Source organism: Acomys minous, assembly GCF_964271855.1.
Source record: "Acomys minous genome assembly, chromosome: 9".
In the NCBI taxonomy this organism is placed as follows: Eukaryota; Metazoa; Chordata; class Mammalia; order Rodentia; family Muridae; genus Acomys; species Acomys minous.
This window is the reverse complement of record NC_140490.1, coordinates 92747920-92884004: the sequence shown is the minus strand read 5'-3', so window position 1 is coordinate 92884004 and position 136085 is coordinate 92747920. Positions and strand designations below refer to the sequence as shown.

The 136085-nt window shown below is 43.6% G+C and overlaps 3 protein-coding genes and 3 long non-coding RNA genes across 12 annotated transcripts in view; 2 read left to right on the top strand and 4 right to left on the bottom strand.

Annotated features, from left to right (window-relative positions):
- BLTP3B (bridge-like lipid transfer protein family member 3B) overlaps positions 1 to 19446 on the bottom strand; it is a 68661-nt gene extending 49215 nt beyond the window's left edge. Inside the window, exon 1 of one of the 2 annotated variants that reach the window (XM_084794630.1) lies at positions 19271 to 19446. In XM_084794630.1, the coding sequence (XP_084650756.1) occupies positions 19271 to 19314 (44 nt within the window). In that variant the 5' untranslated portion in view covers positions 19315 to 19446. Of the gene's footprint in view, positions 1 to 8870; positions 9017 to 19270 lie in introns of those variants that run through there. The other variant, XM_084794631.1, reaches the window with a different exon arrangement.
- A 9720-nt stretch (positions 19447 to 29166) lies between these two features.
- ACTR6 (actin related protein 6) lies at positions 29167 to 55118 on the top strand. 4 transcript variants are annotated; one of them, XM_084794382.1, is made up of 11 exons: positions 29167 to 29323; positions 32857 to 32974; positions 34358 to 34426; positions 37672 to 37795; positions 38731 to 38866; positions 38976 to 39032; positions 46285 to 46383; positions 46475 to 46553; positions 49509 to 49680; positions 52149 to 52287; positions 54542 to 55118. In XM_084794382.1, the coding sequence occupies exons 1-11, from the start codon at positions 29256 to 29258 to the stop codon at positions 54669 to 54671; spliced, it is 1191 nt and encodes a 396-aa protein (XP_084650508.1). In that variant the 5' UTR covers positions 29167 to 29255; the 3' UTR covers positions 54672 to 55118. The 4 variants fall into 4 exon arrangements, with proteins under 4 accessions (XP_084650508.1, XP_084650510.1, XP_084650509.1 ...); XM_084794384.1 differs by lacking the exon at positions 34358 to 34426; XM_084794383.1 differs by lacking the exon at positions 38976 to 39032.
- LOC311604444 lies at positions 41711 to 49482 on the bottom strand. Its single transcript, XR_014781494.1, has 2 exons — positions 46744 to 49482; positions 41711 to 41940 (listed from the first exon to the last, which is right to left on the bottom strand). It is a non-coding gene; the product is annotated as an uncharacterized lncRNA (long non-coding RNA).
- A 12491-nt stretch (positions 55119 to 67609) lies between the features above and the next one.
- LOC311604606 lies at positions 67610 to 74759 on the bottom strand. Its single transcript, XR_014781574.1, has 3 exons — positions 74403 to 74759; positions 69677 to 69866; positions 67610 to 68018 (listed from the first exon to the last, which is right to left on the bottom strand). It is a non-coding gene; the product is annotated as an uncharacterized lncRNA (long non-coding RNA).
- A 64-nt stretch (positions 74760 to 74823) lies between these two features.
- Positions 74824 to 129219, top strand: SCYL2 (SCY1 like pseudokinase 2). 3 transcript variants are annotated; one of them, XM_084794633.1, is made up of 18 exons: positions 74824 to 74965; positions 85636 to 85840; positions 95218 to 95375; positions 98369 to 98513; positions 104009 to 104158; positions 104914 to 105135; positions 106058 to 106174; positions 106921 to 107046; positions 108087 to 108263; positions 111035 to 111157; positions 112265 to 112378; positions 115777 to 115909; positions 116585 to 116703; positions 119827 to 119927; positions 123097 to 123163; positions 123288 to 123380; positions 125848 to 125967; positions 126884 to 129219. In XM_084794633.1, exons 2-18 carry the CDS (start codon positions 85664 to 85666, stop codon positions 127526 to 127528), a joined length of 2787 nt encoding a protein of 928 aa, XP_084650759.1. In that variant the 5' UTR covers positions 74824 to 74965; positions 85636 to 85663; the 3' UTR covers positions 127529 to 129219. The 3 variants fall into 3 exon arrangements, with proteins under 3 accessions (XP_084650759.1, XP_084650758.1, XP_084650760.1); XM_084794632.1 differs by having other exon boundaries at positions 123285 to 123380; XM_084794634.1 differs by lacking the exon at positions 74824 to 74965 and adding an exon at positions 74972 to 75201 and having other exon boundaries at positions 123285 to 123380.
- LOC311604608 lies at positions 105034 to 105889 on the bottom strand. Its single transcript, XR_014781575.1, has 2 exons — positions 105423 to 105889; positions 105034 to 105198 (listed from the first exon to the last, which is right to left on the bottom strand). It is a non-coding gene; the product is annotated as an uncharacterized lncRNA (long non-coding RNA).
- Positions 129220 to 136085: the final 6866 nt, after the last annotated feature.

Below are 136085 nucleotides of genomic sequence, written 5' to 3'. Positions count from 1 at the left end.
TGACTCAGGTTCAGTTTCCACATGACAGTTCAAAGAGTCTCTAACTCCAGCTCTGAGGAATCCAAATCCCTCTTCTGGCTTCCATGGGTGCCAGGCACAGTTGTAGGTATGTGTTACACAGGCATACATGCAAGCAAAACAGCCATACACATAAAATACAAACTAGAAAATATAACATAGAAGTACATGGCCAGCGAGCTAGCTCAGTAGGTAAAAGTGCTTGCTGCCAAGCCTGACAGCCTGAGTTTATTACCAGAAACCCACTTGTGGAAGGAGAGAACCAACTCCTGCAAGCCGTTCTCTAACCTACACACACACACACACACACACACACACACACACACACACACGCTTAAAAGTGTACAAGTCATATATTCTACCACTGTAACAAATATGAATATGAATTTGTGAATTGTAAAGGCATCCTAGTCTCTAAAGTATTTGTGTTTTATGTGCACGAGTGTCTTGCCAGCATGAATGTCTGTGTACCAGACACTCCTGGTGCCTGTTAAGTCAGAAGAGGGAGCTGGGTCCCCCTGAAACTTTGTAGTTGCAGAGAGCTGTCAGCCACCATGTGGGTGCTGAGAAATGAACCGAGGTCCTCGGCAAGAGCAAGGAGTGCTCTTAACCACTGAGCCGTTTCTCCTGTCATATCCATCACATTTATATTTAAAAATACTTAAAAACAAATAGCTTCCATTTTAACAAGTATCTTCTTTAGTCACACGTGGCACATAAGAAGAATTTTACCCCTTCTTAGTATAACAAAGCTATGCCACCTTCAGCAATAAAACTTACGAACAATTTAAGTTTATTTAAATTACACATTTTACAATCAATGCATAATTATTATAGTCTAAATTACATCTAAAACATTGCACTGAATAATGGTTTAGGGAAAATAAAGGAAAGTTTCATATAATCAAAGATGAACCACTTACTTAAGGAGCACATCATAAACACGTGACAGGTAAAATGTATATGCCTCCGTTCCTGATATATAAAAGGGAGATAAGAGACTCGTCTGAGGACTGTCCACGTTAGACCATGTAAGATGCTGGAATGAGGCCTAACACACAGAGACTCAGCGAGTGTCAGCAACGTTACCACGATGACACGGCTTTCCTAAGACCATGAACACAACACAATTACATAGCAATTTACCCTAATTCTCTTTACAAATGTTTTGGGCTTCATGAAGCTTTTGTGGAATACACCATAACTTAGAAGATACACATTTTACATCTTATATTACACACTATAAACTTTAACCATATTTCTATCCACTTTCATCAAGTTGGTCTTGCAGTCCCATCACAAAAACAAAGCTCTCCAGGGTGGCACATGCCTGTAACCCAGCACTTGAGAGGTGCAGGATGAAGAATTCAAAGATGGCCGAGGCGGGGGCTTAGTCTCAGAGCATGAGACACAGGCTGGCAGGTCCTACACTTGACCACTTGAGTCCCATCCCAGACCCCACATGGTGAAGGAAGAGAACAAGCTGTCCTCTGACCTCCACATGCACACACACACCCCAACACAAAAATTAATAAAACTGAATAAAAATATAATAAAAATTTAAAATAAGAACAAACACGAGGCAAACCTCCAAATGCTGTAGCTATTTATTTGCAAAAGCAACATGAAACAGCTATTTGTTATGTAAGCCATCCAGGTTAAATATAATATGAAGGACAATGTAAAATTGTAGAGCTAAGAAGAATATGGGGGGGTCGGGCCCCGCGGCTTCTGCCTGTAACTCTGAGGAGACGGAGGTGGAAGGCTCAGAAGTGCAAGGCTGGGGAGATGGAGGCGGAAGGCTCAGAAGTACAAGGCTGGCCTAAGCTGCAAAGTAAGCTTGAGGTCAGCCTCTACAGGGAAACAGAAACGAAGCAGGAACCATGGAGCATAAGCTATGAACCCTCTTTTGACTCCCTGTGTGCCGTCTTCTCCCATCCGTACAACTCACTCCCAAGACGCTGTTTTAAGATCATACCAGTAAAGCCAGGGCACGTTGGGGCACGCCTTCAATTCCAGCACTGGGAGGCAGAGGCAGGCGGATCCGGTCTACAAAGCGAGTCCAGGACAGCCAAGGCTACACAAAGAAACCCTGTCTCGAAAAAGAAAAACAAAACAATCATACTAGTAAGCTTGCATTTCTTAAGTATTCTAAATACTCCTGAGCATGCTCCTGCCTGGGCTGAGTGTCCACACACCCACACTATTCTTCTAAAGGGTTCATCCTGCACCCTGAGAATATGTTACCAAATAACAGCTGTAATTAGAAACAGGCGTCTCTATGGTATTGTATTTCACAGAATGCCACCAAAGTCTAGATTTTACGAAGAATCTAACAATTCATGTCAAACAGTTTTAAAGGTGTTTTTGTTTTGTTTTGTTTTGTTTTTATTTTTGTTTTTCCTCTCAGGGTGGAGAGATGGCTCAGAGGTTAAGAGCACTGACTGCTCTTCCAGAAGATTTGGGTTCAATTCCCAACAACCACATGGTGGCTCATAACAATCTATAATGATATCTGTTGTCCCTCTTCTGGCATGCAGATCATTTTACATAGTAAATAAATAAAATTTTTTTTTTTACTTTTTTCTACTAGTTATCTAAACTACAGTTCTTAAATGGAGTCCATATTTTAGCAAATTGTTAAGGGTTCTAAACACAGAAAAGGAAAATAACCACTGTACTGAAGAAATATATTTAGCCATGTAGAAAATAAAACTGGACAAAAAATAAAAGATGTGGTGGCACACACCTTTACTTCCAGTATTTGGTAGTCAAGACAGGTGGATCTCTGAATCTGAGGCCAACCTGATCTACAAAAAAGTTCCAGGTCAACAAGGACTACACAATGAGATCCTTTCTCTAAAACTTTATTTTTGTTAAATTTTTTAAATTTGTTATTCATAAGCAAATACTTCTTGAGTGACTGCCCACCACTCTTTTATAGGAAGTACCACAAGCATGGAAAGGTACACATTAAAACACTTTGAAATGCATCTTTAACTACAGCTAGTTCATCTAGAGTTTGACATGAGACTAGTGTGTTAAATTCTGTCCTTTCCTCCTGAAACATTAATATATTACCTCAGGATCAAACTGTGGCTGAGAAAGAAACAAATCAACATTTTAGAACAGAAGCCTTCAAAATTATTCTTCTCAATATTCCCAGTTCTCCCAAGCTGGAGACACACACACACACACACACACACACACACACACACACACACACACAGTGCAAAAGTACAATCATTAGCTAGGCTATTTGTCTTTACAAGCATCAAACTCAATACGGAGCTGAGCACGTAGCTCAGCAGCAGAGCTCTTGTGTAACAAATCTATGGTCCTGAGTTTGATTCCCTAGCTCCAGAAAAGAACATCATTACATATGCAAACACAGTAAGTCAGTATCGTTATAGAGGCCTGTGCTCCACTGTATTCCTAACACTGTTTCTAGGAAGACAACATACCTTCAAACCATCAGCCTTTTTGTTTTCTCCTAAGAGAGACTCTCACAATGTAGCCCGAGCAGGCCTGGAACTCCCTTCATAGACAAAGCTGGCTTTGAACTCAGAGATTTCTGCCTGCCTCTGGCCCCCAAGTGTCATCACACCAGGCTTACAATAGACCACATTTTAAAGTCAATGAAAAAGGATACTTCTGGGAATACTTTCCCAAATCTGATGGCCAGATTATCTGTCTAACAAAATTATTATTTTATTTATTTATTTGTTTGTTTGTTTGTTTATTCATATTTTGCTTTTCAAGACAGGGTTTCTTGTGCAGCCTTGGCTGTCCTAAACTTGCTTTGTAGACCAGGCTGGCCTCAAACTCACAGAGACCATCTACCTGCCTCTTCCCTACCCCACGCCCCACCCCAGTGCTGGAATTACACCCAGTTTAAGAATTAAATTATTTTTGATGACTCATTTCTTTTTATTTTATGTGCATTGATGTTCTACCTGCACGTATGCCTGTCTGTATGGGGGTGTCAGAGCCCCTGGAAGGAGAATTGCAGACAGCAGTGAGCTGTGCTGTGGGTGCAGGTCCTCTGGAAGGGCAGCCAGTGCTCTTACCTGCTGAGCAATCTCTCCAGCCCCTGAGAACACTGAATTCTTCTTAATCTACAACTAAATACACATTTACACAGTCCATGAAATGCATTATACAACCATTAAGATTGCTCCTCTCAAAACTAAGAAACAAATGAGGCTCTTCTACAGGGGCATGCGCGTTCCTATTTACGCCATGCCATGCTTCTTTTACCTGGTCGTAACCTCCTTTTCCTCAGCACGAATTTCTTTCCTTCCTTTCTTTTATAGGTTTTTTTTTTTAGACTATCCTGAGAGAGAAAGAGGGAGAGAGAGCCTGTGTGTGTCTGCATGTGTATAGTAATGTGCATATGTATACCATATGTATGTAAATACACACGTGTGCTGAGGTCAGAGGACAAATTTCAGCAGTTGGCTCTTCTTGGAGGTTGGTCTGGTGCTATGTATTCAAATGCTAAATTTTGGACCCCAAGATCTGGTTGCATCTAGACAAACATTACCAATATTTATTCTGTAAATCTTGCTCCCCAATTTGAGGTTGATTGGTCAATAAAGTTGCTGACAGCCAATTACTGGGCAGAAGAGAGGAAGGCTCGGTATCTCAGGTAGGGACCACAAGGATAGAAGGAAAGAGAGAGGAGCAGAAGGGACAAAGGAAGAAAGTCACCATGAGGGCCCTGAGGGATGGACAGCCTGATGAAGCAGATCTGGCCCAGATAGGATAAACATTAGCAAGTAACTTGGGGTGTATGGCTGAGATGTAGGCAGACAGGCTTAGAAAAGTAGTTTAAGGGTACAGGCCCAGTTAGTGTGCTTTAAAAGCTTATTATTAAACTAAAAAGTCTGTGTCTTTTATTCAGGAACTAAATGGTCTGAAGTGGGATGGAAACCCATAATTGTTATTTAGAAGCAAAGAGGGGCATAGCAAATGCCTCCCAAAATAATTCTACTGTAAGTTCTCTCCTGAAATGGAGCTCAGGTTGCCAGGAAGATTGCTGGGATTACAGCTGTGTCAACGCATGGCTCTAGGAAATATGAAATTTTAAGATATACATTTAAAAGGGTGTGTAACATGTAGAAATTAAAGGTTTAAATAAATTTAAGTAGCTCCATGAGTTAATACTGTTAAGAAAGCAATTCTCCCCAAATAGACACAAATTTAAGGTAACTAAAAGTAAATTTTCATCAGGATTTGTGGTAGAAATATGCTGATTTTAAAATTCATACAGAAATACACAAGACCTAAAATAGCTTTCAAGAAGATGAGCAAAGTTAATGGCATTATACCAATTCAGTATTTATCAAAAAGATACAGTAACCAAATTAGCCTGATACCAGAATAAATAAATAATCGATCAATGAAACCCAATACAGCTTTCAAAAATAGACCCAAATTTATAGTCAGTTGATTTCCAACAAATGAACAAAAACAATTCACTGTGAAAGGGGGTATTTTTAAAATGGTCTGTGTAAGAGCCAGGGCCCAGCATATAGTAACTAGGCATAATGGGCTTCACTGTAGCATTTCCATATGTGTATGTAATATATTTTGATACTATACATTCCACACCTCCCTCTTGATTCCTTCCCACTCCTATTATTTCCTGCCTTTTCCCAGATAGTCTCTCTTGTACTTTCATGTCTTTTTTTTTTTTTTTTTTTTTTTTTGGTCTTGGTGACAATGAGTTTAATAAGGGTTGCTTACAGGAGCACAGGTGAGGGGCTACCTACAGGAGCACAGGTGAGGGGCTACCTACAGGAGCACAGGTGAGGGGCTACCTACAGGAGCACAGGTGAGGGGCTACCTACAGGAGCACAGGTGAGGGGCTACCTACAGGAGCACAGGTGAGGGGCTACCTACAGGAGCACAGAAGAGGGTGGGGGCCCACAGACCACAGGCTCTGATCTATGCACAGACACATCTTGTTCAGTTTGTATGATTTTTTGCAAAAGATATGAAAATGTTTCTAAAGTTAAAAACAGGAAGGAGTCGCCTGGCATGGTGGCACACGCCTTTAATCCCAGCACTCAGGAGTCAGAGGCAAGCAGATCACTGTGAGTTTGAGGCCAGCCTGGTCTACAAAGCGAGTCCAGGACAGGCAAGACTACTGTTTCTTCCCATGAGGCAGTACTGTCATGTCCTCAAGCTGACTGGCCTGGCTCAATCCAGGAGGGAGAAGCCTCAAAACAAAAAGGACATGCTGCGTGACTCTCTGTCCCATTGCCAGCACCAGAGTCAGCTCGCATCAACTTTATGAACTGAACTTCAAGCTTAGGAACTCTTTGAGGCCAGGAGCGACGGTGCACACCTGTAATCCCAGCACTCAGGAGGCAGATGCAAGTGGATCACTGTGAGTTCGAGGCCAGCTCAGTCTTCACAACGAGTCCCAGGACACTCAGTCTTTACAGAGTGACCCTGTCTCAAAACAAACAAAAAATTCTTTGGGAGGGAAAAAAATCTTTTATAAACAACTTTTTCTTTAAAAGTTCAACATGAATTATTAAAAGATTTATCAAGAAATTAAATAAGACTAGAATCTGAAGCACCTCTGATAACAGTGCTAAGGGATGAAATATAGAACTGTGGACCAGAAGGCAGTAGGAACATTTAGTTGCAAAGAAACGATCCAGGAACTGATAAATCTGGGTAGTGGGAGCAGAGTCCGTGTGTGCTAAGTAGCCTCTGTGTCCTCGCTGAGACCATGAAGACAGCCTCCTGAGTCAGGCTGGAGAGCTGCGTCTGCCGAGAGCACCTGCTGCTCTTAGGGAGGCCCAGAGTCAGCTCCCTCCCTGCACCTGTATGGCAGCTCCAACTGTCCTAACTCTGTGCCAGGAATCTGCTGCCTCTTCCGGGTCCACACTTACTAGGCACACAGAGTGGGCATTTATACACGGGAAAAAATACTCATAAAACATAATACATCTTTATAAATGTTAGGGTCCTTTAATAAAAAGAACTCATGATTGATTCAAATGGAAAGTTAACCTGGGTGTACAAGCCTGTAATCCAACTACCCAGGGTGCTAAGCAAGTTCAAGATGTGCCTAGGATGCAAAGTTCAAGGCCTGTCTGTACAGACAACTTAGTGAGAACTTGTCTCAAAAGCGAAAATAAGCCTTATAGGACTAGGGATACACCCTAAAGTAAAGCACTTGCTTAGCACGTACTAGGTGCTAGGGTCCATCCCCAGGAATGGGAAGAGAAGAAAAAACAGAGAGAGGTAAATAGTTTTTTTTTAAATTAAACCTAGAAATAAACTGAATTATAATACACACACACACACACACGCACACACACACACACAAATGGTTTAAACTTAGAATACAGTACTGGAGAAGTGCTCAGAAGTTAAGAGCACTGTTCCTCTTTCAGAAGATGCCAGCTCAATCCACAGCACCCACGTGGCTGCTCAGAACCATTTACAACTCCAGTTCCAGGAGACCTGTGCTTCCTTCTGGCTTCCATAAGCACCAGGCACACACACGTGATCCACAGACAGACATGCATGCAAAACACCTATACATATCAAATAAATACATCTTAACAACAAACAGCTGGGCAGTGGTGGCGCACGCCTTTAATCCCAGCGCTTGGGAGGCAGAGGCAGGTGGATTCCTGTGAGTTCGAGGCCAGCCTGGTCTACAAAGTGAGTCCAGGACAGACAAGGCTACACAGAGAAACCCTGTCTCGAAAAACCAAAAAAAAAAAAAAGTACTGAGCAGAGTAAACAATATGTTAAAGAGGTGCAATGGAGAAAACGCAACAGACAGTGGTTGTGACTATACTTGATTGAGTGCCTGCCCCAGATGACTTACTACATGTGTATACAAAATCAGAACCATTCTTGAATGCCTTTATAAACAAACAAACAAACAAAAAACTATACCACTGAAGTCAATTTCAAAAGTTTCTAGAAGTTTGGCAATTTTGCAGTGAAATCCAGATTTCTAAATGCCTACATAGAATCAAAATAGACAAAGATGGCCAACAGGGCCATTGTGCCAATGTAACTTCTAAGGAGCAAAAGGAACAAGCTTATTAACTGTTCCATTACTGCTAGCTCTGTGTGTGTGTGTGTGTGTGTGTGTGTGTGTGTGTGTGTACTACCCAAGCTAGCCTTCAACTTGTGGTGAGAATGTATGTGTGTGTGTGTGTATGCTACTCAAGCTAGCCTCAACTTGTGATGAGAGAGAATGTGTGTGTGTGTGTGTGTGTGTGTGTGTGTGTGTGTGTGTGTGTGTGTTCTGATGAGAGAGAGAGAGAGAGAGACAGAGAGACAGAGAGACAGAGAGACAGAGACAGAGAGAACACTGCGCAGGCTAGCCTTCAACTTGTAACTCTGCAACCTTGTTAACTGACTATTCCAATTGCTGGAACTTGGTGCAAGTGGCACAGCTCACCACTGATAATGAATCTTCAAGGTAAAGAACAGAATGGTAAAAAGGTTGCAAAACTGCAAACAGAACTGTTTCCGCATTTATGACTCCACTTAAATAATAAAAATCACAATTAATATTAAACACAAAATAAACTCTTAAGGCCTTCAGTGGAAAATAATAAGTTATCAAAAACAAATAACTACCTGTAAATTATCAAACTCCTCTTTGCAAGATAAGAAAAGCATAGTTACAACTTTCTGATTTGCCAAACCTTGTGCATAAAAAAATTAAAAAGACATTCTAAAAGAGGAGTTACATGACCTTGTAGCTATCTAGTTGTTTGTTTTTTTTTAATGAGATGATCATTATGTGGGGCACAATATGTGCTTACAGAAAGGAAAACAAAACTGGGGTACATAAGTATTACCTGAGGGCAGGAAATTCAGACAAAGGGTCCCTATTCCTGGTGAGAGCAAGCAGTCAGCTGCCAGGTCTCTGAGACTCTTCTGGGACTCACTTGGGTGATTGTGCAATTCACAGAACACCAATCTCCACCACAGCCAGCAGGGAGCGCTGCAGGGAATGGGGACACAGGGGACACAGAAGGGGCAAGTTCAAGGGAAGGAAGGAAGAGGAGTGAAATATTCAGCTGTGAAGTGCTTAGAAAAACACAGTTGTATCTCACACCAGATTACCTACAGGCAGACACTGCTCACATCTGAAAACACGTTAGCCACTTAGGACTTCCTCACCCTCCCGAGCGCTGGCGTTACTCTACTGTGTCATGTCCGTTTCTTAATGTGTATATATATTAAAAAAACAATAACAAATGTGAGATGGCTATGTGAAATAAAAGTTATATAAAGGCTGAACTGAATAATTTAACATAAATAAATTCAGACACTCTTCAAAACAAACAGCGTATAAATACAAATTAACACATCAGTTTAACTGCCAAAATCAGTGAAAACTAGCTCTCATGTCAGAAATACTGAAACATAATGTTACCTGTAAAAAAATCATCCAGCCTAGTGTGGGGGCTCACAACTGTACTGCCAGTACTCAAGAGCCAGAGGCAGGGGAACTGCTGTGAGTTCAAGACCAGTCTGGGCTACAAAGTATGTTCCAGGCTAGCTTACCGTGTGGTACTGGACCCTGCCTCTTAAGTGAAAAAGAAAGAAGAAAGGAAAGGAGAGAGGGAGAAAGAAAAAATAACTCATAAACCAAAGAACACTCCAGTAATGAACTATATCTGTATATCCAAGTACATTAATGGGTCTAGAGAAATACATCAGCAGTTAGGAACACTGGCTATTCTTCCAGAGGACCCAGGTTCGATTCCCAGCTTCTACAGCGTGGCTCACAAGTGTCTATAACACCAGTTCCAGGGAATCTGACACCCTCTTCTGTCCTCCAGGAACACCTTGGATATGTGGTACACAGACATACATTCAGGCAAAATATTCATAAGCATAAAATAAAATAAAATAAATCTCAAAAAAAAAAAAATAGCCAGGCAGTGGTAGCACATGTCTTTATAATCTCAGCACTTGGAAGTCAGAGACAGAGACAAGTGGATCTCTGTGAGTTCGAGGCCAGCCTGGCCACAAAGTACAGATCCAGGACAGCCAGGGCTGTACACAAAGAAACCTTGTCTCAAAAAAATTAAAAGCATATTAGAGAACCAATGTATTGTCAGGAAATTTTTAATCTAAATTCTCTGAATGCCAGTCTTTCTTGTTTGTTTTTTTTCAAGTCAGGGTTTCTCTGTATAACCACCCTGGCTGTAGACCAGGCTGGCATAAAATTCACAGCTCACAGCTAAGATTCAAGGCATGCGCCATCATGCCAAGCTCAGTCAGTTTTTTTAAACCTACCAGAAAGGTACTGAGAACAAGCAATTTATATCCTATGCACTTTATGGAGGTCAAAGTAGTCTGACTTTTAAATTTTTTGTCTGTTTTACTCAATCTCTTGGGTGTGGGGTGGGGGGCACATGGATATGCTTATCTGGTACCTACAGAGGCCAGAAGAGGGCATCAGATCCCCTCAAAGTGGCACTAAGGATGGTTGTGAACCACTCCGGCTACTAGGAACAGAAGAGTTCCTCTGTATGAACAGCAGGTGCTCTTGACTGCTGAGGCCCCTGTATAAATGTATCTCTCCAGGCCATTGTGTTTCTGGACAACTTTTGCATTCCATTTCTACCAAAGAAGCTAAAGAAGCAATGAGGAACAACACAGTCAGGGTATTCTGCCCATAAACAGAATGCAAACTCTAGAAATCAACAACAGAAGTGTTGTTTTAGTATACATACATACACACACACACACACACACACACCCCAAATGAGCCTTAAAAATGATCAGATCAGTGAAGACTAGCTTCATCACAACTTGCCCAGGAGAACCGCGCTTGTCCTATGAAGCCTGAGTAAAGATGATCCGTCGTAAGGGATCTAGACAACCTAGTTTCAGGAACAGGGTAAAAGTCAAGTACCTGGGTGGGGGGATCAGAAGCCGACTGGATGGCCTCAGCAAACGCCAACTCTCACTTCATCTTGTAATAACCAGCTCCGCACGACACAAATGATAACCACACAAAAACACTTGCACTGTTACTGCCAGACTAAATGGATGCACAGTCTAGGTCAGGTAATAAATTTGAAAGGGAGGACATTTCCATTTCATAATGAACATTGACACGAACTGACATATTCAACACCAAACTCTAGTTCTCCGATAGCTTGCTCCCCCAGCAGTCATCTCCAGCTTGGCCATGGCAACTGCATCTTGTCAGTGGCATCCATTACTGCTCTTAAGAGAAAGAACTCTTCATCTGTATCTGTATATATTTTTAACCTGAATAGTTACCTGTCTTCACTGACCTTGTTTTTCCTTCTCTTGTCCTGTTTCTCATATAGCTGCCAGAGTAAATCTTGGCTGAAAACCTTCCAGTGGTTTCCAACCTCACTTCAGTGTAAATAAAAGCCAGTCGTTACCAGTTTCCATGTTGATACTGGACATAAGGAAACTTTGTCCCAGTAATTACAGGAATAAAGCCTGCAACTAGGGGCTGAAGAAATGGCTCGGTGGTTAAGAACAACGGCTGCTCTTTCAGAGGATTGGGTTTGCTTCCTAGGACCCACAGGAAGGACAGAACTCCCGTGGGTGACGGGTTTTAGAGACAGAGGGTGTAAGAGCCATGCCTTCTACCTCGGCTGTGCTGGCCTCTAACTCACAAGGGAGCCAGGAATGACCTTGAACGTCCTGAGTTTCCTTATCCGGCAGATACATACTAGGATTACAGGCATGTACTAGCATGTCTCCCCATGTCAAATGTGGAGCCCAAGCTCTGTGCACACTAGCCAAGTGTTCTGCGTCTGAAGTTGGAGAGCCCCATCACAAAGGTCTGTATCCACACTTCAACGTGATCTAGACTGTGTTACGGGCAGACGCAGCTCACACCCAGGGCTTCAGGCATGCCAAGCAGCTCCTCAGCACTGAGGCTCGGGCCCCAGCCGTGGCCTGTTTTCTTTCCTACTCCACTCTACTTCAACTCACTGGAGGCCTCAACATATTTCAAAATGACAAGCACGCTACCACCCCCCCCAAACTGTCCGCACTGGCTCCCACCTCCTCGTTCAAGGTTGAGCACTACTGAGCGCCACATTCAGGACTAACTGCAAACCCCAACCCTGCCTTCCCTTTCTGTTACTTTTTAGAATTGCACTTAACACACACTGTTACATGTTTCACTGTTTACTATTATTGATTATCCCAACCTCTAATTAAAATGTAAACACCATGAGTGAGGGAATGTCTCTTTCTCACTGCTATGTTCTCAGTACTCAGAGCAGTAATAGTTCATATGAAGTGCGCATGCAGTAACTTATTAAAAAACTAGTCACTAGGAATTACATTAAAATGAATAGTATAAAAAAACAAAATACTTCTTAATAATCTCAAATCTTATGAATATAAATTCATTTGCAATGCAAAAAGTAACTCAGTTGATCTAAGTAAATTTGATCTCACAAATTTCATACAGCAGTGTGGTTTAGAAATAGGCTAAAAACCCTATTAAGCTTCCTAGACTAGAATATAATCAACTAAAATCATCCTTGCATCTCTAATGCTCAACTCCTGATATATATATATATATATATATATATATATATATATATATATATATATATATATATATATATATATATATATGTGCTCAGGACCTGAAATACAGCTATTCCTACAAATTGTCAGACATTATCACAAAATGTGGGCCAGAGGTCGAGGCTCAAGCCTGAACTGACAGCACACGGAAGCTGGAGGCGGGACGATCAAGAGTTCCAAGCAAGGGCTGGTGTGATGGCTCAGAGTAAGGATGCTTCCACCAAGCCTGATGACCCGAGTTCTGCTCTCAGGACCCACATGGAGGAAACCCAACTCCCACAAGTTGTCCTCTAACTTTCCACATGCACACCATGGCATGCATGCGCCCACACACACAATAAATAACTACTTAAAAGATGTTAAGAGCTGCAAGCAAGAGGCTGGAGAGATGGCTCAGAGGTTAAGAGCACTGTCTGTTCTTCCAAAGGTCCTGAGTTCAATTCCCAGCACTGACATGGTGGCTCACACCCATCTATAATGAGATCTGGTGCTCTCTTCTGACATGCAGGCAGAATACTATATAAATAATAAATAAATACATTTTTTAAAAAAGAGTTGCAAGCAAGGCTGTGTTGTATAGCAAGACTTTGCCTCAAAACAAAACAAACAACAACAAAGTATGCCAAAACTTAGTCTTGAATAGCGATTTAATTATTTAAGAAAGTGACTGTGTACATGTTTGTATATGGATACATATGTGTGCACAGAGATGTGGAGGCTAGGAGTTAACACCTGGTGTCTTCCTCAATCACTCCCATTTTTACCTTTTGAGATTGTGAAAATGTGACTGTCTCACTGAACCCAGAACTCACCAATTCAGTTAGACTAGCAGGCCAGCAAGCTCCAAGGCACCTCCTGTCTCCACCTTCCGAGCCCTGGGATTAAAGACATACACTGCAGCATGGGGTTTTTATGTGAGAGGTGGGGACCTGAACTCAGGTCCTCATGGTTGAGCAGCAAGCACTTTACCCAAAAGCCATCTCCCTTGTAAACTGTCCCTTCTCCTTAGTTTACAATACAACTCACACTGTGACATTCAGGTTGACTTTCCTACTTCTATCCTTGCAGCTGGCCTGGACCCAGAACCTTTCCAAACTTGGTTTGCCAAAGCAACAGACAGAGGTTCTGAAGGATATTAGCATCCTTCCAATGCATTAGTTTTCAACATAAGTAACTCCAAGTTCATATATATATTTTCACTTTTGATATTGTTCTTGGACCTAGACCCCACAAACAAGACTTCTATACTAACTGCATTCTTCTATTAGCTGGAATTACTTATTAGCAGCCACCCACCTCCAGGTACAACGAAGTTTAGCTTCCTTAACACAGCAAATGAGGCCCATGAAGGTCTCATTTAGTTAAGCCTATTACTGACACCAAATGAGCAGCAATCTTGATTCAAAGCAATCCTCTCCATAACTAGACCTGTGCTGTCGGTGATAGTTTGAGTGAGAATGCTCCCCACAAGGGCCTACATTTAACTGTTAGGTCTGCAGTTGGTGGAGCTGTTTGGGAAGGGTTAGGAGGTGTGGCCTCATTAGAGGAGGGGAGTCCCTGGGGCAGGCTTTGGGGTTTCAAAAGTCCACGGCATTCCCACCTAGCTCTTTCTCTGCCTATCTCTTGTGGCTCAGATGTGTCAGCCTCAGCTACTGCTCCAGCGTTCCGTCTGACTGCCTGCTGCCGTGCTCCCTGACATGACAGTCACAGACTCACCCTGGGGAAACGTAAGCCCTCAATTAAATGGTTTCCTTTGTAAGTTCTTGGTCATGGTGCCTCTTCACAGCAATAGAAAGGTGACTAAGATAAGTCTTCAACTCCTTGACATCGCAAATTCATCTATGAATAGCCAGAGTGGACCATAAAGATTTTCTCTCTCAAGAATGTAAAACTTGACAGGAAAGATCAGAGAGTAAGAGTCCTAAGAAGGGGCTGGAGCGATGGCTCAGAGGTTAAGAGCACTGACTGCTCTTCCAGAGGTCCTGAGTTCAATTCCCAGCAACCATATGGTGGCTCACAACCATCTGTAATGTGGCCTGGCACCCTCTTCTAACATGCAGGTGTACATGCAGGCAGAGCACTGTATACATAATAATAAATAAATAAATCTTTGAAGGAAAAAAAAAAGTCCTAAGAAATGAGTCAGTTTGCAATTTTCAATGAGGAGCAGCTTTATGCCTCGGGGAACTTTTGGAAATTCCCCAGCAAAGAGCTGTCTAGTCTACGATCTGAGGCTGACAGGTCTTGCTCTAAGACGAAGGCCCAGGGCCTCTTCTAGGGAGATTCATGGAGTCCAGCCCATCTCAGGGTTTGTGGTCAGATCTTCCTCTACATCTGTGACCCACCCAACAGCTTCAACTACATTTCCCTTTTACTTAAATAGACACAGTTCTGTCATCTGCAGACAAAATAACCTTAGCTAGCGGAAGTTATCTAGCGCAATTATTTGATAAGCATCTACATATTTTACACCAGCTCCTCAGCCCTCCAGCTGCAAAGGATGAGTTTTTATTTTACAGGTCTGTGCTGCGCATGACAGTGAGTGTCTGGCAGCATCCCAGGCCTCTACCTTCAAAACAACTGCCCAATGTGTCCGTGGTTGACAACTGCTACTTCAAACAGGATGGACGCCTCCCCATGAGGCTCAGCCTGCCAGGCAAACTCCTCCTCTCCAGAAAACCCTCTGTATACTATCTTGTGTCCTGAGGCTAAGGAACAGGAAGCAGCTTCTGTACTTGGCTCTTCCTTATCACTTTCATAGCCCAGCTGAAGTAAATGTGTATCTTTTGTCCCTGCACATAAACCTACCCTCATGTACACAGAGAGTAACAAACAGCTCTAAAGGTGAAATGAAATGGAGTTCCTGCTCACTCTTTCTTCCTTACATTTGCTTGAACATCTTAAAGAACTTCCTATTCCCAGACTGGAAGAGAGAGAGAGAGAGATTGATTCCCCTGTTAACTTCTGTCAACACAAACCCTGTGCTAATCTAAAAAGTCTGGGTAACTTCTACTTGAGAGGCTTTTCCTGTTTCATTTCTCTTTTTAAAAATATATGACGTCAAAACTCTTCCTCTCTCTTCACACCCCCATAGTCTGTTCAGATCAGTCAAGCTTTTCATTAACGCAAGAGGCACTTAGAAAGCAGACATAAGTCAAGAAGCAGAGATGTGGACTAATAATACTTAAACCAGTCAGTATTTACTTAAAGTATAAAGTATGTGTCGATCGCTTACAGAGCATTTCCTCTTCCACACTTTCCAACATGCCAGCTTCGAAAGTACTGCCTGGCCTCCGATAATGCTAGTTTCAATCTTAAAATCTTCAGGTACATTCAGAGCCAACAGTCTATCTTTCCAAATCTTCCTTCCAGGAAGAATCCCCACAAGAGAGCCTGTAAGGACCTGGACATTTTCCTCATCTTCTCAGTGACAGGACAGGTACTGACCCCTCCCCTCCCCCAGTGGATTCCAGTACTGCAGGCCGGCCTCAGACTCACTATGTGACTAAGGATGAGTGATCTGGAATTGACAGCCTCTGCCTCCTGAGCGCTGGGACTACAAGAATCTGTCATCACACCTGGTTTATGAGGTGTTGGGGATTGAGCCCAGGGTATCTTGCAGGCTAGGCCACCACTCTACTGAGCCTGGTGAACTGACTTCCATCTCCAGAACGCAGATGGTGGTAGGTGAGAATCAGCTTCTGTAGATTGTTCTCAGACTTCCATGCACAGGCTGGATCAGACACATCTGTGCACATCTGGGCATGCACAGGAGGCTTACAATCTTAAAAAAAAAAAAAAAAAACTACAAAGCAAGTCCAGGCCAAGGCTACACAGAGAAACCATGCCTTGAAAAACCAAAAATAAATAAATAAATAAACTGAAAGTTATTTCTCTGTTAAAAAGAAAGAATATGCTAGTGTTTTAGAAGCTTTCTGATTTAAAAAGAGATGCTAATTATTAACTAACATATAGTTGTAAGAAATCGCGACGATTATAACATAATCCTAAGGACTTAACTGTAAGTGTGTGGATGTTATCTATGTGATAAAGTAAGCCCTTACACTCCTGCTCTTAAGAGTTCTTCCCAAATGGACTTATACAAGAGCATTAAAGGATAATGCCCTAAGGCATTTATCGATTGAATTAAATGTTCTTCTAGGCATACGGAGTGCTACAGTACCATTAGCCTTGGGAGAAAAAGAAGCAACCAAATCACTGTCTATGCATCTGAATTTTCTTATGGAATTATTTATAGGAAAAGGCAACACATATCTCAGATGAGTTGGACTTAGCCTAAGTAATAGAAGTTCTTTTAAAGAGATAAAAGTTTCTTTTAAACTAAGATAGAAAAAAAAAGATGGCTCAGTATTGCACTATCTATACAATTTTAAAAGAGTATTTCCAACAAGGCATGGTGGCACAGACCTGTAATCTCAGTACTCAGGAAGTTAAGGCAGGGTGACACTGCGCTTTAGGATAGCCTGAGATGTGTCATGAGTTACAGGACAGCCTGAGCTACATATCCTGCTTCTCTCTCTCTCTCTCTCTCTCTCTCTCTCTCTCTCTCTCTCTCTCTCATCAGTGATATTAAGAACCAAATACATGGTCACAAACTTCGATATAGTTCGATACTTTATCCATATATACTATATGTCTTAAATCTTAGTCAATATAATGTCTGTCAGGGAAATATCTGCTGAATCATAGTATTGGTTTTTGTTGTTGTTGTTGTTGTTGTTGTTGTTGTTGTTCAATGTGTTCTCAATATATCACCTGTAATGTGTATAAATAAATCCAGAGAATGAAGACTTGTGTTGTACACGTCTATCATTATACCTGAGGGACTTCCTTTAATCAGTTTTAAAAAAACATTCATTAACTTACAAATAACAGAGGAGAGAAAGAGTTCCTAACCAACAGCTTTGGATTCCCTGTCACCAACTTGGAACAGGATCCTACATTTAGCCTGTGTCTTGAGACAGACATGGATGAAGAAGCCAAGAGCAGTAACAAATTGCCAGTTTACTGAGTCATGTTTCTGACTAAAACTGTGTTATGAAATGGAAAGAATGACACGTCTGGGGGTTAAACACCAAGGACGTCAACTCCCTGAATTAAAGGGTCTCGGAAAGCAGAAATAGGAGAAGGAGAAGGAGAAGGAGAAGGAGAAGGAGAAGAGAAGGAGAAGGAGAAGGAGAAGGAGAAGGAGAAGGAGAAGGAGAAGGAGAAGGAGAAGGAGAAGGAGAAGGAGAAGGAGAAGGAGAAGGAGAAGGAGAAGGAGAAGGAGAAGGAGAAGGAGAAGGAGAAGGAGAAGGAGAAGGAGAAGGAGAAGGAGAAGGAGAAGGAGAAGGAGAAGGAGAAGGAGAAGGAGAAGGAGAAGGAGAAGGAGAAGGAGAAGGAGAAGGAGAAGGAGAAGGAGAAGGAGAAGGAGAAGGAGAAGGAGAAGGAGAAGGAGAAGGAGAAGGAGAAGGAGAAGGAGAAGGAGAAGGAGAAGGAGAAGGAGAAGGAGAAGGAGAAGGAGAAGGAGAAGGAGAAGGAGAAGGAGAAGGAGAAGGAGAAGGAGAAGGAGAAGGAGAAGGAGAAGGAGAAGGAGAAGGAGAAGGAGAAGGAGAAGGAGAAGGAGAAGGAGAAGGAGAAGGAGAAGGAGAAGGAGAAGGAGAAGGAGAAGGAGAAGGAGAAGGAGAAGGAGAAGGAGAAGGAGAAGGAGAAGGAGAAGGAGAAGGAGAAGGAGAAGGAGAAGGAGAAGGAGAAGGAGAAGGAGAAGGAGAAGGAGAAGGAGAAGGAGAAGGAGAAGGAGAAGGAGAAGGAGAAGGAGAAGGAGAAGGAGAAGGAGAAGGAGAAGGAGAAGGAGAAGGAGAAGGAGAAGGAGAAGGAGAAGGAGAAGGAGAAGGAGAAGGAGAAGGAGAAGGAGAAGGAGAAGGAGAAGGAGAAGGAGAAGGAGAAGGAGAAGGAGAAGGAGAAGGAGAAGGAGAAGGAGAAGGAGAAGGAGAAGGAGAAGGAGAAGGAGAAGGAAGGAAGAAGAAGAAGAAGAAGAAGAAGAGAAGAAGAAGAAGAAGAAGAAGAAGAAGAAGAAGAAAAAAAAAAAACTCTTCAGCAAGAACGGATGCGGGACTGAAACGACTCCGAAAAGAACTTGCAAAACCGAGAAACTCTGCTGCTTATTTACCTAAAACAAATCTCAACTGTGCAAATAAGCACACCCTCCCCAGGCATCGGAGCGGGAACGCTAGGTAGGGGACACCGCGAACAATCACACGGTTAACGTTTCACTGGGAAGCCAGCCACAGCCCCAAGAGTCCACACACACACACACACACACACACACACACAGACAGACAGACACACGGGCGCGCACACACACACACACCCTAGTAGTAGTCCTCGGTTAACGGAACCGCTCGACTCCGAGCCCCGGGAGCCTGACCTGGAGCCAGCCCACCCCATGCACCCAGCACCTGGGTGACGCCGGGGACGTCATCAGCCTCGGCGCAGGGGCGGCCCCCGGCGGAGACCCCCGCCCGCGGAGCCCCGCCGCCCTCCGCGTGACTCGTGAGGCCGGTCGGGGGGTCGCCACCAGCGACGGGAGAGCCGGGACCCGGGACCTGTAGACCCGGCTTCCAGGGGAGGGGGCCGGCCTCGCGCGCTCGCTGACCTGGAGAGGTGCTTCAAGATCTGTTTCTTGATGATGCCAGCCATGGTGCCAGCCCGGCTCGGGCGCCGCTCTCTCGCCGCTCCTCACAACCTCCTTTCTTCGCGGCGGTCTCCTCTCGGTCCCGCCTCACCGGGGCGGGAGCAGAGGCACCGGAGTGCTCACTCTCTGGAGAGACCTGAGGCCCTGGCCGAAGCCACAGCCGCCGCAGCCGCCGCCGAGAGCCCGGAGCATGACGCTCAGGCCGCCGCGGCCGCCGCCAGCGCCATCTTGGCTGCAGCATCACCTAAGAGACCGGGGGCGGGGAGAAGAGCCGGGGGGGCGGGGAGAGGAGCCGGGGGCGGAGCTAGCTCGAGGTGGGCGGGGCCTGTGGTAGTTCGGGGGTTCTTCGGCCCTGCCTGCCCACTTCGGACTCCCATCGAGTCCTCCGCTAGGTTCAGCAGGAGCCACTTGGGCTTTCATCTTTCCTCATCTCTCCTAATCTTGTCTGTGCCTCTATCACTAACGTTTTCCTTCTCCGAACTCAACTTTCTGCTCCACAGGTAGTTTCTGCTTGCGTCGCTCTTTGGACCTTCTCAGCTTATTACCTCAGTTTCTTAATGCCAAGATCCTTCCCTTAGCTTGTAACTACACCTTTGGATGTAATTTAGCGTTTCTATTAGCTTTTCTAACCCCTAAAGGAAGTACGATGGACAACATGTCATATTTAACAGAATATAGTTAAAGACCTAGAAATCAGAAAGTTGCCGGGTAGTGGTGGCACACGCCTTTCAATCCCAGCACTCTGGAGGCAGAGAGGTCCGTGGATCTCTTGAGTTCGACGCCAGCCTGTTGCAGGACAGCCAGGGCTCCACCAAGAAACCCTGTCCTGAAGAAAGAAGAAAACAAAAAGAAGTCAGAAAGTTTAGGGCTGGTAAGGTGGCTCAGGCAGAAAAAGTGCTTGTCATGCAAGACCGATGACCTGACCTTGACCAAACCACCAGGGTGGAATGAACCGATCCCGAAAGTTGTCCTCTGACCTCCACTTGCGTGTCCCCCAACCCGTATCTCTGTCTGTCTGTCTGTCTGTCTGTCTGTCTCTCTCTCTCTCGCTCTCTCTCTCTCTCTCTCTCTCACACACACACACACACACACACACACACACACACAGTGAAAAAATTTAAATCGAAGTCCTAATTCTAATATTTTTTTTCTAGCTATGTTAACCTGGAAAGGTCATTTTCACGCTGTGTATGTGTGTGACTTTGGGCACACAAGTGGAGGTCAGAGAACAGCCCTGGGGGTAAGGCTTTGCCTTCTTCTGGCTCTTAGTGAACAGCTGTGGCATTCTCCAGATTAGCTGGCTTTCCCAGGATTCTCTTGTTGGTCTCCTGGTCCCTCTCCCACATTTCCTAAAGAATACTGGGATTACAGACAACTGGCTTTGTGTGGATTCTCAAGATTCAAATCCAAGTTAGCATGGCAACTGTAAGGTCTGCTGAGCCAGCTCACCCAACCAGTTAGCCTCACTTTTTTATTTGTTTGTTTTTCGAGACAGGTTTTCTCTGTATAGTCTTGGCTGTCCTGGACTTGCTTTGTAGACCAGGCTGGCTTTGAACTTAGAGAGATCCACCTGCCTCTCTCTCCCTGAGTGCTGGGATTAAAGAGCCTCGCTTTTTTTTTCCCGTGCGCCACCACCGCCCAGCAAGAGCCTCACTTTGAATAATCTTTAAAATATAGGGTCTACTCTCAGAGATGGTTTAGCAGGGGCCCTAGTAGGTGACATTGGTGTGTCTGGGCCATATTTGCTTGTCATCGGTTGCAGAAGCAGGTTTTAGGAAAAGATAGAAATCACTAAAATATTTCATAAATAGTTGGCAGATAGACAGTGCAGCCATTTGATGTGGGAAAAGCCTGTATTAAAAAAGTTAACAATGCATAAAGGATGCCAGGGTGGCAAACAAGAATTTGCTAACGCAAATGCTGTGTATGCACGAAAGCAATCTGAGCTTTTTGAAAGTAATCAAGATGGGTGTGGTGACACATAGGCCTGTAATCTCAGTCCTGTGGGGACAGAGGTACGACGATTGCTGTAAGTGTGAGGTTATCATGATCGACCAAAGCAACAGCCTCTCTTAAAAAAAAAAAAAAGTCAAGTTTTTTATAAAGGCAAATTTGAACCACCTGGATATATGATTCATAACAACTCATTATAAAAATGCCTGTCATGGGACCGACTCTCACTTGGGGGCTGGCCTGACAGTCACATTGTACTTCAAAGCCTAACTAGACTAGGGAGGGCCGCCTCAAACTGGCCATGTCCTGTCCCTGGCCAGGTGACTCATCTGCACTTTCCACCCAGAACCCTGGTTTTCTCAGTCCCTGTGCTTCAGAAAGATAACATTTCTTATCCCCAAACCCAAGCCCTTTCCTCGGCTGACCTGGAGTTTCTTATCTTAAAAAATAATTGTAGGTGGAAATCAGCTGTATTTACAGAAGGAACAGATGTTAAAAGCAACATCTGATTGACAGATCAAAAGCTTGGAAGAGGTGGGAGTGTTGCTTAACCTCCTGCTTTGTCCAGATTATGAACTGTTAGAACAAACAAACACAGAGCATCAGAACAGGAGGAAGTGATAGTCCTGAGGCCCCGGTCAGTCTCTGAGCACAGTACAAACTGGATAGTCTAGTGTACTTCAAACTGTCAACACCCACAGTGCCCCGGACCTCTTAGAGAGTCATAATTGCTCTGATTACAGCAGCTCCCTGCTTACATCAGGAGTTTTAGTTTATATGCACTCGTAGTGGACACGTGTGTATGAAAAGTTAGGAAAGAGATGGTGAAATTAATCTTTAGCGTCTGTAACAATTTGGGGACCAGCTTCATTTGAAAAGCATATGTCTGCAAGGACATTTCTATACCATTTATCTTCCGGCGAATCGAGATATGCCTGTTTTATATGGACATATAACCCACATGTCAAATCAGTTGGCTGTGGTGTGGAAACTTCGTTTTAACAATTTAAAATGAGCTGTGTAGTGGTGGTGCATGCCTTTAACCCCAGCAGGTAGCTCTCTCTGAGTCTGTAGCAGCCTCGTCTGCAGAGTGAGTTCCAAGACAGCCAGGGCTATACAGAGAAATCCTGTCTCAAAACAAGCAAGCAAGCAAACAAACAAACAAACAAACAAAAAAGTTTTAAATGCATGATGATATTCTAACTACTAAGAAGGCAAGTTCAGGCTAGAGAGATGGCTCAGAGGTTAAGAGCACTGGCTATTCTTCCAAAGGTCCTGAGTTCAATTCCCAGCAACCACCTGGTGGCTCATAACCATCTACAATGAGATCTGTTGCCCTCTTCTGGCATGCAGGTAGGATACTGAATAAATAATAAATCTTAAAAATAAAAATAAAGTTGTTTAAGCTGGGCTCAGTGGCACACACTGGTAATCCCAGCACTCAGGGAGGCAGGGGCAGGCAGCTCCCTGAGTTTGAGGCCAGCATGGTCTACAAAGCAAGTCCCAAGGGCTACACAGAGAAACCCCGCCTCAAGAAAACAAAACAAAATAATAATAATAATAATAATAACAATAATAATAATAATAATAAATTTGTTCAAAAGGAAGAAGAAGAAAGGAGGAAGAGGCAAGCTGAAGGCCAGAACTGAGCGATTTAGTGAGTGAGATGCTGGCTGAACCAAACCTGTCAAGGCCTAGGGATGTGGCTCAGTGACAGAATGCTATCCTCCATACATGAGGCTCTGTGTTCACCACTGTCAATGTTAGGATTTAAAGATGAGATGGCACGCAACAGATATGGAGAGACTGACCTAGGGAGAAGGCGAATGGAAAGGAGTTAGGACCTGAGTGGGCCATGAGGGTAGAGAGACAGAGAGAGGGAGAGGGAGAGGGAAGGGGACACCCTTATGGAAAGTGCAGGAGAGAAGTACAAGAGTGAGACAAAGTGAGAGAGAGACAAGATGGCACTTCGTCCCTTTTGTAGTCTGGCACACTCCTAGTGGCAGGTTATGATGTCAGAAGTTGCTAAGAAACCTAGAGGCAGGCCACTTACATGCCAACAACTATCACAAAAAGAAGACAAGAAAAGCTAAAGGAAAGCTCTATCAGGTTGGTGTGTTTAGATGTTGATGGTTAATAACTAGTCATTCCTTAATTGGCATTTTTAAAAGTTACAGGCAGATATGGGTAATTCTTACACCTTGGGCTAACTCAGCTGAGGGTGGAGAGCTGGCTCAGAGGTTAAGAGCACTGCTTGCTCTTCCAAAGGTCCCAAGTTCAATTCCCAGCAACCACATGGTGGCTCACAACTATCTATAACAAGATCTGGTACCCTCTTCTAGTGAACATGATAAACAAATAAGCATTTTTAATATATCTGAAATATAAAAACACGTAATCAATTTATCTACTTGGCTAAGTTGTTGTATCTAAATGCCTATGTAAATGTCATTTGAAATTTTCTGTATAAAAAAGAAGGAAATTGTCGAAATAGGAAAAACTGTTACATTCTATGCCTCCATGTCAACCAGCCACTTCTCAGAGTTCTTCAGAGACAAAAGTGACCACAGAGTTATTTCTACAAAAGGAAAAGAAATTGCACTTCCTCCTGTGGGTATATCAGGAGTCTATGGCTTGGGGGACAGTTTATGAATAATCTAACAACCTGACCTGTTCTGAAGAATGAGGGTATATAATTAAGATGCAGCCCCCCCTCCCCCCGTGCTGGTAGTCAGCTACCCAAGATGCTTGAAGCAGAAGGACCACTTGAGGCCTGGAGGTTGAGGACAATGAGAGAAGGAGAGTGAAGAATAAGAGGGGGAAGGGAAGAGAACAAGAACCAGAAAGGAAAGCCAGGGTGTGGTGGCGCACGCCTGTAACCCCAGCTCTCAGGAGACAGAGGCAGGCGGATCTCTGTGAGTTCTAGGGCAGCCTGGTCTACAAAGTGAGTCCAGGACAGCCAAGGCTACACAGAGAAACCCTGTCTCGTAAAAACCAAGAAAGAAAGACAAAAGGAAAGAAAGAAGCCATGTCACTAATTATACAGTTTCATTGTGGAAAATGAGTGATAATAGTTTCATTCTTGCTCTTCCTTACTAGAAAGAAAGCTCAGTACCTCAAACTAGTATAAATGTAGTAGTGTGTTAAAATTAAGTTACCTGTTTGGTAATTGACACTTTGCAAACTGTAAATTTTAAATTCAGTGGCAGAGCACTTGCCTAGAACACTTAAGGCTCTGGGTTTGATCCACAGAACCAGAAAAGGGCAGAAGGGGGTGGGGGTGGGGTGGGGGTAGGGGGGGTAGTATAATTTTTAAAAGGTTGAAAACACGGTCGTCATAACAAATTCATAATGAACATTATCCTAATTTGCCTCCCTGTTATAATGACAAAACACTGACTACCACCAACCAATGGGAGAGAATAGTTTATTTGGGTGAAAGGTTAAGAGTTCATCAGTGAGGGAAGCCCAGAAACCTGGAGGCACAATCTGAAGCAGGGAGTACCGTGGAAGAGGCCCACTGCTTGCAGGCTTGCTTTCTCTGGCTTGCTCAAGTGCTTTTCTTATACAACCCAAGCCCACCTGCTCAGGAATGGCTCGCCCCACAGTGGGCTTGTTATGCCCAAATTTTGACAGACCACCCAAGAGCCGAGTCCAAATGCAATGGCAAGGAAGTCTTTATTGCAGGTTCAAATGGGGGCCACCCCTCCCAAGCCCTGGAGCAGCAGATGCAAGGAAGTGGCCTCAAGTTGAGAGGTTTTTTTTTTTTTTAAATAGGTTTTAGACAAAGAAATGGGTTTTACAGTATATGATTGGATGACATTTGGGCAGAAAAGCTGCAAGCAGGGAGTTACAAGCCTTGGCATTTCATGGTTGGGTAATAGGTGTGGGGGCAAGTTGACCTATAGAAAAGATTGGTTGAAGCAGTCACAGGGGTATTAGGAACTTTGGCCTGGCTTCTCCTAATTGGTTGTTGCTACCTGCGGCGAGACCGCCTGCTGGTCAGCTTGACCAGCAGAGAGTATATTTGGACTTTCCCAAGGTGAAGCTGATTGTGTTGCTAGGGAATATTTTTTCTGTTTAGACTAGTTTGTAGTTTTTCTGGAATCTGGGTTCAGCCCTTAGCTAGGTTTAACACAAAATGGAGTTTCTTTTTCAAAAATGGAGTTTGTCTGGTCCTTTCAGGCTGTGCTGCCCCACACAACCAGCAATTAATTGAAAATGCCGCACAGGCGCCCTCGCCAACCAATCTGATGGAAGTCATTCCTCAATTGAGATGCCCTCTTCTCAGGTGACTCTACTTTGTGGCAAGAAGACAAAAACTTAACCAGCACCCGATCCCCAACTGTTAAGGTAGTCAAGTAGCCAGCACCTGGATGCAAACAGAGTCACCAGCACCTCAGTCAGAACCAAACCCATGTGCCCACCCTGGAATCCCCACCCACAAGGGTGACACAGCTCCTGTCCACCTCCAATAAACTGACACAAGCTGCTTTACTGAAGATAAGATAGTATAAATATATTATTCCACTGTCATTAAAAAGCCATGGCTATTTCTTGTTTTTACTAAGTTTATTTTACAAGATGGAGCCTTCAACTCAGGGTCTTACCCTATGAATATCTTTCCAAAATGCACATTTTAAAATATTGCTCTATTTCACATCTATCTATCTATCTATCTATCTATCTATCTATCTATCTATCTCTCATAGGGCTAGGTGAGAGAAGTAAGCAGTAATCATTGACAGACAGAATATTAACCTATCATGAAATTGTTTCTGCCAAGCAGTTAGTTCATTACTCCTGGAGTCAGCCTCACATACGTGTTCTGACAACATGGGCAGACCGCAGCTAGATTATGTGTCAGAATAGAACCTGAGTGAACTGTAGCTCACTTCCTTCCCAGGGTCCACATTCTCCTCCAGATCCTCACACTTTGGTACCTTTATCATTGTCATATACAATAACTGACCAAATTAACTTAAGGGAGGACGGGTTCATATTTGGTTCACAGTTGTAGGGCAAGATCATGGCAGGGAAGTCACGGTGACAGGTGATGGAGGCAAGTGGTCACATGGTCTCCACAGTCAGGAATCAGCAATTAATCACACCAGTCTGGAAGTTAGGATGGGTCTTCATAACACAATTAACAGAACTAAAATAGTCTCTCACATACATGCCTGGAAACTTGTCCCCAGTCAAGTCGACAGTCAACATCACCCGTCACAGGAAGCCAATCAGATTTCTGATTTATACAAATATGTACTGATAATTAGGCTTTAGTTTCCAAGGAGACAAGAGGCTGGAGGCAGCACGAGCATTGAGAAGGAGGTGGCGTTATTCCAGGCGAGAGATAAGGAAGAGTCTGCAGGGTGAGGCAAGATCAATCAGATGCCAGAGATTGAGTCCAGGGCTAGAGCTGACAGTCGCTGAGGTTTCTAGCTTGGAGCGCTGGACAGAGCTTTCAGAAGACCAGTAACTGAGATGAATAAAGTGGGTGGGGCCAGTGATGATGGGAAGATGACAGTTAGTGTTGCATTTTTCTGTCTCTAAGGCTTTCTTAGGATTTGGGGGGTTAAGACATTTAAGGTAGGAAATTCTGGTTTAGGACGTATCTTATTCAATGATAACTGAAGTCAAGGACAAGAATAATCTTGTCTAGGTGGTAGTGGCACACGCCTTTCATCCCAGCACTCGGGATCTCTGTGAGTTCAAGGCCCAACCTGTTCTACAGAGCTAGTTCTAGGGAAGCCAAGCCTACACAAAGAAACCCTGTCTCAAAAAAGAAAGGAAGGAAGGAAGGAAGGAAGTAAACTTGATCTAGAAGCAAGTAAATGGTGAGGAGAAACAAAACGATGTTTAAACCAGAAAGGGCTTAAAGCACAGGAGAAACAGGATTGAAAGAGCATAGTTAGAGGATGAGAGACAACCTGGGCGGTAAAGGCAGGTGGGTCTCTGTGAGTTCGAGGCCAGTCTGATCTACAGAGCAAGTTCCAAGACAAGCCAGTGCTATACAGAGGAACCCTGTCCGGAAAAACCAAAAATAAAATAAAATAAAGATGAGAGACAAATAGAAATTGTGGCTGACGTAGGATATAAGATTTAAACGATATGTGTTACTTGGCTAGAGTAAAAGAGCTTATCACCTTTTTGTTTGGGGCCTGTTTTTATTTTTATGGTGTCGAGACTAGAGCTCGACATGAAGCAGCATCCTTGAACTTGCTAAGAAGCCCAGGTTGGGATGGAACAGATGAGCCTCCTGCCTCAGCCTGAGATCTTATCAGTTTAGTATTGAGTTGGGTCAAATAGAGTGATGATGTTGGGCAAAATTAACTTTAGATATTCAGTGAAGTTTTTCCTTTTTTTTTTTTTAAAAAAAATGGTGTTGGAGATCAAATCCCAGGGCCCTTTATGTTAAGAAAGTACTCCACCACTGAACTTTATCCTCACACCCTAGTTTGGTCAGCTGGTTGGTTTCAAAACAGGCAATCTCTGTGTAGCCCTGGCTGGCCTAGCTCCGGAGACCAGGCTGGCCTCTAACTCAGAGATCCTCTTCCCACCCCACCCCCACCCAGTGTTGAGATTAAAGGTATGCACCACCACTGTCCCTGACCCTAATTAACTTTTTAATATAAATCAAAATTAATGTCAAAAATAGATTGTCTAATTAATAGAAGGAGTTTGACAGGAAGATTGACAGAGTGATCATATATTTAAAAAAGATGATGAGGTCTAGGTATACAGCTCAATTGATAGGGTACTTGCCCAGCATGAATGAAGCCCTGTTTTGTTTTTTCTCTCAGTGCCACACACTCCGGGCAAGGTGGCACAGGCCTGTAATTCCAGAAGTCCTGCAGGTGGAGACAGGAGGATCCTAAGTTCAAGAGCACCCTTCTGTATAGTAAATTTGAAGGCTGACTGGGCTACATAAAACCCATCTCAAGATATTAAACAAATGAAAAAGACAATGATGATGATGACAGTATCAATTGACAGGTACTTGATTTCGAACACTTACTCCCATATACACTTACTCCCAGCTCTACAACATAGTTTGATTTTTATTACTTTATATGTGTGATAACCCAAAGCTGATTAAGTTGCTTAAGCATCTAATGTCACAGTTGCAGTTCAAATTTAAAGGCTACCCTCTTAGATATTTATCTCCTAGAGTTGTAAAGACTAGTTAATATGTATAAGGAAAGAGGAACATCTTATACTTATGTAGCAGTTCTGCGTTCATTTTATCAGATTCATTACCCATGATGATTCAGCCACTTTGTAGCAGAGTCTAAATTCAAATTCCTCTTTCCTTTTCTTTTTCTGTTTTTTTTTTTGAGACAGTGTCTCTGTTATGCTTGTTTGCCTTTTTTTTTTTTTTTTTTTTTTTTTTTCTGTTCTGGAACTGGCTAAGTAGACAAGGCTGGCTCTGAACTCCCAGAACTCCATCTGCCTCTGCCTCCTGAGTGCTGGCATTAAAGGCGTGCGCCACCACGCCCAGCCCCCAAATTCTTTTCCTTAACATTATTTAACGCTCCATTTTACAGAAACAGGCAGGAAGGAGATCTAACTCCAGGAATCAGAACGGAGCGGGAGCACATCAGATATCAGGAACTCCTTTGTAGATAGTATACATAAGCTAAGCCCCGGATAGCAAGTAGGCTGGGGACTACAAGAAGCTTTCATTCGCCAATGTGCGCAGTTCAGAAAAAACAAGAAACGGAGAAAAAGTACTTAGCGGTTTCTACTATTGAATTTCACTGCTACCTAAAAAAAAAAAGGGGGGGTGCGGGGGTTTAAAAACTGGATGCTTGCGGAGAAGGCAGCTCCACCGCCTGACTTCCGGCGTCCTCCGTTGCCAGGGTAACCGGAAGTTGTGCTACGGCCACGCCCCCATAAGAACCATAGAGTACCGGAAGGAGTCTGAGCTGAGGTGATCCTAGCCGTGCCGGGGAAGTAAAAGGGTTTCAGTTACAGCCGAGTGGTTTCCGAAATGACGACCTTAGTGCTGGATAACGGAGCCTACAACGCCAAAATCGGTTACAGCCATGACAACGTCTCGTAAGTGTTCGTGGTCCCCGAGGGACAGGACATGTGCGCCTTGTGATTTCGCAGGCTGTGCTCTCCGACTTGAGCGATCCTCAGACGCCCTCGCGCGGCTCCAGCCTCAGCCGAGGGGTGTTCGCTTTGGCGCTGGGTTGGTGGGTTTGATGCTTTGAACTGAAATTGATTTTGACTTTTGTTCGGGGCCGCGGGGATCCGAAAGTGGAATGTATGTTTCGTTTGGTAACGTGAAATAGGCTTCTCAAGATTGACCGAGGGATGCAAAGACAACGCTTAGGAGGTTCCAATAATAGTGGACAACGTTTTGAGCACTTTTGCGGGAACGCAATAACAGGTTATCATCGGATCCTCAAAAGGTTGTGACGCCCTCCCCAACTCCCATTATTGTAAACCCCACAACATTAGAGTCCTGGGAGTTTGAAGGCATTGGGCAACCAATTTGAATAACCCGGTTGGTAAAATCGGAAACGATACAGTGACGTCTTAAAATGTATTTTGTAGCCAGGGTGCAGTGGTGCACGCCTGTAATCCTAGCGCTCGGGGAGACAGAGACAAGCGGATCTCTCTGAGTTCGAGGATACCCAAGGCCAAGAAAACAACAGCAACAAAAATGTGTTTTGTAAAAAGTGTACGTTTGAATAAATAGTATACTTTTTCTCCGTACTCGAGCTGGAACCCAGGAATTTGCATATGACGTAGTACCCTTCCGCAGAGCAACACCACCAGCTGCCTTGTAGCGCTATGTGAAATCTAGGATAACCTTAAACTTACTACCTCCACTTCTGAGTGCTAGGATTACAGCTGAAGGCCGTCACTTCAGGCTTAAGTGGGCACTTGACTGAATTTATTCTCTCTCTTCCTCCCTCCCTCCCTCTCTCCTTCCCTTCACGCTAGGTGTTGAATGAACCCTTGCATAATGAGCAAGCACTGCATTACTTAGCCCAACTCATTTGACCGTATGGGCTCCAATAAGATTTTTCTTTCCAGTAACAACCTGGTACATGGGCTTGGTGGGATGGCTTAATGGTTAAGAGCCCTTTCTGCTCTTCTAGAGGAACTAGGTTCAATTCCCACTACCTACCTGGCAGCTAACAACTGTAACTCCAGTCCTCTGGCTCTGTGGGGTCCAGGCATACACCTAAATGGTGCACAGACATACATGCAGGAAAAGTGCTCATACACATAAATAAGTAAGTAAATAAATAATAAAGTCATACATGTAGGAAAAATACCCATATGTAAATAAACAAACGTGCATATAAGTAGCACTTACACAGAACAGGATTTGGGGAGTTGTTTTTGGTTTTTTTTTCAAGACAGGCTTTCTCTGTGCAACAGAGCGCTGGTTGTCCTGGACTCTCTTTGTAGACCAGGCTGTACTTGAACTCACAGATCTGCCTGCCTCTGCCTGCCACCTGGGATTAGAGGCATGCACCATCACTCACGGCCATTTGTTTTGTCTTTAGTGTGCCAGAGAACGAATCCAGGGCTTAGCAGGAGCTAGGCAGTTGCTGTACCCCTGAACCATAGCCTTCTCCCTCTTGTAGTTCGTTATAGAGCCAGGGTCTCACACTGTGGCCTGAGCTTCCCTAGACTTCACTGTGTAGCCTAGGCAGGCCTCAAATGCATGGCATTTCTGTGGTGTGCTTTACAACCGAGCCACACCAGTTCTTCCTCCTTCTCCTCCTCTTTTTTTTTGATTTTTGAGACAAGAGTTTCTCTGTGTATAGCCTTGGCTGTCCTAGACTCGCTTTGTAGACCAGGCTGGCCTCGAATCACAGAGATCCCCCTGCCTCGGCCTCCCAAGTGCTGGGATTAAAGGTGTGCACCACCACGCCCGGCTCCACACCAGTTTCTTCTAAGAGACAGAATCTCCCTGTGTTGACCAGGCCAGTTTTTAACTCCTGGCTCAAGTGATGGTCTTGCCTCTGATGCCCAAATATCTGGGATGACAGGCAATATAACGCGGGCCTGGCCTGTGGTGATTTTAAAATCATGCCTTTCAAGAACATTTAAACAGGCAGAAAAATGTTGACAGTGTATAGTAAGTGAGAATTAGCACAACCTTTTTAAAAAAATTTATTTAATTTTATTTCATGTGCATTGGTGTAAGGCTGTCAGATTCCCTGAAACTGGAGTTACAGTTGTGAGCTGCCGTGTGGTTGCTGGCAATTGAACCCGGGTCCTCTGGAAGAGCAGCCGGTGCTTGTAACCACTGAACCATCTCTCCAGCCTGGCACAACCTTTTATTGGGTTATCACAATATCATGTTGTGTGTATGAGTGTATGCATACATGTATGATAACGTCTGCGATTTGTCTTCCTGTCTATGTTGTTCGCTGGTGGAGGTCAGCATCCATCGTTAAAGGTAGTGTCTGCCTGGCACAATGGAGCATACCTTTAATCCCTGCACTGGGGAGGCAGTTCGAGGCCGGCCTGGTCTACATATCAAGTTCCAGGCCTCACAGAGCTCCATAGTGAGACCCTGTCTCACAGAGCAAAACCATAGAAAATAAAAAGCAAACAAAACAAAAATTTAAAGTAGTTCTTAATTTTGCACTCGGTGGCATACTGGTGGTGATTAAGAATCAAGCTTCTTGGAAGCTTGTGTGCCAAAATTTTGAACCTTAACTTTATTAAGGACGTCTACTTTAGGGCTGGAGAGATGGCTCAGTGGTTAAGAGCACTGTCTGCTCTTCCAGAGGTCCTTGAGTTCGATTCCCAGAAGCCACATGGTGGCTCCCAACCATGGAACTCAGAGCCATCTGCCTGCCTCTGCCTCCCAAGTGCTGGTTTTAAAGGCATGAACCTTCACGCCTGGCTTCTTTAATTCTCAATAAGCTTTTGTTTGCTTACTTTCCAAATAAGTGAGAATAAAAAGGAGAAAAGGAAAAACCCAAGGTCGGGCGTGTTGGTGCACATCTTTAATGCCAGCACTCGGGAGGCAGAGGTAGGCGGATCACTGTGAGTTCCTGGCCAGCCTGGTCTACAAAGTGAGTCTAGGACAGCCAAGGATACACAGAGAAACCTTGTCTCAAAAACAAAAAAAACAAAAACAAAAACAAAAACAAAACAAAACAAAAAAAAAAGAAGAAGAAGAAGAAGAAAGAAAAAAAGAAAAACTCAGCTCTGGCCATCCTCCATACAATAGCCAGACCACGTCCACCCAAGGGTTCTTTAAGATCTGTTGGGAAAGACAAGGGTTCAGTGCAGAGCCTGTTAGCAGCAGTTCCTTACACTCAGCGAGCCAAGGGCACTGTTATAGTTGTTACTCAGGAACAGTGAGAAACGTGAGTACAATAGTCTTCTAGCAGACCAGGCTGGCCTCGAACTCACAGAGCTCCTCCTCCTTCTGCCTCCCTGAGTGCCTGGATTACAGGTGTGCGCCAGGGTGCCTGGCTCAGTGCTAGTACTTTTTATTTTGGTTGTGAGCCTAGCCTTTAATGGCTGAGCCATCTCTCCAGCCCAAGTACTAGTACTTTTTATCAACTAAGTATTTGGAAGGTGATTCTTTATTTCTTTCCATCTAGGGTTATTCCCAATTGTCAGTTCAGATCAAAAACGGCTCGTCTTAAAACATTTACTGCTAACCAGATTGATGAGATAAAAGACCCTTCAGGACTCTTTTACATCCTTCCTTTCCAAAAGGTAATCCCAATTATGTTTCATTTCTGATAGTATAAACCTATAATTGTGTGGATGGGCGTGGGGTGTTTTCCAGAGTTGTCCCTTTCTATACTGTTGGAGCAGGGGCTTGTCTCTGCCACTGTGCTGTGTATTCTAGGCTAGCTGACGCTCCGGCTTTCAGGAGATTCTCCTGACTCCCCCTCTCGTCTCTCCAATAGGGGTGCTGGGATTAAAGGTGTGTGAGCTGCCGCAGGTTCTGGGGATCAGATTTGCATTGTCAGGCTTGGACAGTAAGCACCTTGAGCCAACAAGTCGCCTCTCCAGCCCTATAAACCTACACTTAACGATATTTTTAGTTGCGCCTGTGTGATGTGTGTGTGTGTGTGATGTGTGTGTATGCATGTAAGTATGTATTCATGCATGCATGTGCACATGAGTGAGGTGGATGCTGGCAGAGCTCAGAGGTGGCAGCTGCCCCTGGGGCTGAAGCTATAGGGCACAAGTGGAAATGTTTGTAGATGTCTAAGGAAAGTTTGTTTCAGTTGTAATTAAGATCTAATTAAAATGACTGGGCAGCAGTAGGGCACACCTTTAATCCCAGCACTGGGGGAGGCAGATCCTGAGTTTGAAGCCAGCCTGCTCTACAAAGCGAGTCCGAGACAGCCAAGGCTGCACAGAGAAATCCTGTTTCAAAAAACAAACAAAATGGAATTGAAATTAAATTGTTTAAAAAAAATTATATTGTTTTAGTAACAATAGCCACAATTTAGCTACTCATTAGAATACTGGATTTTAGTTGAATTAAAACTAGATGGTATTCATGCTCTATATGTTGGCGTGCTATTGAACCATTGGCATCTTAGTTACTGTTCCCTGTGTGCTTTTGAATGTTTAAAAGAACGACCCATCTATAATCGATTTGACAATTGTACAGCATTATGTAGGAAATGTTTACCATTCAGAGATAGAAAGCCAGTGATTTAGAGCATGTTAACCTGATTTTCCTTTTTATGTTGTGCATGTGTGATATGAGCACTGACCCATGCAACTTGTGTGTGGTGACCAGAAGACACCAAGACAGCCTCGGGAGTTGCTTCTCCACTTTCATCTTTATGTCCCTTCGGGGATGGAACTCAGGTCACCAGGCTTGGGAGGCGAGCTCCTTCACTCCCTGAACCATCTCTACCTTAATCTTTTTGGTTTCTTGAGACAGGGTTTCTCTGTGTAGCCTTGGCTGTCCTGGACTCACTTTGTAGACCAGGCTGGCCTCGAATCCCCAGAGCTCCGCCTGCCTCTACCGGCTTTCACCTTTAATCTTATGTTTAAAAATTATTAAAATATTCTTGATAATTAAGGTTTTTAATTTTATATTATTACTATTATTATTATTTTTTTTTATTTTAGGGCTACTTGGTGAATTGGGATGTCCAACGGCAAGTTTGGGATTATCTTTTTGGAAAAGAAATGTATCAGGTAACAAGTTAGAGTATGTATTAAAATCTATTTCTGTGTCTTTATTTAAATAAAATATAGGATTTACATTCACAAACTTTCATGTTAACATTTATAAACTTATATATATATAAGGTGCTTGGATATAGATTTTTCTAGATTTTATTTATTTATTTTTGGGAAAAGGGTCTTACTATGTAGACCTGGCTGGGCTTGAACTTTGCTTCATAGAACTGACTGGCCTCAAAATTTGCCTTCTGAGTGCTGGTATAAAAGATATATATATATATGCCTTTAGTATGATCTTGGAAATACTTACAAAATACAAGTAAATAAAAACTCCAGGTCAAAAACTAAGTGGAGTGCAGATAACCTATGTGAAAGTCAGTATTAAATTTTTACTTCTTAGCCAGGTATAGTGGCACATGCCTTTAATCCCAGCACTCGGGAGGCAGAGGCAGGCGGATCACTGTGAGTTCGAGGCCAGCCTGATCTACAAAGCAAGTCTAGGACAGCCAAGGCTACACAGAGAGACCCTGTCTTGAAAAACAAACAAACAAAAATTACTATTTTTTTACTTCTTGTTTTTACTGTTCTTTTCCCTGTGCTAAATCAAACCCATGACATTTTTGTGTGCTGGGTCATTCCTCCATCATTCAACTACATCCTCAGCCCGATATTTTGACTATTAACCAGACATGTTCCATACCCTTTAAAAAATATATTTATTTATTGTTATGTATATAGTGCTCTGCCTGCATATACACCTGGACACCGGAAGAGGGCACCAGATCACATTATAAATGCTTGTGAGCCACCATGCGGTTGTTGGGAATTGAACTCAGGACCTCTGGAAGAGCAGTTAGTGTTCTTAACCTCTGAGCCATCTCTCCAGCCCCCCATACCCCTTTTATGTTACAAAAAGATACGTTTGCCTGTACATCTGAATATGTAGTTCTTGCAAAAATTTTATGGATTTTTAAAAAGTTTTTCTTTTGAGACAGGGTTTCTCTGTGTAGCCTTGGCTCGCTTTGTAGACCAGGCTGGGCTCGGACTGACAGAGATCTGCCTGCCTCTGCCTCTCAGAGTGCTGGGATTACAGATGTGCACCACTGTGCCCAGCTAAAAATGATCTTTAGAAAAGAATTCACTGTATTTTTTGGACTGTAAGACACACCTGACCATAAGACACACCCAGTTTTTAGGGCAGTAAAACAAGAAAAACAGTAAAAAAAAAAAAAAAAGCAATCGAACCATAAGGCGCACCCTAATTCCTCCACCACCACTTTGGGGGAGGGGGGAAGATGCCTTATGGTCCGAAAAACACAGTATTTATGTGTGTGTGTCTGTGTGAGTGTATGCCATGTGTGTGCATGTGTCTGTAAGTGTGTGTGTCTGTGTGTGTGTATGTGAATATGAGTGTATGCCATGTGTGTGCATGTGTCTGTAAGTGTGTGTGTGTGTGTGTGTGTGTGTGTGTGAATATGAGTGTATGCCATGTGTGTGCATGTGTCTGTAAGTGTGTGTGTGTGTGTGAATATGAGTGTATGCCATGTGTGTGCATGTGTCTGTAAGTGTGTGTGTGTGTGTGTGTGTGTGTGTGTGTGTGTGTGAGAATATGAGTGTATGCCATGTGTGTGCATGTGTCTGTAAGTGTGTGTGTGTGTGTGAATATGAGTGTATGCCATGTGTGTGCATGTGTCTGTAAGTGTGTGTGTGTGAATATGAGTGTATGCCATGTGTGTGCATGTGTCTGTAAGTGTGTGTGTGTGTGTGTGTGTGTGTGAGAATATGAGTGTATGCCATGTGTGTGCATGTGTCTGTAAGTGTGTGTGTGTGTGTGTGAATATGAGTGTATGCCATGTGTGTGCATGTGTCTGTAAGAGTGTGTGTGTGTGTGTGTGTGAATATGAGTGTATGCCATGTGTGTGCATGTGTCTGTAAGAGTGTGTGTGTGTGTGTGTGTGTGTGTGTGAATATGAGTGTGTGCCATGTGTGTGCATGTGTCTGTAAGTGTGTGTGTGTGTGTGTGTGTGTGAATATGAGTGTATGCCATGTGTGTGCATGTGTCTGTAAGTGTGTGTGTGTGTGTGTGAATATGAGTGTATGCCATGTGTGTGCATGTGTCTGTAAGAGTGTGTGTGTGTGTGTGTGTGTGTGTGTGTGTGTGACTATGAGTGTGTGCCATGTGTGTGCAGGTGCCCACAGAGGCCACAGGAAGTGTTGGATCCTCTGAAGCTGAAGTTACAGAGGGTTGTGTGAACTGTCTGATGTGGTTGCTGAGAACGGAAGTCCAGTCCTCAGCACCCAACCACTGCTCCATTTCTCCCGTCCCTGAGAATTGATTCTTTTCTTTAGATTTATTTATTGTTACTTTATGTGTTTGGGTGTTTCCCCTGCACATATGTCTACGCACTATAGGCAGGTAGTACCCATAGAGGCTAAAGAGGATGTCAGAGCCCCTGGCTGGGATTCGAACCTGGGTTCTTTGGAAGAACAACTGCTGAGCCATCTCTCCAACCCCAAATTTTATTTTATTTTTTTTTAACAACTGTAATGTAACTATAGATAAACTGAGAGGATGGTCAAAAATATGGGACAAATCTCCTCCAGTGACCCATGGTGTTAAAAGGAAAGAAGCCCAAGGCAAAAATGAGGCTGAGGCGTCATCTAGTCGGCAGGAAGAGCTGCACCATGGGAGACAAGGAGCCCTGGCTAAGCTTGTGGACACTGTCAGAGCACATTCACGAGTACATAGGGGCCACAGGGGGCGAGCAGTGTCCTGGGTCCCAAACCTGAACTTGGAATTGCCAACACAGAAAAGGCAAAGAAGAGACCAGACAAGGCTCCATGTGTACTTGGAGTTTTCTGCACATCACAGTTCTCCAGGAAGGCCTTGGGGAGCTTCTTGTCCTTTCCTGCTTGTAACAGGGGCAGCGGCTTCACTGCTTGGGTGGACTCAGCCCTTACTTTGTCGTTCACAGTTTGACAGTTTGGCCATTCATGTTAAATTTTATCTTATCAAGTTGAGGATGTGGCTGGACTTTCTGGGTTCAAATCCTAGCTATGGCTCTAAGCGAGTCTATGAACGTGGGTAATGTACTCAGTTTTCTATGACTCCATTTATGCATTAAATGAAGATTAGAATCAGTAGTGTTAAATGAGGATTAGATAATCTTGTTTATTATAAACACACACAAATACATAAAACAAACTTGATTATAATCACTATAGATGATAGAACTTTGGGTTTTTTTCTCCCCTAGGTCGATTTTTTAGATACTAATATTATTATAACAGAGCCATACTTTAACTTCACTTCAATTCAAGAGTCAATGAATGAAATTCTATTTGAAGAATATCAGTTCCAAGCAGTATTAAGAGTAAATGGTAAGTGAAAAGCGTTTATGACATTAAATATGAGTGTGGTTATGAGTGGGGTAAAGATGGCAGTTTTTAGGTCTGAAGGAAGTAAAACACAGAATTGTTATTTTAAGCATAGAACTTTAGTTTGGCTAGTGACACAGGCCCATAGTTCTGGCAGCTGGGGAGGCTGGGGCAGGAGGATGGAGAATTCACAGCTTGCCTGGACTACTGACCGAGTTCCAGGACAATCTAAGCAACTCAGTGGTCGCCTGCTACAAAGTAAAAAGAGGCTAACTGCTCAGTTCCAGGACTACCAGCGCTGTAGTTAGCTTCTGTCTCCTGTCCCTCCTTTCAAACTAAAGTCAGCAGTGACAGGAGAAAAGGATGCTATTCTTTCTTTTTTTACTTACCATATAAGTGTGACTTTTAAGAGTTTAAACACTGAGATCTTAAGACAGCTAGAAAGGGACTGGAGAGATGGCTGAGCATCTGCTGCTCTCACAGAGGACCCAGCTTTGCTTCCCGCCCCCACGTGACGTAACTACAAGCACTCGTAAGTCAGTGCCCTGGCCTCTCCAGGCACCTGCGCTCATGTGCACACACACAGACACATATACATACTTAAAAATAAAATCTAAAAGACAGCCAGAAATACTTTCAAGAGTTAACAACTTTTTTTAAAATTAAAGGCTTTTTTGTTGTTTGTGTGGTTTTATTGTTGTTGTGTGTTTGTTTTTAGACAGTCTGTCTGCATAGCCCTTGCTGCCCTGGAACTCAGAGATCTGCCTGCCTCTGCCTCCCCAGTGCTGGGACTAAAGGTGTGTGCTACCACACTTGGCTTAAAGACATCTTTTTTTGTTAATGTTTCTGTTTTTGCCTTAGTTTGCTACTTTTTTATTGTTTTAAAATGACAATATATTTTAATGTATTCATTCTTTTCCTCATCATCCTTTTAACAGCCGGTGCTCTTAGTGCACACAGGTATTTCCGAGATAATCCTTCCGAATTATGCTGCATCATTGTAGATAGTGGCTATTCCTTCACACACATAGTTCCCTACTGCAGAAGCAAAAAGAAAAAAGAAGCGATTATTCGGTGAGCTACATTTAATTTTTATTTAATCTCTCATTTTATGTCAGTCCCATGTTATTTCTTAGGATGAAATGTGTGATAACTGAACCTAAGTTGAATTCTTTTCTTTTAGGATAAATGTGGGCGGAAAACTCCTAACGAACCATCTAAAAGAGATCATATCCTACAGGTAACACTTGGCTTTGAACTTGGGGAGGATGAGGCCCCATACACCCAGCTGGAGGGTGATGTCTCCCATAAGCACAGTACTCTGATTCTTCATCAGTACCAAGCTTATAACATCTGTGTGCTACTTTTGCTGTGCTTCAGTTTGTCTGCCCTTGCTTAAAGTCTAAGTCTAAAAATTCAAAACATTGTGATTATATAAATGCTCTGGACTGTTGTCAGTTGGGCTTGATTTCAGTATCCTGCAGTATTTAATTCTCTTCTCCAGTAAGGTGAAAAGAAGCACATTGGGAAGAGAGAAAAGGTTAAGCCAACTAAGGACTTAAGACTAACAGGGCTGGGGCTAGAAAGATGGCTCAGAGGTTAAGAGCACTGATTACTCTTCCAGAGTCACATGGTGGCTCACAACTATCTATATGGGATCTGGTGTCCTCTTCTGATGTGCAAGTGTACATGCAGGCAGAACACTGTGAATAATAATAATAATAATAATAATAATAATAATAATAATAATAATAATAATAATAATAATAATAAAAACAACTAACCGGGCTGGGCACAGTGGCATATACCTATACTACCAGTGCTTGGAAGGCTAAAGCAGAAGAATCAAGAGTTCAATATTAGCTTTGGGTTACAGAGTCACACTTATATGGTAAGTAAAAAAAGAAAGAATAGCATCCTTTTCTCCTGTCACTGCTGACCTTATTTCAGAAGGAGGGACAGGAGACAGAAGCTAACTACAGCGCTGGTAGTCCTGGAACTGATCAGTTAGCCTCTTTTTACTTTGTAGCAGGCGACTGCTGAGTTGCTTAGATTGCCCTGGAACTCGGTCAGTAGTCCAGGCAAGCTGTGAATTCTCAACTCCTTCCTCTACAAAAGACTGCATTTATTTATTTTTTGTTTTTGTTTTTGTTTTTTGCTTTTTGTTTTGAGACAGGGTTTCTCTGTGTAACAACAGAGCCCTGGCTGTTATGGACTCTCTTTGTAGACCAGGCTGGCCTCGAACTCACAGAGATCTGCCTACCTCTGCCTCTTCTGCTGGGATTAAAGGTGTGTGCCATCACCACCCAGCAAAAGACTTTAAAGAATAAATACAGATATAAAAGTATTTGAAGCAAAAGTAACAAAGTATTCAAAGTATAGATTTTCTTATTAACAACTTCAAAAATTTTGAATAAAAGCATACAGTAAGGTATACAAATCATGAATGTATGACGCAATAAGAAATTTAAAAATAAACTATTTTCTATGTAACAAGAAAATAGTTGAGCTGGGTGTGGTGGCACATGCCTTTAATCCCGGCCCTGGGGGGGGGCGGGGCAGGCAGCAGAGCAGGTCTATTTGTTGGTCTGAGACCAGCCAAACCCTATCTTGAAAAAACCAAGAGAGAAGGGGGGGAGGGGGCTAAGAGGGGCTGAAGGAGGAAGAGGAGGAAGAGGAGAGGGAGGGAGGGAGGGAGGAGGGAGGGAGAGAGAAAGAAAGAAGGAAAATAGTTGAATCACAAGAACAGGGTAAGTTTTTTGTTTGTATGTGTGGGTTTTTTGTTTTTGTTTTTTGTTTTTAATTTATTTTGGGCTGGCAAGATGGCTCAGGTGGTAAAGGTGCTTGCTTAAAAGTCTGATAACCTGAGTTTGATTCCCAAGACCAAGTGATGGAAGGAGAGAACCAATTTCACAAAGTTACTCTCTGATACCTATGCCATGGCACACTTGTGTGTGTATGCACATACACACAACATAATAAATAAAAATAAATTTAAATGACATTTAAAAATGTATATGTTATTAAATCTTTAAATACATATAAAGTAGTTATACATAATCAGTGGGTACAATGTGATTATTTTGATACATGTATAAGATTATATATCATTATCTATCTATCTATATCTCAGATTAGGATAATTAGGATATCAAAATCTTTTTTTTGTAGGGGAGTTGAGACGGGTTTCTCTGTAGCCTTGGCTGTCCTGGACTCAGTTTGTAGACCAGGCTGGCCTCGAACTCACCGTGATCCTGCCTTGGCCTCCCAAGTGCTAGGATTACAGGCGTGTGCCTCCAAGCCCAGCTTTTCTTTCTTTTTTTACTTATTTATTATTTATTTTTATGTATATGAGTACTCTATCTACATGTACACCTGTATGCCAGAAGAGGGCATCAGATCCCTGTATATATGGTTGTGAGCCACTGTGTGGTTGCTGGGAATTGAACTCAGGACCTCTGGAGGAGCAGACAGTGCTCTTAACCTCTGAGCCATCTTTCCAACACCAATTTTCAAAATCTTTACTAATTGTTTTAGAAAATGTAAGTTTTGCTGGGCAGTGGTGGCTCACGCCTTTAATCCTAGCACTTGGGAGGCAGAGGCAGGCGGATTGCTGTGAGTTTGAGGCCAGAGTGGTCTATAAAGAGAGTCCAGGATAGTCAAGGCTACACAGAGAAACCCTGTCTTGAAAAACAACAACAACAAAAGAAAATGCAAGTGTTTTGAAATGTAGTTGACCTACTGTTCTATAGAGCATTAGCAGGTCCTCCCCTACCCAAGAGCACCACGACATCCATTGTCTTCTCTCCCCCTCCTACGCACCCTTCCCAGGCTCTCGTCACCGCTCACAGGATATGTGGTTTGTTTTTTATTTTGGGGTGTGTGAGTGTGTGTGTGTGTGTGTGTGTGTGTGTGTGTGTGTGTGTATGTGTGTGCAGTGTATATGTGTGTGAGAGAGGTCAGAGGACAGCTTTATGGAGTGATTCTCTCCTACCTTTAATTGTCATCTCAAATTGATCTCAGGCCGTAGGGTTTGCACAGCAAGCATCTTTGTCCACTCACTGAGCCATAGTCCTCAGGATAGATTTTGACAGCTTGTACAAATAGAAAAGCCTCAGAAACACAAACAACCGAGGTAGCCATAAATCCTAGAAACAAATGGAAGCAGATGCACCACACTGTGTTGGTCAGCTTTGAGTTAGTCTACAAAGATGTGCAAGGTAACGAGCTCAGTCAGGGGAAGTCCATTTTATCTTTCATTCCCAGAGGTTGGCTGCATGGGGCTTGGCTCTACGAACAGCGTTAGGCCATTGGCAACAGAATAATAGCTCATGTCCTGAGCACTTGGTAAAGGAGGCCTGATGGCTGAAGACTGGTGGCTTGTTGGCACAGAGGGAGCAGGAAGGGGATGGTCCTAGCATCCCTTTGAAGGCCATGTTCTCAGTGACCCTACTTCCTTCCGCCAGGCTCCATCTTCCGGAGCACCAAGCCTGTAACAGTTGGGTCTTAGGGGCGGTCCAGGTCCAACGGTAGCACATATATCTGTTCCCTGCATGATTAGAGTAAGAGTGCTCGTCTGACCCCTGAAGAATAGTTCCTTGCTAGAGAGTTATTTCAGTGATTTCTCAGGGTGGGAACAAATACAAAATGCATAGAAATTTAAAGCTGAAAGGATACAAATGGAGACTACCCAGCCATAAGAACATGTTAGCTTCCTGCAGTGATCACAGCTTCAGTTTAGTTAATGGTTTATTTAGGGACTTGGAAGGTGAATGAACGCAGACAGATGATTCTCATGGGACCCGCTGGAGAAAATAGTGTCTTAAGTGCCTTTTTATAATGCGCCTTTACAGTGCACATTAGTGGGTCACTCCAAAGACGCTGCTGCAGATTGGTTGTGTGGACCTTCTCACTGACTGAGCCACGTTTCCGTGAGTGGAAACCACGTTAAACCATGGGACACTCAATATCTCAGAGTAGGAATAAACAGTGAGGGAAGCCGGGATAAGAATACCCATGCTTTACTGACTCTTAGGCTCCGTTCACGTGTAATCTCTGGAACTGACACGAATCTTCCTCTTGCCACCTGAGAACTGACATAGCCAGCTTCCCATCTCAGTGGTATGAAGGTGACAAGGTGAAATTAGCCTATAATGCTTGTTTAAAGCAAAGGAAGAAAGCAAGTTTTAAAAGTTCATTAACTACAAAGACTATCGTAAAAACTTTACAGATCCTATTGTGGGCACTTATTTCACAGAGAAAAAGGGGACCTTTAGTGCCTTTTCATATATGAACAGACTGAGTGTGAAATAACTCGGCTGGTAGATTGTGCCTCAAACCTGTCTATAATTATTAATTAACATGTAAGCTTCTTTTCCTGAACTAAACTTCCAAACTAAGGAACATTAGTAAATAGACCTTAGTAGATTAATTTTATTGACTATATTGCAGTAAAAATAAAAACCCTACATTTAAAACAATAATAATGTAGCGGGGCATGATGTTGCATGTCCTTAGACCCAGCACTCAGGAGGCAGAGGCAGGTAGGTGAATCTGTGAGTCTGACCAGTCTGGTCTATACAGTGAGTTCTAGGGCCTACATAGTAAGAACCTGTCTAAAAACGACAAACAACAGCAAAGAATAATTGCATAGGAAAATGTTTAAGGAATAATATTTAATTGAAAATATAAATGTAGCATATAATAAAGTCCATGTGCAAAGAAAAATATTGAAAGGAAATGACCTCATTAAAAAAGATTCCTGTTTTTTGTGTTTTCTTTAATATACTCCTCAAACTGTTTATATTCTGTGTATTGTATGCGGATTAATATACTTGCTAATCAGAAAAGACAATGACAAGAGTGAAGACATTCTAGTGAGAGTCTACTGAGACTGACTGAGGGACAGTTTACTCCTTGGTCAGATAAGACCATGTAACTAACACCTGTTTTGAATTCCCTTCTCTGTAGCCGAACTGACATCTGCTCTTTAAGGAACAGTGTACAGATGTAATGTAATAATCAAACTGTGTTGTTGTTGTTGTGTTGTTTTTTGTTTTGTTTTGTTTTTTGGTTTTTCAAGACAAGGTTTCTTTGTGTAACCTTGGCTGTCCTAGACTCACTTTGTAGACCAGGCTGGCCTCAAACTCACAGCGATCCACCTGCCCCTGCCTCCCGAGTGCTGGGATTAAAGGTGTGCGCTACCACGCCTGGCTCACACTGTGTTGTTATAATGAATAAAAATCCCAGATTTTTTATTTTACCAATAAAGACTCAGGAGCCAGGTGCTGGGTGAAAACCTAGCTCAGAGAGGCAGAAGACAGCACCAGCTGACCTTCCTACTCAGACAATGTCTCCATGCTGTCTTAAGTGCCGTGTCTTAAGTGTCTTAAGTCCCTCCTTTCTACTTCCTGTGCGTATTTCTTCTCTATTTGTCCTCTGGACTTCCTTTCTCCATGTATTGCCCCCTCCCCCAACCCATGGTCAATTCCTGTCAATCTGGTTGCTTGCTCTGCCTGGGTTAACTTTATTTAATCCTGTTTGCAGAAAGCTTGGATTAAAGGTGTGCTTTAGAGCTGAGTCACACCACAAGTGTTACAGTTATATTTATTTAATTTAATTAATTTATTTATTTTGTTGTTGTTGTTGTTGTTGTTTTGAGACAGGGTTTCTCTGTGTAGCCTTGGCTGTCCTGGACTCGCTTTGTACACCAGGCTGGCCTCGAACTCAAAGAAATCTGCCTGGCCCTGCCTCCTGAGCACCACCACGACCAGCCAATTGAGACTCTTATATTTGTTTATAAAGCTTTCACAATCTGGAGCAGTTTAAGGCTGTTGTTAACCCTCCACGTTATCCTGACTCCATCTTTGTCAAAATCTCCAAGTTACTTGCATTTTAGTTCTTTCTGTGTTCCAGCTGAATCTTCTCCATCTCTCCTGCACCTCTGCCTGAGGCTGAGTCCTCTGCTTCCTCCTCACTCTTCCTCCTGGCTGACAGAAGTCCAGCCCTACTCTCCCCTGCTCAGTGCCTGGCTGGAAGCTGCTTTATTGGCATGTAAGGGGGATAGTTGGGGAGCAGAGTTTATCCAACATTAAAACAGGAGATTCTCAGAACAGGGATTGCAACCAGATATGGGGGCTACAGAAATCAGCATTTGAATTACACAATAACCTTATGCCTGCACCACAAGTACTTGTTTACAGTAAACAGGAAGCTCTAGGATCAAAGAGTGAGCCATGCCACAATTAGAAACAGGTTTTTACAGTTCATAATTTTGGGGTTTACAATGGGATTGGACATCTTGCAACAAAAGTGAGAATATTTTGTAAAGTTAAGGCTTGTTTTGCACATTCAAGAAGTTAATATTTCAAACTGGGTATGGCAGATTACACCTGTAACACTAGCACTCAAAAGATTGAGGCAGGATGATTTCCATGACTTCACGGCCAGCCTGGGCTACATAGTTAATTCTGCTGACTCAGACAACAGTGTGAAACTGTTTGAATGCTCATACACACACCATAAACTTATATTTTGATTTTTTCATAAAGACCTTTTTTGTGTTTGTTTGTTGGTTGGTTGCTTTGTTTTTTCAAGACAGGGTTTCTCTGTGTAGTCTTGGCTGTCCTGGATTCACTTTGTGACTAGGTTGTCCTCGAACATACAGAGATCTGCTTGCCTGTGCCTCTCTGAGTGCTGGGATTACAGATTTGTGCTACCAAACCTGGCCATAAAGATCATTTTTAAAAAATGCTTTCATTCTTTTTTTTAATGATTTATTTAGTTTTATGTACATTGGTGTTTTTCCTGCTTGCATGTGTTTGAGGGTGTTAGATCTCCTAGAAAAGAAGTTACAGATAGTTGTGAGCCACCATGTGGGTGCTGGGAATTGAACATTTGTCCTCTGGAAGAGCAGCCACTGCTCTTAATCACTGAGCCATCTCTCCAGCCCTCATGAAGAACATTTTTATTGAAAATGTAATTCTGGATTGTTTGGTGTGTGTGTGTGTGTGTGTATGTGTGTGTGTGTGTGTGTTTGCCCACCCTAGAAAAATGAGTTTTGTGCTGGAGAGGTGCCTCAGTGGTTAAGAGCACTGGCCGCTCATCCAGAGGAGCCTGGTTTGGTTCCCAGCACCCACATGTAGGCTAACAACTTTTCATTACTCTACTTCCAGCACCTTTGTCTGGGCTTGTGGACACTGCACACAAGTGAACAGGCATACATGCAAGCAAAGTACACATACATAAAATAAAAATCATTATTTAAAAATAATTGAAATGCTACTTTACGGTTATGCTCAATTGCTTCTCATCTTGTGTGTGGAGGGCTGGTGTGCACGTGTGTGCTGCGTGCAGATCAGAGGACAGCTTGTGGAAGTTGAGTCTCCTTCCAACTTGTAGGTCCAAACCCAGCTCATCCGGCTTGGAGGCAAGTGCCATGACGTATAGAAATGTCTCCCTGGCCTCATGTTATGTTACGTTGTTTCTCTTAGGCAGCTGCATGTTATGGATGAGACCCACGTGATTAATCAAGTGAAGGAAGACGTGTGCTACGTGTCTCAGGATTTCTACAGAGACATGGATATTGCCAAGTATGCATAATGCTGCCCTTCAGGTGGAAAACTGATTCTCAGGTAATGTTAATAATCACACAGCTTTACAGGTCTCTGTCTTGTCTTTCAGGTTAAAAGGGGAAGACAATACAGTGATGGTTGACTACGTTTTGCCTGACTTCAGTACAATTAAAAAGGGCTTTTGTAAGGTAATTTTTTAATGCCTTTTTTTTTTTCTGTGTATGGGTATTTTGTGTGCGTGTATGTCTACACACCAAGCATATGCTCTATGGGGATGTCAGATCCCCTGGTACTGGAAATATAAACAGTTGTGAGCCTTGAGCAGGTGCTGAGAATTGAACCTAGGTCCTTTAGTAGAAGAACAGCCAGTGCTCTTACCTGCTGAGCTATCCAGGCCCTCCACAGCAGTTAAAAACAAGACCCTTCGCATTATCTTCTAATCTTCATCTTCTCACGTGACAGCCTCGGCCACATTTGCAAGGCATTTCACATCCAGCTGGCTTGCCAGGGTCTTCCAGTGACTGCCTTCCTTGTAGCCATTTCTGTAGGCACAAGTAGATGCATTTATTAGTAAGCTTCTCACTAAGATCGCTGTGAAGGACAAACCCCATTGCATGGTCCACGTGTTAAGAAGCAGTTTATCTTTAATGCCAATGTAATTTCCCCTTGTCTTTGATCAGCTCAGGAAAAGACAGGTCTATATTTGGTAAATATAGAGTTTGACCTTCTGGTTACTGGCTTGATAAAGACTATTGGGAAATTAAAATTTTCAGCTCGGCTGTCATGTCACACGCCTTTAATCCCAGCTCTCTGGAGGCAGAGGCTGGTGGGTTTTGTGAGTTCAAGGCCAGCCTGGTCTACAAATTGAGCCCAGGACAGAGAAACTCTGTCTTGAAAAACCACCAGCAGCAACAATAACCACAAAATTCCACTCAGAAATGTAAGGAGACATGATAATGTTCATTTAGAATGACAGAAAATTGGCAGCAGCCCAAGTCTCTACTATAAGGAAGGTAAGTTTAATGTATTCATATAGTAAACCGTAATGAAAACAAAGTAAAGCTGTAGGATTACCATGGATCCAGCACAAAATGTAATGTTTAATAAGAAACAGTAGAAAAGTATGCACACTTTCAATCTGTTTAGAGTACATCACTAACCTAGTTTTATATAGTTTAAAAAGACTATGAAGCGATGAACAACAGATTTGAAAAGGCGTGGCAATTTATTTGTAAAGTAGCATCAAGCTGCTTAATGGGCATTTGGGTTTGGGGGTTTTTGTTTTGTTTTGTTTTTTGGAACAGGGTTTCTCTGTGTAGTCCTGGCTGTCCTGGAGTCACTCTGTAGACCAGGCTGGCCTCGAACTCACAGAGATCTGCCTCTGCCTCCCAAGTGCTGGGATTAAAGGCATATGCCATGGCACCCAGCCACTTAGGCTATTGTTAATTTGAATTGAGATGCATTAGTCGAGAATATTTGGAAATCTGAAGCCTTTTCTCCTGCTGGTAGAAGGAACAATAGCATATAGAGAGAAATAGAGTCTGTATTATCACTGGTGACAAACAGCAGAACTTCTTATTTTCTCTCTTCTCAGAACGAGGATGCCGGCTGAAGTGTAACCGGTCAGACCTAAATTGAGAATATCCTGTTATCTTTAGCCATTACCACTTTCTGCAGACCCATTATGACACATGTAAAGTAGCTGATGGTTTCTTCAGTGCTACTCTAAATAAATATAAAAAGTGGGGCCATTCAGGAAGTCATGGAGTGTACTGACCAGCTCTCCACAGCCTTCTAAATCCCTTCGTTTGTCTATTCTAAAAAAAAAAAAAAAAAAAAGGATTTGGAATTATACCCTTGAAAACAGAGACTTACAGATTACATATTAATGACTAATGGCACTAGAGTTGGCATTCAGCAAGGACACCAAGTGCTGGCTCTTCCTCCTGGCTGGATATTTAGTCCTGTAAATCTGTAAATCAGGGTTTTAACACAGCTGAAAACCTTTAATGTCTTTCAGTCTGTATCAGCGTCAGGTAGTTTTCCAGTATTGACACAACAAATGAATTATTCTTTGAACTTTTAAGCTAAATTGTGTGTGTGTGTGTGTGTGTGTGTGTGTGTGTGTGTGTGTGTTTAGTTTCCATTTGCTTTGAACAGGGTCTCATATTGTAGCCCAGGCTGGCCTCAGACTCGCACAGTCCTCGTGATTCACCTTTCCAAATGTTGGCACTACAGGTATGTACACTATTCCAGGCTTAGTGTCAGCTGTAAGTAATTTTGTGGTGTACAGAGACATTTTCCATTCCACTTAAGGCAGAACAATACTTCTATGTAGAGTAATGCTATTGTCTTACTACAGCAATTATTTATTGGGTCAGAAGGGACTTACATTTAGACCTCCCTTGTTTTCCCAGCGATGTTGTATAATTATCTGGAAAGTTTTATTTAACATTTACATGATGAGTGTTCCCCAAATGACAGCAAGCTGAATTGTTCATATCCAGGTTATGACGTAAGAGAGTGTTTCCAGTATGATACACCTTGAGTAAGTCAGGACCTTCCTGAGCCTAATTATGTCATGAGTGAAATGAGAGTATGTCTGTCTTAGTGTTATGTGAGCCTTGTGGGATAATGTACATAAAATGTCTAATGCGGTTAATGGCAGTGTGTCACTTTGCATGCCATTGTTCAGGAATATGTTGAATGCCTATCATATATTAGGTAGTGTGTGCTGTATTAAGTAGTGGCCGTGTGATAAATGCTCTAGGTTGTGGAGAACCACATATCTATTAAGGAAACAATTATATTGATATATGGGATAGCCATAGCAGCACTGGGTTTTGTTCTTTTTGTTTTGTTTTGTTTGGTTTGGTTTGACAGCCACCCCCCCCCCCCACCTATCCTGGAACTCACTATGCAGCCCAGGCTGACCTCAAGTTCACAGAGAAACCCCTGCCTCTGCCTCGTGAGCTGGTTTTTATTTGTGTGCGATAGCAACAGGAGAGAGAAAACCCTTTTCTAACTTTTCAGAATCTTGAGCATTGTGATGGTTGCTCTACTGGCTCTACACATTTCTAATTGTTATTTGTCCTATGAACGCGGCAAGGTAGCTCAAACGCCTCACCTTCCTTTGCTTTAAGCCAAGAGAAGAGATGGTGCTGAGTGGAAAGTACAAGTCTGGGGAGCAGATTCTTCGCCTGGCCAACGAGAGGTTTGCCGTTCCAGAAATACTCTTTAACCCCTCTGACATTGGCATTCAGGAGATGGGGATCCCAGAAGCCATCGTCTATTCAATTCAGAACCTACCAGAAGGTACGTTAACAACTGAAGAGAAACAGTTTTGAAAAGTCAAAGCCATAGTGCTGCCTCTTAAGCAGTTTCAGATAGTGACACCTGTGTTACTGGCAGAATTTTCCAGGTCCTATATGTTCTGGATCATAAATTGTATTTTTGCCAAAGTCATTATGATCTATTTAAGCATGAGTCTATTTTTCCTTAAGTATTAAATTGCTCTGTTCAGTTTAGATAAGTCTGTGGGTTTTGTTTTTGTTTTGGCAGTTTTGCTATGTAGCTCAGACTGGCCTAGAACTCAGAATCTCTCTGCTTCAGGCCCCTGAATGTTAGAATTATAGGTGTGTACTACAAGGCTCCACTGAGAGTTTTACCTAAATTTGCGCAATTGAAATTTAAAGGTTTTAATGGACTGCTTTTTTAGCAGTTGATAAGACTGAGTTATTCATTCTGTAATAAATGGAATAAATACAGGATTTTGTTTTTGTTTTTGTTTTTTCACACAGGGTTTCTCTGTGTAGCCTTGGCTGCTCTGGAACTCTCTTTGTAGACCAGGCTGGCCTCGAACTCAGAGATCAGCCTGCTTCTGCCTCCCAAATGCTGGGATTAAAGGCGTGTGCCACCACACCCAGCAATCAGGATTACTTTTAATAAGATAGACAGCTAGGTGGCCCAGGCCAGTTGAGTATGAGCCTGACAGCTGAATTGATTCCCGAGAACTTACATCAAGGTGGAAGAAGAGAACCAGTGTCATAGAGTTGTCCTCTGATCTCCGCACTTGCTCTGTAGCATGAATGTCCCTTCCTATCCTGAGTGTGTGTGTGTGTGTGTGTGTGTGTGTGTGTGTGTGTGTGTGTGTATGCTCAGGCACACACAAAGTAATAATAAATAATAACAAAATCAAAACGAGTGGATTCCAGTGTTTCATAGAGACTTCTGGATTCTTCTGAAGTACAAGTTAAGTAACTTGAGTCCTGGAGTTTTAGAGTGCTTTCATATCTTTCCTTACTACTTTTATTTGTTTATATTTGAGTGTGTGCATGCACCTGTATGAGTTTGTGTGTGTCATATGCATATATGTGCCCTCAGAAGCCAGAAATGTGGATCCGATGCCCTGCAGCTAGGGCTACAGGCAGTTTCAAACTGCTGGATTTGGGTACTGGGAACTGACTCAGATTTTCTTGGAAGAGCAGTAAATTCTCTCGGCCACTGAGCCGTCACTCCAGCCCTTTCTTCCTTCTCTATCAGGGACAGTCATGGCATTAGGAGGAATGTGTAATGTGCTTTCTTCTCACTAAAAACAATGTGAAAAGGAAAGTCAGCAAAGCTATCACATTTCACAAGTGATTTCCTGGTTCACATTTATGTGACGTTGTAGTCATGACACATGTAATTCAATACAGTGCTAATACAAAGCAGCTTTATGTTGGTGACTGGAAGCAGCAGGCGTGGGATTGCCAGTGTCCTTTACTTCTTGGTGGGTTTTCCAGTTGTGCTCTGTACGTTTTTTAATACTAGTTCACCTTATGATGCCTAGTGTTTACCATAACATACCTTTAATGTGTTTATTCACCCCTAGATTCTTTATTTAAAGGCTATAGATTATGAATGTTTTCCCCATCAAAGGTAAAGATTATGCAATGGATGTATCTGTTTTAGTGTGACAACAATAGAAATTTGGACTAACAATTTAAAAATACCAAGGGAGGTGGTTTTATTACAGAAGTTTATAATTTCATCTCTGCCAAAGACCCCCTTCGTTTTAGGAGAGAAGAATGATAATTATGATTCAGTGTCTGTCTGCTGCAGAAAGCTGTTTATATATGGCCTCTGTGCATGTATGATTCCTAGTCAGTAGCTCATCCACCTTAGTATCTTGTTTTAAAGACTTGGGAGGTCTCTCTACTGTCTCCACCTGTAATCGCCTCACCATGAATCTTAAAATGTGGTGTGGTAGTGCATGTTTATAATCCCAGTACTCTAGAGAATGAGGCAGGAGGATTACATTTCAGGCCACCCTGTCCTAGAGTGAGTCTTTGTCTCAACAACAACCCCAACTGCCCCCAGGGTTTCCCTGTGTAGCCTTGGCTATCCTGGACTCACTTTGTACACCAGGCTGACCTTGAACTAAGAGATCCACCCACCTCCCCAAGTGCTGGGATTATAGGTGTGCACCTTAATAATGAAGACAAAAATTGAAATTTAATCTCTTTCTTTATTTTGAGACAGTTTCTCTGTGTAGTCTTAACTGCCCTGGGCTTGAACTCACAGAGATCTGCCTGCCTCTGCGTCCCTGAGTGCTAGGATTATGGGTGTGTGCCACTGCACCCAGGAGAAGTTTCAAAATCTGAACAATAGATGGCAAGGTTGTTTGGTTTCCCAGACATACCCTGGTTGCTCCTTGTGCTCAGCTGAGTCTTTCGAGAGACAAGGAGATTTTCTAATGCTGTCTTTCTTCTTTTTTTCCCCTTTTTTTTTTCTTTTAAAAGAAATGCAGCCACATTTTTTTAAGAACATTGTTTTGACGGGAGGGAATTCACTTTTCCCAGGATTCAGAGATCGGGTCTACTCAGAAGTTCGGTGTTTGACGCCAACAGATTATGACGTTTCCGTTGTGTTGCCCGAAAAGTAAGTGTCGGTTTATAGAGGCCAGGGCCATCTTGCAGGAAGGAGGCTTGTAGAAGATGTGACTTTAAAGCTTGGCTCTCTTTTGATACTGGCAGATTTATTCCCCAGTGCGATCCTTGTTTTCTGTCTCTCAGAAATGAAATTTTAAATCTTAAGTGAGTTAGAAGAGATAGCATGTAAAGTGCCAACCACAACATTTGACACACGATGGGTGCTTAGTAACACATGCTCTTTCCATGTGTGTCAGTTCTGGTTCCAAGGATTTTTATAGGCAAAGAAACCAAACCGTGACTAGATTTATCTTAGATATACCACCTCGTGACAAGTTCTAGCAAGAATAGATGTTTAAGAATTGGCTTATTAAGATAAGCAGTATCTGGGCCCAGAGGGATGGCTTAGTGGTTAAGGGCATTGAGTGCTCTTCCAGAGGACCCAGGTTCAAATCCCCGCACCCACATGGCAGCTCACACGTGTCTGCAACTCCCAGGTCTGATGCCCTCACATAGATATACATGCAGGCAAAACACCAATGCACATAAAACAAGGGTAAATAAAAAAATATTTTAAAAAAGATACGCAGTTACCAATTCATAGCTTTAGGAATTTGTTAAGTTCTAAATGCTTCTGGTGAACCTTTATAGTTGACTAGACTGTTTTATTTGAAATAGTTGTGACGTCAGGTATCGTGGTGCTGGCCAGTAATCGCAGCTTTGGGGATTTAGAGATAACAAACCCAAGGGTTCAATGCCAAGCTCTGCTGAGTAGCAGTTGCGAAGCTAGCCTGCTCTGTGAGAGACTGTTTTAGAAAATCTGAGAGAACTTTTTTTTAATGTCTCCCACTCTTTTTATGAGAAACAACAGATAGTGTCATTTCAGCTTATGCAGTAAAAGTTGAGGTAGGTCTTCACAGCTGTGGGAATGGGCTTAAATATCATCCTACTTGGGGGTTTGTATTGGACATTGGAGAGAGAAGGCCTTGTGAACTCCTGCTCCCTTATGCCCTTGCTCCCACGTGCTGGGATTGCAAATATACGCCACCTATACAATTTCTACTTGTAGCTATTGGGTAAAATATTAAAGAATTGTTAAATGCTGGGATAATTTTGAGTCAGCAGTAATGTTCACAAGCTTGTTGTTATTGTGTTTTTTTTTTTAGTTTTTCGAGACAGGCTGTCCTGGAATCACTCTGTAGACCAGGCTGGCCTCGAACTCACAGAGATCCACCTCCTCTGCCTCCGGAGTGCTGGGATTAAAGGTGTACGCCACCACTGCCCGGCTTCAGTTGGATTTTTTTTTTTTTTTTTTATCACAAATTTCTTGGCAGTGGATTTTTATCCCGTTCATACATGTCTGAGGCCAAGGGACTGACACCAATAGACTTTCTTGTTTGATTCAGCGAATCATAATTGTCCATTTTTCCTTTCAGAAAAAAAATACCTGGTACAAATGTAAAGATATAAATAAGTGCATGGCACAGGCCTGTAATCCCAGCACTTGAGAGGCAGAGGCAGGAGGATCTCTGTGAGTTCGATGCCAGCCTGGTCTACAAAGCAAGTCCAGGACAGCCAAGGCTACACAGAGAAACCTTGTCTCCAAAACAAAACAAAAAAAGATATAAGCCTGTTAATAAAAGGTTGCAAACGCAGCACATGAGGGCAGCTCTCTTGACCTGTGTGATCTCAGCTAGGACAAAGAGGAAGAGAACTTAGTCAGCACTAAGCATGTGTGGTACAGAAAGCTAAGCAAGCTGAGTGCTTGACTTGGTCAGTTTTGCCCGCTGTCCATCCTGCATGCGATTATCAGCGTTGCTTTATAGCAGCCACAGCACAGACTGAAAGTGTTGCTGAGACAGCTGCTCAGTCCACACTACAGCACAGCTGCAGGGTAACTTAGAGCCTCCCGTTCCCGTATCTAAGGTGGGATTTACCCAGAGCTGGCCCATGGCTTGCTGGGAGAAACATTAGGCTAATACATCTTTGCTTCAGTTTAGGCTCACAGTTAGAACATATTTCCCGTTTTATTTATCACCAGATTTTGCTTATGTTCTGGGGTTTCCACTAAAAGTAGAAAGGCCATAAGTAGGGCCATGGTGGGTGGGGGACCAATCCACTATGTGGTGAGGAGGAGCTCATCTCTGCAACATCAACGAGAGTCCATTAAGTCAAGCAGAACTTTGGTCTTTTAGTTTGTATTCGACATTTGCTCTATGAATCGGCGGTTGGTGGCTGGGTTCATTTACTGATCTCTGTTTCAGCCCTATTACTTACTCCTGGGAAGGTGGAAAGTTGATATCTGAAAACGATGACTTTGAAGATATGGTGGTTACAAGAGAAGATTATGAAGAAACTGGACACAGTGTCTGTGAAGAGAAATTTGATATTTAAGAAACATTTCTGAAGGAAAGATTAATTTCAAAGTTCCTTTTAAAGGAGGTTAAGGACTGTGTTACTTTTCATCTTGAACTTATATAAATATTCAGAGTCATGGCTGGTGTTCGCAGGCTTCCTAGGTAGATTATTAGAGTAAACTGTAATTCCACCTGCATTTCATTTAGTGGTTAGACTGCTATAACAATATTTATACTGTTTGTTAGAATATGTTACTTTTCATGAGAAAGTAAAAGAGTAAATATTTAATTCCTCATACTTGAAAGCACAAATTTAAATAGCTCACCAGTCAGTTTTCCTTAGAAGATACTTTGTGTAGTTTTGACTGTGCTTGGCTAAAGTGTTTACAGACCAGTAAGATTCTGCTCTCTTAGAACCAAGTAGTTTATTTAAAGTTTGTTATTCTTATTTGTACATAATAAAGTTGGAAAGACCAATATTAAATATATGTGCATATGTTTATTTTTTTACTTAATATAAGTTTGAAAGAGTGAAGATGTCTGTAGTATTTGTGGTCATCACTGTTTTGCAGATATGTATTGCTTTGTTTTAGAAGTTCTTTTGTGTGACCTATAGTAAACATATTAAGACAAGATGCTTAAGATGGGCATGGTGGGACACACCTATAATCCCATCCAGCACTCGGAGGCAGAGGCAGGTGGATCTCTGTGAGTTCGAGGCCAGCCTGGTCTACAACGAGAGTCCAGGACAGCCAAGGCTACACAGAGAAACCCTGTCTCAGAGGTTGGTGTCAGGGAGATGCTTAGTGACAGCACACTTGCCTAGCATGCACAGGGCCCCAGGTGTGAGCTCCACACTGCCAAAGCAACAGCTTTCCAATGTAAAGAGTGATTCGGGCAATTTCCTTTAATTAAAACATGCCATTTTGGAGGGAAGCTTCTTAAACCTCAAGAAGAACTTGAGTCATAAAGACTTAAAAAGCAGGGCTGGAGAGATGGCTCAGCGCTTAAGAGTACTGTTTGCTCTTCCAGAGGTCCTAAGTTCAATACCTAGCAACCACATGGTGGCTCACAACCATCTATAATGTGATCTGGTGCCCTCTACTGGCATGCAGGTGTACATGCAGACACTCACACATAAATAAGACTTAAAAAAAAAAAAAGACTCAAAAAGTAAGCAACTCAAAAGTCTCAAAAAGTCCCTAAAACTTAGCAGAGTCACAAGGCCTCTTCCTTCCCAGCATGTATTAATAGTAATGACTACTGAGAACATACTTTTTGACCTGCATGTCACAGAGAGCTAAGGTTTCATCTTTGTCTGAGTTGTTATCCATGCTGGGTAACATGGGTAACTGAAAGCTGTGCTTTCATTGACACAGCTGCTTTTGAGACATCCATGCTCCTATATGTAATCCCTTACTCATCTTCCTGTAAGGAGTCCCAATAAACTCATTGGTTCAGCAAGTTGAACCTTGGCGATATTGTTACTCTGATCTGTTGCCCATTCCCTATCTCGAATGAGACTTTTTTTTTATGCCTCACCCCAAATAGTGTCACACAGTACAGTGACGTTATCAAATGGGTGAGAGAGGTTGCTTGTACTGCATGTGTGACAGACAAGAAGAGCACATAGGGGTCTTGTATCTGTAGAGGTCAGAACTGTCAAAAACAGAAAAAGCGTGCTCCCTAACACAAGGATGGATAGCTGCAAGGAGAATTAAACTAGATCCTTATCTCTTACCCCTGCACAAAACATAACTCCACATGGATCAAGGGCCTCAGTATAAGACCTGATCCCCAAATTTGTTACAGGAGAAAGTAGGCAATATGCTTGAACTTCAAGGCACAGGAAAGAACTTTCTGAACAGGACCTGTCAGCATAGGCATTAGGACCAACCACTGACAAATGGGACTTTGTGAAACAAAACAAAACAAAAGTCTTTATAGCCTAGGTCACAATCATTTCAAGAAGAGGCAGCCTACAGAATGGGACAAAAGAAACCTCTGTCAGCTGTATGTCTGACAGAGGATTAGTGTCTGTCATATGCAAAGAGCAACAAGTTTTCTTTTTGGGAGGGCTCAAGGAAATTTGAAAAATGGTTAAGTCAGCCAGGCATGGTGGCGCATGCTTTTAATTCCTGCACTCAGGAGGCAGAGGCAGGCAGATTGCTGTGAGCTTGAGGTCAGCCTGGTCTACAAAGCGAGTCTAAGATAGCCAGGGCTACACAGAGAAACCCTGTCTTGAAAAACCAAAACCAAAAAGAAAAATGGTTAAATCTTAAGAAAACTAGTTGTAAATGCAGTGAAAATGCATGCTTAAATGAAGCTTTTACTGGAACAGTGTGAAAGGCTGGACCAATTGGAATCAGTAGCTTTCTTTGAAGTTGTCCTGGAAGCCAACTGCGTCAAAACAGAGGCAGTGTTGAGGTTGGATCGAACAGGATGCTGGGATAAATGTCTCAGCATTCTCATGGATGAGTCTCATTTAGGCCAGACACTGGTGTCTGGTCCTTTTGTTCTGCAAATGTAACCCCCCCCCCAAGTAATATATAATTCTGTAATAACGTATGTACAGAATGTGCAATGTGCACAGATTAGTTAAAGATGACTCTCTGCTTATTGTTTGAGCAGGTGAAAGACACCTGTTTTCCTTTATAAGCCAGTCTGGACCGTATACCAACTGTGATACCAATGTTTATCTATGCCATATGAGAGGATGGCATGATAAATCCTGAGGACTCTGTAGCCAACAAGATTGATGGGCTATACAGAGACATTTTTTTGTCATATCTCAGTCTTAGAGCTGTTTCCATGTAGAGGGATCAGTGTATTCCTTACCTGCTTTGTTGGTCAATCTGTAGCTAAGGTCTTCAGGAGGCCTTTCCTGGTCAAATCTGATTTCCAACAGTTTGGATGGAATATATAGTTTTTCTTCTCCTGTGGAAAGAAATGCAAAATCTCCTCCCCAATGCAACATATTTCCTTTCTTCCCTTCTGGAGATATATCTATCTATCTATATCTATCTATCTATATATATATATCGGTCCTTTCTAAAATCAGGTACTTTTTAACAGCTATGCTACCTGTCTCATTGACTTTAAAAAAAAATCGAAGTCAACAAAGCACCGTTTAATCAACTTCTGGGAGTGAGCATTTTCTCTAAAGTCCTGTTAGATCTCTACAGTTGTTTGTGCTGTAAGATATATCTGCAACACTTCCTATGCCGTATTGTCTAGGATATTGCTGTATTCTAATGGATGCATATGTTGAAGCATCATCAGCTTCCATCTGTAAAGGCGTTTCCAAGGTAGTCATCACTTCCAATAAATGTGTAACCTCAGAATCATCCTCCCCAGAATCCAAGGTGCCCGCTGGAACTCTGAATATGTATCAATGAGCAGAGTCTGCATTTTTTTTTTTAATATATGGTACCTCTATAGGATGCCTTTCTAGTTTCTCAAGCCCCTGTGGAGCCTTCTCATATGGAATTTTAATCTCTGTTCTATGGTCTCCAGTCCAGCAGTCTATTTCTCAGCCTTCTCCTTCTCCACGTCTGCCTCATTTTGATCTCTCCCAAAGAGAATATACAAAACTGCCATTGTCACTAAGTAAAGTATTTGTAGCTGGGCAGTGGTAGCACACGCCTTTAATCCCAGCACTCAGGAGGCAGAGGCAGGCCAATTTCTGAGTTCAAGGCCAGCCTGGTTTACAGCCAGGGCTACACAGAGAAACCCTGTCTCAAAAAAAAAAAAAAAAAAAAAAAAAAAAAGAAAGAAAGAAAAGAAAGAAAGAAAGAAAGAAAAGAAAAAGAAAATATGTATATGCTAGGAGAAACAAAAACAATATCACATGAAATCCAGTTGTATTGTGTCATTTCATCTTCTTCCATTTTATATAGACGGTTAATTCTCCTCCCTAGCTTGGTCTGGAAAGCTGTTGCTTCCCTGGTTCTGCATCTCGGACCTGCCACCCTACTGCTTGCCTTTAAGTCTTTATCCAAGGACACAGGGAGCCTGTCTTACCCACCCCAGCCTGCTCTACAAAGGGTATTCAGGACAGCCAGGGCTGTTACACAGAGAAACCCTGTCTCGAAAAACAAAACAAAACAAAACAAAAACAAAAAACCAAGTCTTTGCATACAGGTTAGCCGACATAATCTATGTGTTTTACAACAAGACAATGTTTGGTTTCAGATTTTTCAAATAGTAAATAGACTCCTTATGTCTAGAAAGGCTTCACTGTACAACATTCTAGGTAACTCTGGTGCAGGTAGACTCTGGCCACTCTTTCAATGACACAGCCTACAAAGGGGCACTTAATACACAGCCTACCTCCTGGCAGAGTGTGACTGTGCTTCAGGTTTGAGACAGGTTCTTGGTATACTGTCCAGGGAGAACCTGAGAGTTCTAGGCTTTCCCCTTCTGATCTGTTGAGATTGGAAGAGTCCCAGTTGCACCTCCCTGCTGCCTTGAAGTCCACCATGCCTATATAACCATCACAGTGGACTGGATGCTTTTAAACTGTGAGCCAGAACAAAGCCTTCCTCTCTTAGAAAATGCCTCTCACCAGGTGCTGTGGGGGATGCCTGTGATCCCAGCACTCGGGAAGCAGAAGAATCTGTGAGTTTGAGGCCAGCCTGGTCTACAAAGTGAGTCTAGGACAGCCAAGGCTATACAGGGCTATACTCTGTCTCAGGAGAAAAGAAAGAAAGAAAAGTAAGCAAGCATGCAAACAAACAAGAGATGTCTCTCACCATCATAACTATACCTAAAGCTGTGCTTCTGGAAGAGCTTCTTAATTTCCATTTCAGACTTTATTTTTTTAATTTTGATTTTATAATTTATTCAGCTTACAACTCAATTGTTATCCCATCACTTGTATCCTCTCATTCCTCCCTCCCTCCTGCATTCACCCTATTGCCCTCCCCTATGTCTGTGACCAAGGGGGACCTCCTCCCCCACTATATGGTCATAGGCTATCACGTCTCTTCTTGGTAGCCTGCTTATTCTTTCTTTGAGTGCCACGGGGCCTCCCCATCAAGGGGAGGTGGTCAAATATGGAGCACCAGAGTTCATGTCAAAGTCAGTTCCCGCTCCCCACATAACTGAAGAATGTCCTGTCCATTGGGTAGATCAGAGTAGGGGTTTGATAAAGAAACTGTGGTACATTTACATTATGGAATACTACTCAGCTATTAAAAACAAGCAAATGCTGAAATTTGTGGACAAATGGATGATTTTAATAAGTGAGTTAACCCAGAAGCAGAAAGACTCACATGGTATATACTCACTTATAACTGGACACTAGCCCAAAAGGCATGTCCCATTAAATTCTCCACTTACCAGGAGATTGAGATAGAGGACATCCTACTGAGACTCTAGGTAAGAGAAATATAGGAGATGGGGAAATAGAAGGATCCCGAGGGTCCTAGAAACCTACAAGAAGAACATCGTGATGGGTGGATCAGGGCCCAGAGGGGTCTGCTTAAACTATTGCACTAACCATTTCAGACTTTAAGCCCAAGGTTTAAAACTGTTTCCCCTCTGAAGCTTTTCAGATGTCTTAAGAAGTCAGTTGTTTCCAGAGTTGTAACGACAGCTCTATGTTGTCGACTTCACGTTCATGGTTCTTCCCCTGGATTTACTTTTCTGAGAATAGGACCATGACGCGTCCATTTTATATCTCCAGCATCCTTCCTAGTGTAGCAAAATGCTAAGTTATTACACCCACGATGGATTGGTTTGGTAGCATCATCAGTCATCAGTGACAGAGCTGAGTCTGCACCTACAACCTTTTAGTTTTTATGTTCAAAATTCTTTCTGGCACACTGTCAGCATAATCGCAACTCTTCCAAATCACTTAGAAATAGAGTTTCCAGAGGAATAAAGTCCAAGGATGGCAGTGTCTTCTGCATGATTTATGGCATAGGAAAGCATAAACACTTCACTTCTGTATTAACTTCTGGGGACTAGAAAAATCACATATTCACTTGGTATCACCTGGCATAGAGAAAACTGTTCAGTGGTACTGGTTAAAGGAGTCTTCTTCCAGCAGCACCATGGCAGGTGTAGACATGTTTGCATTGGGGGAAAGATGATGGGCTTAACCCTAACTCTGTGGTACATGCAAGAGGGAGTTTACTGCAGAGAAGAAAGGCGAGGGTGGGGGTGGGGGGGAGGTTGAGTGAGTTCTTGAAGCTCATGTTGGAATGTAATCCCAGTTAGAGTGTTCCTGGGAGGTGGGGTCTTCCTTCAACAGAGGTCTGCCCTCACGAAAAGATTAATGCTTTTGCTGAGGAGGTTAGTTATCCGAAGAGTGGTCCCTTCCTCTTGTGCACCACGGATGATGCAGCAAGGGGCCCTTGCTAGAGATGGATCTTTGAACCTTGATTCTCACAGCCTTTAGGACTCCAAGAAACTCACTTTCTGTTCTCTGTAATTACCCAGGCATTCTGTTATAGCAGCATGAAACAGAGGAAGTCCGGGTCAGTGGATAGACTTGCTCAGGAGTAGAGAGGATTCTAAATTGCAGAAGGCGGAGCAGGGTGATCAGATGGAGGGTGAGTCCTGACCAAATGTGGAGAGGGGGAGCATCTTGGTAAAGCCCATTGAGCAGGATTACCTGCTAAACTGGGATTTGATAAGGAAGGGCACAGATGGACATGGGAGAAAGTTCGGAAGTCTAAAATTTGATCAAGCAAAAAAATCTTTGTCATACCTCAATCTGTGAGTCATAGTTTAAACATCGCTCAGTCATTACAAATGAGAATAAGTTCTTATGGAAATTTATTGGAATATTTTACGAGGAGGTAAGCATTTATTTATTTGCAAAAGGAGAAAGCTTTACATATAAGCATCCTGCTCCCAAGCATTTAGTCTAAAATTGAACGACATTATCTTTAGGATTTTGATTCCCTTTAAGCCTAATAATAATAATATACACAGCTGTCACTAGGTGGCAGTGATTTAATGGTTCAGGGATTTTGCCCAAGTGAATCACTTAGGAGAAGTAAATTGTTCTCTATAAACCTGGTATGTGTGTGTGTATATATATATATACAGCTTTCGTTCGGTAGGACTGGGCCCTTCAAGCATTCCAGCAGTTCATGGATGGGACAGATGTTGTGGGCCAACTCAAAGCCCTGGATCTGAGCCTAGGTGGCAGCTGAGTTGGTCAGCCCACCAGCTCTCAGTGCTCACACCATGGGGGCCTGCGAGAGGTGCAGGGCCCACTTGAGTACTGTAGCTTGTGAGGGGAGGGGCCAGTTCTCCCATGCTGACCAGACTGGGAGGTGGGGACGGCAACTCTTCCTGAGAAAGTTAATCCTTTGATATCAAAATAAAGTTACACAGAGAGACCCTGTGTGTGGGGGGTGTGTGTGTGTGGGGGGGGAGTCATTATACTTTGTTTAGGGAACTTTTGCCAGACCTTGTAACTAAGTTAGGAATAAGCTTTGAGACCATTTAAAACTATATTCACTCTATTTCCCCAATGCGTATTTACCTTGTTTAAGTTTAACTGGCCTTTCTGAAAACAATGTAACTAACCTTGGGTGCCTTAGACATCCAGGGAATCAGCTTTTACAACGCAAGCTAAACATTTAGCTTTAATCTTTAACTATGTATTTGTTCTTCCATGCTTTGACCCAGAATAGCAGTCTCTCTCTCTCTCTCTCTCTCTCTCTCTCTCTCTCTCTCTCTCTCTCTCTCTCTCTCTCTCTCTCTTCTCTCTCTCTCTCCCCCCTCCTCCTCCCCCCTCTGTGTGTGTGTGTGTGTGTTGTAATTGTCATCATTTGCTGAAAGCAGCCAATAGGTTGAAAATATTCTTAAAGTAATTGAAATCCACCATACATTTCGGAAGGATCAAGTGGATGTAAGTTGATAACATTTGTTTGCAGTTTTGAGTACTATTCTGGGTCAGTAAGTGCCAATGCCTTTAAAACTCTGTGAAACATTTTCTGCAAAAAATTCCTCGTAAGTACAGAACAAAATTCTTTGTTAAGGACAGACAGCAAGGTAGGCAGACATTATAAGCACATACACCCTGATCCCCCAACACACACACACACACACACACACACACACACACACACACACTCACTTCATACAGATAGAAATCAGACATATACAACAGATGAGATAGACACAGATCACAGACAACAGAGGCAGGTGGATGGTGCAGGGAAAGAAATAAGAGAATTTAAATTTGTGTTTATTGTTGGTCTAAACTACCATAGACATAGCCTCTGTTCTTTAATATGGCATTAATACAGTACACCATACTTTGGATATTGCAATCTTTTCACAGATATTCCCTGTCTCTTACTGAACCTGGAGCTAAGCTGGCCCCTAGCAAGCCCCAGTGACCTTCCTGTCTCTGCCCCTAATAGTCCTGGTATGACAGATATGTACAGCTGTACCTGGCTTTTTTTTGTTTGTTTGTTTAAAGATTTATTTATTATGTGTACACTGTTCTGCCTGCAACACCTGCCAGAAGAGGGCACCAGATCTCATTATAGATGGTTGTGGGAATTGAACTCAGGACCTATGGAAAAGCAGCCAGTGCTCTTAACCTCTGAGCCATCTTTCCAGCCCCTGTGTGTGGCTTTTTAAATGGAAGCTGAGGATTCCTGTTCATGCAGCAAGTACCCATACCTTATTAACTTTAAAGTTAGCATACAAAGTAATGGATTTCAGTGTGGCATTTTCATAACTATATCAGTGTACTTTTAACTAGCAGCTTGAATCTAAGCACTCAAAATCAAGACCAATGAGACGGCTTTTGAGTAAAAAGATGAAACTGATACTAACTCAGTGTGTTTTTAAAGCACTTATTTTAAACTCCATTTTCTTCATGACTAGTGACAAAAAAAGTTTTCTGTGTAACTTTCAGCAGAAATCAGCTTGGTAGCCTATGCCACATAAAGAGAATGATGCCAGGGAGTAAACTAACCAGGATGGACCTCTGGTCCTGATGCTTGTGACTGGGCCATCTCCCATGGGTCATCTCCCCAGCTCCCATGGGTCATCTCTCTAGCTCCCATGGGCCATCTCTCTAGCTCCCATGGGTCATCTCTCCAGCTCCCCTGGGCCATCTCTCTAGCTCCCATGGGCCATCTCTCTAGCTCCCATGGGCCATCTCTCCAGCTCCCATGGGCCATCTCTCTAGCTCCCATGGGCCATCTCTCCAGCTCCCATGGGCCATCTCTCTAGCTCCCATGGGCCATCTCTCTAGCTCCCATGGGCCATCTCTCCAGCTCCCATGGGCCATCTCTCTAGCTCCCATGGGCCATCTCTCTAGCTCCCATGGGCCATCTCTCTAGCTCCCATGGGTCATCTCTCTAGCTCCCATGGGCCATCTCTCTAGCTCCCATGGGCCATCTCTCTAGCTCCCATGGGTCATCTCCCCAGCTCCCATGGGTCATCTCTCTAGCTCCCATGGGTCATCTCCCCAGCTCCCATGGGCCATCTCCCCAGCTCCCATGGGTCATCTCTCTAGCTCCCATGGGCCATCTCCCCAGCTCCCATGGGTCATCTCTCTAGCTCCCATTGGTCATCTCTCTAGCTCCCATGGGTCATCTCCCCAGCTCCCATGGGCCATCTCTCTAGCTCCCATGGGCCATCTCCCCAGCTCCCATGGGCCATCTCCCCAGCTCCCATGGGCCATCTCTCTAGCTCCCATGGGCCATATCTCTAGCTCCCATGGGCCATCTCTCTAGCTCCCATTGGTCATCTCTCTAGCTCCCATGGGCCATCTCTCTAGCTCCCATGGGCCATCTCCCCAGCTCCCATGGGTCATCTCTCTAGCTCCCACGGGCCATCTCCCCAGCTCCCATGGGCCATCTCTCTAGCTCCCATGGGCCATCTCTCTAGCTCCCATGGGCCATCTCTCTAGCTCCCATGGGCCATCTCTCTAGCTCCCATGGGCCATCTCTCTAGCTCCCATGGGTCATCTCTCTAGCTCCCATGGGCCATCTCTCTAGCTCCCATGGGCCATCTCTCTAGCTCCCATGGGCCATCTCTCTAGCTCCCATGGGTCATCTCTCTAGCTCCCATGGGCCATCTCTCTAGCTCCCATGGGCCATCTCCCTAGCTCCCATGGGCCATCTCCCCAGCTCTTATGGGCCATCTCTCTAGCTCCCATGGGCCATCTCCCCAGCTCCCATGGGCCATCTCCCCAGCTCTCATGGGCCATCTCCCCAGCTCCCATGGGCCATCTCTCTAGCTCCCATGGGCCATCTCCCCAGCTCCCATGGGCCATCTCTCCAGCTCCCATGGGCCATCTCCCCAGCTCCCATGGGCCATCTTTCCAGCTCCCATGGGCCATCTCCCCAGCTCCCATGGGCCATCTCCCCAGCTCCCATGGGCCATCTCCCCAGCTCCCATGGGCCATCTCTCCAGCTCCCATGGGCCATCTCCCCAGCTCCCATGGGCCATCTCCCCAGCTCCCATGGGCCATCTCCCCAGCTCCCATGGGCCATCTCCCCAGCTCCCATGGGCCATCTCCCCAGTTCCCATGGGCCATCTCTCCAGCTCCCATGGGCCATCTCCCCAGCTCTCATGGGCCATCTCCCCAGCTCCCATGGGCCATCTCCCCAGCTCCCATGGGCCATCTCCCCAGCTCCCATGGGCCATCTCCCCAGCTCTCATGGGCCATCTCCCCAGCTCCCATGGGCCATCTCCCCAGCTACCATGGGCCATCTCCCCAGCTCCCATGGGCCATCTCCCCAGCTCCCATGGGCCATCTCCCGAGTTCCCATGGGCCATCTCCCCATCTCCCATGGGTCATCTCCCCAGCTCCCATGGGTCATCTCTCCAGCTCCCATGGGTCATCTCCCCAGCTCCCATGGGCCATCTCCCCAGCTCCCATGGGCCATCTCCCCAGCTCCCATGGGCCATCTCTCCAGCTCCCATGGGCCATCTCTCTAGCTCCCATGGGCCATCTCCCCAGCTCCCATGGGCCATCTCTCTAGCTCCCATGGGTCATCTCCCCAGCTCCCATGGGCCATCTCCCAAGCTCCCATGGGCCATCTCTCTAGCTCCCATGGGCCATCTCCCCAGCTCCCATGTGTCATCTCCCCAGCTCCCATGGGCCATCTCTCTAGCTCCCATGGGTCATCTCCCCAGCTCCCATGGGCCATCTCCCCAGCTCGCATGGGCCATCTCTCTAGCTCCCATGGGTCATCTCCCCAGCTCCCATGGGCCATCTCCCCAGCTCCCATGGGCCATCTCTCCAGCTCCCAAGGGTCATCTCCCCAGCTCCCATGGGCCATCTCTCTAGCTCCCATGGGTCATCTCCCCAGCTCCCATGGGCCATCTCTCTAGCTCCCATGGGTCATCTCCACAGCTCCCATGGGCCATCTCCCCAGCTCCCATTGGCCATCTCTCTAGCTCCCATGGGCCATCTCTCTAGCTCCCATGGGCCATCTCCCCAGCTCCCATGGGCCATCTCCCCAGTTCCCATGGGCCATCTCTCCAGCTCCCATGGGCCATCTCCCCAGTTCCCATGGGCCATCTCCCCAGCTCCCATGGGCCATCTCCCCAGCTCCCATGGGTCATCTCCCCAGCTCCCATGGGCCATCTCTCTAGCTCCCATGGGCCATCTCTCCAGCTCCCATGGGTCATCTCCCCAGCTCCCATGGGCCATCTCTCTAGCTCCCATGGGCCATCTCTCTAGCTCCCATGGGCCATCTCTCCAGCTCCCATGGGCCATCTCCCCAGTTCCCATGGGCCATCTCTCCAGCTCCCATGGGCCCTCTCCCCAGTTCCCATGGGCCATCTCCCCAGCTCCCATGGGCCATCTCCCCAGCTCCCATGGGTCATCTCCCCAGCTCCCATGGGCCATCTCTCTAGCTCCCATGGGCCATCTCTCCAGCTCCCATGGGCCATCTCTCTAGCTCCCATGGGCCATCTCTCTAGCTCCCATGGGCCATCTCCCCAGCTCCCATGGGCCCTCCCCCCAGCTCCCATGGGTCATCTCCCCAGCTCCCATGGGCCATCTCCCCAGCTCCCATGGGTCATCTCCCCAGCTCCCATGGGTCATCTCCCCAGCTCCCATGGGCCATCTCCCCAGCTCCCATGGGCCATCTCTCTAGCTCCCATGGGCCATCTCTCTAGCTCCCATGGGCCATCTCTCTAGCTCCCATGGGCCATCTCTCTAGCTCCTATGGGTCATCTCTCTAGCTCCCATGGGCCATCTCTCTAGCTCCCATGGGCCATCTCTCTAGCTCCTATGGGTCATCTCTCTAGCTCCCATGGGCCATCTCTCTAGCTCCTATGGGTCATCTCTCTAGCTCCCATGGGCCATCTCTCTAGCTCCCATGGGCCATCTCTCTAGCTCCCATGGGCCATCTCTCTAGCTCCTATGGGTCATCTCTCTAGCTCCCATGGGCCATCTCTCTAGCTCCCATGGGCCATCTCTCTAGCTCCCATGGGCCATCTCCCCAGCTTCCATGGGCCATCTCCCCAGCTCCCATGGGCCCTCTCCCCAGCTCCCATGGGCCATCTCTCCAGCTCCCATGGGCCCTCTCCCCAGCTCCCATGGGCCATCTCTCTAGCTCCCATGGGCCATCTCTCCAGCTCCCATGGGCCATCTCCCCAGCTCCCATGGGTCATCTCCCCAGCTCCCATGGGCCATCTCTCTAGCTCCCATGGGCCATCTCTCTAGCTCCCATGGGCCATCTCTCTAGCTCCCATGGGCCATCTCTCTAGCTCCCATTGGCCATCTCTCTAGCTCCTATGGGTCATCTCTCTAGCTCCCATGGGCCATCTCTCTAGCTCCCATGGGCCATGTCTCTAGCTCCTATGGGTCATCTCTCTAGCTCCCATGGGCCATCTCCCCAGCTCCCATGGGCCATCTCTCTAGCTCCCATGGGCCATCTCTCTAGCTCCCATGGGTCATCTCTCTAGCTCCCATGGGCCATCTCTCTAGCTCCCATAATCACATTTGACATCTAACATACCACAATAATCATTTAAAAGTAAAGGAGGAGAAAGACATGGTGGCACACATCTGTCATCCCAGCACTTGAGAGTTAGAGGCAGGAGGATCAGGAGGTCAAGGGTCTCTCTTGTCTACACAGCAAGATCAAGGCATCTGTGAGCCACATGAGATCGCTTGAGTTCAATCACTCGTGCCCACATGGCAGCTCACAATCATCTGTAATCCATATTCAAGTTATTTGACAAGCACATACATACATATATGCAGTCCAAGCACTAATGCACATAAAAATGAATAAGTAATAGTAATACTAATACCTGTAGAGGAATTTTAATTCAGCAATATTGGTGTTCTGATCACATCCAAAGACCAGCTGGAATGCAGACATGCCACACACCTTTAATCAATCCGGCTGGAATATGGACTGTTCTTAGTACACACCTTTAATCCCAAACAATGAAGGTAAAGTTAGTTTGTAGAAGGAAGCATCCATGTTTGAAGGGATGTCTAATTTAGGGGCAGAAAAAGTGACAAATCAGAGAAAGATTTGAGAGAGTAGGATACACCCCATTCTCACAAGAACAGTGAGGAAAGAGGGGTGACTTATCTTCAACATAGTGAATAAGGAGAATTAACAGTCATTAGTTATTTCTGTTTTGATTAAACGGAAAGGACACCACACATCTGTATGGTGTTGCTCAGAATGTTTAAGCTAAATATAATTTGGAGGGAAGGAGGGAGGGAGGGAGGGAGGGAGGGAGAGAGAGAGACAGGAGGGGGGAACAGTGCAGAGAGAGATTGGGAGAAGGAGGCAGTTTTACAAAGACAAGTTGAAGAGAGAACAAGCTAGACACAGGTGAAGACAGAAGGAGCCAGAAGATTAGAACATATTGCCAAAGTTAAGTTTGAGGCCAAGCAGAGCAATTCAGTCAGAAGCTGAGAGGAACGAGTTTGAATCAGTCAGCTTGGTGAGGCATTTGAGCCAGAACAGCTGAGTTGAATCAGCCTGCCAGAGTTCAGGGAGAGCTAGAAAAAGCAAGCTTACTCAGCACTAAGTCTCAGAGGCTGAGAACATTCTAGGCTTAGATAAGATTGTTCAGAGGCTAGAAGCTTCGAGGACTAAGCCTAGGTTGGCGTACAAAGGCAGCAAGCCACCTAGACAAATAATTACACCAGGAGAGTAAAAGTTACCTTTACAAACATCCCCACTATTAATAATAATAATTAAGGAGTATGCAGGACTCAATCCCCGACATAGGAACTTCTGAATTTTCATACCAAGCAGATCCAATAAGGTAACTTGTGGCTACATAAAAACAGGGATTCTCAAATATTTAATACGATTTTTTTTTCTTGTCACGAATTCAACGTAGGGAAAAAAAATACATCTACTTTTGGCCAAATGGTAGAGAAAGATTACAGATGGGAAAAGTGGGTGGCAGAAGACCTGGTAATATAAAGAGCAAGAAATATTTTTAGTATCCTTAAACTCAATTTTCTGCTGTTAGCCCATGTACTGTATCTGAACCTAGGTTAATGAATTATTAGGGACCTGCTTGTCTGGAATAATACAGTTTACTCATGTTTTGATGACACTATCTGCCTGGAGAGCTTTACATCATCACCAAATGGTCTAAAAATACATTGAAACATTTTCTAAAATTGGGCCAATACTCCTTTTCCAATTTCGGTTGTACCAAAGGTAGTTCCAGGTAACAGTAGTCTGGAGCTGTAGTTCCTCTCTGCTCATTTGGCCACAGAAGCCACTCTTTTATTTTGGCTTTTCGAGACAGGGTTTCTCTCTGCGTAGCCCTAGCTGTCCTGGACTCACTCTGTAGACCAGGCTAGTCTCCAACTCATAGCGATCCACCTGCTTCTGCTTCCCTGTGTGCTGGGCCAATGCTTGTGTTCAGGTACTGTCTTCACCGTGGATTCCAGTCTACCTTTCATTTTTATTTTATACTTCCTTTTCCCCCTTTCATTTTTTTCAGTCTGTTGTTGTTGTTGCTGCTGCTGGGGACCAAATCTAGAGCCTCATGTGTGCTGAGCAACTGCTATACCACTGAGTGGCACCCCACCCCCCCTGCCCCCACAACTACCTTTCTATAGTCGCTTCTTAGCCTTGCAGATGTCCACTTTAGTTCAGTTGTAAAAGCCGAGTAATTGTTCTGAGCTAGACGTTGTTCTAAGTGATGAATAAGCAGGTTAGTGGAATTCCAGCCTCAGAGGACAGGAAGTCGATGAAAAACACATCCGCAGATACATAATTTTAGGTGCTGATATATGTGCCTAAAGCAAACATAAAGCAGCACAGAGGCTAAAGAAAGCAGCTGCTTTGGCCAGTAAAGGAAGCGTGCATCTTCCTGAAGGGTGGCGTTGGGGCAGAGGTTGGAACGACTGTGGTGTGGGCAGAGTGGCAAAGGCCTTTAATCCTAGCACTCAAGAGGCAGAGGCACGTGGAGCTCTGTGAGTTTGAGGCCACTGAGTTCGAGGCTAGCCTGGTCTAGAGAGTGAGTTCCAGGACAACAGGGGCATACACAGAGAAACCCTGTCTCGACCCCCTCCCTCAGTCCCCAGCCCACCCCACTCAAGTAGAAAGAGAAGTGGGTCCTGGGTTTGTTTGGAAGAAAGTTATTCTGGACAGCCGACAGCTGAGTGAAATGTCCTGCTACAGGGATACACCCACACACCCTGTGTATAAAGACGCCCAACTCGGGCCCCATGAAACACCCCATTGTCTAATCTCTAGGAACCCCGCTTCCTGGATCCTACACCCCAACTTCCTCTAGTTCACGTCAAGTTCCTTTTCTCTCACTGTGGCGTACTACAAATTGTGAACCAGAATGTTGCACTACAATACCGCCACTTGCGATGTGAAGGGACAGCAGGAAAAAAAAAAATCAAACCAAACCAACAATCGTGCTCTTTTCAAGTCCTCAAGTCACACCTATGAAGAGGAAAAGCCATTGACACCCTCGGCCTGTCTCAGTTCGGTGCCACCTAAAATGTGTTCTTGCTTTTATCCCTGCTCCTCCCTCATCTACCCAAAAGCCAGGTCTGTCTTCTTAACTGCCAGCCGAACCAGGCGCGGTGTGGCTCAAACTCTCCAATGATTCTCATGCAATAGCCTCACTGCGACTTGGGTACCCACTGGCGTCCTGCTGATCGTATAGTATACCTCTCACTCCGCTTTTCATTGCTTACTGTTGTCAACACCCAGGCATCCATCACACTTAGGACCTCTGCTCTAGAAACGATCATCTCCACTCTAACCCACGTGTCCCCCCTCCCCCCCCAGCAGCTTGGTGGACTCTCTCCATGCTAGCAGTTTCTTAGACTTTGTTCTCCCTCTCTCTCTCTCTCTCTCTCTCTCTCTCTCTCTCTCTCTCTCTCTCTGTCTCTCTCTGTCTCTCTCTCTCTGTCTGTCTGTCTCTGTCTCTCTGTCTCTCTCTCTCCCTCTCTCTCTCTCTCTCTCTCTCTCTCTCTCTCTCTCTCCTGGACTTGCTTTATAGGCCAGGCTGGCCTCGAACTCACAGAGATCCGCCTGCCTCTGCCTCCGTGAATGCTGGGATTAAAGGCCTACATCGCCACAAGCGACCGTCTCATTCCAATACTTTTAGCCATATATTCCTGGAATGAATGCGCGCACACACAGTGGGCATGAAGGGAAAACAAACAATAGAGCAAAGTACATCGTCTATTGGTTTTTCTGCCTCTTCGTATCCTTTGCCATCTTGGGAATCTAGTTCTTTGTGCTCTGACTAAAGTATTAACTCAAACATTTTCTTTGAATGGAGTTTGGTGTGATATATAATAATTTTCTTTCCTGGGCTGGGGATCAAACCCAGGGGCCTCATGTGTGCTAGGCATGTACTCCTACCTCTAAACTATATCCCTAATCCTGGATGAATTTGTACCCTTGAGTATCTATCCCTCCTTCCCTCTCTCCTACAGATGAAAATGGTGTATTTTGCATAGTGTGCATCATTTATTATCTTCTAGATCTTAGGATCATAGATGGTGATAGTGTGGTGTGATAGTTTGAATGTATTTATCGGGCCCCACAGGACCATAGGGAGCAGCACTATTAGGAGGTGTGGCCTTGTTGGAGTAGGTGTGTCCCTGTGGAGGCAGGCTTTGAGGTCTAAATATGGTCAAGCCACGCCCAGTGGGATAGTCTCCTGTTGCCTGCAGATCTAGATGCAGAATTCTTGGCTCAGTCTTCAGCACCACGCTGGCTGGCGCACTGCCACGCTTCTTGCCGTGATAACTAAGCCTCTGAAACTGTAAGCCAGCCCCAATTAAGTGTTGTTCTTTATAAGAGCTGCCATGGTCTTTTCACAGCAATAACACCCTACGAGGACAGATGGTACGGACAGTTTGACTGCCTTCTCTTTCACAGGACCTTCCCTTTTCAATGATGCTAATGAAAGCAAGACTTCAGAGGCACCTAAAACCCTCTCTTTTGGGTACCAGCATGCTGTTCCTGACTACTCAGAGGCAGGAGACACTCAGCCATTTGTTTGGGGGCTTTCTTGTTCTGGTTCCGTAATACAGAAATGTGCCTTATGTGAGTAGCATGGTAGACCATGAGGTGGACCCACAAGTTTTTAGTCACCACCCCCTTCCCAGATCTAAAGCTTAGTGGTCTCTCAGCCTCAGAGGTGTATTTCCCATTTGGCTCACATGGGGAAAGCCTATTGTCACAGCTCTTGGTTGGTACCAAGAGCTGCATGTTAAGACTCTGTCACTAAAGACAACTCATGCTTTGGTTGTAAGGTAGAAAAACCAAGCTGTTGGGGCTGGAGAGATGGCTCAGAGGTTAACAGCACTGACTGCTCTTCCAAAGGTCCTGAGTTCAATTCATAGCAACCACAGGTGGCTCACAACCATCTATAATAAGATATGGTGCCCCCTTCTGGCCTGCAGGCATACATTCAGGCAGAGCTCTGTATACATAATAAATAAATAAATCTTAAAAAAAAAAAGTATTAAGGAGACACAAAAGGATATACCAGTAATATGAATAAATTATAATAAATTAAAAAAATTTAAAGGTGATTCTCAGAACAAGGATTGCAACCAGATATAGAGGATACAGAAATCAGCATTTGAATTACACAGTAACCTTATGTCAACACCAAACTCGATCTCAGGTGGTAGCTTTCTCGATGCTGGCTTGCTTTCGTGGTGATGGAAGTTGCTACTTAAGCCTAAGGGAGAAAAGGTATCAGTACTCTTTCTCAACTGTGGAGGCTGACTGCTACCCAACAACACTGCCAGGCAAGATGTCTCCACTGGTGCAATAGTGGCGTGATTAGTACGTGGAATACCATCCGCTTTCTGGTCACAATCAAGGCCCATGCCACTGGAGGGAGTTCATGCCTGGCACTGTGGACTTGGCCAACAGTTCGTGGGGGAATAGTACTAATGCTGTTTTTGCTAAATGAGCATGATATGATTTTCAAATTACCTTCTAAATATATATGCCCAAGATTAATGCTGCTTTCATTCTTGGGCACAGAAGCCTCATCTTGTAGCAAACAGTGATTACTGCAGAGACCCATCAGGTGAGAACGGTGAACACAAGGGACTGTCGAGTTTGCAGCCCTTAACAGCACATCTCCATCACCCCTGCTCCACCCCCCACCCCCCAAGGCTCAGGATAATTATAGAAGAGGAGAGAGGAAGAATGTGGGAGCCAGAGGATAGGGAGGAGTGTGGCAGAATGCTACTTCCAGACTTGACACGTGGTTTTAGTCATAAACTTAGCTGTGGCTAGTCTCACAATATCTGCAAAGGACTAGGCTTGCTAACAGGAATCCCATTCAAAGTGTTTAATTCGATGTTTCTTAGTGCATTGGCAACTGTAAATCACTGTCATCTAATCACAAAACATTTTAATTTTTTGAGACTGGGTTTCTCTGTGTAGCCCTGGCTCTCTTGGACTCACTTTTGTAGACCAGGCTAGCGGGACTCACAGAGAACGGCCCTGCCTCTGCTTCCCTGAGTGCTGGGATTACAGGTGTGCAGCACCACACCTGGCTAATCCCGGAACATTTTACCACTCTAAAAGAGACCCATGTTTAACAGTGATTCACTTGTTCCCCCTACCCCAGTAAAATTTGAATTCAAAACACTTAAAAATGAAAAAAGGAGTAAGCGGAAAGATATTGAACATTATTTTTAGATGTTTTGGGTGTAGAATACAAGAATTCAAGCCTTTCCTTCCGGCTATGAAGATTTAGATAACGGTATTAACAACCTATTACCAATTATATAAGTTAGAAGATGCTCATGACAAGATGAAGAAGTAAAAGTGCATCACTCTGGGGCTGGAAAGAGGGCTCAGCTAGGGAGATGCTCATCTTTTAAGCACAAGAACCTGAGTTGGAGCTCCTAAACCCACATAATAAGCCAGGCGTGGTGGTGGGACGGGTGCTTCTAATTTCAGAGCTGGGGAGATGGATGCTGAGAGGCAAAACTTCAGGTCCTATTTGGAGACCCCATCTCAAAAACCAAGGACAGCAGCTCACCTCTAGCCCCGTGCATGTCTGGCATGTTGTACCCACACAAATCCGTAAACACACCAGGGCAGTGCGCGCGCATCCCCCCTCCCTCTCAAATTATTTTTCTTGTAATAGAATCTGTCCTATTTTCTCCACTCCCCCCTATTCCCTTAGATAGTTTAAACTGAAACGCAGACAGAGTGAGACTTGGGAGCCAGAGGGGTGGTAGAGCTATGCACGGGCTACGTGAATAGATAGCGGGGAGACAGAAAGCCTATGAACAGTGAAGTCGAGATATATTTTCGGAATAATTTACCTCTTTCATTAAGCAAGCAGGATAAGTAGTCCTTGTTGCGCTCATTGAGGAACATTGGCACTGGGTTATCTGAGAACTTTGCAGAAATACAGAATATCCGATCCTACTTCTTCATCAGAATCAGCATTTCAACACGGCCCCATGTGAGAAGCATGGCTTTCCTTAGCTGATAAGGGCACTTTACCAAAAGAAAAGGCTAAGTGCTCAGTACCGGTTCCCGAGACCTGTTAGGGCAGGTAGCTTAGGAAACAGAAGGGGCGGGGCCCCAGGACCAGAGCGGCAGAGTCCAACCATCTGGCCGCTTCTGTCAGGCATCTCCAATATTTGGCTACCTGTCCTCATTATCATGGAGAATCCCCTTCTATGGCTCCTTCGGAAACTCGGCCTGGAGCCAGGAAGGCTCGACCTGCTTGCAAAGATCAGAGTCAGAGGTACGGCCATCAGCAGACGTCCTGGCTCCTCCCCAGCGGCCGTAGAGCTCCGCCCCGACGGCCTAGCTGGGGAGGGGGGACTTCAAGCCCCACCCTTCCGAACCACCCGGAAGTGACGTCATGCAGGACCGGGTAGGTCTTTCGGTGCTCTTCCCCCTCCCGTGCTCTTCCTCCCGAGTCCGTTCCCTCCCTTCCCCCTTTGCTCCTCGGTCTCGGCGTTCTGCGGCCTCGGAGGTGGCGGTGGAGATGGAGTAAGCGTTCGGTGGCGGCCAGGCGCGCGGCACGAGCAGCCACAGCTCGGACGCATTGAGGGTGCGGGCGGGGGACAGGCCCCAGCACCGCCCCTCCAGGTAGCCGGCTGCTGCGAGGTGAGTGACCGGTCCCGGGTACCGGGCGACCTGGGTCTGCAGCCAGCTAGCGGGCTACGGGCCTTCCCGGGCCTCGCGGCTGGCGACTGTTGCCTAGAGACGGGGCCGGGTCTCACGAGCCGGCGGTGGGTAGCCCGGAGAGCCGGGACCCAGGTAGCGACAAGCGGGAGGGAGCGGATCTCTGGGCTGGCGACTCCAGGAGAGGCCTTCGGAGGGGACGGGCGAGTCGCTGCCCGGGCCGTCTGCTTCTGGGAGAGTCCCCAGAGCCTGCACATGAGCTCGGGTTTCCGCCGTGGAGATCTCGGTATTCTTTTGGGAAATTAAACACTGCTCCGGGACCGGTGAGACAGCCCGCCCCCCTCAATTCTGAGACTCGGTTCCGGTCACCTGGGTCACCAGCTAAGGCCCTGTGCTCCCCCCCCCCTCCGCCCCCCGTCCTCCTCCTCAGACGGTAGTTGTCTTTTTAGACTGGACGGTTATTGTGTGAGGTGGGTGGGGCCGATAAGGTTTGTGAGATTAAAATCCCCATCGGGGGCTCCAGTGCGCTTGTTTGTTTAAGCTGCCGAAGAAAGATAAAGGTTTAGACAGATAAAACTTCCTGACGCTTCTTGGGATTCAACCGGACACATTACCTGTGATCAGTAATTAAGGGACACCAGTGTTATCGAATATCCCCCGCTCACAGGATTGATGAGACTCCAGTCCAGCGACTTAAATAAAAGTCGTTTGATTGTAAGGTACCAGCTAGAGTTTCTGCACATCAGAATCAGCGATTGTTTGTGTGGGACACTTAAGTTTTCTGAGTTGTATGCCTCTGTCTGGAGAAAGAAACTTATCAAAAATGCTGCAAGTCAATCAGCCACTATAAAATCCGAGCATATCTGGTGATTGCTTGAAAGATTCCTTTTCGACTTTGAAGGCTTTTAACCACCCCTTAATAAAGGTTGGAGGAGAAAGGGGTTATGTAAAGGAAAGGAACCTAATTGAAGAGACGGGGGCTTCCTTCTGTTCAGGTGTTGTGGATACACACGTGGAAATCATTCATTTTGTTTGTAAGAGCCATAACTAATACAGGTGTGTTATAATAACATACAATAGAACGTTACTATACAAATCCATCCTATGTTTGGGAATTGTATCATGTTGACATAGTTGAAATTTATGATCTATTCTCTCAAGAAAAAAAATAGGGTCTTCCCATGTTTCTTCCCCCTTCTGTAGGAATCGAAATGTGTCAAATTCTTATTAGCATCTTCATCTTCAGCATTAACTTCTAGTGTCAGCCACCGTCATGTCTCCTACAGTTTTTATGGTGGAATTGACATTTTCAAAATACAGATCCATCACAATTGACACTTTCCTAGGATTAACTGAAATCCTTAACACGCTCTGTAAGGCCCTGCACAATTGTCCCCTCTGTGTGCTCTTCCCGTTTCGTGTCGACAGTGCCTTTGGCATTTTCCCTTCCTTTGTCTCTGGGGTCTACTGTCTGTCTTTCTGTTCCTCCTTCAGGCACGTGGCTATAGGTTATACTTCCTGGAAATGGCCCGCAAGAGCCTGGGGATGTTTATGTACTCTGTGTTGTTTACCTGCTCATCATTCAATCTACTTCAGGGAGACGTTGATGAGTGTATATTCTCCTCACGAAGGGTTCTCAGAGCACGTTGCACGGTTCCTGTAGTTATGGTCCTCGTCTCCTGACACCGTATAAATGTTTGTTAAATGAGTGAATTCACTGAGGGCTTACGAAATGCACCAGAAATGTACCAAGTGTTCTAGATGTATCATTCGCTTTAACTCATGCAGCAATCACTAGGGAAGTCACTACGGGTGATTTTTCATGGATTAGAAGTTATGTTAGGTGGATGAGTGTGTTAGTGGGGGTTGGTTCTCTAAAATAGATTTGATGTGTGTATTTAAGGGGATTATTAGGTTGGCTTCCACAGTAGGGGTAGGGTAGACCAGCATTTGCCGTCTGCATGCTGGAGTGGCTAACCTGGTAGCCGCTCCATCCCAGTTTGGTGTGGAAGATTTGGAGGGCTGCTTGTCTTCTTCATTTTACATTGGAAGGCTGAAGAAACTGGGTTCTGCTTGTCAGCAAGGATGGGAACTGCAGGGGCAGCAACAGCGTAGATTCAGTTACCTGCAAGGAGTGAAAGTGGGCAGGTGAAAAGCAGCACTGCGTCACCCTCAGATATACGGAGGTATATCGGGGCTGCCTACTCCACAGGACAGTCTTCATCCCCTCGGTAAACTCTCCCAAGAAATATCCTCACCGACCCACCCTGGGGCATGTCCCTTAGTTGATCCCAGGTCAGTCAAGTCTAGGAGCAATAGTAACCATTACACAATAAGTATTAGAATTGGGATTAGACTGCAGTGTTCTTGGGTTTGGACATTATATACATAAAACATAGGTATTCGGATTACCCAGGGTATTTAGACATTTACTGGTTTGAAACCTTTGTCGTATAGACTTTTTTTTTAAAGGTTTTTTTGAGACCGGGTTTCTCTGTGTAACATCCCTATTCACTTTGTAGACCAGGCTGGCCTTGAACTCACAGAGATCCACCTGCTCTGCCTCCTGAGTGCCAGCACTAAAGGTGTGCGCCACCGTGCCCAGCTTAGAATTCTTAAGTGTTTCATGAATTCATTGGCACACGTGGTGCTGTGCTACACCTAGATTTCCCTTTCCTTCTTTCTCTCCCCTCCCTCCCTCTTTCCTTTTACATTTCTTCCTTTCTTCCCTTTTCCTTCTTCCTTTCCTTTTCTTCCTTTTCAGTTTTTACAGTTTTGATTTTTAGTTTTAATAGCATTTATGTGGTGTGTGTGCTTGTGTGGGTACATGGGCTACGGTCTACACGTTGAGGTCAGAGGACAAATTGCCATAGGAGGTCCTCTCCTTCCAATGTGGGCCCTAGGGGTGGAACTCTGGCTCATGGAGTTTGGCAGGGAGTACTTTGACTTGCTTTGCTGCCTCTGCAGCCCTAGGTTTTTAGATAGAGTCTTCTGTACCCCACCCTGGCCCTGAACTTAATAACTGTTTAGCTGAGGCAGGCCCTGAACGCCTAATCCTTCTGCCACTGGGCATGATGGTTTTTTCCCCTCCATTTCTTCCTCCTCTCTTCCCTTCTGTCTGCTCCTTCCCCCCTCGCAATTATCTCCCAATATAAGTGTAAATATAAGTATTATAATTGTCAAATGTATTTTAAGTAACATTTTCATTGTAACACATTTGTAGCAAGTTAGTGCTAGATTTTAACATTCTTGGGCCATAAAGGACTCTAGTTATTTGATATTTCAGTTATTTTAGTAAATGTAATTTTACATATTACATGGTTTGTTGTTATTGTTGTTCTATCTAGTTTTCATGATCAAGTAATTTCCTATTTCCTTCAGTTCCTTGCCATTAGTATCAGGTGTTGCAATACACTACCCACTTTTGCCAGGTATATATCCAATGTAGTATTACAACAGATTTGCTTGGTTCAATGGGAAGCCAGATGAATGCTGAGCCAGATGGTAGAGTGAAACAGTCATGGAAGAAGCCTGGTTACTTTCACTCATATTCACTGAGCTTTAAGGGGAAAAGATGGTTGGGTTTCAGGTATCTTCCGAGTCTTTGAGGAGAAATGGCTTGTATATACACACTTTTATTATCGTTTTGTCTTTTAGGAAGAATTCGGCTTATTTCTTTCATTAAGCAAATAAAACTTGAAAAGATATTATTTTTAGAAAAGATATAACCTACCTGGGTTTTGTACATAGTAACTTTCTACCAGGCTGGTACTGCATACCTTTAATCCTAGCACCCTGGGAGCAGAGCTAGGTGGTTCTCTGTGAGGTTGAGGCCAGCCTGGACTACAGAGTGAGTTCTAGGCCAGCCAGGACTGCACAGTGAAACCCGGTTTCAAGCAAACAACCCCCAAACCAACAAACCAAGTCTTATTTAAGTTTAAGTTGTATCCTACTACCCTCCGTTTGCATTTTGTATGTTTGTTTCAGGCTGTATTTCGCAGACTGTTGGTAGCTATTCTGCCCTTGGCTGCCTGTTAAACTTACGATGTACTTCTGTTAAACTTAACTATGTCCTTCTCTAGTGCACCGTCTCCTGTACTGACTCCTGGTGCTTAAAGTGTCGCCGTCGGTGTAGAGCCTTTTCTGAATTTTGGATCCCTATATCAAAAGCCCTGTATTCCTTACATTTTATGGTTGGTAAATGCCTTCTTCTGCACTTGGATTTTGACCTTGATGAAGAGTGGGATTCCTCGTTTTGTCTCATCCCTTTATGAAGCCAGCAGGTTCTCATCGCGCCGAGAACTTGCCTTTCCTTGTTTATTTCTTTATTTCTCCTTCCTCACTGCTATTTCCTTATATCATCAGTTTGAAGTGTGAAGTGTAACAACATTACATTACATAGTCATTTTGTAATTATAAAACACTTTTCTATGTAGTTGCCCATCTTTATTTCTATTTCCAAGTGCCCTTGGTTTTCTGTTTTGTTTGCATTTTAAAGTAAACATATTGACATTCTCCCCAGTCTCTCCGTGCTCCCAGCACACCTGAGTGTGTCTTCCACTCTGCTCGGCAGATTGATTAGTCATCTGCTTAGTGCCAGGAAGCCTTCTGTGACTTCTAGCCTGGTTTGTTCATACTCAGTGCGCTGGGCCATCTGGATTTTCTGGTGTCTTTCACCATATTTTCTTTTCTTCCTGCTTTTGTCCAAATAGCTTTTGTCTGAATGTTTTGTTTGTTTTTTTGTTTGGTTTTCCGAGACAGGGTTTCTCTGTGTAGCATTGTCTGTCCTGGACTCGCTTTGTAGACCAGGCTGGCCTCTAACTCACATCTGTCTGTTTGCCTCTGCCTCCCAAGTGCTGGGATTAAAGGTCGTAGGAATGTTTTTATTCCTACATTTTCCCCATTTGCTCGTCATTTGCTACTTGTGTTAAAAAACAAACATCTTTAACATCACTGTCTGGGAAACTATGGTGGTGCACACGTGCAATCCCAGCACTCAGAGAAGCAGAGGCAGCTGATCTCTGTGAGTTCAGGGCCAGCCTGGTCTACAAAGCAGTCCAGGACAGCCAAGGATACACAAACAAATCCTGTCTTGAAAAACCAAAACCAAACCAAAATAAAACAAAAAAACCCATTACTATCTAGGTCGTGTAACATTGTTGTTTTTTGGTTTTTTTTTTTTATCAAGTATGTAACATTTTATCACTTGTCAGAAGAATAAATACTTTATAGTTTATTTGTGTGCCCTCAGTTTTCTTTCTTTTGTTCTTTTTGTTTGTTTGATTTTTTGAGACAAGGTTTCTCTTGTAGTCCTGGCTTTCCTGGGCTTTGTAGACCTTGCTGGCCTTGAATTAAGAGAAATCCACCTGCCTCTGCTTCCCGAGTGCTAGGATTGAAGGCGTGCACCACCACCCCTGGCTCCTCTCAGTTTCTAGAAATGATATCAAGTACGCACGGGGTTTTGAATAACTAATTGAACTAATTGATTCGTTTCCGTGTCTCCTATCTGTGTAATTAGTGTGGATTCTGTTTGGTGCTAGCTAGGTACCTCAGGTTTGAACATCAGTTCTGAAATTGTCTTTTGTTCTCATCATAAATGGATTTTATCATTTTCAGTGTACATCATAATCCTCTTTTCTGTATCATGGCACACAGTAATCCTTTCTTTAATATTCTGTCCTTTTTTTTAATTCCCATTTGAAAACATTTTTGGACTTTTTTCTTAATGTCTTTTTTTATATTTATTTAATGTATATGAGTATTTTGCATGCACGTATTTATATGCATCGTGTATGTGTCTGGCACTCATGAAGGAGAGGAGAGGGTGTTAGACCCTTGAAATTACAGATGGTTGTGAGCTACCATGTGAGTGCTAGGAACCAAAATTGGCATCTCTGTAAGAGCCACAAGTGCTCTTAACCACTAAGCCATCTCTCCAGCCCTTTCGAGCTCATTTTAATGTTTTTATAACATGGGCACATTCAAGTCTCTGATTTATTGCTGGAATATTGGCAGTCTGGGTCTGCCACAGGACTGATGACCTAAAGGACAGAAATATCTCCATTTACACCTGTCTGCACCCTACTGTGTGGTAAGGCGCAGAACATGCAGCATGAAGCTAGTCTGGCAGAGTTAGAAGAGTGAGTATGTTGGCTTTGAACAGGATTTTGTATCTCTTTACCCTTTCAAAATCAGCAGCTGATGTTCAGAGTGAAGCTCAGCACAGCAAACAGGTGTTTTCACAGGGCCAATAGCAACATCTCTAAGTGCTTACGGATGCAGCCTTACGTTAAGAAGGGAAAGTGAATCCATTTCCACTTAGAGAGGGCAGATTTTTTTTTTTTTTGAGACATGGTTTCTACTGTGTAGTCTTGGCTATCCTTTTTAGACCAGGCTGGTCTTGAACTCAACAAAGATCCCTCAGCGTCTGCCTCTGCCTCTGCCTCCCTGAGTGCTGGGATTACAGGTGTGCGCCATCGCACCAGGCTTATAGTTCAAATCTTTAATAGCAGAAGGTAGGCTGTATTTGCATAACCATAACAGGACAAGCAGAATGCAGGCAAGGGCTGCTTTAGTCACATGGTCTTCAGAGACTTTGCTTATGTGTGCTGTTAGGTTGGCGGCATCTGAGGATGTTGAGAGCTGAACTAGTTACAAAGGTCTAATTTCTAGGTTGCTGTATAGCGTGGTTGTGCTTTCTGTCATCCAAACCATGGAGTTGATGTCAGTATCATCACAGACGTGCAGGACTACACTTCCTGCCGTCTGCTTCCGGAGAGCTTGAGCCCAAGCCTTCAACATAGGTAGGCTTACTACCAGTGCGCTTCATGCCTAGCCGTGGGTTAAACAGTTGACAGTGTGCTCTTTCTCTTTATTTGCTCTGTTTCCTCCCCCAATTCTGGCTTATTACTGGTATAGACGCCCTCCCCACACATATAGTCTCTCATTCTCTCCCCCCCCCTCGTGTGTGTGTGTGTGTGTGTGTGTGTGTGTGTGTGTGTGTGTGTGTGTGTGTGTTAATAGGGTAGAATAATCTAGGGCCTTCCACATGCTAGAAAAGTGTTTGCCTTTGGTTTGTGTCTGTAACCCTCCTATTACCTTTTACTTTGAAATGCTGTTTCACTAAGTTTCCCAGGCCAGGCTTGGCCTTGTGATCCTCTCCTTCAGCCTTCCAGGTGGCTGTGATTACAGGCCTGTGCCTCCAGGCTACGCTTAAGAACTCTTGACGTCTCCAGCAAAAATGTTGGATTTTTTTTTTTAATTCTGTTGACTTTTTGCTACATTTGTTTTAAAGTTGTCTTGTTGGGTATATAGACACTCAACAATTGAAGATGAATTGATACGTTTGTCATTACAAAATGTCTTATTTGTTTTATAGTCTGCCATGTCTATGTTAACTTATTTTTATGTCATTTTTATTAGATCACATATTTTAGTGTATTTTCCTATAAGAAGCTATAGTTGAATATTGCTTTTTAAGTAGTTTGATTTTGCTACCTCCTTATTGCAATTTAAAATTTATTTTTCCTGGATGTCTTTATTTCACTTTGATTTTTGACAGTTTTTCTCGCAACCTATATAGTTTGAAGTAAACTTTTAAAACAAGTTGTATTTATTTTCTTTTATGTGTGTTAGTGTTTTGCCTGCATGTGTACCATAAGTGTGCACAGTGGCCACAGAGCCTGGAACTTGAGTTAAGAATGTTGTGAGCCACCAATTGCGGCTGGAAACTGAACCCAGGTCCTCTGGAAGAGCAGCCACCTGAGCCATCTGTGCAGCCTGGTAAACTGCGTTAGCACTTTACAGACCTCAGTGAATTAATCTCTACATCCATAGTTCTTGATGTGAAGTCTGAAAAATGTGCTATTTTTGCTCTGTCTATAATTTACCTGTTCTGTGGACTCGTTAAGACTCAGTCCCTGATTTTGAATCAGTCAGTGGATAGTTTTAGGCATGTTTTGCTTTGTGTTTATCTTTTTCTGTGGCTTACTGAATTTCTTGGAAATTTGTATAGTTTGGAAAATAACTGCATTATCTCTTGTTTTTCATCTCTCAATTTGGGGATCTGTCAGGCATATTAGACCTGTAATTTTGTCCTGTTGGTCATTGAGTGTGGCCCAGAACCTTTGATTGTCCTGCCTCAGCCTTTTTAGTTTCTGGTTTTTTGAGACAGGGTTTCTCTGTGTTAGCCTTAGCTGTCCTGGACTCGCTTTGTAGACCAGGCTGGCCTCGAACTCACAGCAGTTCATCTGCCTGCCTCTGTCTCTGCTGGGATTAAAGGGCTTCAGCCTTTTGAGTGCTAGGATTACAGGTGTACTCTACCACACTCAGCTTTAACACAGGTTTGCTGATGATAGAATAGGAGGGCGAGCCGCCATGAGTCCTCAGCTCAGCTAGGCTGTCGTCGGTCAGAGCTGTGCTCTTTCCCTCACTTGGTAGAACCCTGAGCAGCCCTGCCGAGGTTCTTCCTCTTTGTCTTCTCTCTCCCTGGGGTCACAGCTCCATGCTGCCTCTTTTCTTTCTTTCTTTTTCTTTTTCCTTCTCTTCTCATTTCTTCTTTTTTGAGATAGTCTCCATGTAGCTCTGCCTGTCCTAAAACTCTCTATGTAGAGCAGGCTGGCTCAGCCTCAGAGAGATCCACCTGTCTGGGCCTCCCAAGTTTTGGGATTAAAGGCATCACCATCACCTGGTGCTCTCTGAATTCTTTATCTGACTTTAGATTAGAAACTTCTATTTTGAAATGCCTAAGCCCATGTATTCTCTGAAAAAATTTCCTATAACTATATTTTGGGGATTTAAAAATTTTTTTTATTTTTTATTAATTTATTCTTGTTACATCTCAATGGTTATCCCATCCCTTGTATCCTCCCATTCTTCCCTCCCTCTCGTTTTCCCCTTATTCCCCTCCCCTATGACTGTTCCTGAAGGGGATTACCTCCCCCTGTATATGCTCATAGGGTATCAAGTCTCTTCTCGGTAACCTGCTGTCCTTCCTCTGAGTGCCACCAGGTCTCCCCCTCCAGGGGACATGGTCAAATGTGAGGCACCAGAGTACCTTGAAGAAAACTACCTATTTGTTCTTGGCTTGCAAGAAAGAGAGGGAGGGAAAGAGGCGGGGCGGGTGAGAAGGTGAGAGAGCAGGAAGGCAAGCCATGGAATGAATGCCTATGGTAATCAGAGGACAGCCTCAGGCGCTGCCTCTTGCCTTTCACCTCTTGGAGGGGGCGTATTTTCTTTACTGGATGCCCAGTCAGCTCGCCCAGAGCTTCTGGGTGTTCTCCTGTCTGTCTCTCTGGGTGGGGGTGCTGCAGTCTGGGTGCTTGTCTCTTGCGTCTGTTCTTTTCTGGAGGCGCCTGTGCTGTCAGGCTTCTGTGGCGCACACTTCCCCTCTGAGCCTCCCCCTGGCCTTTGTGCTTTCCCCTCCCTTCTGCTGTCCTTGTTCGGCTGTTCCTGCTCCTCCTCACTGTTCTCCTCTCCGCCTCCTGCTCCTCCTCACTCTGAAGGTCAGATCGGCCTTCACTTGCTGCAGCTCTCCCACCTTAGCCTTCTAAGAACTTGTATTAGGCATATGAGCCACAGGCACAGCTTGTTTTGTGTTTTGAGATGAGGTCAGACTAATGTTGCCCAAGTTGGTGTTGAACTTTAGTCAGGAGGACTAAAGGGATCCTCCTGACTCAGTGTCACGAATAACAGGGACTGTGGGTGCACACTACGGAATCAAGCAGCACTTAGTTTCCTTCTAGAAAATGTTCTTTCTGGGTAGTGGTGGTGCATGTCTTTAATCCCAGCACTCAGGAGGCACAGACAGGTGGATCTCTGAGTTTGAGACCAGCCTGCTCTACAGAGTGAGTGCCAGGACAGCCAAGAGAAACCCTGTCTCAAAAAACCAACCCCCCTCCCAAAAAAAAGAGGGGCCTGGCATGGTGACGCACGCCTGTTATCTCAAAACTCAGGGAGGTAGCGGCAGGCCGATTGCTGTGAGTTCCAGGCCAGCCTGGTCTACAGAGTGAGTCTAGGATAGCCAAGGCTACACAGGGAAACCCTGTCTCGAAGAACAAAACAAAACAACAATAACAAAACAAAAAAACAAAAAACAAAAAAAAAAAAAGAAAGAAAAAAGAAAATGTTCTTAGATCACTTCAGGGCTCGTCTGTCTGTCCATCCGTCCGTCTGTCCGTCCATCCGTCCATCCATCCATCCATCCATGGGCTTATTTTGTTTTTACTGTGAGGAGTGTGTTCTAGACTAAAATGTATACTTACGGGTACAATCTTTGAAGACAAAAATCAACTTACAACTTTATATGGGTTCTATTGCTCTTTTTTTGGGAGGGGCACATTTTAAAAACTTACTGTGAATATGTGCCTAGGACAAGTAAAAAACGTTCATTGTTTCCATTTCCTTTTGTGTTTCCAGGTTACTTGAACTACCAAGTCCTGCAGCCATGGAGTCCATGCTTAATAAACTGAAGAGTACTGTTACGAAAGTAACAGCTGATGTCACTAGTGCTGTTATGGGCAATCCTGTCACTAGAGAGTTTGATGTTGGGCGACACATTGCCAGTGGTGGCAATGGGCTGGCATGGAAGATTTTTAATGGCACAAAGAAGTCAACAAAGCAGGTTAGTTGTGAATGTAATTTGAAAAAGCACACCTATGAACAACCACAGAGTGAATTCATTTTTGTATTGAGAAATGCCAAAAGGTCTTGACTGGATTTCCCCCTGAAACAGTCCAGGCGGGCCTCCGACCCCAGCTCACTGTGCGGCTGGGGATGTCCTTGAGCTTGTGTGTCCCATCCTGGGTTTGGGTGAGTGTGTCTGTGGAGGCTGGAGGCCAGCACTGGGGTGTCTCCTCAGTCGGTCGCCGTGTTATCGTTTGAGGCAGGGTTTCTCACTGGCCCTAGTGCTCACTGGTTGTCTAGACTGTGTCCTCTGGGCAGGCGCGTGCTGCTCTGCCTGCTCTTGTGTGGTTGCGTGGAATCTAGACTCGGATCCTCCTGTCTGCACAGCAAGCACTTGCCCACTGAGCCATCAGCCCAGCCCTTGAGTGGAATCTTAAACGGGCTCTGACGCTCTCACTTTGTTTTATGAAATCAGAGCCTTTAAGTACCCGTTGTGTCTCCTGCGTGTAGACTCACTGTTGCACGTGCCTTGTCATCTAGAAATTCCCTTCTGTTTGAGCAATAAGATAAAAAGCCATGTGAGCATATTAGATGGTAATGTTCAGTGAAGTGCATGTTTTAGGATAAAAACTCGGTCTGTAAATTGTAATGTTTTTCAATATGTTACTGACAAAATATCCTATTAAAAATTGCCAGCATTGAGATGCTGCTGTATTAGTACTTTTGTAGTTTAGTACTAGAGATCTGAGCATGGGTTTCAGATGTGCTAGGTGAGGGCTCTACCGCTGAGTTGCACCTCAGCCCAGTTGCTGTGTTATCTGCTCTTTTATTCTGTAGGATTAGAGGAAATAGATTTCTCTACAATTTAGTTATTGTTCATTTATGTTTACTTATTTTGGTGTACTGGTGAACCTGATAGCTTTTACTGCCCCTAGAGAGGTACAATTGTGAAATATAATAAGTAGTATGTTTGGGTATATTTATTTTATTGTTTAAAATTTTTTTCAAATTAACTTTTTTTTTTTTAAAGTTTTTAGTTTTTCAAGACAGAGTTTCTCTGTGTAAGAGAGTCCTCGCTGTCCTGGAACTCTCTCTGTAGACCAGGCTGGCCTAGAATTCGCAGAGCTCTCTGCCTGCCTTTGCCTCCCGAGTGCTGGGATTAAAGGAGTGTGCCACCACACCTGGCAAATTAACTTGTTTTTAGTAGTTTGATTAAGTTATATTAAACAAAATTGGCTTAAGAGACCAGGAGATAGTTCTTAGAAATGTAATGAATGACTGTTTAATTAGTTTATTATGTGTATTTGTGGGGTAGGGGCTGGGCACATGCATGCATGGACCTTAAGAGGCTAGAGGCAACAGGTCCCTTGGAACCGCATTACAGGTGGCTGCGCGCCACCTTGCCTAGGCGCTGGGGCGGAGCTCAGGGTCTTTGGGGTGAGAATGTGAATTGTGCTGTTAAGCAGTGGACCATCTCTCCAGCCCCTGTGAAAAATTAATGTTATTTGTGCACCTGTGCTGGAGGACAGCTTGTACTTGATGCCTCTTTCCTTACAGCCTGTAGGTCCTAGGGTTGGAAGTCTGGTTGCCAGGCTTGTTGGCGAGCACCTTTACCCACGTCTCGCTAGCTCAGGTAGCGCTAACATATTATCAGTGTCTGTTGTAATTGTTAAAGTTAGAAATACTCAGGTTTAAGTTTCCTGTAGAAATTTTTTTATTGTCATTTGGTTGGAAATCTATTGAAATCCGAAGTTGATCCTTATTTTAAATGGTGGTTGATCTAAATTGTCAGTTTTGAACCTTGCTTTCTCTTTCAACTCATCAAGTCTGTCTAAAAAGAGAGTGGTTACTAAGAAGTGACTGGTTGAGAAATCATAAAGTTGTAAGGGACAGAGCGTCTTCCATGAATTAGTGCTTCTCTAGTCACTTTCAATAGTATATTGCTGAGTGACTAAGATAAATTGTGAGAAATAATGTTGCTTTTATCATTGTAGGATTATCACAGTGTGTCCTTAATAAGCAAAGACAACTTTGATATTGTTAGGTGCTGTAATTTGGGGGTGGGGAACTTTGATGACTAATACATCGTTACACAGTGACTATGAAGAAGATGAAAATCCACACCAAGCTTACAGAATTAAGCATTTTTATTAAGGACATGGAATAAACTATCTGTCTTTATGCCTGAGCAGAGAGTGTAGGAGCAGGTGTTGGCATCAGTGGTTCAGAGGTTAAAACACCATGATAAAGTTGAAGCTCATAGGACAGGAGAGCCTGGCCCGGTGGTAGAGCCACAGCCCTGCTCTCAGCTGTTAACTGGATGTGTGAGCAGGCTTCTCCCAGGAGGCTTTATTCTTCCTTTAAGTGTATTGCTTAAGGGGGCAGGGGCGGCATCAAGTCTCTGGATAAATCAGTGTTCTTGGTGGACATAGGTTTTGTTTGCTTTTTTTTTTTATTAACGTTTTTTCATAAAATATATTTTTGTTATATTTTCCTCTTTTCCCAACTCCTTCCGTATCCTCTCTACCCACTCAACTTATGTTCTTTCTCTTAAAAAAACAAATTACAAAACACAAAAATCACAAAACCAAAAATTAAAACAAAACAAGCAAAAGACCAGTAAAACAAACAAAAAATTTTGCCAAAACAGAAATACAGTTTTGAATTCTTTTTCGTTGGCACCTGACACCCAGTGGTCTTCAGCCCACAGTACTTCTTCCTCAGCCGGCCTAGTGCTGGGATGATGGGCACTTGCTGTCACGTGGGGCTTGCGGCCCTTCCTTACCTAAGAACTGCTGGGGTGCTCCAGGACAGACGTGAGGCAGCACCGTGGAGCCCACACTGCTCTGTCTGTCCTGCACCAACCTTTTCCGTGCTTGGGTCCGTGTATGACACAAGATGGAAGCTGATCCACTTTCAGCAGCTGTTAGTTTCTGTGCATCCCTACCAACGATGTCACAGTTACTCTTCTTAGGTTCGGATATTTGCACGGAGGATCTATTTATGTTTTGAAATTTCAGATAAATATTTCCCTCTCACCTCCTAAACTTATAGAATGCTATGTAATTGCAGGCATACATAGTGTTTATCTCACTGAGTGTCTGTATAGTTCGGTAACTGAGTCTTTCTCTAGAGTCTCATGTTTAGGTTTAAGATGATTATCTGGGGACTGGAGAGGTGGCTCAGAGGGTAAGAGCACTGACTGCTGTTCCAGAGGTCCTGAGTTCAATTCCCAACAACCACATGGTGCCCTCTTCTGGCATGCAGGTGTGCATGCAGACAGAGCACTGTATACATAGTAAATAAATAAATAAATCTTAAGAAAAATGATTATTTGAATATAGGTACTTTTTTAAACATCTTATTGAGAGGTTTTCTGAATACTTACTCCTTTAAAAAATCTCATTGGGCTTTCTGATCTTTGAATTGTATTTTACAAAAATATAATCAGAAATAAGATTTTTGGCTAAACTGTATAATAAGAGATATTTACCATATATATACGTACTTATATCCTTTAAAAATTGGTATGCTCTTGCTTTATATGTTAGGGTTATAACTTGTAAGGCTGCTAATTTAAGTAATTAAAACATGATGCAGTTTTTGTCTTATTTAAATATCTAACCTCTATTAACATTTAAAAATTACATTAATTTTGTGTGCATGTACATGTGTTTTTGTGTGTACACCCACACACACACGTGTGGAATCAGGACAGCTGGTAGGAATCGTCCTCCCTACTAAGTGGCACTTAGGTCATCAGCCTTGGCAGCAAATGCTTTTATCCACTCACCCAGCTCTATACTTTTAAGTAGAAGAAACATTTTGCAAAGTTATCTTTATGATTTTTTTCAAATAGGGCAGTTAGCTTGACTTTGAAGTCATGTTTATTGCTCCTCACCCCCACAGTGCTTCAGGAAGTAGATTCCTAGAACTTCTAGTTAGATAGCTGTATAGCTGTTTTCTTTCTTTAGGGGTAACAAAGCTAGATATAGCTTGTTTAGCTAAACTGTCTGTCTTTCTGTCTGTCTATCTATCCATCCATTATCTATCATCTGTCTATCTGTATCTATCTGTCTATCTGTATCTATCTGTCTATCTGTATCTATCTGTCTATCTGTCTCTATCTATTATCTATCATCTATATCTATCTACCACCTATCTGTTATCTATCACCTGTCTATCTTTATCTATCACCTATTATCTGTCTATCTATCTATCTATCTATCTATCTATCATCTATCTACCTGTCTATCTGAGATAAGGTCTCCTGTAGTGGGGCTAGCTTGTAATTCCCTATGTGGCTGAGGATTACCCTGAGCTTGCTTATGTCTGTCTGTCTGTCTGTCTGTCTGTCTGTCTGTCTGTCTGTCTGTCTGTCTCTCTCTCTCTCTCTCTCTCTCTCTCTCTCTCTCTCCTGTCTGTTCATTCATCCATCAATCTGAGATAGAGTCTCATGTAGAGATGTTAACCTGTAACTCCATATATGGCTGGGGAATTACCCTGAGCTTGCTTTTCTGTCTGTCTGTCATTCTGTCCTCTGTCTGTGTGTGTCTCTCTCTCCTGTCTGTCCATCCATCCATCCATCTGAGGTAGGGTCTCATGGGGTGATGTTAGCCTGTAACTCTGTGTGTGGCTGGGGATTACCCTGAGCTTGCTTTTCTGTCTGTCTGTCGTTCTGTCCTCTGTCTGTGTGTCTCTCTCTCCTGTCTGTCCATCCATCTATCTGAGGTAGGGTCTCATGGGGTGATGTTAGCCTGTAACTCTGTGTGTGGCTGGGGATTACCCTGAGCTTGCTTTTCTGTCTGTCTGTCGTTCTGTCCTCTGTCTGTGTGTGTCTCTCTCTCCTGTCTGTCCATCCATCCATCTATCTGAGGTAGGGTCTCATGGGGTGATGTTAGCCTGTAACTCTGTGTGTGGCTGGGGATTACCCTGAGCTTCTTCCCATCTCTCACCTAACCCATCCTAGAGTAGCTTGACACATAGAGTAGTTGTCACATAAAAAACCTTTTCTTGTCTGTATTTTATTCACTTTGCTAAGTCTAGGATTAGAAACAGTACTTTGATTACTGCAGAGTATTCATGTATTATACATATGCCAATATTTGTGGGTAAGGCTTGTTTATATTGTGTAGACTTTTATAAAACTTAATGTACCAATCAAGTCACTTAAATAAAAATGATCACAAAAGAAAATGATTGTAGGTTAGTAAATTTTATGGGTATATTTTATTACATTTTGTTAAAAATTATTTATTTTATGTATGAGTGCTGTATATGCATGTCTGCCTGTGTGCCAGAAGAGGGCAGCAGACTTCAGTGTAGATAGTTGTGAACCACCATATGGGTGCTGGGAATTGATCTCAGAACCCTTGGAAGAACAGACAGTGCTCTTAATCACATAGCCATCTCTCCAGCCCCCACCTTTAAAGCAATCTCTCTACCTTTTTTTTTTTGACAATGCGGATTAAACCTAAGGATGGTTGGCAACTGCGTGCCAGGAAAGTGCTCTATCACTGAGCCCTAGTGGTTTTGATTGTTGTTTAGAGAGAGAGAGAGATTGTGTGTGTGTGTGTGTGTGTGTGTGTGTGTGTGTGTGTGTGTGTGCACGCGCACGCACGAGAGAGAGAGAGAGAGAGAGAGAGAGAGAGAGAGAGAGAGAGAATATGTGTGTGTGTGAGAGAGAGGGATGGGGGGGGATGGGGGGGAGAGTGTGTGTACCATGATAATACATAAGGAGTCAGAGGACAAATTTTATTTTTTTATTTTATTTTTTTACAACTTTTATTTTTTGTTTTGTTTTTGTTTTTGTATTTTTTTTTTTTTTCCGAGACAGGGTCTCTCTGTATAGCCGTGGCTGTCCTGGACTCGCTCTGCAGACCAGGCTGGCCTCAAACTCACAGCGATCCGCTGTGCCTCTACCTGGGATTAAAGGCATGTGCCACCACACCCAGCTCAGAGGACAACTTTTGGAAGCTGGTCTCTTTCTACCGTGGGGGAATAACCTGTTGTGATCTCTGCCATCTTTGACCTAGAGCAGTAAATTCAGGATCTTCTGATAGAATTGTGTTTCTTTTTCCTCATGAACTGAGTGTTCCTCTTTAAGAGCAGTGAGATGGCAAGAATCCTACAGCCATTTCATGTGATGTGTTTTAAAAAGACACTGTGAAAAACACATTTAAATTAGATGCTTTTATAAAAGGTGTCATAGAAGAGCACTTACTGAAATAAATTTTTTTTTTTACATGAATACAAGTGAACAGTGAGGTAGTTCCTGCACTTTGAGGTCATTTGTCTTTAGATTTAATTAGTATCATTTGAGACCTTTGCCTTCTGTTTATGCTATATTTCCTAATGGTCAAAAGAGGTAAAATAGAGTGTATGTACAGTTTGAGCATCCTTGTCTAAAAATCTAAACTGAACAGTTCTAGCAATTTGAGTGACAACATGATGTGTTAAGTAGAAAATTCTATACTTGGTTTCATGTAGCACATTACATTCAAAATACAGGTCTTTGCTGTTTAAAAATTATTTAGAGACCTGGTGTAGAGTGTATGTGAAGCAGTGGATTGCATGCTTAGATTTGCATCCTATCCTCAAGAGAGTTCATGCATTTTGAAATTTCTATGTCATATCAGGGATAGCTCTGGTCCCAAACACTTGTTTCTGTATAAAGGCTATGCAACCAGTATATGAGATTTAAAGCTGTTATTCAACTTCATTGACCCCATCCCAAAAGTGTGTGTCACATGAATTTCCGTGTGTGTGTGTGTGTGTGTGTGTGTGTGTGTGTGTGTGTGTTTGGTTTTTGGAGACAGAGTTTCTCTCTGTGGCCTTGGCTGTCTTGGAATTCTTTATAGACCAGGCTGGCTTTGAACTTACAGAGATCCACTTGCCTCTCCCTTCCACATGCTGGGATTAAAGTTGTGTGCCACCACCACCTGGCTGTTCTGTGTTATTTCTAAGCTAACAGAATGGTATATTTGCTCTATGATTAAAGGCTGGGTATTTTGAGTCTTGACTCGTCATCTTGTTGTAGATAGTCTTTATAACATTCATTCTTTAATGTCCTCTTTTAATGGGATGACTATAAATTAATATATGTCTGATGAGATTCTTGTGAAGAATCAAGTAATCCCCCAAAAAGATTTAGCTCAGTAATTTCACATAACTGCAAAAGTTACCTGTTTCTATAAATAATCAGCTGGCTTTAGAAACACTTAATTTGTTAAGTCTTTGGTAGACAAATGCCTGCAAATTTAGCTATAGGGCTTGATTTCTTTTATAAAAGAGCCAGAAGTTGAGTTCACAGTCAAGATAGGACTAAGTGGCAAGAGTTGTATTACAGTTTGCACTTGTACGATTTAAAAAATTTTATTTTATTTTATTGTTTATTGTTTTTTTTCTGAGGCAGGGCTTCTCTGTGCAGCCCTGGCTGTCCTGAAACTCACATTTTTAGATCAAGTTGGCCTTGAACTCACAGAGATCTGTCTGCCTCTGTCTCCCAAGTACTGGGATTAAAGGTGTGCACCACCACACCTGGCCAAGAAATTGGATTCTTAAAAGATGTTTTTTAAATTGTATTTTCTTAGAGAGGCAGGTGACAAAGAATGAATGTGGTTGCACTTGCCATGGCACAGATGTGGAGGTCAGAGGGTATCTTGTGATAGTTTTTTCCTTCCACCTTTTATCCCAGGGATTGGACTCAGATTGATTGTGGGACATAGGTGTCCTTAACTTGAGTCATCTCACTGGCCCTGGAAATTGGACCTTAACCTCTGTTAGTTACATTCTGAGATGTTAAATGTTTCTGACATAGGAGTTGTATAATGGAACTTTTGGCTTCTTTATAAACTCAGTTATGTTACATAAATATGTCTTTGTTTTAATCCCAAGTGTGGGATTTTAGTTTGGGCTTTAGTGTGCCCCCAGCTGGTAATTACCTCCTGTGGGGGGTGGTCTTTGCCAGCTGGCAGTTGTCTACCTTGTGCAGCACAGAGAGGGGTGTGGTCTAGGACTCTGCGGGAGGTAAATAGGAGAGCCCAGAGAGAGAAAGTATGGCATGTAGCAGCTTGGAGAGACGAGAGACAGACGTTGTGGCAGCTTAGAGACAGATGGAGAGATGCTAGGACGAGACTGCTTGCTGTGTTTGCTGTTGATGGAGATCGGTATTGTCCCAGAAGAACTCACGGACCTTAAACAGCCAGGAGACGAAAAGCTGTTTGCTGGTGCCCCTCTCTCCACTAACCCTTTTTTTCTCGTACCCAAGGTTAAAGGGTTGGTGGAAGAGAGGTAGAAGCTTCAATACTTCAAATAAAATAGATATTTAAAAAAACATGGATAGAGTTGCATTCAATTTATATCACAACATTTTACTCAGTTCTAATGTATTCCTACTAAATTGATAGAATGAGACTTTTCTGTATCTTGCACAGATGCTATTGATCTTGAGTGTGCAGATCATTGATCAGGCCTGTAGCATTGATCAGATGGGCTTTAGCAGAAAATAACACTTATAATAGGAAACTCAGTAAAGGTTTTTTGTTTTTGTCTTTTTTATAAAGACAGGCTCTCTGCCAGGGATGGTCATGTTGTGGGGCTGGGTGTGGTGGTGCCGACCTATAATTCCATCACCCTTCAAGTCCAGTTGCCCTTAACCTACATAGCCTGGGCTGTATGAAACTGTTGTTATGAACAGCATTTTGAGTCTTTAAGCACTTTAAAAATTTTTGTTTGAGTTAAGGATACTGCATAGAGGGACTGGAGAGATGGATCAGCGGTTAAGAGCACTGACTGCTCTTCCAGAGGTCCTGAGTTCAATTCCCGGCAACCACATGGTGGCTCACAACCATCTATAATGTGATGATGCCCTCTTCTGGTGTGTAGGCAAACATTCAGATAGAGCACTCATATACATAAAATAAATAAATCTTGGAAAAACAAACAAACAATCCCCCCCCCCCCCAAATCACAGGAGTAACAAAGTCTGCCCAGGACAGGCAGAGGACATGGCCCTGAAGTCATGGAGTGCGTGGATGCAACAGTGACTGGAGTCAGCCCTCTTTAAAAAAATAACTAACACAAAAACTACATAGAGGAACTGAATGGCACATAGTTTGTGTGCATTTCATATAACACAGTAACAAGATGGGGATATTCCTGTGGTCTCCTTATAAGGGCTTTATGCTTCTAAATATATTTAGATTTTTGTATCTTTATTTACTTAGTTTTTCAATTGGTATATTGCAGTATTGTTAAAATTTCTATAGCATTAGTTTTAGTTATTTGTTTATAGACTGTATGATACTCATAATTTTACTGCTTTTATACATTTCATGATAAAATTAGCTATGTGCTTTTTTTTTTTTTAATTAGGAAGTAGCTGTTTTTGTCTTTGATAAAAAGCTGATTGACAAATACCAAAAATTTGAAAAGGATCAAATCATCGATTCTTTAAAACGAGGAGTCCAACAATTAACCCGGCTACGACACCCTCGCCTTCTTACTGTCCAGCATCCTTTAGAAGAATCAAGGTAAAAATTTAAAAATTCGTACAGGAAATGTCCTGAATAAATAGGCGAAAGTAACTATTTGTTCTGTTTCAAATATTATCAACAACATTTCTGAAAAGTAAGTGTTGAGCTCTTATGGGTCATTTGCTACCCTAAAATTTATATTGTGCATGTATGTGTCTATTTTTATGTATATGTGTGTTTGCTTGTATGAGTTTATGTGTACCGTGTGTGCAACCGTCAGAGGCCAGAAGAGGGTGTCACCTCTAGAAGTGGAGTTGGTGATGGTTGTGAGCTACCGTGTGGTGCTGGGAACAAATCCTGAGTTCTCTGCAGGAGCAGTCTGGAAGCCTCTTAACCAGCAAGTCCCTGCATATGTCGAGTGAAATATTACTACTTTCCCCAATTGTCACGAGTCTGTATGGAGTTACCTTTAGTTGTCATAGCAGATCTGAGGAGACTGGAATAAGGCGCTGCTTGGAAGTTGATGGTTGGACACACTTAGCACTGCGGAGGCAGAGGCAGAGGCAGGTGGACTCTGTGAGTTCAAGGCCAGCCTGGTCTACAAAGTGAGTCCAGGACAGCCAAGGCTGCACAGAGAGATCCTGTCTTGAAAAATCAAGGGGGGGGGGGAGAGAAAGAAAATAGATGATCTTGCTATCTACTAGATATTTGGCTAGAAGTTCTGGCCGCTTCTTAATTGATTATTCAGGGTTCACCTTCATATGTATATAAGTGCAGTTCTGACATCAAGCCTTTTGTGTCCCGTCTGTCAGTCTGTAGCCTTCAGTTATTTTACCACCAATTTTACTGAATGATAAGCTTAGGAAATGTTGCAGAGATAATCAGAAAATAAGATTTATGCATCTTGACTGGACCAGTCCTTTAGATATCCTAGCCTTGTAACATTTTCTACCAGTTTTTGAAACTTACTTGTTTTCTCCTCCTCAGCCCACCATCCTCCTGTCTTATTTAGAAGGTCTTAGGTTGTCAGCCAGTTGTGTTCTGTGGGTAGAGGAGTCCAAGCTGTGCATCTCCCCTCAGCCAGGACAGCTGCTTTAGTCTGTTTTACATACTAGCTTTCTGAAAGTTCCTAGCTTTAAAATCTCTCCCCACTCATGACTCTGAGACAAAGATGCAGACATTCACCATGCACAAAGTTGTGTTAGATACCCTGCGCTCCTTAACTCATGTCAGCTTCATAATTGCACAGAACAGAGACAGGGTTGAGAACGCTGTTTAAACTCTGGCTGGGATGGCAGACCTGGGAGTTGGCAGCTTGGCTCCTGAGCCAGTGCCCTCACTCACCAGTGCGCTGTTTCTCAGTCTTGTGTGTTGTGCCTCCCAAGAAGCATGCTCACATCTCCTATTGTGAAGAGGCCTTTGTTTTAATTTGATCTACTGTCTTAGAGCTCCTGAGATATTTGAAGTTTTTTGAGGTGAGATGGGCCAATGTACTCTCTCAATCCCTATGGTTTCTTATACAGCAGTTTAAACATTATAGAATTTTAGGACCTTAAACATACTTCTTTCAGTTTATTAACTTGGGTGTGTGATGTATACATGTGTGTGTGCACGTCATGGTGTGTGTGTGTGTGTGTGTGTGTGTGTGTGTGTGTGTGTGTGTGAAGATCAGAGGGCAATTTTGTGGAGTTAGTTCTCTCTTTCCACTATTATGTGGGTTCTGGGAGTTGAGCCCAGGGCAGTAGACTTGCAAGATAAGCTCCACCTGTTGAGTCATCTTGCTGGCTGAGCTGCTCCTGTGGTGTGTGTGAGAGAGCTGCAGGTGCCTGAGCTGCTCCTGTGGTGTGTGTGAGAGAGCTGCAGGTGCCTGAGCTGCGCCTGTGGTGTGTGTGAGAGAGCTGCAGGTGCCTGAGCTGCTCCTGTGGTGTGTGAGAGAGAGCTGCAGGTGCCTGAGCTGCGCCTGTGGTGTGTGTGAGAGAGCTGCAGGTGCCTGAGCTGCTCCTGTGGTGTGTGTGAGAGAGCTGCAGGTGCCTGAGCTGCTCCTGTGGTGTGTGTGTGAGAGCTGCAGGTGCCTGAGCTGCGCCTGTGGTATGTGTGAGAGAGCTGCAGGTGCCTGAGCTGCTCCTGTGGTGTGTGTGAGAGAGCTGCAGGTGCCTGAGCTGCTCCTGTGGTGTGTGTGAGAGAGCTGCAGGTGCCTGAGCTGCGCCTGTGGTGTGTGTGAGAGAGCTGCAGGTGCCTGAGCTGCGCCTGTGGTGTGTGTGAGAGAGCTGCAGGTGCCTGAGCTGCGCCTGTGGTGTGTGTGAGAGAGCTGCAGGTGCCTGAGCTGCTCCTGTGGTGTGTGTGAGAGAGCTGCAGGTGCCTGAGCTGCTCCTGTGGTGTGTGTGAGAGAGCTGCAGGTGCCTGAGCTGCTCCTGTGGTGTGTGAGAGAGCTGCAGGTGTCTGAGCTGCTCCTGTGGTGCGTGTGAGAGAGCTGCAGGTGCCTGAGCTGCGCCTGTGGTGTGTGTGAGAGAGCTGCAGGTGCCTGAGCTGCTCCTGTGGTGTGTGTGAGAGAGCTGCAGGTGTCTGAGCTGCTCCTGTGGTGTGTGAGAGAGCTGCAGGTGTCTGAGCTGCTCCTGTGGTGTGTGAGAGAGAGCTGCAGGTGCCTGAGCTGCTCCTGTGGTGTGTGTGAGAGAGCTGCAGGTGCCTGAGCTGCTTCTGTGGTGTGTGTGAGAGAGCTGCAGGTGCCTGGGAGCGTATTTTGAAAAATTATAGCCTTGTAGATTAAGTATATAATGGGCTTAATGAAACAGTTTTTTAGTCAGTTCTTTGTTTTTCAGGCAGTCATTTAAAAAGCACAATTGAAATATTTTATTTCTTGACTTAACATTTGTCACAGTACTTAGTTTAAAAGGTTAAGTAATTTATCCCGTGTGGTTAGCATGTAATGCTGCAGCCAAGTTGGGGTCAGCCACAGAGTCTCTCCTTGATTTGATAGGATATCTGCCATTTCATGTGTATTGAATTTTTGTAATGTGTAAAGTGATAGTAACTCTTTCTCTCTTTTGAAACAGGGATTGCTTGGCATTTTGTACAGAACCAGTTTTTGCCAGCTTAGCCAATGTTCTTGGTAACTGGGAAAACCTACCCTCTTCAATCTCTCCAGACATTAAGGATTATAAACTTTATGATGTAGAAACTAAGTATGGTTTGCTTCAGGTATGTAGTTATATTTAATATAAGACGAGTTTTTTCCTTTAAAAACAATTTGTAGCTATTTCAAATTTATCTACCATATAGATTTCATTATGTAAGCCTTTGATCCTTGACAGTCATTTGTAAATTATTTTCATGACTCAGAATTTTTGTTGTGGTTTTAGTATTAGGCTTAAGCTTTATTTTATGGGTTCCCTCACTTTCAACCAAACAAACATACAAACCAGGGTCTAACTGTGTTGCCCTGGCTGCTCTGGTGCTTGCTATGTAAGCCACGCTAGCCTCGACCACAATGCCTTGCTAAGTTATTTTAAGTCTACAAAAGTGGTAACATTGGTAACCTATGAGGAAGGTCTCACTTACTGGCTGTTGGATAAGTTATTTTTCATTCTTTTGAATTATATAAATTCATTTCATAAACAACTTAAAAATGTAAATAAAGATATTTATTAAGAATAAAATATCACTGGCCATGGTGACGCAATCAGGAGGCAGAAGCAGGTAGATTGATGTGAGTTCAAGGCCAGCCTGGTCTACAGAGAGATTCTTGAAGAGCCAAGGCTACACAAAGAAACTCTGTCTTAGGAAAGAAAAAAAGGATAAATATCTTTAAGGAAATTTAGAATATATTGAGAAGTATTGTTAATCTTTTCATATATGCTTTTTTTTTTTTTTTTTTTTTTTTTTTTTTTTTTTTTTGGAGACAAGGTTTCTCTGTCTAGCTCTGGCTGTCCTGGACTTGCGTTGTAGATCAGGCTGGCCTCGAACTCACAGCATTCTGCCTACCTCTGTGTCCCTATGCTGGGATTACAGCAGCGCTCCACTGCGCCCGACTATATACGCCTAATTTTTAAGATTTTTCTTTTTCTGCTTATCAGAGTAATATCTTTAGCACTGTGGACTAATTCACTAGCAAATTCTGAGTTCCTTTGAAATACATTTTTTTTTTTAAAGACAGGGTTTCTTTGTTACACAAAGCCCTGGCTATCCTAGACTCTTTTTATAGACCAGGCTTACCTAAAATTTACTTATTATAATGTTTAGAAACAATTTTGTTTATCATTATTATGTGCCAAGTGAGGAGTGCGTGTCTGCAGAAGTCAGAGGACAACTTGTGGGAGTGGGTTCTCCTACCGTGAGTGCTCCATGAGTGGGTTCTCCTACCGTGTGTGCTCCATGAGTGGGCTCTCCTACCGTGAGTGCTCCATGAGTGGGTTCTCCTACCGTGTGTGCTCCATGAGTGGGTTCTCCTACCCTGTGTGCTCCATGAGTGGGTTCTCCTACCGTGTGTGCTCCATGAGTGGGTTCTCCTACCGTGTGTGCTCCATGAGTGGGTTCTCCTACCGTGTGTGCTCCATGAGTGGGTTCTCCTACCGTGTGTGCTCCATGAGTGGGTTCTCCTGCTGTGTGTGCTCCAGGAGTGGGCTCTCCTACCGTGTGTGCTCCATGAGTGGGTTCTCCTACCGTGTGTGCTCCATGAGTGGGCTCTCCTACCGTGTGTGTTCCATGAGTGGAGCTCAATTCTTCAAGTTTGGCAGCAAACGCCTTTACCTGACGAACCAGCATGTTACCTTTTGTTGTACTTTTTATCTACTTTATTTGGGTTTCTTATACTCTCCCTCCCTCTTCCTCCCCAATTCCTTCCAATACCCCAATACCAGGTAGGAGAGAAAGGTTAGTGGGGAGAGAAGGCATAGTTCTCTTTAGCTGCTTCCTGCTGGTTAAGGTCTTCCGGTTCCTTGGGGCAAGTCTAATCTTTGTTTCAGCGTATCTCCAGTTTCTCATCCAACTGTATCAACAGTAACCAGGAGCATCAGGGTGTGTGTGTGGGGCGGGGGGGGGGGGGGGGGGGGAGACGGCAGCAGCCTTCTTTTTTTTCTTGGAGCCCCGGTCCCCCTCTTGGCTCTGGTATTTATACCCTCGCAGAGTCCCCAGAATTTGCTATCCAGAGCTAGTGAAGATCACACCTCTCTCAGAGCCTGCAGGAGGCAAATTGTCTACTGCTGTGGACAACTAAAACAGCCTCATATCCCACACTTGGGACTAAAATGAAAACATATTTGCATAATATAACTGAGTTTAAAGAAACTAAACTTCCACTGCATCACCTTGTATTCTTCGTCCTTTCTTGCGTGGGCTTTTGGTGTACATCCAGGACGTAAGAGTTGATGCCGTGAACTGCCCTGCTGCCTAAGGTTTTGCTGCTCTCGGGTCTTGAATCCATTTTGCGGGGTGGATTTGTTTGTTATATTGTCCTTTGTATAGGCCTTTCACATGCTCAGTACGTGTTCTGCCACTGAGCTACATTTCCTTCCTTGAGTTCATTTCTGTCAGCGGCACAGAGGTCCAACTTCCTTCTTTCATAGATGGTTTTACTTCTCTCAGCATTGTTTATTAAGAAGCCTGATACCTCCAGCCTCCCCCATTGAATGGTGTTAGTGCCACCATAAAATTTTTTTTGGACCACACAAGGCTATTTCTAGGTTTTTCATTCTGTCTCATTGGTCTGTCTGTATGCCAGTACCACCACCATTTTGATTGCTGTTGTTTTGGAAGGCAGCTATGCTCACCACTATACCACCACCATTTTGATTGCTGTTGTTTTGTAGTAAGCAATTGGATTGCTTTCCCAAGCTATAAAATCGTTTAAGAGATTAATAGATAGTTAAAATAAAAATTTTAAAAATCGAAGCTGAGGAGAAGGCTGAGATCAGAGCTTCACTGTGCAAGCGTGAGGACCTGCGTTTGAGCTCCCTGCACTCATTTAAGAGACTGCATGGCGCATGCCTGCGAGCTCAGCTCTGTGGAATAGGGCAGAGAACTATAGTGCAGTGCCTCATGTCCTCCTCCGAACCCACACGTGCGTGCAAATGCCCGCTTCACACTCATGTACTAATGCCTACAAAAAGCAGACCCCATATACATGTACATACATACCACCAGTGTGCGTCTTAGAGTTCACAGGCTACAGGACTGGCTTTTTTGTTTGTTTGCTTGTTTTTGTTTTTCAAGACAGGGCTTCTCTGTTTTGGCCCTGGCTGTCCTGGACTTGCTTTGTAGACCAGTCTGGCCTCGAACTCACGGAGATCTGCCTGCCCCTATCTCCTGAGTGCTGGGATTAAAGGTGTGCGTTATCACTGCCACCCGGCAAGACTGGTATTTTAACTAAAGGATGTGGGACATGATCTCTGTATATAAATATAAAAATACTAACTCACTTGCCTAAATATACAGGAAATATGTTGCTTGGTTTCTTGTGAAGTTAAGGAAACTTCTAGATTTGAAAAACTTTGTACCCTTTCAAGTTATGTTTGGGAATAGTATTTTAAAAATGTACAATTTTACAAAGTTTATTAGCATATCTTAACTATATAACAATGGGCTTCGTTGTGACATTTTCCACACATATTGTCATGTGTCTTGACTCTGACCTTCCGTTATTCTCTCCCCGGGGCCCCGCCCCATCCTGACCTTCCTCATTTTTTATTTTTATTTTTTATTTTTTTGTTTTTTTTAAGACAGGGTTTCTCTGCATAATAGAGCAGGCTGGCCTCAAACTCACAGTGATCCACCTGCCTCTGCCTCTGCCTCTCAAGTGCTGGGATTAAAGGCAAACACCACTATGCCTGGTTCCCTCCTCATTTTTTTTTTTCTTCTAACATTATGGGTGTTTTGCTTACTTCTGACCAAACTGACACTGTACTAATCAGTGAACATAAGCAAAGTGGTTAGCAGACAGTTTGGCAGGTTTGTCATGGCTGTTTAACAAAACAACAGCATTATCTTTCCTACTAAGGCCTGCAGCCTCCTCAGCCTCTGACCAGATTTACAGTATGTGAATTTCTTCCTGTGGAGTGGGTCTCAATTCCAGTCAGAAAGTGATAGGTTACCCCCATAGCAGACTTGCCACTGTTGCACCAGTATACATCTTCCCTGGCAGGTGGGCAGTCCACAACAGAGACCACTGATAACCATTTTCCCCTAGCAGCTTGCGTGGTACCTCGGGAACTTCGTGAGCTAGCCAGCAGGTAGGAAGCTTCCAGTTAGGTACCAGCTTGATGTCTGTGTCCTTGATCAGATGTGTGTTGTCATGTACAGTTAAATTCTGGTGGGCAGTCAGCAATGGCAGTTACTTATATTTTGGGGGCCTCCTTGACCAGGACTGCAAAGGAAGGTAATCTACTCTAGGCTGTGGGATCTTATATGATTACCTATGGCTTCTGGGAACAGTTAGAAATGCTAATGTTATGTGACCTTTATGGGTTCAGTTGTATAGAGGGTAGGTCTTGGAAGCCAAAGAAATGCTTCAGATTTTACCCTGAGAGAAAGGAGGTTTGGAAGGGGAAGCGAGTGGTCTGGGTTGGCTGCGCTGATACACTGTAGAGGGTAAGAGCAGAAGCCAAGAGGTGTCATAGGTGTGCCTGCCACGGTGACCCTGGCTGGAGACAGTGGTGGTCCAGAGCTGGGAAGGTAGAAAACTGGATCATATTCTAGGTATGTTTTGAAGTGAAAGTAAGATGATTTGCATACATATGCATGTGTATTTTTTTTTTAATTTATGTAGTCCAAGCTGGCCTTTAACTCACCAGAGATCCATCTGCCTCAGTTTCCAGAGTACTGGGGCTATGTGGTTGAAGGCATGTACAACTATATCTGGCTGATTGGCTAAATTAAAAAAACAAACAAAACCAGAATAATTCAAAAGTTTTTGTTTTTAGCAAATAGAAAACAAAATAATTGTTATCTAGGGAAAACATTATAGGAGAAATGGATAAATTCTGAGTAGACACTCAGTGTCGGATTTCTATGGTATCCAGATGCTTACAAGAGAGTGAGGGGCAGAGAAGGTGGTCAGTAAGGAAGGCTGGGCTTAGAGCAGTCGGCGCAGTCAGCAGCTGAGTCCTGGCACTGAGAGCTCTTAAGAGAGAGAGCGGAGGACCAGAGATATCTTGGGACAGAAATGAGGAGCCAGGAAAAGGGACTAGAAAAGCAGTGACCAGTAGAGTTTGAGGAAAGCCAGGGACAGAGGTTTCTTGGAAGTCAGAGAGCAATCATTGCCAGATCCCACTTCTTCCTGGTACAGGTGTCCTGTTTTGTTTGCCAGATTCCACCGCCTTAGGCAGCACAGATAGAAAATTAGCATATGTTAATTCAGTGTGACAGTAAGTGGACATTAAATACGTAAAAAGTATGCACAGTGCTTACTACTTAGAAAAGTTGAATTTTAAATATCAAGTGTTACTGCACAAAAATAATTATCTTAATGAGAATTCTCACTTTCAAGCTCTGGAAATAGATAAATTTATACAGCAGAAATCTCTCTCCTTTCTGTCATAAAAAGGAACTTCTTAATAACTGTACTTCAGTTTCTGTTACAAGATTTCCCCTCCTGGTTTGATTGCCAGCTGACTTGTAAAACTTCTTACTAGGAGAACCAGCAGCTGTTGTGTTCAACATAAAAAGACATTTTTTTCCAAGAGTAATTTTTTCATTTCCAGGTTTCTGAAGGACTGTCATTTTTGCATAGCAGTGTGAAAATGGTTCATGGAAATGTCACTCCTGAAAACATAATTTTGAATAAAAGTGGAGCCTGGAAAATAATGGGTTTTGACTTTTGTGTGTCATCAAGCAATCCTTCTGAGCAAGAGGTAATGATGGTTTTAATGTTTGGATTTTTAAACCATGGAAATCTATGATTGTATCTGCAGCAGACTAGAAGATGTCAGGTAGCCTGGCAGAGTGTGAGGCTCAGGCACGGTGCTCCAGTGTGCCTGACTGGAAAGACGGACCCTGGTGTCCACAGTGCCTGGCAGTGTTCTTCGGATGACTGATTCTGTAGATGTCTTGAGAAAAGAGTCCCAGAGAAAAATTGAGCAACTTAGTTAAACAGGAATTTCTTAGAAATCCAAACACACGAGCTTCTGTTGTGACCCTCTAACAGCATTGCTCCTGCCTGTGAGAATGTGAGGTCTTCCTCAGAGACCACAGGGACAGGAGCAGTGATAATGTGCTGATATTTATTAACTTTGAAATTTGGTTGAATTTGTTCTTTGACAATTTTATAAATCATATAATACATTCTACTTATTTTCCCCACCCCTTTTATTTTCTAAGCTCTTCCATGTATTTACTTATTTAATAACAATTTTTTTTTGTTATTTTATTTTTTTTTAATTTTTGAAACAGGGTCTCTAACCCTGGCTGTCCTGGGACTCACTATGTGGACCAGGCTGGCCTTAAACTCAGAGAGATCCACCTGCCTCCTCGTCCCACATGCTGGAGCTAAAGGTGTGCACTACCATGTCTGGCTGGGTCAATACAAATTTAAAGGTAGCTGTGGCCTGTGATGGTTTGCTGTTTCTTGAGGTTCTAACCTTGTCATCTCCTTTCTGTCTTCTTATAGCCTAAGTTTCCTTGTAAAGAGTGGGACCCAAATTTACCATCATTGTGTCTTCCAAATCCGGAGTACTTGGCTCCCGAGTATATCCTCTCCGTGAGCTGCGAGACAGCCAGTGACATGTACTCCTTAGGTGCTGTTATGTATGCTGTGTTTAATAAAGGGAAACCGATATTTGAAGTCAACAAGCAGGATATTTACAAGAGTTTCAGCAGGCAGCTGGATCAGGTATTTGCCTATCAGCACTGGCTTACGTGTCTGCTGGGTTCTCTAAACTGTAGACAGAAAATTCTTCCTAAAAAACAGTGCCTTTTTCTTTAAGAACATCATGTATGGGCCGGGCGTGGTGGCGCACGCCTTTAATCCCAGCACTCGGGAGGCAGAGGCGGGCGGATCGCTGTGAGTTCAAGGCCAGCCTGGTCTACAAAGTGAGTCCAGGACAGCCAAGGCTACAGAGAGACCCTGTCTCGAAAAACCAAAAAAAAAAAAAAAAAAAAAAAAAAAAAAAAAAGAACATCATGTATACATACAATGTATTTGGTCGTATTTACCCCTTTCCTTCCCCTAACTCTTCCCAGATCCACCCCCTATCTTCCCAAATGCCCTCCCAACTGATGGTTTTTGTTTGATTTTTAATAATCCATCAAGTTTAGTTTGCACTGTCCATATACTCAAGACTGTATGCTTACCCACTGGGGTGTCACTGCCATGCCGGGGGCCACATCCTCACTTGGCAGCCATCAGCTGTCCGAGCCCCTCATTGAGGGGTGGGCCTTAGGAGCAGCCCTTCTCCCCGACGCTGGAGGCTGACTGGCTTGGTCTGTGCAGTCTTGGCAGGCAGTCACAGCTGCAGCATTCCTTACAGAAATGAGTAACTTCATTCAAGTTTGTCTAAGATCAGTTCAGTAGAAATAGGTTCTGTAGTAATGATTACATCAGTTACTACAACTTTTATCCTGGTGTTTACTAGAGTGGCTAAACTTCTGCCCATCTTACTTTAGAAGTGGAAATGCTCAGAGTATTGAAGACACTTTTAGTTATGTTGAAAGAGTTAGTATTTGTGCAGGCAGCAGCAGGCAGCCTGAGCAGAAAGGCTTCGTAACCGTTCTGGCTGTGCGATGCTCACTTACGTCTTTGCGCTTTTGAGTAGCTGAGTCGTTTGGGATCCAGTTCTCTTACAAGTGTCCCTGAGGAGGTCCGTGAGCACGTGAAGATGCTGCTAAATGTAACTCCAGCTGTGAGGCCTGATGCGGACCAAATGACAAAAGTGAGTACAGCTAGAGTTTTGATCAGATGAAACTTGTATAATGCATAGTTTTGTTCTTAGATGCTATCTGTGCTCTTGAATGAATTAAATATTCAGCTTTTGGCATTAAATGGCTAAGTTATTTACATACATAGTTATGAAGAAGTGCTCTTGAATGAATTAAATATTCAGCTTTTGGCATTAAATGGCTAAGTTATTTACATACATAGTTATGAAGAAAATTAAGATGTCAAATAAATAGAGATCCTGATAGTCACAGTTAGAACGCAGACATTCTGGATGTCCAGAAAACTCAACAGTGTTGTCCGTAACTCATCATGTCTTCAGGGCACTTTATTTTTAGTTGTTTTATTTGTTTGTTTTTAATGGTGCATTTGCATGTGTCTGTGGAGGTGTTTGAGTGTACAAGTTGCCCGATGCTTTTGCTGGGAATTTAACTCATGTCCTCTAGAAGAGCAGCCTATGCTCTTAGCCACTGAGCCATCTTGCCAGCCCCAACTTTGAAGCTATTTTAATTTTCAGCATTTTATAAATAATGCTAGGGCTCAGCTAATCCACATGTGCTGCTGATTTGAACTTGAAAAATTAATTTCTTATTTGGGTTTTTCTAATTGTAATTTTTGTCTAATGTAATGTTTAGAATACTGCTGAATGTTTTCGAATACTTTTTCACCTTGTTGTGGTAGTTTTAGATATTAGTAATTTTAACTGATTATCTATTAAAATAATTGATTCCTGTATTTTAGATTCCTTTCTTTGATGATGTTGGTGCAGTAACACTTCAATATTTTGATACCTTATTCCAAAGAGATAATCTCCAGAAATCACAGTTCTTCAAGGGATTGCCAAAGGTTCTGCCGAAGCTGCCCAAGGTTTGTTACCAGTGTCACGGCGTCAGGAGGTTTTGGTTTAATGTTTACTTGGGCTTACCATAACCCGCTCTTTCAAAGAAGCAAGACAGCTTTACCTGAGGCAAATGACAGTAACTGCTGCAAACTGAAGCCGAAGCTTAAGCAAAATAAATAGTGTTTAACCCTTAGGATGCTACCCGCATTAAGGCTGCCTGGGCTGGTCAGAGCAGCCAAGGTGCAGCTCACTACCTCTTTAGAGTTAAGGGACACGTTGGCACTGATGCAAACCTCCCAGGTCCTTTACTAAACAGTGAATGTAAAGTAGGATTAAGAGTGTTGGGGAGGCTGGGTCTGGGGGCACATCCTTTGCTTTAATCCCACACTTGAGAGACAGGGGCTGGAGGACTTCTGAGTGCTAGGCTAACCAGGTTATATAGTGAGACCCCATGCTAAGAACAAAAACAGTGAGTGCTATAGAAGGAACTAGTTGTAAAACTAGTAATTCCTGACTGAAGTCATTTCCAAAGCGTCTCTGATCATGGCCATTATCCGTGTCGGTGTCTGTGTCCGTGTGTGTGTGTCCGTGTCCGTGTGTCCGTGTGTGTGTCCGTGTCGGTGTCTGTGTGTGTGTGTCTGTCTGCCTGTCTGTCTGTCTGTCTGTCTGCCCCCCCCCCCCTTTACTGAAGGTGGTCTGGAGAAAGAACAGAAAGCAAAAATATTGTCATTCCTCCCAAGGCCCTTACAGTAAACATAGTATGGTTGCCACCTATGGCTTAGCGATTAGAAAGTCAGGACAATGCTTTAGTTAGGAGGGAGGCACCATAAGTATGACAAGATTAAGAGGAGACGCGCTGTCAGCGAACACTGGCTAGAGATTGCTAGGGTGGCGCGATCGTGAGCCTGTGCGGTTTGTCTTGATGGAACTAGCAACAGAGTTTTATTTTTCTCTAGAAAATACTTCAGTTTCAGCCATGAACTTTATGGGCACTTTACACCTTAGTATAAATACTGAAGTTCTGAAATACATTTTGTTTTTATAAATTTTTCATTTTTCTTTGCAGCGTGTCATTGTGCAGAGGATTTTGCCCTGTTTGACCTCAGAATTTGTAAACCCTGACATGGTACCATTTGTTTTGCCTAATGTTCTGCTGATTGCTGAGGAGTGCACCAAAGAAGAATATGTCAAATTAATTCTACCTGAACTCGGTCCTGTATTTAAGCAGCAGGAGCCCATCCAGGTATGTCGTGACACTTGTGGATAGTTATACGGTTATTGTGATGACTACTGCCGCTTAGAACAAAGCAGTGGCTCTTCTGAGCTTTTTAAAATTGAATAACTTGGGCATAGAGAAATGGCTTAGTGCTTATGAGCACTGGCTGCCCTTGCAGAGGACCTGGCTCAATTTCTAGCACCCATGTGGTGGCTCACAACCATCTGTAACTCCTGTCCTAGGGGATCCAACTCTGGACTCCAGCAACCAGGCACAGACATACACATTTAGGCAAAGCACCCATACACATCAAAAAATAAATAAATAAAAAATTTAAATGTTTAAAAAATTGTGATAAGTATATTAGATTTTGTTTTCACTAGCCAGAAAGCTACTTTTATACATTTGAATCATTGCTAAAATTATAATTAAACTTAGCAGATGAATGTGGCTTTTCATAAATCATTGTCTTAGAAAGTAAATTGCAATCAAATTTTGCTTGTGTTACATTGTTTGTAATTGAAAGATAGCAGATTGGAAAAAAGCCAGGTTTAGATATTTTTATTTGGCTTGCTATTCTTCTAGTAGTTAGTTTATACATGATTTGTGTCAGTTGTTTCTATTTTCTTGCTAATTCTTTCCTTAAAAGAGAAAATGTGTAAGGTATCATGGTACTAATGTATATATGTGTAATTTGTGTGTGCATGTGAAGATGCAAATTATATGTACAAGTATAATGCATATGTATGTAAAGTGTATGTGTAAGTGAGATGCAGTATGTAGATTCTGTACGGTGTACAGGAACTGCGGGGTTGCACATCGTGACTTGAATCTGGGTGCATCTCCTCCTTTCTAGAACTCTGCGTCAGTCATTGTCATCTGAATGCTACTGCTAGCCACAGAGTTGTCCTCGAATACTAAATACCATTGGCTGTTTCTGCTCCTGGCTGACAGTAGCTCATTAGTCAGCTGTTAACTGTCTGGTGTATTGGCTTTGTGAGTCTTTGTTCCCTTGAAAATTGACTTTAGTTTTTTAATTTAAAATGTAGCATATAAGATGTTAAATATCATTATGACACTTTCAAATAACGTGTGCCTGAGCGACTCTCCTCCTGTCTCTCTCTTCCCCCTGTTATCCATAATTCCTACCCCACCTTTTTTTTTTTAAACAAGGCCTCCCCATGCAGCCCTGCCTCTGCCTCCTGAGTGCCGGGACTAAAGGCATGTGCCTCCAGGCGTGCTGCCACCTTCTGTGGCTCATCCCCCGGTTTCTTTCCTTGAAGAGGGGAATATAGAAGGCAGTTCGTGGGGTGAGGGGTGTTCCTACTAACCGGGACAGAGCTATAAGCTTGAAAGCCGGGCTCCCTGACAGTTGTCAGAGTGTCAAGAGGAAAAGTTGGTGGCATCGCATGTCACCTAACTTGTTCATTAGTCCTGATGGAATCCCAGTACACACATGATCCCAGTTCTTATTTGACCCTGTTCTTTTTATGATGGTGAATTTTGACTGTTGGCCTGATGCTCCATAGAATCACCTGGGAAGTCTCACATGTAATTGTCTGGCCTTGGTTGTCCTGTGGCTGTGCGTGTAAGGGCTTTTCCTAACTAGCTGAGTTGGGGTGGGAAGCCCCGCCCTGAACTAGGCCCACAGCGACTCTTTCACGCTGTGGCCTGTACTGAAGAGAGGAGTGAGCTGAGCACTAAGCAAGCATTCCCTGTGTGGGTGTGATGAGCTGCCTCAAGTTCCTGCTGCCTTGACTTTGCTACCACATTGGACCCACCGGGAACTGTGAGCCATACAAACCCTTTCTCCTTTAAGCTGCTTTTGTCATGGTATTTTACAGAAAATTGCATAGTATTCAACAGGAAATGAAACGAAGGTGCTTTGGTACTCACTTTCCTCATTTTTTTTTTTCAGCTAATAAACCCTCTTGAAATGTTTTAATTGAGCATTGACAAAACTTAAGTATTCTGGGGCTTGGAGAGGTGGCTCAGCAGTTCAGAGCGTTGGCTGCTCTTGCAGAGGCGCTGGGTTTGATTCCCAGCACCCACATGGCAGCTCACAGCCAACTGTAACTCCAGTTCCAGGATTCCAGTGCCCCCTTCTGGCTTCCATGCAGTGCACAGATATAATAGCCGGCAGAACACTCATACATATACAAAATAAGTAGTTTTTAAAAAATTTCACCTAAAGCCAGGCGTGGTGGCACATGCCTTTAGTCCCGGCACTTGGGGAGGCAGAGGCAGGTGAATCTCTGTGAGTTTGAGTCCAGCCTGGTCTAGGACAGTCAAGGCTACCCAGAGAAATCCCATCTTGAAAGAAATTTTTTTTCTTACAATTTAGATATACAGACATAGCTAGGAAAAAATATTAGGAACAATTAAACATGTTTATTTCTAGAACTTTTTCCCTCACATATCTTTTCATTTGTTTACTTTCATAGAAGCTGAGTGATAAAATTCCCTCCTTGAGGCATCTAACTTTGCTTCTCTTTGGCTTTTATTCTTTTTAAATGCAGTAGCTTTCTGGACAGTTGGAACTTGTAGGAGTCATGTGTTTCTGTACATATGGTTAGTCTTAATTTAAATGATTGTAGTTTAATTTAAGTGAGAACAGTTTAAGTGTTGCTACAGAAAAGTAAGAGACTTGTGTGTTTTTGTCTTCCATGCCTTCAGGCTAGCAACATGGTGAGTGTCAAAATACATAACTTACTTTTCTGAAAAGACTTTAAAATTTGGCATATATTGAATTTCCTAAAGATTGTAGATCTTAATACATCTTTTCATTCCTCATCTAGATTTTGTTAATTTTTCTACAAAAAATGGATTTGCTGTTAACCAAAACTCCACCTGATGAGATAAAGAACAGTGTCCTGCCGATGGTCTACAGAGCCCTGGAGGCTCCTTCCATCCAGATCCAGGTGCAGTGTCTGCTTTGCTTTCCTCCACGAGGGCTGGGAAGCCACGAGGCATAGCTTAGATGCAAATCTTAACATTTATACGCAACTCAATAGTAGTGTATGTATCTCTAGGCTTACACTGCTGACTCCTTGTCCTGCTGTGTACTGACTGCCTGGGAAAGAGTATGTTCCAGGGGCTGTACAGATGGCTCAGAGGCTAAAACAGGTGCCGTTTGTTTATATGGAAATGCTCTTGCTATGTAGCCCAGGCTAGCCTCAAATTCACAGCGCTCCACCTGCTTTTGCCTCCCAATTCTAGGAGTAAAACTGTAAGCCACTGCACCTGGTAGGTGTTGCTCTAACAGGGAACACAAGTTTGGTTCCCTGTACCCATGGTGGGCTGCTCACAACTGCCTGTAACTCAGCTCCAAGCTGTCTAGTACCTTGCCCTGGACTCCCCTGCCCCTGCATCCGCACAGGCATAGACTCACATCCAGGCACGCATACAGAATTCAAAAAGGAGTGGAGTCCTGTGTGGTAGCACACACTTGTAATCCCGGCACTGAGGGATAGAGGCAGGAAGACCAGAAGTTCAAGACTAGCCTGGGCTACACCACAGCCTATCTCAAAAAACACTGTGCTGGGATTGTAGGTTTGTAGTGCCTTGTATATGTCTGCTTCTGCGATATATTTCTGTCTTTAAGTTTCTTTAAGAGTATAAGGTTGAATTTTCCCCCTGTAGTTAAATCCTGGGGTAAGTGGGTTAGAGCACCCAGCTCTACTTTGCAGCTCTCCCTGTGTAATTAGGGTGCTGGCCTGTAATCCTAGTACTTAGGCGAAAGCAGGAGGGTTGCAAGTTGAGGCCAGCCTGTGCTACATAAAGACCTTGTGCAGAACTAGTTGTAATTGCAAGCCCTTGAAACACTACCACAGGCCCTGTGTAGCGATGCCATTTTCAACCAATTATAAATGTTCTTTTTTATTTTTATTTTTCAAAAATGTTTTTGCAAAGACCAAATAATGTAAAACATCTGGAAGTTTGTTTTATACTGTGACAAATTAGCTGAGTGTGGGAGAGGAAGGTTGAACGCCTTTCCTTAAGACTGATCAGATTTGTTTTTTCAATAGGAGCTCTGTCTAAACATCATTCCAACTTTTGCAAATCTTATAGACTACCCGTCCATGAAAAATGCTTTGATTCCAAGAATTAAAAATGCCTGCTTACAGACATCTTCCCTGGCTGTAAGTAGTTACACACTAATGTTTGTCTCTTACTGCTTAGTAGTGGACACATTTTCCTATTGGGAAATAACTCTTGTATAGTTTACTTATATAATTTATTGTAGTTGTAGGTAACCCATTTATAATAGTATAAGTTTTCTCATGTAACTTAACTATTTTACATGTATTTGCTTCGTGTGTGTGTGCGTGCACGTGGTGTGTGGGAGTTGGTTCTCTCCTTCCACTGTGTGGTTCCAGGGTTCGAACTCACACAGTCAGTTTGATAGCTCCTTTACCTGCTGAGCCGTCTTTTCAGCCTTTCATGAAACTTATTTATTTACTTTACATCCCAATCGTAGCCCCCTCCCTTTTCTCCTCCTGGTCCTACCCTCCTTCCCTCTTCCCTCTATCCCCCCTCCCCTGCCCATCAGAAGAGGGGAGGCACCTCCCCACCCCACCCCCATCCCAATAGATCAAGTTGTATTGGGACTGAGCACATCTTCTACCATGGTGGCTTGGTGAGGCAGCCCTGACAGGAACAAGTGATTGAAAAGCATGCAACAGAGTCCTTGTCAGAAACAGCCCTCGCTCCCCTTACTAGGGGACCTGCATGAAGACCAAGCTGCCCATTGGATACATATGTGTAGGGGCCTAAGTCCAGTCTTTGCATGGTCCTTGGTTGGTGTTTCAGTCTCTGCGAGCCCTGCTAGGCTCTGCTGGTGTTCTTGTGGAGCTCCTGTCCCCTCCAGGTCCTTGTATCCTCCCCTTACTCTTCCACAAGGCCCTCTGGTAGAACCTCTCTGAGGACAGCTGTGCTAGGCTCCCATCTGCAAGCACAGCAGAGTGTCAGGTTGGCTCTCTGGTGTGGGTCTCAGGTTGGGCCATGCATTGGTTGGACATTCTCTCAATCTCTGCTCTGTCTTTATCCCTGCACATCTTCTAAGCAGGATAAATTTTGGGTCGAAGTTCAGAAGCCAAAACCATGTAATAGAAAAATGATAGCATCTTTAACAAGTGGTGCTGGTCTAACTGGATGTCTACATGTAGAAAAATGCAAGTAGATCTATATTTATCACCCTGCACAAACCTCAATTCCAAGTGGTTCAGAGACTTCAATGTAAAACCAGATACACTAAATCTATTAGAAAAGAAAGTGGGGATCAGCTTTGAACTCATTGGCAGAGGAGGCAATTTCCTGAACACCAACAGCCCAGGCTCTAAGATCAACAATTAATAACTGGGACCTCTTGAAACTGAAAAGCTTCTGTAAGGCAAAGAATGCTGTCAATAGAACAGAACGCCAGCCCACAGATTAGGAAAAGATCTTCATCAACCCTACATCTGACAGAGGGCTAATACCCAAAATATATAAAGAACTTAAGAAATTTAACATCAACAAACCAAATAATCCAATTAAAAAATGAGGTCCAGAGCTAAACAGAGAATTCTCAATAGAGGAATCCCGAATGGCTGAGAAGCACTTGAAGACAGGTTCAACATCCTTAGTCATCAGAAAACGCAAATCAAAAGAACCCTGAGATTCTGTCTTCCACCCGTCAGAAAGGCTAAGACCAAAAACTCTAAGTGACAGCACATGCTGTCGAAGATGTGGAAAAAGGGGAACACTCCTCCATTGCTGGTGGAGGTGCAAACTTATACAACCATTTTGGAAATCAATCTGGCACTTTCTCAGAAAATTGGGAATAGTGCTACCTCAAGATCTAGCTATACCACTCCTGGACATATACCCATTTTAGATGTAATTTTTCAATGCTCTTAGCTTACCTTTGTGTGGCAGATAGGACTTTCTTTGTTGTATTTATAGACGTATTCTCTAGGGTCTGGCAATATTAATTATGAATTGCCTATAACAAATCATCCATTAAAATTGCCTGAAAATGAAGAAAAATAATACATAGCTAGGTAAAACGTTTCAAGAGACATATTTGTGATTTATCTAGTATCTTAAACATCATAAAGGAAAATAAAATTAAACTAGCGTTTTAAATATATATCCAGCAGATGGCATTAGTTCTTTATTATAATAAACTGATTCTGAGAACAGGTTAAACCTCCAGATAATGTTTTGAATTTGCAATATTCTATGCTTAAATTTCAGAAAACAGTTGTTCATATTTTTCAGAAATGGAAAATTTTCTATTTTCTTGTACAGTTATTAATGGAATTATTTTCTGCTTAGTTATTTTAGACTGGAGTTTTATTGACACATGGTTTAATTAATACTATGGACATGACTTAAATGTACTCTTTTTGGAGGGTAGGGAACGACTTGGTACTCAAAATTGAATCCATGGTCTTAAATATGCTGGAAAAGCTTTCCCACTGAACTATTTCCTGCCTCCCCCCCTTTTTTGACTTCAGGTTCTGTTTTTAAAGGAGCCCAGGCCTAAGCTAATCTTGAACTTGCTATATAGCCTGACATTTGTTTTCTTGACCTTCTGTTTCTATCCTTCCAAGTGCTGGGCTCTAAGTGTGCATCACCATACTGAGCCCCAGCCCACTTCTTGTTACTTAGGACATGGTCTTACTGAGTTACCCATGCTGACCTTGAGCTTGCTGTCTAGCCCAGGCAAGCTTTGAGCTTAAGAGCTTCCTACTCCCATCTCCTGAGTAACTGAAGTTCAGTCCTGTGCCAACAGGCCTGGCCAGCCTGAAGTATTCTGTCATATAAATCCTAGTTAAAGGGGCCAGGGATGGCTTGGTGGGTAAAAGCCAGGCATGCTGCCAAGCCTGATCACCCGATTTGATCCCCACAGTCGGCTTGCTAGAAGAGAGGCTACTCTGGCAAGTTAGCTTTGACTTCCACATGTGTGTTGTGGATGAGCACTGCCACCCACAGCCAGTCAGTCCATAAACGGAATAAATTGCAGCCATACCTAGGGTCTGATGTGTATCAAAAGTTGAATGAATTAAGAAATGTAAGAGCTTGGAAATGGTGGACTTTAGTAAGTATATTAAAGATGTGTTTAGAAATGTTTAATAATACTAGTGAACACATAAAAGCTTCTAAAGTCCTGATACAAACTGGAGGCTGGGATTGTCGCTCAGCGATGGCCTGGTTAATGCGTGCGAGGCCCCCGAGGCCTGTGATAGCTCCATAGAAGCGAATGAGCGAGTGTGAGAGTGAAGATTACGCGGCTGAAGCTGTTCCTTATCTTTACCTACTGGGAGCTCAGTGTCGCAGTCTGCAGTTCTTCCTGTCCTATGTCAGGAAAGTCAGTAAATGAATGAATTTCTTATGTTAGTAAAGCCATGCTTTATAGACTCTACCTTAGTAAACCTATTTTTATTGAGATTTTAGCTGTGTGTGTTTGAAGACTAAATTTACACTATGTATTTCGCTTTACATTATAAGAACTTTACATGACAAAGTTACGTGTAATTTTTCTCCTTGACAGGTCCGTGTGAACTCCCTGGTCTGTTTAGGGAAGATTCTAGAATACTTGGATAAGTGGTTTGTACTTGATGACATCCTACCCTTCTTACAACAGATCCCCTCCAAGGAACCCGCAGTCCTCATGGGGATCTTAGGTAGCTGGAGACTTACTGTCATCTTGATTTTATATAGTAGTTGTGTAAGAAAATGTTCACGCTGTAAAACCATTGCACTTTAATTTTATGTATGTGGCATTATGCAGTTGTAGAATGATGAGATAAATGCCACCATGTAACTTTTCTCTAATAACAAGGGAAGCAGACTCTTGGCACTTACAGACTAGAAGGTTTCCGGGACGGGGTGAGTGGGGAGGGGTGGTAAAGCCTCCACTGATGTCGTAGGATAAAGTACGAGGCAAGGCTGCTGTGCTGAGTTTCACCTGCAGAGGGAGTGAATCAAAGTGTGGACTCTGTTCTCTACTGAACCTGTATTTAGATGTCTTGAAATAGATGCTCCAAATTTAAGTATGCGGTCTAAAATAGACAGGGTAAGGAGTTACTCTGTAACCTGATTGCTGGATTATAGTAACCACACCATTAGTTTTGTCATTACGTGTGCTCTTAAATAAAAAGAGCACAGGGTAAAATATGCCATGGTAGTTATAAGTCTGCACGGCTAACGCACCTGAAGGCATTGAGGCCCACATGGAAGACAACATCCTCATCCTCTCAGGAGAGGAAATTTGCACCACACCAGTTTCCAAAAGACTTGCTATAGAGACAGTATTTCCATGGGTGTTAATTTCTAAAGCTTATATTATTTTCTGTCAGGAATTTATAAATGTACTTTTACTCATAAGAAGTTGGGAATTACCAAAGAGCAGCTGGCTGGAAAAGTACTGCCTCATCTCATCCCCCTGAGTATTGAAAACAACCTCAACCTCAATCAGGTGAGAACATTGTCTGTCTGTTCACCTTCTTTCCCCGTTCGCTATGTGCATTATGTGCTTTTATTATATTACAAATGTAGGTGGCCAAAACAAGTAAAGTATGCCACAGAGTTACTTAAGGTTGTGGAGTAGGATAGCCCTTAAAGGCCTCCCTGGAGGAGGATGAGCAGGATGCTGGAAGGCGTTAAGGTTGCCTCTGTTTTAAATTCGGGGCTGCATGTTGATATGAGCACGCAGATATGCTACACAGAGAGAACCTGTCTTGAAAAAAAAAAAAAAAAAACAACAACAACAACAAAAAAAGAAAGTCCACCTGGGGACTCATCAACTTCTTAGTCTGATTAAGGGGTTGTTGGCGGACTTAGTTCTTGCTGGGCTGTTGGGCTGAGGGTCTTAGTCTTAGCTGTGTGTTTGCCAGATGTTGCTGTCAATTCTGTGCACAGAGTTCTCTTCCTTGCTAGCTGGACTGAAGGCACAGTGTCTTTTTATGTAATTGAGGAAGTGTGATACCTGTACCTTTGCCATATTCTGCTGTTTTAAAGCAAGTGTGTGTCTTACCTATACTCAACTATAGGGGAGTACACAGTGATATAAGTAGTAGAAATGAGGAGACGATTGGGAACGTTTTTAAGAGCCTGCCTGCCACAGAGAAGGAATAACTCATTGACAGGGGCGTAATGAAAGGAGAGAGAGTGGTAATGGAGGACTTAATATCTGTCTGCTTTATAGTAAGTAATTTTGAAGATGTAGTAAGTGAGCAAAGGGGATATGTGTGTTCAAAAACTATTACGGAATCATCTCTCTGCATGCCTTTTGCTGTAGTTATCACAGCTGTGTGTGCACCGATAGCTTGGCAAGTATAGTCTCGAGGCTGGGTGTTCTGCTTGTTCTTCACTGGAGCCCAGGGGGGAGAAAAGATCAAAGCGAACAGAACCTGGTGTCTAATGAAACATGAAAAAGGCTGAGAAAGTTACTGTTTTGTGAGGATCAGTGGTAGACAGGCAGGGAAGATTTTAATTAGCGTGGAGAAGATTTTAATTAGTGATGAAAGAAGAGCTGGGGAGAGGAAGGCTTGGGTGTTGACAGAGTGTTGAGCAGGCAGAGTTTGGAAGATGAGGAAGTGTGTAGTTAATTACCCCTACATTTCTTTTGAAGTAGTAAGGTAAGCCTTTGAAACTTTGCTCCTAGTCTAAGGCTTTCTTTTAATTTGGGTGTTAGGGTAGGCTTGGCACATTCTAGGCAGTTGAAGAAGAGGAGAAACAGTACAATGTGCCTAAAACAGTTTTCAACTTTTTGTCGTTTTCTGTGTCTGATTTAGGGTATTTAAAAATATATCTGGGGGGCTGAAGAGATGGCTCAGTGCTTAAGAGCACTTACTGCTCTGTAGAGGACCTGGATTGTTTCCTAGCACCCACATGGGATGGATCCAGGGGATCTGGTCCCCTCTTTTGACCTCAGGCATGTATGTACATGAGGTGTACATATATAATACGCACATGGTGTACATACATGTATACAGGCAAAACAGTCATACACATAGAATAGAGTAAATTTAATGATCCCAGGTGCCTATTTTATGATACATAGTTCTGTTTAAAATGCTACTCTCTCCAGCTTTATGATTTGAGAGACCTATTTTCATCTGTGGAAGCCATTTGAATCCTACCTTTTGTTATTTCCTTGGGTTTCGATGGATATAGCCTGTGTTTCTATTCATTTTATGATAAGACTTGGTAACTCCAGGCTGCCCCTCTCCTGGTTTTAAGGAGTTCATATATTTTATATTAAGTGGAAAGAGTCTACTTGTATAGGCAGCTAATTGCTGCAAGCCACCATATTTCATTAATCATGGGAGTGTTCTTAAAAATGACGTTCCAAAACAGACAGCCAAAGTGTACCTTGCAGGCAGACCTTCCAAAGCCAGTAGATCAGTTTCTGGACAAGCTCTGTGAGAAAGGCGAGCAAGACACAGGAGGGCTCTACCGAGTGCTCTGTCCACACATGTTTGGTAACCTCTGGTGTATGCTACCGGACACCAGAATAGTGTCTACACAGAGTGTATGGGTGGGAGGCAGCCAAGAGATGGCAGAGGAAGCCTCCCAGGTGATGACAAGGTTTTAAGTATTAGTTGCCATGGATAAGTTTAGTCTGCCTCATTTGAGCTGTGGACATAACTTTTTGTTACCTGCTATACCTAGTTTTAAGTAAGCCCACTTAGCAGAAAGTCAGTACTGGTAAACTAAATAAATAAACTGTCTGTCACTCCTAAGGAGAGGAAGTGGCTGCTGGTAGACATGGCAGAGGCAGGGTGTGCAGGGAAGCAGGGGAGGCATAGTGTGGAGTCTAACTGCCATGGAAGCTGTTTACTGTCCTGTGAGTTTCTGTGGCTCGCTGAGTCCATTGTCCTTATCCATAAACATAGAAATCTTAATACACTAGTTTGAAGAGTTGTAAAGACTGAAAACATTATAACACATGTGTACACATGCTTATAAGATTTATGGAGTGGAGGAAAGCTGTTTCTAGTTCTTGTAACATATGGTGTCATTCACATAAATTGTTTATGATAACTAGGAAGTACTGTATGATGAAGTTTAATGAAAACTTAATGTACATTAAATTATAGTATTACATTACTTTATGAACTTCCATTATCAAAATTGAATTATGAACATTTAATGTTTCTATCTTTCCAGAAAACAAAGTTTATTTTAGCCAATCATTGTTGTTTATGAACAAATAAGAATGTGTAAGCATTATTAAATGAACTGTTTCCTAGCTGGCACAAGTTACTGATGTGTGACTCCCACTACTAAGCTCACTTAAAACCTCAGGATAGTAGCTGTTAGATAAATAAAGACGTGACACTCCCTCAGACATGTTTTCCAGAACGTCAAAGATTTGTAAGCCACATGCCACCTCCATATGGAGACTGAACGGATTGAGTGCGTGCTCTGGCAGTCCAAGGTTATGTGGACTGCCTCACCGTGCCTTTGCTGTGTGCATGAGTCCTGCTCCCTGGGAGAAGCGGGGCTGTGGGGATTCATTTACTGATTGTCTTAACTGACTGCTTGAGCTGCGAGGGCCCTGTGTCCTCACCGTATCCATCTCTCACTGTGCCAGTTCAGTTCCTTCATTGCCGTCATAAAGGAGATGCTGAGCAGACTGGAGTCTGAACACAGGACCAAGCTGGAGCAGCTGCACATAATGCAGGAGCAGCAGAGGTGAGCAGGCTGCGCGCGTGCACTCGGTCAGTGCGGTCACGGCCGCTCGTGATGCGCTTCCTGCAACACTGAGTAGGAAGGTTGATGGCTTTTTCTCATTTGATCGTATAGGAAGCATTTTAAACTTTTCCAACAGATTAGTAAATTGAAATTCATTAGGATATTGTTAAAAATAGTACAGATATGGAATATGATGTGATCTTAGTATTTTATCTACATGAGGAAAACTTTGTTTCTGAGGAAATCTGTTAGCGTCAGCTCTGGCTGCTGAACACCAAGAACAAAGACAGAGGTCTTTTTGGGACCTGTGAACCCCTAGTGCTACTGTTTCTTTATCTTGTCTCTAGCCCCAGGAATACGTAAGCATGTAGTACTTCAGTGTTTAGCAAAACACTGGCGTTCAAAAGAAGACTAAGATGGAAATTGTTTACTGAAAGTACTATTTTATTCATGTCAAAGGTTTGCTATGTTATTTGACCCAATGCAAAACACATGAGTTTAGGATGCTCTGAGAGGCATCTGAAAGTCAAAACACTGTATGACTCATGAGCAGGGTCCCCAAACAGAGGATCTGTATGTAGCTCTATCCCACTTCAAGGTAAAGACTTATGGGGATGAATACCATGTCTGTGTTGTAGATAGCTTGAGGTTGGATGCATTGATGCCATAAAATTATTGTTTGAAATGTATTTTAGGTGGAAACCATTCATGCTTGTTGCTGGGCACTGGATGTAGAGCCCTGCACACATGAAACATGCATCTTGCCATTAAGTTATACCGTCAGCCTGAAACAGAATATTAATATTTAGTATCTGTATTGGATGGGCAAAGCATTCCTTTCCATTTTAGTTTTCCTACCTGAATCCTTCTTCTTCAGGCCATACATCTGGCCATATCACAGCATTTCTTGTTATGTTCTAAGCTTATCATCACCTATATCTGTCTCTCAGTGATGTATTAAGATCTTCAACAGTAAGAGCTGGCTTATTGTGATTCATGGTGTACTGGTGCCGGAGTCCAGCTCCGGATGAGGATCGGGCCCCGCAGAAGGGTGTATGTAAGAGTGACCGAGGGAAGAAAGAATCAGACACGGACACCATTCAATTCTTTTGATGAGAGACGGGGCAGAGAGGAAGCCTTAGTGGCTTTACCTGCTCTGACAGCCTGAGTCTCCTTTAAGCTTCCTTTAACCTCATCATGAACTTTTTCTTCAATACAATTTCTATCTTTACTATAATCCTGTGAAGGAACATTAGAATTTTAAAACTGTTTTCTTTTGCTTTTTAACCAGGCACCAAGCTCTGTTGGTAATGGCATGATCAAGATCTCTTTTCTTTCTAAACTAGTTCCTAGTTTCCAAAGCCGAGCATAAAGACCTAGTGATTTTAATTACAGTTTGTCAGCTTTCAAAGTTTCCCTAAAATTTTGTTCTTTATTATTTCTTCTAAAATCCTCTAAATCATTTACCAAACTCATTTATTAATAATCTAACAATGAGGAATAAGTTTTATAAGAGACTCAATTTTCTGCACAGCTGTATTTTCCCAGGGAGTCACCAATGACTTTATTAGTTTTTATTAGTATCAGCTTTTACTAAATTTCAATTCTAGTCTTTGGAGAGAAGCCTCTAACAGGAACTTCCTCAGTAAAGGGTCAATCTTAAGGCATCCAGGCACTGGAACTTTGTCAGGCAGCCTTAAGGACCCCTGGTTGTTGGGGCACTGGAACTTTGTGGAGCAGTGCCCTCAGGGTGTATGGCAGTCATTGGGCACTGGAACTTTGTCAAGCAGTGCCCTCAGAATTCTTGGCCTCACCATACTGGTATATCATTAATATATCTTTTAAAGTTTTTCATTTTTATAGTTTTTTCTAGTAAATTAACTTTTAAAAGTAAAAGGTATGTTTATTTTTTAATGTGTATGTGATATGTATGAATGTGCGTGCATGATATGTGTGGAAGTCAGAGGACAGCTTATAGGACTTAGTTTTTCCTTCTGTTATGTTGGCCCTAGGGAATTGAACTCAGTTGTCAGACTTGGCATAAGTCCCTTTGTAATAACGAGATGACCCAGATCTCAAGACTCCCAAAAAAGACCACCAAGACTTGATACCAGTGCAACATACACAGGGTCCTGTATTACAGGCTCGAGCTTTGGACCACAGTCCTTCCTGATTGGACAAGATAGAAGAGTGGTACCAGGCTTCAAGGGCAATGGGCTTATAAGAGGGAAAAACATAAGCAGGGGTCGTAGGTCACAGGAATGTCGGCCATTAGGCAGGTTGGGTCCAGGAGGCTAAATCTCGAGGGAAATTGTTTTATCTCAGAGGATCATTGGGAGTTAATTGAATCGGATTGCTCCAGTGGAGTTTCTGGAGACTGCTGGCAGGTCTAGTTTATGGTCATTCCCAGAACGCCGGAAGAAGTGAGGTCACCTGGAGGACAAGTCTCATAGAACATTCACAGGCCATGGCCTTTGTTGTAGAGTATACATTACATATAGAATATGTCATTAGTTTTGTCCTTACACCTTAACCTGCTGAGCCACCTCACTGGTCTAAACATTTCCCCCAAGGTTTCTTCATTTGTCTAATCTCTGTGTGTGTACCAGTATGTGTGTGTGTGGCTGTGTGTGCAGGTGTCCTAGTAGTGCAGAATCGGCGTTGGCTTCCTCTGGAACTAGGGCCGCCTCATGTGGGTATGTAGGCCATCTGGAGGAGCAGCAAGTGCTCTTGACTGCTGAGCCATCTCTCCAGACTGCTGGCCCAAATCCTACACATTGAATTAAAAAAAGGAACCATGTGAAGACATTCTAAAATCTGTCTATTAATGTGTGTTTTAAGAGGAAGAGAGAATGAGAGTGTTTGTGGTGTGTGTATATGAGTGAGGATGTACGCGTTCCATGGCTTTAATGGAGTTCAGAGGACAGCGTTTGGGAGGTGGCTCTGTCCTCTGTTGAGGCAGGGTCTCTTGTTTCTGCTGTGCTGTGTGTGTACCATACAGGCTTTCTGGCTCTGGAGCGCCCAGTTGGTTCTCTGGTCTTTGCCCCGTGTTTTGCTGTAGGATTGCTAGATTTACCGACGCATGCCACCACATCTGGCTTTTTTACATGGTTCTGGAAATTAAAGTGTTTCTTTTAACTTCCTTTCCGTAACTCTATCCATCTTGTAGGTCTTTGGACATAGGAAACCAAATGAGCGCTTCTGAGGAGACAAAAGTTGCACATGCGGGAAGTCAGGTAGGAAGACATGTACTTCAGGACTTGTCTGAGGGTGTGCCTCATTTAAGAGTCCTTAATCTTCAAGGAACAAAATGGCTTTTTTATTGGGATGTCTTCAAGTGTTGGACTTGTATTTCAGCAGATTGATAAGGCCTTTAACAACATTGGAGCAGACCTTCTAACTGGTGGTGACTCAGAAAGTAAAGAAGATGGGTTGCAGAATAAACAGAAAAGAGTAAGTTTCTCTATTTAAACAAACAAACAAACAAACTTACTTCTATTGTGAGGCTTCCTATAAACCACATACATTTCCTGGGAAATGCTTTGTAGCTCCTCAACAGGGAACAGTCTGAAGCTTTCTTTGTGAATGAAGTGTTGGGAAGAAGTGTGCGTGTCAGCTGTTTGTTTCCTTTGTTACCTGACCCCACACGGTGCCTTGTCTCCATTGCTTGACGTTTGCCTGCGTGGCGCCGTCACTCGCAGTTATGCGCACGTGTCTACCTCTCCTGAGTTACTACTGGTTTTCAGTAACTAACTGTGTGTATGTGTGGTGACAGGAGGTTGTCCTCATGAGTGGCCCACAGGGGCAGGGGAGGGTGTTAGGTCCTCTGGGGCTGGAGATGCCGGGAGTTGTGAGCTGCCTGCTGCAGATGTGGGGAGCTGACCTCAGGTCTGCTGGAAGAGCAGGTGCACCCTCCTCTCCACCAAGCCCTCTCTCCAGCCCCAGCTTCTCAGAATTAGAATTCTCTTCTCCCTGCATTCCTGTCAGTGTGAATGCCAGGTGATTTTCCATTCTTTGCTAGCCCAGCAGCCTTGTCTTTGTTTGTTTTTGATTCTGTAGTGATACCTAATTTTTATGACCTTCAGGTATTCACTCAGGTTGTTTTTTTGTTTGTTTTTGATACTGCTCAGGCTAGTCTTAAACTTGCTAAGTAGCCATGGCCTCTGGGCTCCTGCTTTCACCTTTACGTGCACTAGTTCCAGGCTCTTGCCACCACTTCTACAGAGTCAAAGATACCCTGTCAGTTACTGCGTATAGCGTGATGCGCAACTTGGAATTGCCTGATACTTTCTCATAATTAGACTAAGGTTACACTTGGTGTGTGTGTATGGACATATGTGGGCATACACATGCCATGCTGTGCACTGCAGGTCAGAGGACAACTTGTAGAAGCCAGTTCTGTCCTCCTGGTGTGAGTCCTGGAGATCAAACACAGGTTTTCACACTTGATGGCAAGTGCCCTTACCTGCTGAGCCACCTCACCAGCCCAGCTTGTTGATTATTTTACTAAGGATATATACTGTTGTTATGACTTATTAGTGGTGAATGATATTTTTGAGAAACATTTCAGTTAGATACAGTTTTAATTTACAAGCACCTAAACTCTGAGTGCAGGTTTCGTTCTGTTTCCTTTTTAAAAGACTTTCTGTCCTTATGATTTTGAATAATAAACTATAAGGTAGTAGTTCTATTGAAAGTTTGGTTAGTGTTCAATAAATCACAATGGATTTCCTACTACTGATGACTTCATTCTTGTGTTTATTAGCAAATATGATTATCTGTTTCTAGAGCTAATAAACAGTTGGACAGAGAGGCTTACAAAACTGTAAAAGTTGTTTGAGCTTACTGTTTATGAAATAGATGAGTACAAAGAAGTCTATCAACTTGATGCAGACAGCAAAAGGACATGCCTATTTAATTCTTCCATTGTCACTTATTTACCTACACATTTTTTGTGGCATTGAGATTGAACTGAGGGCCTTGGAAATTCTAGGCAAGTACTCTAGCACTGAGCTCCATCCCCAGCCTACTTTTTATTTACATTTATTGTATGTATGTATTTTGTATATAGGTGTATGTATGCATGCCAGAGCACTCATATGGTGGTCAGAGACCAACTGTGAGAGTCATTTGCTTTCTTTCCACCATGTAGGACTCAGGAATTGAACAGAGTGGCAAGCTCCTTTACCTTCTGAACTATCTCACTTGCCTATCTATGTGTGTGTGTGTGTGTGTGTGTGTATGTGTGTGTGTGTGTACACATACATGTGGGGGTCAGAGAACAGTTCAACAAGATCTCTAGCTTGCAGCTGTGTAGCCAGGTTGGCTGGCCTTCAAGCTTCCTGAGAGTCTCCTCTCTCCACTTTGTATCTCCCGTTAGGATGTTGGGGTCACAGGTGAATGCTACTGTGTCTGGCTTTACTTGGCTTCTGGAGTCCAAACTGAAGTCTTCCACCTGCTTTAACCCGTTAGCCAATCCCTCCAGTTCCTCTTTGTGGCTTGTGATTTAAGACACCATCTCTATAAGCTGCCCTAGCTTGCCTCGAACTCCCTCTGTATCCCAGACAGTTACTGACTTTATGATCCTCCTGCCTCGGGCTTTCAGATAACTGGGGTTACAGGTCTGTGCCACTAGACCTGACTCATTAGCCTTTTGGACTAAGATTTTTAAGGTTGAACAAAAAATAGGTAATTCTAGTGAACGCTGTTTTACACTAAAAACGGTATAGCAGATGCCGTGAGGTTCCAGCTGAGGTCAGATGTGGGTTCAGGGTCACCAACAGCAGAGGGCTTGTTTCCACTGAAGGACTAAGCACTGGTAAACGAACTGTGCTGCACACCCCTTACCAGAAAGGAAATGGTGCTTCCAGGTGGGGATAAAGCTGTGCTTGATTCTTGTTTTCTTTTGCTTTGCTTTAAGGGATCACTTACACTTGAAGAAAAACAGAAATTAGCCAAAGAACAGGAGCAGGCCCAGAAGCTGAAAAGCCAGCAGCCTCTTAAGCCCCAAGTCCACACGCCCATTGCTCCTGTCAAACAGGTTTGTTTCTTTTGTAGAGTTTCAAGCATGCTTACCGGTAAGGGGGAGACTGTTAAACAGTAGTGTTTGTACAGATGGCATTCAAAGGGTAATATGATAAAGTTGTAAAAAGTGTGAGTGTAGACATTCCAGCAGCCCCCGAGTACCTGCCCATATGTAGTGTGTAGCCTCAGGGCTGGCTGCCAAAGAGGAAATGAGCTGAGCTGGTAGTTTTTAAGAAAAGTTGTGGGCTCACAGTGCCATTATCAGGAATGTTCCAGCCATGTCTGGAAGAAGCTGCCTGTATCTGGCTTTTCAGTTGTAACTGGCCCTGCAGCTTGGGTTAGGAGGAGGTACCTCCATGGCCTGAGTTCCCTCTGTGCTTGGGGCAGTGGTCTAGACACTGGTGCTGCTGCCCCACAGAAGGATTCTGCTTGCAGAGTGTCCACTTGCTGGTGGATTGCAGCGCTCTGACCACCACTTTCTGTTATCATCTCTTAAACATTTCTTCCTCGGAGGAAAACAGGTTTTCAGGCTAAGGGGCAAAAATCAAGAATAACTGTTACATACTTATAGAAGAACATAGAAAATACATCTCCAAAAATCTTAATGAAACTCAAAATGGAAAATATAAAGTTATTCTGTGTATGATACAGTTCTAATGAGAAGAGTACAGTTCTGGCTTGGGAGCATTTCGCCTAGATGTAGTTTAAACATAACCATGTTCTGCCATCAACTTGATTGCCACAATCTGCTTATAAGCTGTATAAAAATAAATAGTAGTCACCATCTGGTCTGCAGGCTGTAGCTTACTGACGTGGTGTAGGCCATCAGCTGACCTGTAATTTGTCCTTTATCATGTGCTCTGGCAAATGGTTACTAATTGGAAAGTAATTTGGATTTCTTGGAGGTAAAGTAATTCATTCATATTTTTCAGACAAAGGACTTGACAGACACACTGATGGAGAACATGTCGTCCCTGACCAGCCTCTCTGTCCCCACTCCTAAGCCCTCTGCTTCAAGTACCTTCCCTTCTGTCCCTTCCACGGGTCTCAGCATGATGTTTTCTACACCAATTGATAATACAAAGAAAAATTTGACAAATGGCCTCAATGCCAACATGGGCTTTCAGTCTTCAGGGTTCAACATGCCAGTCAACCCAAACCAGAACTTCTTCGGTGGTACGAGCACAGCAGGAGTGGGCACGCTGCCTCTGGGGGCTGCCCCCACTCTGCCAAACTTCAGCTCTTTGGGTGGGCCTCCTGCTGCCGGGAAGCAGACTCAGCAGAGACCCACCGATATGTCTGCTCTTAATAATCTCTTTGGCCCTCAGAAACCCAAAGTTAGCATGAACCAGCTGTCCCAGCAGAAGACAAGTCAGTGGCTGAGTCAGTTTGTGCCGCCTCAGGGCGCCCCAAGTGTGGGCAGCGCAGCCATGGGCGCACAGGTGAACGTGATGGGACAGTCCGCCTTTGGGATGCAGGGCAATCCTTTCTTCAACCCACAGAACTTTGCTCAGCCACCAACTACTATGACCAGTAGCAGTTCAGCTAGCAATGATCTGAAAGACCTTTTCGGGTGAGGTGTTCCATGCCACTTTTTGGAGGGTCACTGCAGTTTCAATCGTGGGAAAGCCGATTGGCATCGGCATGTAGCTGGCTTGAAGAAACTGCTTCTGTGGGAGATGGATTGTTCCTGTGACAGAAAACATCTGCTTCTGTGCCAGATGCCCTAGCATAGGAAGTGTGTGGATCCTAACAAGTCCTATTTTTAACAGCATGGAGGATTTTCTCCCTCTTACAAACTCCTTCAGGTTTTTAAAGATCCAGTCCTTACTAGTCTCAAAGTGCAAAAGGACAACCAACTTATCCTGAATAGCAGTTTTTAAATCAGATGTTTATTTTGCCTTGTAAATCTTCTTGTTATTAAAAACGTTGAGCTGATGGTGGCTGGAAGCGCACTTGTTATCTGCCTTCGTGTGCGTTTGTCTTCACAGAGCGGGAAGAACCTTGATGCTGTGCCCATTTGTTTGCGTTTATGTGACAGAGGGTGGTAATGTGAAGAGAAGGATCGGGTCGTTGGCCTTTCCAGTCCTCTTTTCCATAGAGACATGCTTGGTACAAAACACAGTAAAAATGCTGCAAAACTTAACATTTTAATTTCATTGGTTTAAAAAGCATTAACCATTTTAGATGCAGACTAATCATTGTAAATGACGTTCTAGCATGATCTGCCTCAAATAGCAATGTATTTTTCTGCCTTTACTTGAATATATTTAGGATCACTTTCTTCCCTGTTGTATCACAGAGAGCTGTGTACTGATTTGTACAGAAACCAGACAAAGCACTCTTGACACGGTTTCTCAACTACTGCCTTCATACTTGATTTTGAATGCAAACTTGTGAAGTTGCAGCAAATATAAATTACATTTTCAAAAGGAGATTTGTAAAAACAATAATAATTAAACTATATTTAATGAAGAAACTTTTGCGATTTCTGCCATATCGTTTCAAGTACAATAAACTCTAAAATGAGCAGGTCACTGGCTACCAGCAGGTTGAATGTTAGCTTGCTGTGATAGCCCCGCCTCGTTCATTATTACTGCTGAAGTTCAGTTCTTCTCTAGGCGTCCCAGGACTTCTGTTGGACATTTTGGTGTCTGTAAGGAGTCACTGTTAGGAGGGAAGGAATCGGTTCCAAGAGGACACGCCTCACTTTTCGGGCCCTTTCTCCTATGTGTGTCTCTAATTTCTATCCTACCACAGAGCCTTATGCTATAAACGTCACCTGTTTTTAAAAAGTATATCCCACTGTTATGTGATAACTACAAAACTCTCCCAAAACTGTGTATGTACTATAGTTGCTGCCATACAATCTGTGGTTTTTAATGATCTGGAATCAGAAGTCATTTAAAATAAATCCTATGAAGTTTAGTGTGCTGGCACCAAGTTTATTAAATGGCTGAATGTTCACTGACTATGTGCACGTGATGGACATAGGTTGCAGTACTTGATTACAAAGAACAGTTTTATGCTGTTACCAATGCTGATAGCATCCATTGGAAGCACACTTCAAAAAAATGTGAGCCAGCACAGCGCTGCGCTTGGGTGGCGTGACTTCAAAAGGACTGGAAGGACACAAAGAATTCATTCACGAGATGAAAAGGTGTTTTTGTCAGACACCTTCACAACTTTACCTGATTTATTTTTAACACAATGCTAATATTTCTTTTGGGAAATGTTTTATATGAAATAAAATTTTTATTGAAGAGCATTTCTTTGTAACAGTTCAGTAGCTACTATTTGAGACATTATTTTTAATTTTTTGAAAAAAGTTTTGTGTGGGTGTGGGTGTTTTGCCTGCATAGATATAGGTGCACTGTGTGTGTAGTGCCAACAAAGGCAGAAGAGGGTGTTGGCTCCTGTCTCGGTTCTGAGACAAAACACCATGACCAAAGGCAAGTTACAGACGAAAGCATTTAATCATGGTCCCCCATTTTGGTGGGGAGCACGGCACTAGAGCGGTGCCTGAGAGCACACATCCTGACCCACAAGCTAGGCTTGGGGATGGTCACTGAGAATGCCCAACCCCCCCAGTGATATCCCTGCAGCAAGGCCACACCTCCACGTCCTTCCCAAACAGTTCCATCAGTTGGGGACCAAGCATTCAAATGGGGGTCGTTCCCATCCAAATCACCACAGCCCCCCTGGGCCTGCAGTTAAGGTGTCTGTGAGTCACCATGCAGTTGGTGGGATTTCAAACTGAGCTTCTTTGGAAAGTAGCCACTTAACCTCCACCCTTAACCACTGAGCCATCTCTCCAGCCCTCTTTTTTATTTTATAAAGTAACTTGATATTCATGTTGAATTCCTCATTGGAAGGAGACAATATAACCCTCTATATGACTTAAACTTTAGCTATGCAGATAGATCACTTGAAAACCCAGTATGTAACTCTTAGGTAACTTAAACTTGTTAAAAGTTGCTTACTGGCCACCCTACCCTGAGGACTTAAGACTAGCCAGTGAGGGGAGGGAGAGACATTTGTGTAGATGAAGGGGGGAAGGGGGGGGGACGACTCTAGTGGTGTAGCCGTTATAAAAGGCCCATGCTGCTGTAAGTCACCCTAATGAAACTCAGACACACATGGCGGGTGGGTTGGAGAAAAGGAGTAGTTGGACAGTGAGGAGGGCAGGACAAGGTAAGGAGCTGAGGTGTATATTAATGAGATGGAAGTGTCACAGAGAGACCCAGGATGTCTAATTAACATATGCTAGTTTAAGTGTTGATGACTGGGTTGGGAGTCCAGTTCTGCCACTAAAGTGCTTGCCTTGCAAATATGATCCCCAGAACACATGGAAAATTCCAAGTATGACGGCACAGACTTGTAATCCCAGGGAGGAGGTGGAAATAGAAGGATCCCTGGGGCTTGCTGACCAGTCAACCCAGTGTAGGCTTTGAACCTTTTCTTTTTTTTTCTTTTTCTTTCTTTCTTTCTTTTTTTTTTTCTTCAAGACACGGTCTCTCTAGATGTAGCCTTGGACTCTCTTTGTAGACCAGGCTGGATGCGAAGTCAGTGATCTGCCTGTCTCTGCCTCCCAAGTTCTGGGATTAAAGGCACCACTGCCCAGCGCTTTGAGCCTTTTTTAAACCTTTATTTGAGGTTCTTTAATTCTATGCCTCCCTTCCAAGCCACCTATCCTACCTAGATAGGAGAGAAAAGAGGTTATTGGGAACAGGAGGAGACCTTTCTGGACTCAGTTCCTGGCGTAGTCAGCAGGATTTCAGCAAACTAGCGATTCAACCAAAGTTGCTGCTGGAACCTGGAACAGCAGCCAGAACCCGAAGCCCTGAAGTGTTCTCTAGAGTGGTTCTCTCTAGGAGTGTCTCGAAGTGGAGCGATGAACAGCCAAACAATACCAAGACCAAAAAAGCCCCGCCTCCTGTTTTGGGCTCAAATCTATATCTCCTTTCAGAGGCTGTGTTTCAGCTGGCAAAAACCAAGGCCTTGCAGGCATGCACAAGGTGGTTCGTCTTCTAGTGGATAAACATCACCTGATCTCTCACAAGTCTGTTCCCCATCCCACACTTGGGATCAAAACAAAAACGTGTGCTTCCTCTGCAGCCCAGCCTAATTGGAACACTCTAGGCCAATGAGAAATCCTGTCTCAAAGGAAGTGCATGGTGTCCCTGAAGATTACTCTTGAAGTTGCCCAGCTTCCGTTTACACACATTCTCACAAATGGGGGCGTGCCCTTCCTTCCACATTAAAAAATTGCTTCTGGGGCTGGGACTCAGTTGATACTTGTTAATGTGTACAAAGGCTTGCTTGGGTTTGCTGTCCAGTGTTCTAGAAACCCCTTGTGGTGCTTGCATGTAATCTTGTCAGTCTTGGGGTTGGAGGCAGGATCAGAAGTCTCAAGGTTATTGTAGGCTGCAAGAATTCAAACTGCTACAAGAGAGCCTGTCTTAAAAAAAAAAAAATCATTGATAATCATGCTAGTAACAGAATTGTTCCTGCAGCTTCCCCACTTTGTCAGTGAGAGTTTACATTATTTCCATCAATTGAGTTGGTGCCATTGCTGCTGCTGTTATGAAACCAACCCCACTCAGGTATTTAGGCTAATATGTTTGTGAGCCCAGTGTTTAAATTGATACACATTCTTAAATCCATTTGAGAAGCAAAGCATTTCAATCTCTTGTTTTAAAGTAGCAAGCTGGTGGGGGCATCGGTAGGCAACAATCAAAGGAAATTGATTTTGTTGTTTTTCCATCTTCTAAGGTTGAAATGAGATACTTACAGGATATATAAATGGAAATTGATTGCTTCTCTTTTGTTTTTGTTTGGTTTTACTTTAGAAGGCTGGTGACCCTCCTTTTCAAATGTTCCCTGTATCATCTGAAAAGGATGCATGAATGTGAGACTACCAGGTAGCAAGCAGAGTATGCATCAAGCTAACTTGCTTTTGTTTGTTTTGTTTTTCTGAGACAGGGTTTCTCTGAGTAGCCCTGGCTGTCCTGGATTCACTTTATAGACTAGGCTGGCCTTGAACTCACAGAGATCCACCTGTCTCTGCCTCCCCAAATGCTGGGATTTATAGGCGTGCGCCACTGTACTGAGCTTGCGTTGCTGCTTTTTCAAGCACTTGCTACGTGGGTGCCTTTTCGCCTCTTTAGTTAACCAGCTTCTAGCTAATTATTAATATTTTTCCCCATTTATGAGGCTCGTAGGACACTCCCCTACCCTGGGAAACCACTGATGAGTGCTGGCAAAGGGCTCATTGTCTTCAGTCAGTGTAGCCATTTGGAGAGCTTCCCACCAATGCTCATGTGAATGGCCCCGGTTAGACTCAGTGGGTCCCAGAATAAAGAGACCATGAGTGTGGGAATGGAACTTGTGTAGGGGGAGTTTGATGGGGTGAGAGTCATCGTCATCATTACATTATACATGAGGTGTGGAGAGCCACAGATAGCAGCGCCCCCTGCTGCTTTACCGGCGCAATGCGCCCCTTTTGCGCATGCGCAGTGAGTAAACCTTATGCACATGTGCAGTGAGCAAGCCCCTTATGCGCATGCCTGAAGGCATGGCGTGAGGTGGTGTGATCAGAATGCACCAACCAGGAGTGACGACGTGGCAGTTTCTGATAGGACAGGCACACTATAAAGGTTCTGTGGGAGCTTTTCCCGGGGTCACTCTGGTAGTCAAGGATCCTGAATAAAAACTGCTGCAAGAAGAGTTCCCGGTGTTGGTGTCTTTCCTGCTGGACAGGAGCGGCATCGACAATGAGGTTGTCAAAGAATAGACATAATTAGAAATTTTCCCTCTTCAAATAGTGTGATTTCTGTCTTTTGTGTGACCCTGAGTGGTTCTAAGCGGTTCCATGGTCTGCACACACACACACACACACACACACACACACACACACACACTGCTAGCAGAAGGCACAGAATAGTATGTGCATATTCCATGTTAAAGCTTCCCTTGTGAAAAGTTCTGAGCTGGGCAAGGTAGTTTAGGTGTGTTATCTCAGCACTTGGGAGGCTGGCACAAGGAGATTACTGTGCACTGGAGGCCAGCCTGGGCTACATAGTATGTTCAGGGGCAGCCAGGGCAACAGTATCGCAAAGGAAGAACAAACAGCATTATTTTGAAATGTGCTGATGGTAGTTGAAATACAGTTCAGTTTCTTCAGATTAATTTGATAGTTACACACACACACACACACACACACACACACACACACACACCACTCCCTTTTTACTATGTCCCTTTGTGCAGTGGCCTAGGTTGCTAATAAACTCAAAGATACAGCATAGAGACATGTCTACAATTTGGATGTAAGAATCAACATTAGCCAGGCATGGTGGCACATGTCTTTAATCCTAGCACTCAGGAGGCAGAGGCAGGAGGATCTCTGTGAGTTCGAGGCCAGCCAGGTCTGCAAAGTGAGTCCAGGACAGCCGAGGCTACACAGAGAAACCCTGTCTCGAAAAACAAAGCAACAAAAATCAACACTGATGCAAGTTTAAATCTCATTTTTATCTCTAAGCCTGTTAGTGATGAAACTGCCAAAGTGAGGTATGCTGAAGGCTTGCTAAAAGCATGAGACACAAGGACTTTGGAGCCATAGAAAGGTATATTTGTGTGCTTTTTTTTTTTAAATTAGGCTGAAGTTACTTATTTGTTCATGAGTTGGAACAAAGTCAAAATTGTAAAAAGAAAACAATTCAACGTCCTCTTTGCGTTCTCTCAATTATTTGGAGACAAAGTCTTGCTGGCTTGAACTTGTGACTGTCACCTCAGCCTCTTGGGTTCTGGAATTACAGACATTCATCCCCAAGCCAAGTTACTCAAGGTCTTTTTTATAAATAGAGGAAAACACCGAGGCAGGTGTCCTCACATCTAAGGAGTTCTTTTTGGTTTCCGCTTCGTCGATTATGATTATGTGACTAATCCTCATCAGTACAGGTACAGTTACCTAGAAAGCAATTGCCAAAAAATATCATTCCTAAAAATGTTTATGAACAGACTCAAAATTAAGTATTCCCTTCTCTAGAAATTCTGAACTTAACCCACTGGAGCCTCCTGTGCCCGTGTGGCTGAGCCTGGACCGTGTGCTGTGACCTTTGTCACACTTAGCTTTGAACTGTGTTATGAAACCAATACCCGTGCCAGGAATGGCTGGGTCGCCCTTAACATGAAATAGCTCCCTTCAGTTCATGTGGGCCAAATGTTAAGCTTCGGGTCAGGGGTAGTGAAGATTGGCTGTTAGCTGTCAGCTTAATACAACCCGCAATTGTCCTAGGTGATGGCTGCGATGAAGGACTGTCTACATTTAGTTGGCCTATGGACATGTTGGGGGTACAGCCTGGGCAGACTCAATCCACTGTGGGGGGCACCATCCACTAGGTAGGGGATTCTGAATGGTGCAAGAGCAGAGAAATTAACTGAGCACAAACAAGGAAGCATGCATTTGTTTTACATATAGTGCGACTAGTTGCTTTCAAGTTCCTGCCTTGCTTCCCCTCATCCATAAACTATAACCTGCAACTGTGAGCTGAATAGACCTCTCTCTCTCTCTCTCCCTGGCTTTCTGTCAGGTAATTTATCAGCCACAGAAGAGAAACTAGAACCTGGCTTATGTTCTATTTTAAATTATGTATATATGAGTGTACTCACACTGAGTGTGCACACCTGGGTGTGGGGGCACTAAGAGGCCAGAAGGGTGGGCCGATCCTCTGGAACTAGAGTTTCACGTGGTTGTGAGCCAGGAGTGTGGGTGCTGGGAACCGAACTTGGGTCGCTCACAAACTGTATGCGCTCTTAACCACTGGACCACATCTCCAGTCCATGGTTTACTTTAAAAAAAAAAAAAAAGATGGTTGTGAGCCACCATGTGGTTTGCTGGGAATTGAACTCAGGACCTTTGGAAGAGTAGCCAGTGCTCTTAACCTCTGAGGCATCTCTCCAGCCCCAGTAATACTATTGTTTAAACACAATCAGTCTCACTATGTATCCTAGGCTGGTCTGAAATGAGACCCTTCTGCCTCAGCCTCCTTCAGCGCTGAGGTCACAGGAGCGCCCTGCTGTGTTGCTTGGCCAGGTAACTTTCATTTCACATTCTAGCGCAGGTTGGTGTTGAGATCCTGGCAGCCGTCTTGCTTCCGTCTCTCAAAGGCAGAGATAAGAAGCATGACGCACGGACACCTGGTTTTAAATACTTGTCTTGTATGCATAGGTTCTGTGTGTGGTGTGCGTGTGTATCTGTGTGTGTTCCCATGTGTGAGTGCACATGTGTCTGGGTATAGACGGTTGACTTTGGGCGTCTTTCTCGATCAGTCGCCATCATATATATATTGAGGCAGCATCTCTTTAGCCAGCTTGTTCTGGGGTTACCCTGTCTCCAAGGTGATGGACTTATGGGTATCCCCTATGCCTCCTGGGTATTAGAACTCTGGTCCTTATGCTTGTGTGGCAGGCACTGGTACCTGTTGTCCCATCTCACTCCAGCTCTCTTTGAGTAACTTTTAATGATAAAGAAAAGTGGAATTAATGTTAGCTTAAGATATTTTGTGTTAAGGCAACAGCAAAGTGAATGGCAAAATAACCCACCATGTTATTTGTATCTAACCATTGGTATTTTGAAATATTTTAAGTTATTAAAGTGTTTTAGAAATTTAGGAATCCACAGGGGTTTGGAATGTATGTAGAATACATAACATTTGAAGACAGTGCCTGGTTTCCGGGGAAAGTATAATCTACAAAGTGCCAGAAGATGTCGCTGTTTCTCAAGTGATCATCACATCACCTGGTTTCCTAGGTACATTCTTGGAACATGAGTGGGCTGGCGAAAACCTTGTCTGGGATGTTTGGCTTGTATTTGGAAGAACAGGATCTCAAGAAAAAGGCTTGTGAGGCCGGGCATGGTGGTGCACGCCTTTAATCCCAGCACTTGGGAGGCAGAGGCAGGCGGATTGCTGTGAATTCGAGGCCAGCTTGGTCTACAAAGTGAGTCCAGGACAGTCAAGGCTACACAGAGAAACCCTGTCTCGAAAAACAAAAAACAAACAAAAAAAAAAAAAAAAAGAAAGAAAGAAAGAAAGAAAAAAGGCTTGTGGAAGATGTGTGAGTTTCTTCTTC

Bases quoted from the DNA above. Each gene is read 5' to 3' on its own strand.
- ACTR6 (XM_084794382.1), top strand. From the start codon at position 29,256: ATGACGACCTTAGTGCTGGATAACGGAGCCTACAACGCCAAAATCGGT. The intron at 39,033-46,284 runs GTAACACTTGGC...TGTTTCTCTTAG, and splicing joins AAAGAGATCATATCCTACAG to GCAGCTGCATGTTATGGATG. The intron at 49,681-52,148 runs GTACGTTAACAA...TTCTTTTAAAAG, and splicing joins AATTCAGAACCTACCAGAAG to AAATGCAGCCACATTTTTTT.
- SCYL2 (XM_084794632.1), top strand. From the start codon at position 85,664: ATGGAGTCCATGCTTAATAAACTGAAGAGTACTGTTACGAAAGTAACA. The intron at 95,376-98,368 runs GTAAAAATTTAA...CTTTTGAAACAG, and splicing joins CATCCTTTAGAAGAATCAAG to GGATTGCTTGGCATTTTGTA. The intron at 115,910-116,584 runs GTAGCTGGAGAC...ATTTTCTGTCAG, and splicing joins AGTCCTCATGGGGATCTTAG to GAATTTATAAATGTACTTTT.